Raw genomic sequence first — 144,179 nt, forward strand, 5'->3', positions numbered from 1 at the left:
TTTATATCATTATAAAGAATTTTTCATAATATGCATGGTCTCAGACAGAAATGTTGCCACCTTATATGGATTTTGAATCAGATAAATGGAGAATGATCTAAATCATATTTGATGTCTATGACAATAACTTGGAAGAAATGTTATTAATAGTATTGGACTATTACAAAAGATACAATACTATAAAATGATTCCCATTGGCCTGACAGATTTCCAAGGATCAAGGACATAACTTTTCCAAATATGGACAACTGCTATTCCAGGCATCCCCAGTCCCCGGTCCATGGATTGGCACCAGGCCACGGTATGCCAGAAATCAGGCAGCACAAATAAGCAATGACCCATCTGTGGGATGCCGGTAGAATATGAAACCACGCCCCCTCCGGTCCACGGAAAAACCTCTCTCCATAGAACTGGTCCTTGGTGCCCAAAGAATTGGGGGCTGCTGTACTAATCTACCTTGGATAATTGAAGAAGGCCATGCATTTAGTTGGGCTGGACTATTAAAAATACATGGTGCTCCTTGGAGGGAAGTCACTGAAAAAATAGGAAACCAGGGCAGAGATGTTAATAATGTTGTTGATAGAGCAGTTTTGTGTTGTTCTGTTGAAATAGTCTTGTTTACTTATATCCAAAATACACTGTTTGATAGCTTCTTTGGATTTTAAGTACCTCATAGATATCATAAAAAGATGGTAACAAGCCACGTTTCCTTAGGATTTTTTTCCAGACAACTTATCCACCTAAAATGATGTTGATTATATAAGATTAAGAGACTAAGCCTTCTAGGCAGTATAAAAGTCTTAGCCAATACATTGGCCTATTTTTCAAAACCAGTCTTCCAGAAAAATAAGTCATGGGTAATGGATGTATATAAAAGCAACCATTACAATGCATTTATTGTTTGTTTATGAAGGTTATGTGATGTGAACCTTTGAAAAGTTTGAAGGGGTGAGTTCGGTTCAAACTAGATGTGATCAAAGTACCCTATCAAATCTTGGACTATAGGTTTGAGGCCTTGAATCAAACTCATGTTCCCATGCTTTCCCCCTTCACAGATTTACAAACATTGTTTCAGCTTCTTTTCCATGGACAGACAAAACAGAAAGGGATGAGACTGAATGATCAGTTTTAGGACCCCTCCCCCCACATACACACTTATCACAGTGCTTGAGGCAGTGGTGAAATCCAATTTTTTTTACTACCGGTTCTGTGGGTGTGGCTTGGTGGGCGTGGTGTGGCTTAGTGGGCGTGGCAGGGGAAGGATACTGCAAAATCCCCATTGTCTCCCCACTCCAGGGGAAGGATATTGCAAAATCTCCATTCCCACCCCACTCTGGGGCCAGCCAGAGGTGGTATTTGCCGGTTCTCCGAACTACTCAAAATTTCCGCTACCAGTTCTCCGAACTGCTCAAAATTTCTGCTACCAGTTCTCCCGAACCTGTCAGAACCTGCTGGATTTCACCCCTGGCTTGGGGGGTATATTGTGCTGCTGTCTCACTATTCCTCTAGAATTGGATAGGCAATTTTATTTTGGGGAGAGAACAGAATTATCATACTGCTTGATGCATATATTACAATGCATATCAAGCATTTGAAACATAACAAGGAGTTCCGTAGATAAATTTACTTTATTTGTTCAACACTATAGAAATCTTTAGAGGCACGCACAATGCTGTATCTTATACAGAAGTGATGTAATTGTTTTCCCTGGAAATTCTCAAAGGTCAAAAGGTATAAAATGGCCACCTAGTTTATAGAAAAAACTAATAAATGTAATAAATGATAACCACTGGACATTTTTGTGGTCTAGAAGTTTGGGGCTTTGCATTTGCATATAACATGACATTCTATTTTGTATTTGTATTGGATTACTTGTTCTATAGTGTAACCACATAGTCCCTAACTACAATTTTAGCATAATTTATCATAAGTCTTTCTTCCTTTCAACAAGGTAATAAGAATTATAACAGTCTCCACACACACACACACACCCTTCCAGAGAGAAAGAATAGCACAGAGTATGGCATAGAGTAAGAATTTGTCTAGTGGTCAGATGTATGGGTGTAAATTTGAACTTAGAAATTTGATTGTACAATTTAAATAAAAATGAAGTACAAAGAAAGTCATTATGCAGTCCTATTTCATCCACTTATTTCAAGGGATATGTCCTTGGGCATTACAGTGGAGCTTCAGATAATTTTTCTAATGCAGATTTTGTATAAGAGATATAGCTTGCAGGCTATTGATGAGGCTGGCCATTTCCCCCAAAACTTATCTAGCAGAATTGAATCAAAATGGGATTTAAGGGCAATAAAATCAGGATGTAAAGCCCCACAGGGCCTTGCATTGTATTTTTCTGCCAGATGTTGGAATACTGAGTAATAGGCAATTGTTGACCTGCCAGTTCTAAAGCCAGATTGTTCATTTGCAATGCTATTTTTGGATTCCTGCCAATCCCAAAGTTTTAGGAAAAGGTGTCTCACATTTGTTTGCTGATTATACTCAACAACTGGATGGGTCTCTCTGGAACCTTTTTTATAAATAGAAGAAATAATGGAGGAAGCGCAGTCTTTGGAAATTAACTTGTTGCTGGTATCCTTACAATCAGCCTTGGTAGCGCAGCAGACTAAAGCACTGTTATTAACATCAGCTGCCTGCAATTACTGCAAGTTCAAATCTCACCAGGCTCAAGGTTGACTCAGCCTTCCATCCTTTCGAGGTAGGTAAAATGAGGACCCGGATTGTGGGGGCAATAAGCTGACTTTGTATAAATATACAAAAGTATGAAGGCTATTGCTTAACGCATTGTAAGCCGCCCCGAGTCTCCGGAGAAGGGCGGCATATAAATCAAATTTAAAAAAAAATATATTGACTGTTTCCTAATATGATTTGATTGCTTATTTGTACCCTATGACTATCATTAAGTGTTGTACCTTATGATTCTTGACAAATGTATTTTTTCTTTTATGCAAACTGAGAGTATATGCACCGAGACAAATTCCTTGTGTGTCCAATCACACTTGGCCAATTCTATTCTATTAACAAAGAACAATCACTAACAATAAAACATTTTGCAGGACTGGTGCCCAACAGAATAATACAACTTCAGTGGTACCCATATGTTTTTATCAGTTCTCTCTCTTTAGTCCTTCTTCCAAATCTCACTGCCCCAAATGGGGGAAAAATAGGCAGAAATTCAGATGCTAAAAAATTAGCAGCAGCATCTTGTAAATTGAAAAATGTTATCTAAATTAAAAATTATATTAAAAATAAAATAAACGCCTCCATAAAAGACTTTCTAGAACCAAAATTAACACAGAAAATTGAAGATAATTGTTAGGATAATTAAGAATTGTTTTTCAACTGAGCAATGACTACTGAGAGTAGCTGTGGAATTGTTCCCAGTTTCTGTTTCAAGGTTACTCTTAACAGCCATCATTTTTTAAATATATAGCAATCAAAAGTATTCTGCTGTAGGGGATAGAGTAGATGACCCACTAGAGATCTCTCCCCTATCAAATAACATAATAGACTATTTGGGCTGAAATTAATGAAATGCTAACATTGTAGAATGAAAAGTATTAATATTCATTGCTTATCTGACATTCACAAACTAGAAAGGAAGGGGAAAGTATTATTTTGAGCACACTATCAGTCTTCCCATGTACCTCCAGAAAAAAACTATGTATCTGCAGAATAATTTGAAGAAGAAAGGGGGAAAAAATAAACATTGGAGATGCTGAATAGGAGTTATATAGTCCATGTTTTAGTCTTCCAGGTTGGTCATCATGTAACAATTTGTGGAATGGGTCAGATATATTCATCAACAGAAAACAAAATTATATGCTCTTTGCAATAATCATTACCATTGTCTTCCTTGAATGTATTTGAATTACAAAGTATAGGCAAAAAGGGGCTGTTTTTAGCAGGTGAGTTTCCAGGTAGCTATGCAACTTTCACCTACAGTATATTCTCCTCAGACTCCAAAAGGCTATGAGTTCTACATACACTAAGAACTATTGGATTTCTAGCTATGTCCAAGTAACATGCCACACCATGCTTGAGGTTAAAATACACACATCTAGAGCAGGGGTGGGCTTCAAAAATTTTAGCAAGGGGTTCTCTGCCAGGTTGCTGGGTGGGTGTGGCCATGGTGGGCATGGCCTAGTCGGCCTCCTGCACCATGGCAGAGGGCCATTTTTGCCCTTCCCGGTCTCTGGAGGCTTTCCTCGAGCCTCTGGGAGGGTGAAAACGGCCTCCCCATACTCCAGAGGCCCTCTGGAGGCCGGAAACAGGCCCGTTTCTGGCCTTCCAGAACTTCTAGTAGGCCTGTTTTTCACCCTCCCTGAGCCTCTGCGCACGCCCTGCACTTACCATACCCCACCCCCACATGGGGACTCCTGGGAGGGGTGGGGCCAGCCAGAAGTGGGATTTGGGGTTCTCCAAATTGCACAGAATCTTAGCTAGAGGTTCTCCCAAACCCCTGTGAACTCCCAGCAGCCCACCCCTGATCTAGAGGTTAACCAGGTTGGAAAGTACTTGTATAGATTATCCAACATTAGTTACATTGCAGATGAGCTTATTTAGATGAGCAACAAAATATAGCTGTGAGTGCCAATGTCCAGCATTATAACTTTCCAAAATGTCTCACTGCATTGATGTTACAGGATTCTGTAAAATATTAAAGTGGAAGTTTCTCAGCCACTTCCAATTGCTTCATGTAAAACTGATTCTGGGAAACAGATCTGAATAAGCACTGACATTCTCAAATAGTGCCTAGCTGTGACTTAAACATATTGGATAAATCTGTAGTATCTAGTACAGTTGTTGCAGTGAAATCCCAATAGAATGGATTCTCCTTTGACATTCTGGCTGGATTCCTTATGAAAAACCTGCTTTGGTGTCATAAGAACTTACAGAAAGTAGAATACATAGGTTCCAGGAATGAAGATGGATTGAATTATAGTGCTAATGAATCACTATATTTAATTAAATAGAGAAAGAAAATTCTTGAATGCAAGGACAGGTACTAATTGACTAAACTGCATATTTGATCAAAAACTGTCAGAAATCTTTAAAGAGTGGAATATACATAAAATTGGATTGGGCAGAACTAAAAAAGGCACGCCTCCTAAAGCTACTGTTTAAAATTAATTCCGTTTTATCACTAAAATATCAAATCTTTCCAAAAAATCTTTTTCTCTCTACTTATATGGTATCCCCAGAGTAGCTTTAATTAGACCCAACACAGATTTTGTCATCTGTCAAACCTATAAAATAGTAATAACATGCAAGAATGATATAATTAGCATCCATTCCAAAAGCCAGTTTCAGTCTACCTTTGATTACCATCTAGTTTAGATACACATCAAGTCAAGATAGACCTACAATTGTATACTGTAATTAACTTTTCAATGCTATCCTCCCCATGAAGTTCATTAATTTTGAAGAAAATGTATTTTCTTCTTTGAGGTGAGAGATTTAGAAATCTTTTTATGATATTTGGGTACCAATGATGAACATTTAAGAACCTGAGCAGCAAAATCTACATAAATTGTTAATAGGATCACTGCATTTTCATTATAAACCATAAAACTTTCTTTATAATGTAAGTCCATCTACAAGAGATTAATGGGCTAGTCCATTCTGTTTAACCATGTCAGGTGCAAATATTCAGGAACATTCACTGAGTCAATGAAATTCACAAGGGGCTAGACTTGGTTCTCTTGTGACAATGCAAAGACTCCAAACTTTGACATGTTTAATCCCCCCTTCCAGCTCAGCCTGCTCTTCTCAACTACATCTATGCCCTCATAAGGAATAAATTTGAACTGGGACAGAATAGAGTTGTTCTTACATGATATATTTTGCAAGGTGTTTCTTATCTTTGAAATCATCATCATCATCATCTTAAAGCTATGTGTACAATAAAGTTGGATTTTGAAGAGGTAATATTTCTTTATTGGTGCCTTCTGGAATAATATAAGCAGATATTGCAGATATAAGCAGACCATGTAGTATAATCATAAAACCATCTCACACCTATTGGAGAGAGAAAAGGCTTTTTTTTCCTTTTCACTATTCTAAACAAGCCTGGATTTTTAATTTTTAATTTTTTTTTTAAAGAAAGACATTGGGTTTTCAATCACTTTGTGAAATTTGAAAAATAAGTGCATGTCATGTATGTACCTTGGTTTCATTGATTCAGAATAACCAACCCCATCAGGATTGTTGATGGAATTTTTAAAAATTCCTACTGTCAAATGCGTTTATTGCTCTGCAACTGTAAGTTTTGTCTTTTTTTAAAGCCAGGTTTCCATATAGAAGGGCACCTGAAATCTCCCATCCAATGTGCTTTTTTTTTTTTTTTTACTTGAACCTTCTACCTCTTTTTTACAGCTACTCTATCTTAAGTCTCCAGAAGTTATGGGTGCTCCATCATGGGAGGTTTCAAGAAGAGATTGGATAACCATTTGTACAGAATGGACATAGGGTTTCCTGCTTGAGCAGGGGGTTGGAGTAGAAGACCACCAAGATTTCTTCCAACTCTGTTATTCTATGTTAGAAGCATCCCTAATGTGATTATTATCAGCTGTCTTCTTAGCCATGTTTCATTTGTGGTCATCCTAACAGAGGTTGTTAAACTACATCCTGAGGACTCAAATCCTAGCCAACTGATGTTCATTCATATCCCTCTTTCTCTTCATTTCTTATAAGGGCAATGAATTCCATACATTTTATAGTATTGTATTCTACTTTTACATTGTATGAGAAAATGTTTTTGCTTTGAGAAATTTATCTGCTAATTCTCCCAACTAAATCACTGGAATATTTTGCTTTTTGTATGCTAATACTTTGTGTTCAACAACTTCCTTTTTTAACAACCTATTGTGTGGAGATGCAACACTAATCAGACAGAAGGGTCTGAACATGTTGTATTTAGATATAATTAAATTAGTGCTTAAATGAGTTCTCTCTAGCACATAGTCTGGTAAGGATAAAAAAAGGAGGACTGGTTAATGATCGGATATCTACTGAAAACTAATTTAGTTTTGAGAGCCACTTAGTGGTAGTATATAAATTTTAATGATTGATCAATGATAAATAAAGTTTATTCAAAACTTCATGAATCCATGGTGGAGCCATGGTAGCGCAGTGGTTAGACTACATTTTTGCAGGCTGACATTGCCAACCGCCAGGAGTTCAATACTGACAGGCTCAAGGTTGATTCAGCCTCCAATTCTTCTGAGGTCAGTAAAATGAGGATCCAGATTGTTGGGTGGCAATATGCTGACTCTGTTAATTGCTTAGAGAGTGCTGTAAAACACTATGAAGCAATGTTTAAGGGCTAATAAGGGCTATTGCTATTCACAAATGAAGGTGAATATACGTGTCCCAGGATAATGCTGCAGGATCCAATCTGTGTCGGAAGTTTGGAAGACAAAAACTCTGGTCCGGTGACCAACCCAGATTGGATCCTGCTATTGCTATTGAATCCCTAAATTTAGTTTAACAGCCATCCCAACATATTAGACTGACTGGGAAATAATAGGAACTGGAGTCAAACATATCAAAAGTGCACTAACTTTAAACAAATGTTTTGCCTGCTTTTAACAGATCATTGTGTGCTTCCTTTTCAAAGGAAGCCTGATTTAGCATTGTATAAAAATATGGTTAAACTTTTTTCTCCTTAAACTTTGAAGGATAGCCAAATGAGAGGGACAGGTTTCTCTGCCTCTACCTTTTCAATGTTTCCAGTTGCTGAAAGCCCAAAAGTAACCTCATAAGGGATCGTTCTTCTAAGTTGTAAATCAGACAAGGATCAACTAACAAATGGCTGCCAAAGCAAAGGTCCCTTGTAATGATAATGACAACAAAGGGGGCAACTCTGGCCTGAATTACAATGTGTTTATCTCATGTTTACTTTAATCCTAACAAGCTAAGTACTTAGGCATGCTGCTTAATCTTTCTGGAGAGAGGGACTCTACTAACTTTACTGAAATTCTCTTTCTTCCAGGCAAAAAACTCTGACATGAGAAGGAGTCAGAAAGAGGCTGGAGCTGCATTGGTAAACAGGCTCAGAGGGAGCTTTCTGAAATTGCTTTGAACTCTTCTTCATCATTATTTTATTATATGATCATTTTTATGCTCATGGTAGTAGAGGGAGAAAGAAGGAAGAGAATGAAAGCTACAGCTTTCTTAATTGCCACTGTGAATTGTGAGGATGGAGGAGTAAAATCTCAGGGTTACCTTTTCCAAGCAGTAGTCTCAGCTCTATAAATAGATGGTGGTGATGATGCTGTAGGTATTGCCACTACCATTTTGTACAAGAAGCTTTTTGGGAACAGGAGTCTTTTTTATATATCTCAGAAGCCTCTAGAGAAATTACGATTTTAAATAATTAGGTTTAGTTTTAGGTTAGGTTTAGGTTTATTAAATTTGTATACCACCCTTCTCCCGAAGGACTCAGGGCGGTAAGCAGCCAAGATTAAAATACATGCAATATAAAAATTAAAATAAATTAAAACAGAATTAAATTAAATTGGCTTCCCAAAATTTAAAACCCTTTGCCCATAAAATAACCCATTAAAATTTTAAGCCAGCCCGGCTTGCTGAAATAGGAAGGTCTTCAAAGCTCAGGCAGGATCAGTGGTGGGCTGCTGCCGGTTTGGGTGAACCGGTAGTTCTGACCAGGGCTGGCCCTGCCCACCCACCTTGGCATTACCATGTCCTATATAATTGCCGGTTTTTCGATGCCGGCATGCATGTGGTCACATTTTCGATGCCTTGCTTCACTTGAGCGCGCTCACATTTTTGGTTCCGGGCAACCTGGTTGTTACAACTGGTAGCAGCCCACTCCTGGGCAGGAGGGATGGATATTCTGAAATGCCAGAGCTATATATGGTCCACAAACATACATATGTATGTTTGGGGACTATATACTTAAAGTAGGATCTTAAAGCAAAAAATATTCCCCTGACTTACAACCGAAGTCATGGTTATATCTACAGGAGCATGGTGATTCCATAAATGAATGAACGAATGAATGAAAATGAATGAATGAATGTTCTAGGGGGCTGCAATGAGTAAGGCAAGTGACCAAGAGTGCACAACTGTCATTATGAACCATATTGTGCAAGGTCTGAATAAAGATAGTCCTCGACTTATACCATAATGGGACTGGAATTTCCATTGCGAAGTAAGGAAGGTTGTTAAAAGAGTCGCACACAATTTTACGATCTGTTTCACCATGGTTGTTAAGCGAATCACTGCAGTTCTGGTGAATCATGCAGTCATTAAGTGAATCCAGCTTACCATATCTTTGCTTGTTGGAAGCCAGCTGAGAAGGTCACAAATGGCGATTGCATGACCCCGGGATGCTACATAACTGTCATAAATACATGTCAAATGCTAAAATTTTGTTCATATAACTATGGGGATGCTGCCACAGTCATGTAAGGACTGGATGTAAGTCCCTTTTTTCAGCAACTTCAAACAGTTGCTAAACAAATGGAAGTCAAGGACTACCTGTACTTCTGGATTTTGAGATAAAGTTTGGATTTTGTACGCCTGCAGGTTTAATTATTGTATATCAAGTCAATTTTAGAGATTACAGTACAATTTTATTGTAGGAGGAGAGCCCCATGACTCTATGGTAGCCAATAATCAGAAAAAGTATAGTAACACCTTTTCAGACTAACACTTTTTATTAAAAGGCATATCCTTGTTAATTACAACTCAGTTCAGATGCATGGATTGGACTAACAGAGGCAGGATTTAAACTGGAATGAGATGCTTCACTTAAAGGGAGGAGAAAGCATAGGCAGGTTACATATGAAACAGATTATCAGCACCCTATCAATTAACAATTGTAGTGTGCTAAAAAAAGATCCATTGTGTTTGTTAAGAATTTCTGAAACAGTCTGAAACCTTTTGATGTATCAGAGTTCAGCTGTTCTTCGCTACACTGTGCTGATAGTTCCTTTGTTCCAAACCAGCTATTTTGAAATCTGTTATGGAATATCCTGGGAGGCTAAAATGTTCTGGTATTACTTTGTCCTTATTCTGAGTCCTGATGTCAAATCTGTGGCCATTATTTCTTTTCTTCAAATGCAACTTGTTAGTCCTAAGAAGAATCTTAGACAGGCACTGTTGGCAGAAGATGGTATAGACTAGGGGTGGGTTCTAATTTTTTTTACTACCGGTTCTGTGGGCGTGGCTTATTTTGTGGGTGTGGCTTGATGGTCATGTGACAATTCTTTAGGATTTAGCCTGGTCTACCAGGCTTTTAACTGCTTGCAGAGCTGTACTGGTCCACCCATTTGTTTTTGGAGGCACTGGTCTACTCATTTGTTTTCGGAGGCATCGGTCTACTCATTTGTTTTTGGAGGCACCGGCCTACTCATTTGTTTTTGGAGGCACCGGTCTACCCATTTGTTTTTCGAGCGCCCTGGTCTACCACCACACTGCCTTTTAACACTGATCAGCTGTAGGGCGGCCCTTTGAAGCCCCGTGGCAAGAGTTTAAACAGTTTTTTTCCTTCTATCTGATCAGCTGGGACTCGGGAGGCAGCAAATAGATTGCAGGCGGGACCAAATAAAAGGTAAGACTAACAGGGGGAGCAGGAGGGCCCAGCTCCCAAACAAAGAGAACCAGTTCGGTGACGTCATATCATCACCGCTACCGGCTCGGCCACCACTGGTATAGACCACATTAGAAGTGCACATGAAGACACCCCTAATCTTGTGAATGAAGTTGAGGCCTAGGATGGGACTGCTGGTATGAGTGTAGCATACCATTTGGTTCCCATATTAATATCATTGTTCTATTTTTTTCTTGTTGCTGTGGGAATTTGTTTCAGGTTGACTGGATGTCTGTATGCAAGTATGGGCTTGCCACTCAGTATCTGAGAAAGAGCAGTGGTATTGTCCAAGATGGGTTGCAGCTTATTAATAATGTGCTTGCGTAGCTTGAGCTGATGACGATCAGTAGGATTCTTTTTGTTCTATTTTATTTTGTCTGTAGTTTAGAAGGTCCTCCCTGGGAATTGACTGACTCAATTATATTGTTTATTGATTTTATAGGGCAGTGTTGGGAAACCTTTTTGGCACAAAGTGCCAAAATGGGAGTGTGTGCACCCATGTGTGCGCCCATGTGCCGGAAACCAGAAGAGCAGCCACTTGGCACGCATGGACATGCCAGAAAAATGATCTTCTGGTTTCCGGCGTGTTCATGCGTGCCAGCCACGTGGTCTTCCGGAAGACCAGCTGGCCAGTGCACATGCGTGCGCAGAAACCGGAAGTGACAATGAAGCGCTGCCCCCAGCCCACCACTGAGAACAAGACAGTGCAGCTCCACTCCTGCCAAGGGAGCGCGACCACTTCCCAGCCGGCGTGCCTCTTATCCCAGAGCCCAGCCAGCAACACTACCCCGCTGCCCCATGCGCCTGAGCCGGCCAGGAGTTCTGGACCTTGGATGTGCATTGGTGCCACGGGCTGAAGGACTGGGACCATGCAAGAAGCTCGCTCAGGCGGGAAGGCAGTCGTGGAATTCAAATTTTTTTTACTACCGGTTCTGTGGGCATGGCTTGGTGGGCATGGTGGGCATGGCAGGGGAAGGATACTGCAAAATCCCCATTCCCTCCCCACTCCTGGGGGAAGGATATTGCAAAATCTCCAATCCCACCCCTCTATGGGGCCAGCCAGAGGTGGTATTTGCCGGTTCTCTGAACTACTCAAAATGTTTACTGGTTCTCCAGAACCTGTCAGAACCTGCTGAATTTCATCCCTGGAGGAAAGCCCCGGGCTGCCCATCCTGGCTGACAGCTCTGCTCCCCTAGGAAGTGACCGTCGGGATCCCCTCTCCACGTCTTTGGGCACATGAGCCATTGTCCGTTGCTCTTCTGGGTTCTGGTGTGCCGGCCAGCTGGTCTTCACGCATGCAGGAGCAGCAGAAACTGGTAGAACAGCCTGGAGAGATGGCTTTGCATGCCACTTCTGGCACGCGTGCCATAGGTCCGCCATCACGGTTATAGAGTGAGAGGTACAATCTCTTGGATGCCTAGTTTAATTTCAACAATTGAAAATCTCTGTCCAGTGGGCCAGAACTGTTATTTGGATCCACCTGTGTTCCCCTTTTGCTTGACTATCCAGGAAGTACATGTTAAACACACAAGGAGAATGATCACAGGCAGGCCAAAAAAAAAAAAAAAAAAGCCAAGCCAAGCCAAGCCAAACCAAACCAAACCTGGGAGCAGCAACAACTTGTGACTTTCTGGGGACTTCCCCATTGACTTTCCTTAATAGGAAGCCGAGAAGTACTTGAAATGAGGATCATGTGGCCATGGCAACATAGCACACAACAGCACTGTAGCAGTCAAAACTTTGCCCGATTTTAATTCCATGTGATTTATAGGTGGTAGTGGTGGTGGTAGATTTTGGATGCATTCTGTAAGCCCATTTGAAGTACTTTGGTTCAAAAATGGTTGCCCTATGATACAGTTTCATCCAATTAAACGTTAAGCACAGACCCAAGGCTGTTAGTAGTATATAGATGCTTTATTTTGTTTTATAGAACCGATGAATTTTTAATTTTAAAAGATTGCTGTGTAATCCAGAAAGCATGCAGGTAGAAAGTACTGAGGGAAAAAAAAAAAGTATGATGAACTGCACCGGGAACTCGTGGGAAGTGAGGGCAGAGAGAAAGAAATGAGAGCACGTTTGAAAAAAAACAAACCTTTTTTTTTCTTCCATCGGAAAGGATCACCTTTCAATGGTCCAGATGTGCGGGTAACATTGTGGTGGTTTCGGTCGGGGAAGGGGGGGAAGCGTTGGCGGGCGAAGAGGCGGAAGCGGCGGCGAGCCAGGTCGAGGTCTCCCTGCGCTCCTCAAGCAGCTCCGGGCCCACGTGCGTTGCGCTCCCGCTCCTCGTTTTGCTTCCCGGAGACAGACTCGCCGAGACGACAGAGCCCACCCCCCACTCGCCTTCCCTCCCCTCCCCTTTTGTGTCAAAACTCAAACCAAGCGAAGAGGGTCTGTCGCGCTTTGCGGCCACGGAGTCGCGGCCGTTCGCCGGCCACGCGGCGCAGGAGGCGCCCCTCCAGGCCTTGGGATCAGAGGGCGGGAGGAGACGCCTTCAGCGCGGTGCGCTCCTGTTGTGGCGGGCGGCTCCGCTGGGGCCGCGGGGAGGAGAACTTCGGCGAGAAACTAACGAGGCGATGCTTGCGGTGAGTGGTTTTGTTTGGTCGCCGCTGGGGCGGGGGAGAGGAGGAAGCGGCGGAGGAAAACCGGGGTGGGTGGGTGGGGGAGTTGTTTTTCTTTTGCTTTTTTTCACCGGCTTTTCCTTAACTTTGGAAGCGGGAGAGGGGATCGGGCTCCTGGGAAGGCGCGGTGGCGGGAATCCGCCTTGAGCAAACCCAAACACCTGGAAGCTGGCGCGCCGGCGGGAAAAGCAGGGCATCCAACGGCGCAAAGCGGAGCGCAGGCTGCCTGGCTCAGCCCCTCACACGTCCGCCGCCCGGGAATGAACGCAGCTGCGCTGAGGCCGCCTGAGACCCGAGCCGGGATCCGAAGCGCGCTTCCTGAAGCCTCACTTACGGAAGGGTGGCCGCTCTCACTTGAGGAAGGCGACCCTGAAGGACAAGGCGGGACCGGTCTACCAGCCTGCCTCCTCTGCGGCGGCTTTGCCTCTCGAGGAACAGGATGGTCTATTGAAGCGGGACTTCGGTAAAGATAACTATGTTTATGAAAAGGCGGGCCCGCTCCCCTTCTCGCAACAGTAGCGATACGAAGTAGCGGAAGACTGTTAATTGTTAATGAGAAATTGGAGCTGGGGGACGGGGGGGGGAATGAGAATTTACTTCGAATCCAGCCGCTTTCCATTTCTTTGGATGTCATCGCCAAGAAACTGTGTGGCTCAGATGAGCGAGTGTGGGTTCAGTTGGAAGGAAGGCTGGTTGTTTTCGCGGTTTCTTTCGTTCTCCTGAGCTAAGCTTTGCTTTGCCGGCAATGAAGTTATGGGCAAAGTGCCTCGGGTGCGATCTCCAAATCCCCCTTTCCCGCAGCAGATCTTTAGGGACAATACTGCAGAGTAATCTACTAGCCCCATCTCAATCTACATTTACTTGGAAGTTGGAATTTCCAAAAATGTCACAGAAGGTTATTCGAAATAAAATGTGTGTAGGATTTGAATGGAATCAGTCAAGCAGGGCTGATTCTGAGGGCTGTTCCAAACAAAACAGGTCAGAAACCAGACTGATCATACACACTGTACAGTAAATGGATAAATACATGACTTTGTCTTGGAAGTAGAAAATAATATGAGATCATTTTTTGGGGGGGGAGGGCGGAATAAATGGTAATATAGTTTATTTTTCTCTGGCTTTTTATGCTGGAATTTAAAAAGCACCAAGTGAGCCTTCTCAAATTTTTACAGTTGATTGCAGTAACCCTTCTCCTTCAATTCTATTTAAGGTGTCATAAGACTTGGATTGTGGGTCTTTTTTTTTTTTTTTTGGTAAAATAAGCAGTGTGTGATGCCCTTGGCAATTTCAGAACTGATCTTCCAGTTTGGGCAGGCTCTGCATGGGGAGGCATTCATGTCTTGCCCACATTTTAAAGAAAAGGAAAATCAGAATGAAAGAGAGCTGTCTTGAGATATATTAAGGACCCTGCAAATCTCTTAATGCTGCCTGGTTAGTGAGAGGTTAATTTTGTTTCAGCAAGACAAGGGTGCTGGTTTCCTGAGATAAATGGGCAGGAAGTGAATTGTTTCCCCTGCTGGCCAGCAGCTCCCAAATGCTTTTTGCACCTGCTACTCTGCATTTTTCCAGTTCCTGGCTGCAAGCCCCCCTCCCCTATTTTTCCCTTTGGCCGTGAAAAAGGACCATATTGCTGCTGCATCTTAATTTTCATCTGTTTGTCTTTGTGATTGCGGATCAGGTCCTGACGTACCAAGTGTCCTGTCCTCTTCCGTGCAAGTATAACACGCTCCACAATCTGCTCAGCACAGGAAGAGTTAAAGATGATGATGTAAGTAGCCAAGTATTTCAAGGCAGATTTATTCAGCACTTTTTATGTGTGTGCATGCACACTGATATTTTCTTAGTAGGGTGGAAGAGCAAAACAATGGCAATGCCAGGAGCTATAAAGGGCAGCTAGCTCTTACCCTGAAGTAGCCAGTTTGGAGCTCCATTTCTCTAGATGCCTTCCTTTCCCAAACACCAGCTCCTTAGTCAACTTTCAAAGATATTTGTCTTGGCAAGAATTTCAGCACATGGGAATTAAATGGTGTGTCTGTTAAACTGATAATGGAGGGGGTTGAGAAATGAAATCACAGATTGTTTTCAAACTCCTAATGTGCCTTGCATATGTATTTAGCTATGTGCAGTGATGATTCAATTCTGTTCTCTTTCTCACCTTATGTAGGATTTGTAGTGATCCCTTTTCTTAGAAGAAAATAACAAATTCTTTGTATTTTTATTGGCAAGTCCAGAAGTTGGTGTTCAGTAGATCTTGTTCCCGAGGAAATATCCATAGAATCAAAAATAGCATGATCACTCCTGTCTGATTAAATCAAAAAACATTGGGGGTTTTTTTTTGGGGGGGGAAGATAATGATTAAGGAATGGGGAGTCCACTGGCTAACTTTTTGATCAGGCACTCTTTGAACCCAACCTTCCAAGTTGTTGTAGGGCAAACTAGGATTTGTATTGCACTTATATATAAGTGCATTACAATTATTTTAAATTTAAAAGGATCCCTTAAACAGCTAAACTACAAGTGAAACCCTTAACATTTCAGTATAATCTATTCACAATAAAAATACTAAAACTTATCTCACTTCTCAAAAACTTGAAATAATATTTAAAAGTAAAGTTGCTGAAACAAACAAGATTTATTTCAAAATAAATTATAACCATGTTCTAGGCACCTGGAAATTGGTAAGGATTAATCTATAAAAATTAAATAATTGAGTGTTGCTAATCATTTGTGAAAATGGATGATCTGTTACTAAACAAAATAACGTGTTATATAAGCATATTTGTAAGCAGAAAAAAATGTTCGTGACATGATTGTTTTTTCTCAAAGTCTTAACCACACCCAAACATTGAAATGCATACATTTTAGTCATAGCTCACAGGAGAGTAAAGCAGTTTTATTAAGACTTCATTCATTAGTTAGAATGTAAGTGCTAACATTTTCTTTCAACTAAGTTGTGTAGAACATAATTGACTTTGGCACATAATTGTCATCTTATTGCTAAACTCTTTATAAAAATATCCCTGCTGGTTCAGAGCAAACCTATCTTAATCTAGCATTTTGTTGCTCAAAGTGATCATCTAAAAAACTTTAGGATGCTCACAAGCAGGAAATACAGACATCCTTCTTTCCTGTTATTTTACTTCTGCAACTTGTATTTAGAGATATGCTGTCCCCAATCTGGAAGTAACATTATGTCTTCAGGAGTACTGGCTTACTTTCAAGATCTGACTTGTACACATACCCCTCTCCCTTAAAGGCATCTAAGTTAGTAGATGTTACAATAATTGTGGCAATTATGCATTTATAGTGAATAGAACAAAGGAAGATCCTATATTGGAACAAGAAGAATAGAACCTAATAGTGATTTTTTTACAGCTAATATTTCTGTTGAATATTTATACACTTCGAGATTTGTCAATCACTTTCAATATGTTAGCATTTCAAAAATTAAATGCCATCTGGCAAACAGTAACAGTTCAACACATCAAAGTATTTCAATGGCAAAAAGTCCTATTGGCGGGTTAACGTTAATATCGAAATATTATGGTCATATTCTGTAATTGCAAAATATGTAAATGAAATGTATCAAATTCAATATTTTCTGCATTTACAGTTGATCAATACTGTAAAGCCTTTTTGATGACATGTAGTTATTTTTTTAAGTGAAAGCAGCAATGTTTCACAATGTTTACAATAACTCAAGAATGCCCTCTACAGTATGAAGACTGTTGTGCAGTACAATGTAGCATAGGAAATCTCAGCTCATACAAGTTTCTTCATGTGGAATTTGCTTCCAGCAATAATATTTATATAATGCATTTACATTAATATATTAACTGTACAAGGAAGTCCATCTTATAAGCTAGTGTAAGCATTATCACAGAATTCATACAAAAATGTTCATTGCTGAAACCATTGATAGAGGTTGGACTATTACTGGTACTGTCCTTGAACTTTGTCTATTGAATATTTGATTTACATATTGTAATATATGACTTTTCCAAAAAATCTTTTAAAGTATAAAATGTTACCTTGCTATCGATAAAAATAATATCCAATGAATAAGTATTAGATAAACTAACACACAAGGAAGAGGCACTCATTCTTTATTGCAACTAGAATCACCACGATACATTTTATTTATTATTTATTTATTAGTCTAATTTATATGCCGCCCTTCTCCGTATACTCAGGGTGGCTTACAATGCATTATAGCAATAGCCTGCATATTTTTATGTATATACCTGCTTATTAGGGCTTTCGGCCTCCCCCTAAGCGGTGGTGTTCTATACAAAGCTGGATTATTGCCCCCACAATCTGGGTCCTCAATTTACCTACCTCGAAAGGATGGAAGGCTGAGTCAACCTTGAGCCTGGTGAGATTTGAACTCCCACTAATTGCAGGCAGCTGGCAGCTAAGTGCTAGCACTTAACAGCACTTAGTCCGCTGCATCACTGAGGCTCTTACATAAACAGGATTCAGACATAACTATATGAATAAACTCCAAATAGCTGTAATTGTATAATAAAGTTTACTATTCTGTACAGTGTACAGAAATTGATTTAACAATTCAATGACTAAGATTATGCACATAGTAAAGCAAATCAAATTATGTTCTAGCCTCACCCACTGTGCTTTATTTTATTCATTTTTTTTAAAAATACTAGCCCAATCCCAAGATTCTGAAGTGAGTACAAGCAGAATTACAAGAGTCCTCCAATAAATACTTGCTAAACAAGAGCATCACTAACAAACTCAGCTGTGGATGTGAAACACCTGTATAAAATGGAATATGTTTAGGTTATCACCTTGAATACTAGAAGTAACTTCAACTGCAAGACACTAAAGTTTGTGCATGCATATTTGAGTTGTTGCACATTTATGCATTCATATCCCTGTCTATTTATATAAAGCCAAGACTTTTTAACAAAAGGAATGAGTTTGCTTTCTAAAATCACAACACAAGTTTTGTTATGCATCTCCTCTTGCTCCCTAGCTTCTGTGTGTTGAAAGACAATTGCATGAGCAAATATATTACTCTTCCTGATTTTATCTCTGTATTTTGAATGGACCAATCCATAAGAAGTTTAAAGTGATTAGAGCTTTGTATTGAGATAAGCAGTGGCAAGAGTTGCTTTACCTGTGGCCTTGCATAGACAAAAGATACAGGATAAGGAGCCTTTTACAAGGATGCCAGTTGCAGGCAACAAATATAGTGAACTGGCTCTCTGGAATGTGTGACTGGACTGCTCATTCAGGCTTAAAGACTGGCTAATGCAAGCAGTTTTCTAAGAATTTATATTTTTCACATTAATTTTGATGTCAATGCAATATAAACTTACCTTGAACATGTAATTTGAAAGTACATATTCACCAATGCTTCCATCTTATACCTTTATTATGGAATCAATCCCATTGGATTCAGTGGGGTGAAATTCTGAATAAACAAACCTTAGAAGCTTTTTTATGGCCAATGTACAAATAGTGATTCATATACTATGGCTGCAGTTACAATAATTTAGAATAAATTATTTCAGAATTAAGCTAAATATGATTTTTAAAATTGCTCATTCACTTGAAGAAAAAATTGCCATCTGTTGCACATAACTTTTTCATACTTATACAACACTCCTTTTTTTACGAAGTGCTGATATACCGCTCTTAAAAATTTTACTCTAAAGGTTCTCAAGTACTTTTTCTTACAATTGAGGCATTCAGGGGCAAATCCAGCTCCCTTTTTTGCATAGCAAATATCTCAAAAAAGATTCCACAATTTGAGGGAAATAGGAAAATTAATCCACTGCTTGTATTTCTTAAAGAATACACTGATAGTTGATAAAAAGAAAGGTGCATGTAAGCATCAAGATGATTCATGAAGATTGGATTCAATTTTACACTTACTGAATACTGATAAGGAAATTGGTTGCTTCTCTACAAATTCATTGTGCTTCTGACTAGCATCAGTTAAATTACTGATGAAAAAAAAGTTGCTCTCAAAACTCTAAACTTATTTCAGTGACTGCTTTCTTACTCGCCACCATTCTAACATCCCTAAGGAAATCACTTTTAAAATTCAGATTAGTTACTTCAATTTAACTGTTTTGGGTGCCTTGGGGTCAGTTGCTGACTTTAGCAAGTGCCTGGACTAACCAATGCAGCTATTCTTGGCAAGATTTCAGAAATAATTTGCCACTGCTTGACACATTGTGAGTGGCCCAAGGGCACATAACTGGCTTTTTAGGCCTCAGGCAGGACTAGAACTCCCCGTCACCAGCCTAGTGCCTTCACCACCACAGCAGATTGGTTCTCAATTAACTTGTTTAAACCACTTTAAAGTTGGATTGAACCTGCAAGGTTTACTATTTCCTGGGAATTACCATCAATTGAAAGTAGATATTTGGCTAATGATAAGCCGCATTATACAGGTCATATAATTTTTGTTACTCTCTGCGACTGATTAAAATGGGCTTGTTCTAATGGCTCAATTACACCCGCATAAAAAATAGATCAACCCCGCTTGTAGTGAGCTCTTGGAACAATGGGACTGCTGCAATTTTAATTATGAACAAAAGATCTTGCATCATGCGGAATAATGGGAGTCACCTCTAACTGTGCTTTTCTTAATTAAAGACCAGCACGTCAACTAAATGGTTCATGAAGTAGTCAACTGAATTAAAAAGAAAAACAAGCCTATTGCTCATAAATTAGGGGCGCCAAATTACTAGAAATTGCTCGTTTTGTTTATTTGAAAGGCATCCGTTCCCTTCCACTCAACCATCCTCCGGGCAACAATCCCACTACTCGCAACCAACCACACGGCCTTGCAGGCTTGAGTACCCCGAAACGCAATGAAAGCTTTCCTAGCCCTTCCTATTTAAGAGTTCTTGCCTGAATCGTGCAGTTTAGTTACCGCGCGGGAAAAAAAATTGAGTTGAATCACATTATTGTTTCCTCCCCCCTCCCCCCTGCGCTCCTCAGTTTGTCTCTGAAGCGAGCTTTATTAGTTCTGTTTCTGTATTTAGAAGCACTGGCCGTTCAGGGTCTTTTTCAGCACTGTAGGCCACGGGGGCCTTGACAGAAAGATCGGTTGAACGACCTTTTAAGCTGTCCAGAGTGCTCCTCTATATACCGTCAATCTTTTTTCCTTGGTGGTGGGTTCCAAAGCAGGGGTCTCCAACCTTGGCAACTTTAAGCCTGGCGGACTTCAACTCCCAAAATTCCCCAGCCAGCAAAGCTGGCTGGGGAATTCTGGGAGTTGAAGTCCGCCAGGCTTAAAGCTGCCAAGGTTGGAGACCCCTGTTCCAAACAACTTAAAAGAGGCGGAGCACAACGGATCCAAACTGGCAGTTTTAGGTGGCTTTGCAAGTTCCGGCCTCCTCCGAGGCCTTGCCTTTGTTTTAATTGGAGGGCCCCTCTGAGCCAATCAGAGCGCGCCGGGAGGAGCTTCGAGCTCGCTGGGTGGGGGGGGAGGGAGCGGGAGCGTGTGCGGAGCCGAGATTGTTTCCAGTGGGCAGGACGGGGCTGTGATTCGCGGCGAGTCTAACGGGGTAGCGAGGGCGCTTCTCGATCGACCGATCTCCGATCGACTCGTATTTCCTCCCCCACACACTTTGCATCCGGATTCCTGCTCACCCGCTTTTGTGTGTTTGTTATTTTTCTCTCTCTCTCTCCGCTTCCTCCCCTTGTTGCCGCTCCGCGATGCCGCCGCCGCCGCCCCTTCTGGGCCCTTTTTCCCTGGCGTGGCCTGGCGGCCTCTTTCCACCGTGGGGTTAAATCTGCAAAGGAAGAAAAAGAGGAAGCGCGGAGGTCCGTCCCCCGGCTCATGCCTCAGCCCCGTCGCCGCCCCGCCGCCGGAATCCCGAAGAGCTGCATGGACGGGCATGGGGACAGCGGCCCCTTTCTGCGCCATCGCCTCCGCCGCGGTTGAGGAGCAGCCAAGCCGTCCCGGTCGTCAACCGCGCCTCCCGCCTTCGACTGCCCTCGTCGTGCTGCTCGGCCTCGGGCTGCTCCTACACGCAGGTAATAACCGCCGCTGCCCCTTTCCGAGATGAGGGTGAGGGAAGATTCGGGGTGGTCTTAATGGGGATTTGGAAGCAAATGGGCCACGAAGTGAGGGCGGGGGGGGGCGGGGAGGGATGCTCCGGCGGCCACAGAAATTGTCCCGAGTATTCCGACTTTGGGTCTTTTGGTTCTTCTGGAGTGGAAAAAAAAAACCCCGTGATTTGATTGGAAAATGTTTAAAAAGTAAACTTTTTTTGTAGAAGAAAGTCTGCGGCTGAAGTTTGGAACAACCCACTTTGGAAGAGTTTTTTTTTTTTTTTTAAAGAGAGAAAGTTTGGATTCATTCAAGGCTTGTTGCGCCTGCTAGATTTAAAAAAACAAAAAAAAGCGCCTTTGTTTTGATCTACAAATCCGGAGAATCCTGAGCCTCCCCGGCTGTGCAAAAATGCCCCTTTGCCCGTTCTTTGCAAAAAAAAAAACAAAAAAAAAAACGGGGGAGGGGGGCTTTGGCGGAACGATGCGGCGCTGAGTCGACCGGGTTCGAGGGAGGAGGGGGAGGGGGTGGCGGCCGGCTGCGTCGGGGTCTGATTGGCGCTGGGCCCTCCCTGCCTTTGGTGTTTACTGAGTCGGAGCTGGGATCGGATTTCTCCTCTCGCTGCCGCTCCCTCCGCGGGCAGGAAGAGAGTCTGGGCTCCCGTGATCTGCTGTTGCTGCTGCCGCCAGTGGAGGATCTCGGGAGGGGAAAGCGAAGCAATCGCGGTGTTGATTGAAAGGCGTCCTTCCAACCTCTACGGGAGTTTAAATACCGTCTGGCAGCTGGAATTCTGTATATTTTCTGGGTTCTGAAACTATTTTGATGAAGCTTGTCCGTCTGTTTCTGCGAGGTTGCTTTGTGTGAGAGGACGAGCCAGTCTTTTCCCCAGGGATATTCTGAGAGTTACAGTTACAAAACGACTGGCGGGGACCAGGTTTAAGAAGGCTTATGGTAACCTCATTGGGTTAGAACAGATAGGGGTCTAAGAGTGGTATAGTTTTTCTCTCTTGTTCTCTGAATAAAGATCGATCGGTTTCAGCGTTTTAAAGACAAAATTGGTAGTTGTTCAGAACAAAATGGGGGGGGGAAATCAAAATGTTTATATACAGTGCAAAAGATTTACCAACGATCTGGTATGGTAGTTGTACTTCAGCAAAATGAAGAACAAGAACAGTGCAGTAAAAAGTCCTTTCAAAATCTATGTATTTAGCCATTCAGCCATAGATTAAGTGTTAATATTTTGAAATTATTAACACTTAGTTTGGATGGATTAGCTTAGCCTTCCTTATTTTTTTTTTCAGGAGGAAAGCAGTGTTGGTTTATGATAGCCCAAAGTCAGGAAGAGTTTGGTAGCATTTTATTTAAATAAGATTTATGAAAATGTTTTAATCAGAAACAGTGCTGTTCTGACATTTGTAATTTGCAACTCGTCTTATATTTTAATTTATTGTAGGGATATATTGTAGGATTCCCTTCTCCCAGCACCACTTCCCAGTATTTATGGCCAATAGGAATCTTGGTATTTAGGTGTATCTATTTAAAACATATAGCCACCCATCTTATAACAAAATGTGGGCAGATAAATGTTAGCTATGTTGGTGTTTTTAAAAGCTGCCCAAGTGCTTTGGAGATTTTTACAGAGTAAGAGGAAATACTGTTTGACATACTGTTCATCTGGATTGTGAAGGAGAAATTTAAATTTAAATAATATTGAACTAAAATATTTGAGGTCACATTTATACTACTACATTACATGCATATGTCTTTTTAATGACAGGCATTCTATCAATGTGCCTTGGCTTCTGAAAAGGTATAAAAGTCCCATCAAGTGAATTTGAGTCTAACTTCATAAATACCCTTTCCATGACTTTCTTTGTGAACTGAGAAATGAAATCATGCTCAAATGAACAGAATTGGGAATACAAATTAATCTTGCTGTGTTGATGAACATGAGTGTTGCTTTTGTGAAAGGTTGGATATGAAATTGGATTTCTTAGTCTGTGATTTCAAGTGATAGACAAAATATGCATCCTGCATATCATTATTATTATAAAATGAAGGTGAAGAAGAGTATGATCTGATGACCATGGATGCAATTTGTTCTGAATAGAACTTTTCTTAATTTCTTGATATATTCTGTTGTATAGTTTGGTTAGAGAAAAGCAATCAAATCCAGTTGTAGAAGCAAACACAATTTATCTACAGTTGCATGGTGATTCAGTTATGGGATTGTAGGAGGTCTGAATAAAGTATTGCACTACAGCACAGGTGTCAAACTCGCCGCTTCACATTGCCATCATGTGACGTTTTGTGACTTTTTTACATTCGCGGAGGTGGGGTGGGCGTAGCCTGTGTGTGACACATCTGGCCCATGGGCCACCAGAGTGACACCCCTGCACTACAGCAGAAGTGATGCGGGTCGGCCCCTTACATTTTCCAGGACGGTCCCATGGGCCTTGTGTTTGACCATCCCTGTTCTAGATTATCTGATTATCCATTAGTTAGAAGGGATATTGAACATAGATAAAGGATGTATTCCTACTTGTCCTTTATTAGGGAGAATTTCTTCAGTACTTTGTAGGATTTATTTTTGAATAACCATAAGAGGTCGAGGCTGCTGTTTTTTGGAATGTGCTATTGTGGACAACAAATGTCTATTACTACAATATCTATATGCACTTAGGGTCCTGCATAGATGGTGATAGTTTATTAAATTTGTATGTCACGCCTCCAGTGACTATTGCATTAAAAGGGTTTGGGGTCTTTTCTCAAAGAAGTTAATTATATCAAATGCTAATATTTCCCTGTTCAATCTTCTGCTCAGGTGATTGTCAGCTGCAGACACCATGTCGAATCCAGAAGTGCACTACAGACTTTGTATCCCTAACATCTCACCTGAACTCAGCCATTGATGGCTTTGATGTGGAGTTTTGCAAAGCCCTCAGGGCCTATTCTGCTTGTACCTATCGTAATTCCAAAGTCTGCCGCGGCAACCTGGTCTATCATTCTGCTGTGTTGGGGATTGGTGATCTCATGAGCCAGAGAAACTGTTCTAAAGATGGTCCAACATCCTCTACTAATCCTGAAGTTGTTCATGATCCTTGCAATTACAGTGGCCGTCAGGCAACCAGAGATTATCGCGGAGGAGAGCAGATTCCCCCTACTTACTTTTTCTGTGGCTTGTTTGGAGATCCCCATCTACGGACCTTTAAGGATCATTTTCAGACATGCAAAGTGGAAGGGGCTTGGCCGCTCATAGACAACAACTATTTATCAGTGCAAGTGACAAATGTTCCTGTGGTCCCAGGATCCAGTGCTACTGCAACAAATAAGGTATGCTTTGGGTCAGATGTTATCCTTTATCACCTAGTTTCAGAAGCTCAGAAATGTTGTGAAGGTTAACATTTTTTTCATAATACCTGAAACTAATAACTGTTGTGTATAATCTATTGCCAGTGAGGAAAATGAGTTGATTCTTGGCAATTAAAGAATGCATAGTTGGCCAGCCCTTCAACTACAATTTGCAACTGGTCCAAAAAAGTTTGTTCTTGAGGTACTAGTGCACGTACAATTATGTAAGAATACTCAGATTTAAGTACTTGATGTTTTTTGTTTGCTTTCAGAATTTTCATGGACAGCATTTTGGTGGTCAAGATCTATTTACATTTTGGAGAAGGGTGTAATAGGAGGGAAAGGGTTACAGAGTGGCCTTGGTCATGCATGTGGGTAGGATATGGAGAGGTGAGAGGGATTGCCTTCAAAATAATTTGAATAATTTGAAAGGTGGAAAGAGATGGCCTTCAAAATAATTCCAGGCTCAGTTGTGGTCAAGGGCTACATTTAGACATTTGCCTGGATTTTGGGTAACTGTAATATTGGACATAAAACTGCTGGCTTGGTTAACTTTAAACTGGCTTAGTGTGGGTAGTGGTTCCTCCGTGTGGAATTTTGGACATGCATTTGTGAAGTTCTTGGTGATTATTCAGATTTCAAGTCCCAGAATTTCATAGGTTGCCAGGCTGTGATCATGTGATGGCAAAACACTTATGCTTCTTTCCTTGATAAATGAAGAAATATACATTTGCTCTAGAACTGCATAATACTTTGTTGCAGAAAACTGCTCAGTAGAAAATAGTGAAGAATATGAGGCACTAGAAATAAAGTATCAATGTGAAGGGTGATGTATTACTTTCACACATGATAAGTCAGAAGGATCTTTTACACATGTATTGAGAAAATAAGTAATAAAAGGTCATCATAGATTGCTTGTTCCTTTAGTTGTTTATCTACAAGAATGTTAACTCATGCAGTGTTTGATATGTTATACATGTACCTGTCTCTGAATATGTTTTAATCCAGTATATTTATTCAGCTGACATGCCTAAACAAGTCTGTAAAAGAGATACTCAAATGCCACGTTTTATATGCAGATTTAACACTCAAAATACTTTAGAACTGTGTTCAGTCGGTTTAACCCCCCCCCTCCAAAGGGAGGCAGGGGCACAACAAAAGACTTGAACAGTCAAAAAAATAATTTTATCTTTAAAATGGCAACTTCAATTGAAACATTAGTAATATGCAACCTTGGTTTGCAGTTCAAGGAAGATTGTGAACAATGGGAATTGTTTTCTATCCAATCGATCTGAAACAATGTCAGATTGAAAAGGCTGCTATTGAACTAAGTTTAAGGCTTTCTGAGCATTGTTTCCCATCTCCCCAAAGTTGACTGTTGTGATGGTCGCTGCAGATGGACTTTAGGACACTCACTGTATTAGATAGAGAACTTGGGATTTGTTATTACTTTTGACTCTGAATGGACTGACTGCCTTATGTTAGTAGGATCTATTGGAATCACCCAGAATATGGAGCCAAACAATAAAAGGTGTTAGTGTTTTTTAATGGAGGAAACCAGCATTTCATCAAATAAAGTGTCTTTATTTATTGTTGGCTTCACTTTCTTGAAACTGCAACCAATAGGAATACTGCAAAGTGTGTCTTTTAAATTGCTCTCTTTGTAACTGCTATTGGTAGAAACTTGTTCCTCTTCATATTTTCCCACTTTTTCTCATGGACTGAATCTTTCATCTCGGATATAATTGAATAACACAGTCATTTTCTTCAGTGTGTTTGCCCTTTAAAAACACTTGGAAAGCCAGTATCTTTTCCAAATCTCCTGTGGCAGAAAATGCCGGAAGTAAAAATAATGAGAGGCGTACCGTTCATGATCTGAAACTGCCTGTTCAGCAGTCTGCCTTGCTGTGTGTTGAGAGCATAGGCGGATATGCCGGCTAGACAGACCTGTTCCTGAAGTACCATCTATTGGCATGTCAGGTCAATTACAGAAGAAACTTGGAACAGTAAAATACACAGTGTGTGATTGAACACAACAGAGAAAAGTGTATGCATTAAAATGAATTGCATAATTTGTGCACTTAGGGATGGCTTAATCCAGTGGTGGGTTTCAAATTTTTTTACTACTGGTTCTGTGGGCGTGGCTTGCTTGGTGAGCATGGCTTGGTGGTCATGTGACTGAGTGGGCGTGGGCAACTTGACATCACACAGCCACGGCCACTCATTCACATGACCACCCCACCTAGCCACACCCACAGAAAAATGTTTGAATTTCTACCTATCTACTTATTTTCTGCCCAGGCCTGACCTAATCTATCAAAGACATCCTCCTGCATGCCACCCTGCCCTCCCTTTTGTCAATCACACACGTTGCCCCGTTTCCCCTCCTTCAGCGGTCCCAGCCTTAGTGCTCCCCCACCACCACCTCTTTCTTCAGGCTGCTTACCTTCTTCCTGTGGTGGCTGGTCCGGAGTCCGGAAGGCAAGCTGACCTCAGGTAGTTTTCGGCAACCTCCAGCCAGCCACCGCTGCCTGCAAGCAGCTCTCAAAGAGCGGCAGCTGGGAGGCTTCTTGCAGTCGCATTGCCATTGAAAATTACCAGAGGTCAGTGACAAAGCCACTGCCATCGCCCTGTTCTTTGCGCCGGCCACGCACGTGCATCCCATTGCCTGCTGTGTTGCACTCGGACTGACACAGCAGGCAATGGGATATGACGACAGCAGCTTTTTCGGTGACCTCTGGTAGTTTTTGGCGCCAATGCAATTGTGAGAAGCCTTCCAGCCACCTCTTTGAGAGCTGCTTCCTGGCAGTCAGGCGGGCGGGCAGGACAAGCGAGCAGCAACCGGGCTACCAGATCGGGGGCGTGGCCAGTCAGCAGTTGCTAATGGTTCGGCGCCCCAGGCCAAATTACTACTACCGGTTCTCCCGACCCGGTGCGAACTGGTAGAAACCTACCACTGGCTTAATCCAGTTTGCAACTATATCTCTCTAGATCTAAAATGAAATCAGTCTATTTCCGGATTTAATACTGAACACACTGTGAATCTGCGGTTTAAGGACATTCAAGCCAAAGCAGAAAATGAAACATCATTTGGAGCTCAAGAAGCTTCCAGAATGCCCCAGCCTCTAGTTGTGCATTACAATGAGGCCATTGGAGCAAATGGAGTTCTGCTTGGAAACACTCTCCTCTGAGTGCACCTTAAATAGATAAGGATTTTTTTTGCTCAGAAAACTTGAAGCAGTAATCTTAACTGTCTAGTCCAACGATTCTTGTCCTTGGCAGTTTTAAAATGCATGGACTTCAACTACCAGAATTCTGCAGTCACCATGCTGCTTAGGGAATTCTGAGAGTTGAAGTCCACATAACGTAAAGCTGTCAAAGTTGGGAAACACTGCTCTAGTTCTTAGTATTTATCTGATTACTTTAAGTGGGCAGAATCAAAGGTTTTATTTGAAAGAGTAAGCTACATTATACAGGTCCTCTACTTACATTCATTTGTTTAGTGACTGTTCGAAGTTACAATAGCACTGAAAAATGGCTGATGACAGTTTTCACACAACCATTGCAGCAGCATGATCATGTGATCGATATTTGGACACTTGACAACTGGAAGTGTCCTGGGGACATATTATCACCTTTTGCATCCTTCTGACAAGCAACATCATTGGAGGAAGCCATATTCACTCAACAACCATGTTACTAACTTAACATCTGCAGTGGTTCACTTAACAACTGTGGCAAGAAAGATCATATAATGTGGCAAAACTTATTTAACAACTGTCTCACTTACAAACATGAATTTTAGTCTCAATTATACCCATAAATCAAGGATTATCTGTAGTAGAGTAGTTTTCTTTAGAAAATGCTTTGTTTCTAAATTGAGCAACACAATTTAATAGAATACATTGAATATTATTAAATAATAATAAAATAGAATAGCTAGAATCTTCAAACTTTTTCCCTAAAGAGATTTTGCTTAAAAACATAACTTTTTACAATGTACTGCAAATGAAAACGTGGATAACCTTTTTCACATGTTGAAAGATTAGTATTTCCTATTTTTTTCTAGAACTTTCTTCTAGAAATAAAAAAATATATTAAATCAATTAATAAATAATGATATATCTTTTAAAATTCCAGAAAAAAAAAATTGAAATGACATTTTGAATTTCAATAAAATATTAACACACACAGGGATGGATTAAATATTTTATTTTTTTGTCCCCGCTATTGGAATATTTTTCATATTTATACAGCAATATAATTAATATCTGTTAATTTCAGTTTTTGTCAGTTTATAATTTTGAATATAATTCATATCCATATTTTTTCCAAATATGCACACACTGATTTTCAATTGCTCTCAGAATTAGAACTGTCATTAATTATATAATGACAGTATGCTAAAAGTTATTGTTTTGTTATTCTGAATTACCATGCTTGAATTTAATAAAGGAATAAAGATGGTCAGTGAAGGTTTGCAGGTGGTCATTGACTTATTGAGTTGAGAATCTTGTCAGGAGGACAACTTGTACAAATTGGATGTTAGTTGATCACTTCAAGGTTATATCTTGTAGCTCTACATATCGCAGAGCTGATATTGATGGGTGCATAATTTCAACACAGAAAGTCTTTAATAGAAAACCACCTTTTTTGAAGCTGGGAGCTGGCCACAATACCTTTAAAATAATATATTGGTGCTTTTCTGGAAGGTTTAAGATAATTGATTAGGCTAGCCTTAGACTGGATAAGTATGCAAGTTCAGTAGGATGTATTTGCTTTCCCTAATCGCTGTACTGTGTCACATGTTCATAACTGTTAACATGCTGATAACCTAACTCTTAATATTAGCAATTGACTAGTCTGCAGTGACATCACGTTGACCTGTACAGGTAGACTTGAAGCCAGTGGTGAAATTTAAAATTTGTTACTACTGGTTCTGTGGGCGTGACTTGGTGGGGGGTAATGTGACTGAGTGGGCGTGGCCAACTTTTTTTTTTTTACTTTTAAGACCATTTTTTCTACAAAATGGTTTTAAAAGCCTCTGACGATCAGGCAACTCAGCTGGGATCGTCAATGGCCTTTAAAAACATTTTTTCTACAACCTCTTCTGCCAAAGAAGTTGTAGAAAAAATGCTTTTAAAAATAAAAAAAAAGCCTCTGATGATCGCGCGGCTCAGCTGTTTCAGGCTGCAGGGATTGCCATTGCCTATTGCTGCGCGGGCCTCTGCTGCTTGCTGCAAGGAGGTAAATTGCTGGGAGCAGATTTTTTTTTCTTGTGCTAATCAAGCTATGCTGAAAATGAAAGTAAAGCAGGCTATTTGCTGCAAAAAGGCAAAATTTCTGGGAAACACAGGCAGATTTCTTTTTCTTGTTTTCCTCACCAAAAAAGGTAGGTGTGTCTTATAGTCAGGAACGTCCAAAAAATACGGTATAAGTAAAATCATTTGAGGCATTTTCAGAAGATCGGTGAATAATCTCCATTTATTAGTAGGAGAGTAAGATGCAGGTACATTCCTTAATGCCACCTAGTGAGTTTGGACTTCAGCCTTATGCGTGAAGTGTAGAATGCAAACATTTCTATTGTGGATTATCCCTGGAGGCATAGAATTTAGCCAGGTGTACCTTACTGGTGAGCTGTAGAATCAATTGGAAGAGATGTATTAAAAATGAATGAATAAAAGCAAAGTAGTTTAGGAAGAGAGTTGGCAGGAGGGGAGGTGAAATGTTTAACAAAAGCATTGATGTTTTAAATGCACAGCAATATCATCTATTAATAATAAATGGTGTGGTATAGAGCAAATGTGCCAGAGTAAGTTATTGCAGTTTATGGATTAGGTCAGAGAAACAAGTAAGCAATGCAGATGGTGTTTGGAGGTTCAGAGACTTTCAAAAAGCATTTTCATGATCATGCTTAGAGAGTGAGGGGGTATGTACTGAAAGGTTTCATTTCAAGAAACCTTTAAAGGAGGAATAATTGACAGAGCAACCCAATATGCAGCTAGATGGGATCATTCTCTGGGGGAAAATCAGATGAGTTCTGATAATATTAGTGTCCATGAAGAAATGCATTTGCTATTCTTCTGTAACACTTTTGCAGTAATGTGCAATATATGTGCATATGGAACTGTCTGTAGTTGGGTTGATTGACAGTTAACACTTTAAAAGGAACATTACAAACCTGTATGTGTTTACTCTGACGTTAAGTCTCAATGAATTCACTGATTGGATTCCCAGATAAATGAGTGTAAAATTGCAATGCAAGAGTAGTAAATTCTTTCTTTTCATAGCAAAAGACCAAATAGTAAGCTTGTAAAGCTTGGCCTACTTTAAATCTCTACAGGCGAAGGATGACTTTTTGTCATGTGGAGTGATATTACACTATCTTCTCTCTGTTTGAAATAATAATAATAATAACAACAAAACAACAACAACAACAACAAAGGCAGAGTAGAACTCTGTGGAAAGAGACTGAAGAATCAGCAGCCTTATGTTGAAGCTCTCCAAAACATTGGAGAAGTCCAGGGAATCAAAAGCAAAGGATCATTTGCTCCAGAAAAATCTTTTTATTCTTCTCAACTAACCTTTGCTTCTTTTCTCTCTGGATTTTTTTCCATGATCATGCTAGGAAAAACATGAGAAGCTAAACTTAAAACTACCTCATTATTACCCAATGTGTTAAGAAAAACCTCAACCACATTCTCTCCCAAGCAGCTGCAAAATTAACAAGAGCTTCTCCCAGCTGCTGAATCCTGCAAGATAAAAGCTCGGAGGACCTAAGTCCTATCCCCCAGAAATCCTCTGGGTTTTTTCACGTTAGCCTAGTCTCTTGCTTTGGACAACTACTTTAGTAGTTTCTGCTAGCACCATCTATCTTCAGACAGTGTCTTACATGGTATCCACCATAATTCCAATATGTGACAGCTATAGGACCTTCATATGTTATACTGTCTTGATACTCTATTTCTTCAGTATAACGGTATACTGTTATACTGAAGAAATAAAATGTAAAAACTGAGGTGATTTAAATAGTGCCATCTAAATTATCCCAGAAAATGGGAGCACAATCCAAGGAACAACAATTAAGTCAACAATTATTCTTGGATATATGTATTTATCCATACAGAAGAATGCTATTTTCTTTTCTATGTCATCTAAGGCCTTCCAGATACCTTGCTATCAATTCTCACCATTCCAGACACTTAAGGCAAATAGCTTTAAATATGATGGATAGTCAGTGTTTACTTTGAGAATAGTTAGTATAATAATGAGTACTTGCCGGAACATTATCTTTGCCATCAACAATACTCAACATGTTAATCATTCACCTTTCCCATATTATTGTTTCAAAAGTGTTTGTTTTTATTAAAACAATAACATTAATTTTGGAACCAATCTGTTGCAGGTAGAGAAATGTGCTTCTTGAAAGAAAGGTAGTCATATTACCTTTCACACACGTGTAGTTAGGGCTGCAGTTCATAAATGGATGTAATTTTGCACATATTATTTCTATGGTAGAGGTTCTCAATCTGCCATCTCTGAGATTTTATTTGAATTCTTCATATCCTCCTTCCCTCCCTCCCCCACCTCTTGGCTTTAGCATTACCCATTGAGAGGAAGTTTTAACATGCCTGAAATTCTTGAAGTATGGGAATTCTCACTGGCATGGACACAAATTTTCTTGCAGTTCTGATTGTGTAGTGTAAAATTGACTCAGTTGTACTCATGATTGGAAACTTTCATTTAAATGAGTTTATACTATAAAATGTAGCAGTTGATATTACAAATACTATTTATGTGAAAAAAGTAAAAGTGAATGTACTGGTACTAATAATAGTTCTTTAAACATGTGAATTACTGAAATCTTTGCTGAAACAGGCTCCAACAGAACATAAAAATGATAGCTTCTGTTTGTTTAGAAAGCCAGATAAAATGTTTGGAAAAGATAACTTTTTGTAATCTTCCTCGTGGTTCCTTTGCCAATACTGAAGACAATGGATGAATGAGGTCATAAAAAGAGCATTCAGCTGAAAGCACTGAATATATTGCCATCTCTTTCTAATATCACATGCCTTTATTTAGCAATCCCTTGTTATAAAGTCTTGGGAAAGTTTATTGAATTGTAATGGGCATCATGTGCCTTTAGAGATACATTGAGAGGAACAGCTGCATTTGCGGCAAGCAGAAGGCAAACACTATTTGGCATGGGTCCTAGAATTCTATAGCACCAAGGTAGTTGGCTGTCTTACGTAGGCCTTATTTTGGACATTCATATCTTTGCAACATGGTAATAAGAGAATTCAAAAGAGATCAGATCATGATCTTTCTGACAGAAGATATGATCCCACATATTCAGCACACAATTGTTCTGGTTCTCTCTCATTTTTTTCCTGTAGTTCATGGGCCCTTCAGAGGACAATAGTTCTCTGATCTAAAAAAAATAAATAAAATCAAAGGGATACCATGTGGAGAGACCATGATCATGTCTTCTCTCAGAAACTCATAACATACACATAGTAAGGGAAGTGAGTTTTATGGATGGCTTTCCCCACTGCCCTCAAAACATGGATCATATTCCAAAGCTTGTCCTAGCAAAGGGAATTACATTGCTAAGTTTTCTGCTGGATGCCAGGGCTAGGGAACCTGCCATTTGATGTGGCAAGAGCAGGGTGGATTTGATTTAAATCGAGTTGATTTAAATCACAATTTAAATCACTAGTAAAAAGGCTTGATTTAAATCAACTCGATTTAAATCATAATTTTTAAAGAGCAACTGTCATCTCTGCTACTCCTTTGACCCACTGTTGACTCACCGATAGTCCCAGTGTTGCAGAATATACAGCCTCATGCTACGTAACTAAGTTCCATTTCATGCTGAATAAACTAAATTATTTATGTATCTTAAATAGAAAACTATATTACGATAGATTTTTACCCCAAAATAAATTCGATAAAAATCAAAAAAATCCGATTTAAAAATCTGATTTTTTTGATTTTTTAAAAAAAATCGTTGATTTTTATCCACCCTGTGGACCACCAACATATATCATAAAAGACTTGAATCAATGTTTGGAGGTTGTAGGGCAATGGATAGGGGAAACAGATTGAAGCTCAATCCTAGCAAGACAAAGTAATATGGATATGGATATGGACTTCCAGTTCTGAGAACTTTGCATCTCTAATTCTAAATAAGGTTACATTTAAAATAAATTCGATTTAAATCAAAAAAATCCGATTTTTTTTTTTTTTTTAAATCATTGATTTTTATCCATCCTGGGCAAGAGTTGGTGTAGTACATGGAAATCTGAAATTTTATCCCAATAACATTGCCCCTCCAATGTTAAATCATCATTGGAAGCAGCTATGCTTACTCTTTGGGGCTTTGCTTTAAATTTTCCATCTCAGACTTCTAAATGCAATTGGTTAAAATATGGGAATCAACTGTTTTGTCAACAAAACTACAATCATTCTATGAAATTGAAGAGAACATAGCTCAAAGTGACGTTAATGGGGAGAATTATGGCAATTAGTCTTATGGCAAGATGGTGAGGCTGAAGGGATCAGCAGAAGGAAAGGAGAGCTCTAATTAATCTCTCACTTTAGGTATGAGTAAACTTGCTCAGGATTCTTATTTTCCTTTGGCTAATAGCTTTTTCTGCTAAGCAGCATTAATTTAATTACAAAGTGGATCCCATGTCTATGCTGCTGGAGACTCGAGTTTTTCAGCCACTAAAAAGTAGCTGCTCATTCGTAACATGTTCTCATTCTCAGTTTTATTGTATAGCATATTTCATTCTCAGCTTTATTGTAGTACCTGATTCTCCCCTTCCATTCCTGAGAGAAATCAAGAGAAGAATGGCTTATGCAACCAATAACTAGTGAAATCTTCTCCAAAGTATGGTTCCCTGGGGGATTGTGAGCTGACTCTTAACATTATTCAAAAAGAAATTGTGGTTTTCTCTGGTAGAATAGAGAGCACTCAATCCTTGCTCAGAACCAGACAATGTAAACACATGTTTCCTTTCAAAGCCACACAGTCCTGGTGATGGCCTGTGGCTATGCATTTGAGAGACTGAAGACAAGCTGGGCTAAAATAGCTAAACCTCGTAAGTGATTTGGACTGAAGAAATTGCTGGAAAATTCCAATCTGGTGGCACAAGGGTGAATATGTGGAGCTAAAACAAGTATGGTGTAGGAGGAGGAGAATGACGAAGACAGAAGAGGGAGAGAATCCTGAATGTAGTAAAAGCTAAATGTTCTTGATAGTATCTGATAAGAATATTGTGTGGTGCCCTTCCTAACATGAATATTTGACTCTTCTTTAATTGACAGCTCCTGTTAAAAATGACAGAGAACAAATATGAATAGATCAAAGTTCAAGTTCTAACACCTATGTGGAAGTTCTTTGGTCAACTTTGGGAAGGGCAGTCACTCACCCCCCCTTTTTTTAAGGGGCAATTCTTTGTGAACCATCTCAAGGCTCCTGAGAAGATAGGTGGAAAATAAGAGACAGATTATGAAAACTAGTTATTTTGTTAGAATTATTTTGTTCCATAAACTTATAAACAGCTTAGATGCATTTGATTAAAGAAACACGCAATGTAGAAGAAACATGTATCTTAGAGCAAAACACTTACTGCTGGAAGAGAGAGAGAGAAATACTGAAGGGAGCATTCTGAAGTTTAATACTAGAGACCTTAGAAGGGAATAAAGTAATCTTTAAAATATATGATTTCATAAACAGTAAGGTAGACATGTAGAGAACATTTGCTTAGGTGTTTTTCCCTCCTGAAAATGGCGCACGTGGAAGCTGAAAACGGGACTCCTGGAGATTGAAAATGAGGCGAGCGGAGGTGGCAATGGGCTGTGCAATCCCCGCAGCCTAGAACAGTTGATAGGTGGTATTCCGGGAGGCAGATCCAACCACCAACCAGTGCTTGTGGTAAATCAGGCTGTGCTGAAGCTGACCAGGCTGTTTGATGCAAGGAGGCAAATTGCTGGGAGGCAGAGGCCAAAGGGTGCTGGCCAGTGGGTGGGTGGGGCTACATTTGGTATATAAGACACACCTAAATTTTCACCACCTTTTAGGGGGGAAAAAGGTGTGTCTTATACTCCGAAAAATATGGTAATTGAAGACTTTGTACAGGAGATTTGCTGCTAAAGTTTGGTGACAAATGAGAGAGCTATGAGGACTTGCATAACCTGTTTATTTGCCTGGAAAACGTCTGTATTACGTAGACAGCAACTCACCAATATAGTTGCTTAAGTCACTGATCAGGTGATTGGTACTATAATAGTTATGATTTATACTATGGATAATACTATGGATATCATATTTTTCTGTCACATCGGCTTGGGATAATTCTGAGGAGATGTTTGCAATCCACTAAGATAAGAGTACTTGTTTCCATTAGATCTTACGAATGTGATATATTCTGAAATGGAGTAAATTTATCATTATGTACATTGAAGACACTTCTTTTGTGATTTTGCACAATGAATAAATATCCTCATTATTGGTATTTGGCTGGAAACAACAGCACAGAATTAACTATCTTGTCTCCTACTTTTACTCTTATGGAGCCCTACTTTTTAAGTCGGAAAGTTCTCCCTAAGAGGTTTAGCTGTTTTAAATAGCGGCATGTTGGTCTTCTTGTAACTTTGAGGATAAAGTAGTTCTGCAATAATGATTTGGAAATGTTGCACACTGTGTGAATTGACAAACCTGTTCCTGAAATTTGTATAATTACATTGCTCTATTTTTAACAATAGATGCTCCTCTTTAGGACTTCTTAATAGCAATAGCATTAGATTTATATACCGCTTCACAGTGCTTTCCAGCCCTCTCTAAGCGGTTTACAGAGTTAGCCTATTACCCCCAACAATCTGGGTCCTCATTTTATCAACCTCGGAAGGATGGAAGGCTGAGTCAACCTTGAGCCTGGGGAGATTTGAATTGCCAAATTGCAGTTAGCTAGCAGTCAGCAGAAGTAGCCTGCAGTACTGCGTTCTAACCACTGTGCCACCGCAGCTCAGTTTAGTCTGTTGGAATTTATATATTCCATGATACATATCGATGAACTGTCATGTGTCCCATTCTAACTCTCTTGTTTCTTTTGTTTTCCCCACAGATTACCATTATCTTTAAATCTTACCAAGACTGTACAGACCAGAAGGTGTATCAGGCAGTAACCGATGATTTGCCAGCAGCTTTTGTAGATGGCACAACTAGTGGTGGAGATGGGGACCCCAAAAGCTTGCGTATTGTGGAAAGAGTGAGTGGCAAATATGTGGAAATGCATGCTAGGTACATTGGAACTACCGTGTTTGTGCGCCAGCTTGGCCATTACTTAACACTATCCATTCGCATGCCAGAAGAGCTAGCTCTGGCTTATGAGGAGAGCCAGGACCTGCAGCTCTGTGTGAACGGCTGCCCTTCCAGTGAACGCATTGATGACAACGGGCATCTTCCTTTACCAGTGGTAGGGCAGCTCCTTCCTTCTGGTGCTTCAAGTCACACCCGTTCCATATATACACTGGAGAGTGCAACCACCAAGTGCCATGAGAAGATGCTGCTGAAGGACATCTATTTTCATTCTTGTGTGTTTGATTTACTCACCACCGGTGATGCCAATTTCACAGCTGCTGCACACAGTGCCTTGCAGGATGTTGAGGCGCTGCATCCGAGGAAGGAGAGATGGCACATCTTCCCCAACAATGAGGGCAGTGTTCAGGGGGGAGAATTTGGACTTGGACTTGGACTTGTAGGCTTTCTGCTTCTTGTGTTTTTGTAGGATCCTCCCCTCTTTGGTGGTTGTTGTAGAGAACAAAGTTTTAAAATATATATTGTCATAATATATTAAGAACATATATGTATATACCGTGTATATGAAGGGATGCTTTTTTGTCCTGGGACATCCAGAGGAGTGTATATAATTGTGTTATCCTTTTTCTTATGTATGTTGGATGTAATATTCTTTTGATTGTAATATTTTTTTGCTTTGCAGTTGGTGAAACATTTTATAATGTCCTCTCATCAGGACCTAATAGAAAGCACTTTATTTTTTATATATTAACTATTTATGTGTATCTAGGTAATATGTAAAGCATATATCCATCTGTACATATATCATACCCAGTATGCCCTCTAAGTATTGCCTAGCTTAATTCATACACTTATACATTTTATTTGATTCCTTTTCTTTCTTTTTTTGCCATTCCTTTAGCCAGTTACGGCAACACAAGAATCTAGCTAGGTAGATAATGTAGACCTAGGTCTAAGACAAGCCTAGGATTTACATTGGACCCTGGGCCAGTAGCCTCCATTTCATAGGAATGCAGCAATTATTGGCCATCAGCCCTCAGAATTAGTGCATTCACAACTGCATCTTATTGTTTGCTGATGCAGCAAATCTCTGCTTCCTTCCAAGAATTGCTTTTTAGGATTAAAAATTGTACTTGGCTTCTAATATACAAGTACAAAATACAAGTTTTCTACGAATTTCGCAAAGGACACACACAGAAAGCTGTGTCTCTTTTCCTTCCAGATGTCTATGAATGAGGCCTAAAGACTTTCCAAAACTTTTTGGGGTGGGCTAGGACTCAAATCTCTTTCATATCTATATGGATGTCTTCAAGTGGTTTGTATTAAATGTTGTACCCTAAGATAGTGGTAGGCCTTACTTGCTTAATTTTACTGCTAAACATTTTTGCAACAACAGCAAAACCCATAAAAATTGGTAACGAATATAATTTTTGAATTGTCTGAAAAGAAAGGTAGAAAATTAAGAAAATGGATATTGCTCAGGAGGTTAACTACTTAATTATCATTCCTTTGTCAATTTTAGCAAGTTGCTCAACTGCAAGACTTTGTGCATTGGTCTAAGTACAAAGATGCATATAAACATTATTTTAGATGTGTAAAAGACTGGCAGATTTATTGTAACATCAGTTTTGATGGACTACAATCTACTCTATTATATGATGCATCTGTGATACAAGCTGCAGCCAATAAGAAATTAATGACACAATTAAAACTTTTGGGTGCCCAAATGCCATTTTGGGTTTTTTTTCTTCTTCTGTGTAACTGAGGAGACTGTGTAAGTGTTCCATACTTACAGTATTTTATTTCAACATAGCTCCTTCCAGCGCTTGCTAGAATTGTTGCACTTAGGTCCTTAAAATATACGCTAGGCACAGAGAAATCTATATAAAACATTCACTGCCAGCTGAACAATCATTTTTTTACTCTCTTATTAGCAGAATATCATTTACCATGCTAGCAACTAGGCTGACAACAAGCCTGCTTCAGACCATTTCAGGTTAAATGTGATTTAAGGATTGCTAGAGTTTCTGGTTACTAAAAACAATCAGCTTTAGCTACGCTTAATGAAGAGCAATTAGCAAAACCAGGCATTGTGTTGGGAAGGCATGGTGGTTCCTTGGACTGTGAAATGGTACATGCTCCTTTGGACTTTAGTGGTTGATCTAGGAATGGGTTGCTATGTTTAACCAGCATTTGAGACTGGAAATGTCAAAGATTGAAGGTGCCACCATTATCCTGTCCCTGGATTTAGTTGCATTGTCCTTCCATGTGCTCAGTAACTTTCATTGAAGTGGAAAAAATTGGTTTGTAATACTGATTGGAATTGTATCCTAGTTATACACATATCGTACTTCTAGCTTGCTTGGCTTGGATTTATGACATGCAAATTCTTGTTGAGCTTGAGTAAATCCTCCCTGTCTGCTTTAAAGTGACAGCACCATAATTGTATAAGCTTTTACTTAAAGTCACCAAATACAAGCAAAATTGCTTGCTAGTTTGTATATTCAAAATGTGCCTGATGTCAAAAGTGTTCGGATGAACTTGAGGTTCAGTTTTTGTGGCTGAAGTACATGACTTAGTTTTTGCAGCTACAAAATGTTTAAAATTCTGCCTTTGGTCAGTTGTTAAGGCAATAAGGCAACATAGAATATGAAACCAACCTTACTGTATTTCTCCCCCTGTACCCTTTCCAGTCTTGTATGGAGACAGACATGATGGTCTTAGAATAGTTGATTTTTTTCATATTTTTATGTGCCAAGTGAAAAGGTATTTGTGGAAGAAGTCTGGTTAGACAAGTCTAGAGTTGTAGCTACAATGTAAGCCCATTGTAAACAACAGGTATATGCTAATTTTCTGCATTCCCAAGATGTGCATACATGCATGTGCTGACAAAAATGCACAACGAATAACTCTAAACTGAAATCCAGAGAGGAATCCTATTTTGGAAACGTTGGCATTTGGAATGCTTTTTGCTTCTTGTCCTGTGCGATTTCTTACGAAAATGTTATTCGCACATGTTGGTTCTTAAAAGTCCACCATAGCCAAAAGAACTTTAGTTAATGCCAAACATATGGATAGTTTGAAGCTAGTGAGTGGTCTCTGGGAGAAAACATATACTTAGAGGGAACACTGGTTTTCACAGATACTCCAACTGACTGTTTCTTTTAGAAAACTTCAGACTTACGCTTGAGAAAAAGAATACAAAACAAAACCCACAGTATGCCCGATATTTTGCAAACCGTTTTAGATGTGCTTCATGGCTATACTATTAAGTATATGTTTGTGTGAAAAAGAAAAGTGACCGTGCAGTGTATACTTTAAATTATGATAGAATAATAAAGTTACATATCATGCTGTGGAATGTTTGTGCCATTACTGACCCCTGCTGGTTGCCAGTATATAATAGTTGACGACTAGTAATGTAAACTAAAGGTGTGTTCCAATCAAATCCAACCACTCTCCAAATTTTGAGAGGAAAATGCGGTGCCTGAAACCAAAGCAACAGCTTATCGAGACGAGACTAAAGCCCCATAGAGTAATTAAGTGAACAGTGAAGCTTCATGAATAATGTAATGGTTTGGGGTGCTGCAGACAGCCAGACGCTGTGTCTGCAAATATCAACTACTTTCTTCCATAAAAATAAGGGAGTGGGAGAGGCATGGATTCAACTGTGATTGACAAGTCCATTTACTAATTGCAGGATTAATGCCAATGTTGGAAGAGTTCTGTAAAAGGTGTTTTGTGGGGGATGGAGAGTCTAATCAAACAATCACACTGTTGACTCCTTTGGAGAAATAAATTGCCCAGGGTCTTAGGCAAGGATGGTGAGGAGTGCCCATTGAGATGAGCTAGTTCTTTCCAAAGGGCTTTAGGGGGATCACTGTCTCCCTTAGGACAAACTTGAACCATTGATGAACTTTAGCTGAATGATGTTTATAGAAACTGCTCAAAATATTTGCTTGAATTGTGCCCTTGAAGCAAGTGTTAAAGGATATCACTTTCTTTCTTGTAGCATGTTAAAATATTCTGTTGGTTTTGTCCTAATGAAAATTGTCATTTTGTTTTAAGCCGATAAGCAGTAACGAGCCAATAGTTCACTTTCTATTGGTATGATAACCTTTTTTTTTTTAACAAAACAAAACTTTACCATAAGAATTTCCTTCATACAAAACTGCCTGAACCCATCTCTAATTTGACAGACTGTCTGATTGTGATTTTCTTTTTAAGTTACTGGAACTTTTTCAAAGAAGGTTCTAAAACTTGCATTTCTCTTCCGTTAGGTATGTTTCATCCCTCCACAGGTGCTTTAATGTTCATTCAAATGGGTATGCCCCCAAGATTGACCATTTTGGAGCTTTGCAAGCTAATTAATGAGAGCTAAACTTCTTGCCTTGGGCAACCAACCTCTGAATTGTCCAAAGCCCCCCCAAAAGCTTTTACCCAAAGCCTAATTCAGTACCCAATGGAATTTTACAACCAGTAGACTTTCCCTACCAAAACAGTCACAAGTTGAATGAATCAATATATGATACTCAATATTTCTTATAGGTAGAAAACTCGTGAATCTATGCCCACAAGCATCAGCTCTGAAGTGCACGTGAGTGAATCTCGTGAATCTATGCCCACAAGCATCAGCTCTGAAGTGCACGTGAGTGAATCTATGCCCTTCGGAGCTGATTCCTGTGGGCAGAGCCATGAATTGCTTTCTGGCATTACACTCTTCTAGTAGCATTTTTTAATTGATTAAAATCAAGTATGATTTGGAAAGATCAAAACCAGAACTAAGGCGTGTAATTCTGAGGTTGTAGCTCCTAGAAAAATCAATTTACCAAAATGATGTCTGATTGGCTATTTTGTCTCATCTTACAAGATCATCTGATGCATTAAACTCAAAAAATTCCTCCAATTAATTTCTCTATCAATAAAGGAGAACATTCTATAGAGATGTATGGATCCATGCATGGGTTGTAATGCAGCAATGAAAAGTTGCTTTATGAAGGCCCTTTCCTCACATTAGGGAAATTTGCAGGTGGTCACAGATTCTGTAAAGAATCTTTGGCTTTGTGGATCAAATTACCTTTGCCATTACAAAGCTCATGGTGATTATGTATTGTCAACACCAAAGCTGGGATTGATGTCCATCTTCTGAATCAACACACTTGTGTCCAAGTCCAACAGCTGCCTCATTATGAAGTAATTGCTGTGATCTAGCATGAATTACTTCCAATGTTTTATCTATTGTGATAGATGGGATCAAGATATATTAGAAATTATTTGCAATACAATGTTCTTTACCCATTATGTTGCAGGTCTGGCTTTGATATATCTATTATAAGCTCATTATTGTATTTAGAAGAGTCTGTGCGCATTAAAAATGCCACATTTTTCTAAGTTTCCTCTAGTTTAATTCCTAAAAATATTGTAATATTATGCAAGCTATTTTGCCATCTTTTGTGGATCTTTTCTGCAAGCTGCCCTGGTGTTTTATTACTGGTAGAATAACCAAGGTATTGAACTAGGTACCTTAGTTCAAAAATTGTTGCCCTGTGATGCACCATTTTGGCCAGGTAAAGGAATGACAAATGTTAGTGGTATATAGATAGTAATAGCATAGACTTATATACCACTTCACAGTGCTTTTACAGCCCTCTCTAAGTGGTTTACAGAGCTAGTATATTGCCCCCAACAATCTGGGTCCTTATTTTACCGATCTTGGAAGGATGAGTCAACCTTGAGTCGGTGAGATTTGAACTGCTGAACTGCAGCAAGCAGTAAGCTGAAGTAGCCTGCAGTGCTGCATTCTAACCACTGCGTCACCTCGGCTCTTAGATATTCATCAATCAGTAAACTCAGTATTCAATTTCACTTGAAGTCGGTCAGTTGCCTTCAACATGGTTCAACAACATTGCAGACATAAAAAAACAGCATTACCAGAGGATCGATAGTTATAAAAAACTTCTGAATAGGGTGGATTGAAGTTACAGTATTTATCTTACTGAAGAAACTCCTGGGTTTCTCATGAGAAGGCTGGCTTAACGTCAATAAATTGGGAACCTCTAACATAGGAATACAGCTTTCTTCCAGAAGGCTGCGGAGTGGGTCAGGAGTGGGATGATCCAGTTGGTCTGGCCAGTCACTGAGTCGAATTGTTTTGGCCACGCCTCCTCGGGCCTCCATCGCCCCCAGTTTATTCGACTCAGTGGATCTGACCAGACGGTTTCTCTGAGTCCTCTCACTCCTGACCATAGTTCAGGGCAATTCTCCACTTTCCAGCGAAATCCGACCATCTGCTTCAACTGAGCTAGAACAAAGCAAGCCAGTTCCCAAATTACAGTACCAAAATTTACCTAGATTCAACATAATTCTGTTGGTCATTACTTTGGATGCTTCATAAATTGCAGAACCAAGTAGCACACCTTGAAAAATGTCAGGATATTTATGCATATAAAGATTACGATTCCCATCAACAGTACCCTTCCCTGGTTTCAACATTAAATTTTACTCATTAGCATCTCATGTTTTCACTGTTTGCACCACATATTGAAATTTAATACCTAGAGCCCTGTATTTTTTCCAAAAACTTTGCAAGTAACTGTTAATATAGGTTACCACATAACCAAAATACAAATGACATCTATTAAGCTGTTTATAATTTACAATATTTTTATAGGAAACATTAATATGCATAGCATTTTAAAATAACTGTTCAATAAGGTATTATGAGAATGCATTGCCCTTATGTAAATTAATTTATTCAGTTTCCTTAAATCTGCTAGACCTAGTCTATAATTATATCTTCTATAAACATATGTTTAAATTATCCCTATTGTATCTTTTGTGGAAAGCTATTGTTTTCAGAAGTCTTGTTCAAAAATTCTTTGTGAAGAATTCCAGTTTGAGGACTTCCTTTATGAACATACAAATCAGCTGAAAGAATGCAGAAACGAGTGAGAAGTTTTGTTCTGCTTGATGATACTCCAGCACAAGAGCGTTATCATCACGCAACATATATTATGCCTGGTTTCATTGCAGGCAGATTTTTACAAGAGTAATCAGAAGTTCCATCCACATGTCCTAAGCCTGTAAATTGGCCTTCCACGGACTGAAATAGACAATGTATCACCTCCAAATAATGTATATTATGCTAAGGGAAAATAGGTTATCTCTCAATACATGTTTTGCAAGTTTTTCAAATGAGTGGAAGAAAACATATTTCTTTAGTGTCACAAATTCACAAAACATGAGCATTTATGTTTATCGTCCCCATTGTAAAGATACTTGTAGACATTAACTTTGCAATCTATAAACTACCACAACTCCCCCATAGCTGTAAAGAAATATCCAAACATCTTAATGAAATGGGCTGTTCATGTCATAATAAATATTTTGGTAACTAATACTTGTGTTTTCTGCAACAAACAAGAAAAGCTGTATTTTAAAAATATGTAACAACCACTTTAGTTTTGTTCATAACCATGTGTAAGCAGAAACACAATTTCATAATGAAAAATCAATATTTTAGCAAGGACAACTTTTCTTTCTTAGCTATATTTGCACAATTAAAGGATATGAATTTGAGTTGGCATTGATTTTAAGCAATGTTTTCTATTTACCTAGGGATCTGCTGGGAGGGATAAAAAAAGAGTAGAAGCTACATATTTGTGCTAGGCACTCAATTTAAAAATGTCAACATCAGTTGCTGTTTGTTGCACCGGGACTAAGAAAAAGAAGAAAATCTGGCATCACTTTGCTGTGCCATGGAAACAGTTCTATGCAGTTTAAACAATAACTCTGTTTAACTGAAATAAAGATTACAAGTTCCCAAAAGAATCTTGGTAACAGCTTTTAAATGTATTTTTAATCCAGATCTTCCTTACAAATCAACAACTGTGAATTGAAGCAGCCAAGTCCATCCTTTTGCCAAGCTAATAATTGAGGATATGAATATAAGCCTCTGAGAGCCAATGTTAGAACCTAACTGCTTATTTCTAGACTAAATAGTTTTTTAAATAATTACCCAAGCAAATTGGTAACAGGGATTTTACACTTTTAGAGTGTAGCTTTTATTTGCTGAAATGCAAAATTACAGAAGATAAATATGATTGAATCATAAATTTATTCTGATAAACATGCGTGTTTTAGATTCAGAATAGCTTTGAATATGCTTTTAAGACAATCCATCTTGTGGGCATATAAACATAAAAGAAATAATGGACGTAATTGTCCAACCTGAGTCAAATGTCAGGGGATAAAAATTCATTTGCATGTAGTCCAATCTGTAGGATTGAATTTTCTTCTTATAAAGGCAGACAGTTTTTTTTATTTTCCTTTTTAGATTCTAATTATTTCATCTGAACTTTTTTTAAAAAAAAAATTAAAAAGGAAATGATCAGCCAAACCAATTTAGAAAGAAAAAGTCAGGGGAGGGGAAGCTCATTTAATTAATTTACAATAATTTACAGTCATTTTGTAAAAAGGCATTACAACTGATCAAACTGGAGAACGCCTGACTATTTTACAATTATAAGTACAGAATTTAAATATTCAAGCTTGTGATGAAAAAGCGGCAAGGTGGTCGCAGCGTATAACGTAAACAAGTAGCTTTGGAAAGTGAACTAGGTCATTACATCCTTTGAAAAAAATCCCCTTTCCTGAAATACTATCACAGATTATCATGTGAATACTCATCTAAAAGCATAATTTAAACTGAATTCAGGATAAAACTATTGACAAGGAATTCAGATTAAGATCCAGTCTAAGTTGGGCAGTGTTGAGGTCCCTGTAAAAAGTAAACATTTCCTATTTCTTTAAAAAAATGTGCCACAACATTTGCAGCACAGTGCAGCATTAAAACTTTAAATACAAAAATATTTTTTCTTCTGTGGGGATAATATAACTAGCATACTGGAAAGTAGTAACAATACTGCTACTCAGAGCACATCCGGTCCACATCTTTCAAGTCGTGTAAGGCAATTACTGTGTTAGTTTTATTTGTGTATGGCTAAAAAGAAGTCCATGAATTGTTAAGTCTTTGCTATGTTTTCCGATTACTCCACATATGTTCCGGTGTACTTTTATGATCTGTTGAATGGTCAAAAGGAGATCTATGTCCTAAAGGAGATCGAGAATCATAAGGTGACCGTTGATCTAATGGTGATCTGGGTCCACTACTGGAAGCTCTGTGGTCCATTTGCCAATCTGAGTGATACCTATAATCTCTTGAAGATTTATGATGACTGTAGTCTGAACTGGATCGATGATCTAAATGTATCCGGTGATCTAAATGTGATCGACTGTCTTTAAAACTTCCTTCCAGATTCAACCTGTGATCTCTATTTCTGTGATCATCTAACTTTCTATGTTTACTATCATTGTAGTATCTGAAAATAAAGAAAAATAATTATTATAGTGGAAGTTAACTTAAAATAATATAGCTTTAGAATCTACACCCCAAATTATTTTATAAAGGTTTCACAACTTTCTAAAAGTAAATCTGCGTTCTTGGAAATGTAGCATTTATCTATTTGTCAAATTTAGAAACACTCATTCACAGAAAGGAAGATTTGTTACCCCTACTCTCCCCCTCCTTTCTTTCTTTCTTTTTTTTTTTTGATGTGGAAAGTCTTGGGACATAAAAGTTGAAAAGCAACCTTATTCAAGATATCTACTATAACGGCACAGGATTAATTTTTTTCTGTCCTTCAGTGATTATGGAACTCAGGATTTTTAAAACAGTATTTCCAATGCAAATACTATTTTCACAAGGGGAAAACCCGTTTCATGACTGCAGTAGAAAAGAATATAATTTTCTCTTTAAATGCTGATTCCTTTTATAATTAGCCTTTCAAAACAGATGCCTTTAATATCATCATATGCATATATTTAATATCACACTTAATCAGCCACATGAACTGACAAAAACCACAAAAATAAAATGAGGAAACTAAGTGGGATATGCTGGGTCAATTACTTAGAACATGTGGAGATAAATTTGGGAAAAAAAGGCAGATTCTACAGGAACAGGTGAAATGTGCAACATAGATTTCTTTCAGGCACCAGTACAAAATCTCTGTACAGAAGTATTCATGAGTCTTTTCCACCTAAACTGTTGGAATTGTTTTTTGAACAGGGAGGTGGCAATACTGCTGGCTTATAACCAATATACTTGATATAGTCCCTATGGAGTCACCACAAAGCTTCTGCACTGATACAGAGGCCACAACCAATTTTTTACTTCTTAAAAAGTAGTGACCTGTAGCTTGACTTGCCCACTTTCCTCTATTCATTTCCACCAACTGCTCCTTCCGAGATTGTGAGACAACATGTATCAACTGCAGGCTCTGGATTCTGAACCCTGTTCAATGCTAGGGATGAAGCAATTTGAGTTCTTTCAGCTAAACAATGTTCTCTGTCAGGACTCCAGAAGTGTCCCTTCTCTGCAGAAGCACCTGCCCTCTGAAATGAGACTCCCCCTAGATATGGATGCCTTGTGGTGTTTTGAAGGGACTTGAGGACCTGGGTTTTCTTCTAGAAGTTTGGTGAGTGAACTTCCCTTGCTTTGTGTAGGTTTCTCCCTTTTTTTCCGATTTTTAGCATTTTTGCTCTTTTTTATTTTGTTACACTTATGAGTCAGTAACATTGGGAATTGGCTAACATATAAATTTAATAAACACATGAATAAAATAAGCACTGGAAGTCTATTGTTATGCAGGTAATCCTTCAGTTTCTACAGCAATTGGGTCCATAATTTCCATTGCTAAGTGATATAATAGTAAAGAGAGACCCCAGATGACTGCATTGCTTAGCCAAGGCAGTACCTGCATCCCACCTTCCAATAAGCAAAGTCAGTGAGGAAGCCAGCAGGAAGTTGCAAAACCCAGGTGGCTTGCAAGCAGGCTGGCAAGCAGGTAAGCAGCCATTCCTGGGTGGGAGAGAGTGGGAGGGAGAGTGAGGATATCAAGATCGCTGTTGAGGCAATGTATAAGTCCGGTGAGGCTTGGGCTGGCTGCTGCTGGATGGGAGAAGGTGCACAAGTGGAAGGGATTGGGATGACTACTTCTGGGTGGGGGACTGGCTATGTAGGGTGTGGGTGGCTGGTGAGGTGCGAGTGCCCAAGGGGCTGATGGTGAGTGTGTGGATGGGAGAGGCTTATCTGAGCAACTTGTGACCCTCTTTACTGGCTTCCTCATTGATTCTGCTTGTGGGAAGCTGGTAGAGGTCATAAATGCAATCACATGAACACAGAACACTGTGACTGTCATAACTGCAAACTGGCTGCCTAGTTTCTAGATCACAACCACATGGCCATGGCGGGTGCTGGAATGGTTGGAACTTCAAGTACCAGTTGTAACCAGCACTCATTCAGCAGAAATTGTAACTGAATGATTGCTGAACAAGTGGTTGTTAACTCAGGAATACATGCTAAGTATAAGAACAGAAATTAATAGTTGCCACATATTGTCTTCAGCTGGCATCTTATCTGCTCTCCTCCCAAGGTGTGCATGTTTGTGAGAAGAGAATGAACTTCTTCTCATGTAGATTCATGGAAACTGATGCATAGTCCTGATCCTTTTCATGCTATCGTCCCCTACTACATTATGGTTTTTGTTCAAGGTGTGTTAAGTATATTATGAATTTAAAATTATATCAATAAATGTTATCATTTCCTGAACTTAGTACATTATTATCTCATTAATGATAAGTAAGAATTATGAAATGTCTGGGAGCACTGGACTCAAGAAACATCACAGGACTTACCTATTATCCTGTTTATAATGATCCCAATCTCTATGATCTTTTCCATTGCTGAAAGTGGAATAAGGCCTTTTTCTTGAATCACTTTTTTTGTACGAATCTCCATGAAGTCTGTCTTTGTGATGATCATGATACTGTGATAAGTATCTGTCAGAGGAATAACTGTCCCTACTACTGTCATCATGATTTGTGTTCTCTTTTAACCGTTCCACATCTGCTTAAATGGAAATAGAGGTGCATCAGCAATTTATATATTTGCAAATGCTTGCAAACAATGATCTTTAACATAAGGTATTTTATATTATTTCTAGCAATATACACACATCTCTATGCAAATTACACTTTTTAAAAAAATTGGAGAACTGTGAAATTCAGGCCAGTATTGATATGCCATTTGGTTTGTGGAAAGTATAAATTAAATAGGTTTATACTAAAGTGGAAATGGAAATATTTTCCCATTTCATAGAGATATTTAAAATTGGAATACGAAAACAGTATGGAGAATATGTCCTTATAATACAATATTGTATAACAATTAGCATAATAGTTAATAGCTTACCTGGATTTCTAATCAAATTTGTGTTCACACCGCTATTGATATTTTGTTCATTATACTGCTGGAAAAAGTCAAATAAAATATTATTTAGGTTTCATTTGATAAGTTTCAACTAGATCAGGGATCCCCAACCCCAGGTTTGTGGGCTGGCACAGGGCTGCGGCATGAAGAAACTGGGCCGCACAAGCAAAGCCCCATCCATGGGATACATTTTTTATTCGTAACAAAACAGCGTGCAGCATTATCTGCAAGTATTTAATAACTCTCCCCCCTCACCTGTGTTTCCTGGCGTTTTTTAATTGCATGTTTGTACAATTTGTGTAGTTTTCTGGCATCAAATTCAGTAAATTTGGAAACAAAAATCCACAAATTCCTAAAATTGAAAAAAAGAAAGAAAGAAAAAAAAATGTAGACTTAATTTTAACAGGTTACATTTCTCAACTATCAGTAAATTACTGCTATGATTCAATACTGTCTTATTTATTAGATGTTCTTATTCAAAGACAAATTAGACCATGTTCCAGATAAAAAATGAATTAGGTGGCTAATTATGAAATAATTTGCACAAAAATACAAGTCTTAAACTTGGCAGAGAATACTTGGTTCCAACATATTACTTTGACACAGTAGCGGCTGTAACAGAGACCAATTTCCACCTAGTGGTAATCCTATAAACTGTTTAATGATAAAGCAACTAAAAGCTCAGTAGATCTGTGTATTTACTTACTTTCTCCACTGTTTAATTTGTTCAGGATTTGTGTATTCTTTTAGACATTCAGTTATATGGTCTCCAATTTTTATGAGACACTGTCTAGTATGTTCTAGTTGTTCTCTTTCTGAAAGACCTTTCTCTGGTCTATCCAGCTGCTTCAATGCCGCTTTGACAGGCCTCATTCTTTCTTTGCACTGTAAAAAAAATGATATTCATATATTCACAAACAATATTCAGAGTTCTGCTAAACAAGTTGATACTTACATACACATAAAATTTACAGTAGAGTGATTCCATTTACACTTGTTCTCTTATATTGAAAGCCTTCTATTACAAATTAATGTAACTTTCAATTTTATATTAAACATCAGATTAAAATAATAAATATTTAAAACTAACTATGCACAAGTAGATCATTACTGAAATGGAAAAAGCAAACAAATTTCAGAGGTATCTAAGTTACCTATTGCAACTTGTAACAACTTTTCCCAATTATTTCAGGTTCATGGGCACATTTTGAACTGGGAAAGTGTCATATGATCATTAACTTTGTTCTTAAGTGCAACTCCCTTTCTATTCTTTTGAAATAGCAACAGATAAATAGTTACAACTTTCCTATGGTTTTGAAATCTGAACTAGGATTCCAAGCTGACAGTTTCTACAGGTATGGTTAATCTTCAGAAAAGCCTTTTTAATAATTTTTAGTAAGTGGGATGGTCCATTGTGACTGGAACTCTGATTCATACTTTCCGTGTTTCTGTTCAGGTACCTAGTCAAGATACTCCACAGCCTTTTTGTAAAAAATAGTCCCTATAGTTAACTATAATTACACAAAAATGGCTCTGTTCTGACAGACTGAAAATATTTTTTTTTGCCACATGCTGTTATTTTCTATTTTTCATTATTTATCCAACATAAAGGCTAGGCCATCATCTAATTTTGGTCAATACTTGCTGCAATAGTTATCCTCCTAAAAGAAGATCTAAAGGGTTAAGGTGATAGGCCAGGAGTAGGAAGATCAAGTTTGTAGTCCAACTTCAGTCATGGAAGCTCACTGGGTGACTTTAGACCAGTCACTCTCTTTCAGCTCAGCACACCTCATGAAGTAATTCTTGTAGAAAAAAATAGATGCGCTAACTCTAATATGAGACGCAGGGTATACATTTATCAAATAACAGACAGTCTGTCATAATCACTCAGTATCTTGGCCAGCAATGCCACTTTGCAGAAGGAGACTCTGAGATGGCAGTAGTGCGTCAGAGCCCAACTAAACTTTGCAAAATTTTGCCTGCTGAGAAAATTCTACCTCTCAACACTCCTTTGCTCCCATATTAGTTGACGTTGCCGGTGATAAAACACCACTTTTCTAGAAATCAGCCAGAACCCCAAATCCATTAGTTAAACTCTATATGGATTTTTTTTTCCTGACAACAGATTGTACATATGCAATTCACAACAAGGCAAACAAAGTGGTATGATCAAATAACAATATATTTGCTAGTACTGAAGATAATCTTACTATACTGAACGTTTTCTGATCCAACTCTTCTGAATCTTCTGATATAGGAACAGGTTCACCACTTGCTGTTATATGAACAGGTGTGTCTGCTGAAGGGTTTTTTTTTATTTTGTCTTTGCTGTCAGACTTATAATCATTTGTCTACAAATAAAAAAAATCAAGAGTCTAAAATGCTGCGAACAATGTAATTTATTGGACATATGCTTTGTTATTCCATAGCATCCTGAACTGGCTAGATTTCATTCAAAGAGTGAATTGAAGGGGAAACCCCTCCCCCCCCAATATACAAATGAAGCATATTATAGAATGAAGGCGCAGAACCTTAGTCACAGATTTGAATGTTCCATTAACTCCTCAACATGGGATAGGTTTGCCAATAAGTTTCAAAAGCTGTAACTAAACTACAATATTTTAAGCAAGGAAAAGAAAAAACAAACTTTAGCATTATTTAATTTTGATTAAATTTTGCTGTTTTTCCTGCCCCGTGTACATTTGGAGTGAAGCTCCTGACATACATGTGAATGCCTGGAAAAGACTGGACAGCTCTTGAGTACTAGAATACAGCCCTGTTATAAAAGAGATCAAGCAATCTAATAGGGCTTAATTACCTTTTCTTCTTTAACTTCTTTTTCTTTGTGGGAGTATTCTTTTCCTTTGCTTTCCCTCTTTTCTTTCATATCTTTTTCTTTCATGTCCTTCTTGTCCTCTTTTTCTTTTTTCTCCCTTTTTAGTTCCTTTTTATTTTCCTTACTTTCTCTTTTTTCATCAGCCTGCTTTTTCAAAGCAATATCTGCATCAAGATTTTCTTCATTTTCTTTTTCCATTTTTATCTTACTTGGATTTTTCAATGAAACCATTTCATCCTATAACATATAAACATATCTGCTGAAATGAAAAATCTAAACGTTTGATTGGCATATAAATGGACAAGTGATATGCATCAGAAACAAAAGGAAAGTGATATTATTTAGCAATTTTGTCATTTGTTCTGACACATTCTTCTATTTTATTCCTCTTGTCAATTATTGGCTTTTTAAAAATCTTATTACTCAATGAAACACAGGTAAATTGGATTTGGAGTGTTAAAATGACTAGACATTCTTTGCTATTTAAATCTAATTTTCAAATTATTTCTATTTATAATCAATGATGAAGGAAAAAACGCTTAACGTATCTACCATTTCCCCTTTTCTTGTATTATTTCCCATTAATGTATTTTATTAAAACAAAAATCTTTTCAGGCAACAGTTGATTTTACAATTTTAAACAATTATTTAAACACTACTAATTTTTTCCTCAGCTTAGCAATCACAGGAAAAATCCTAAGCGTAACCTAAAAATAAATTAAATAAAATAAATACCAAATAAAAACATTTGGTAGAGTATGCCTAATTTTTCATTCTACTTTTTATCTTAATACTATAATTAATTTTTTTCTTCCATTTTTTTAATGTTTTAATATTTTATTAGAATGTTGTATTCTAAATCATGTTAAGAGGCCCTTCTTCAAGTCAGAATCCCAGCCATATTTTTTAAGACTTTAAGAAACAAATAAATGTCAATCTTATTTTGCAATTTGCTAAAAAGGTCATGTATTGTAAGAATGAAAATAAGCAGGCAACTGGAGATTGTAATTTCTGATTCTTAGTTCAGGAAACTTAAATAAAGTTACATTTTTAAGGTAAAAAGACATTTTAAAAGCCTACCTACTGTTCTTTGCTCTTTCTTGAATAAAAAAAAAATCTTCTTAAAATCTATATTTTAAATTATTTTAATTTGAGGTACATAAGCATTTTCAAAAACACAGGAATATCCTAAATATATGCAATGTTCCACTGCCACTTAGCAATGACTTCTAATAAGAGACATTTATTGTATAATACAATAAAACAGGTTTAAGAAAAAATCTTATTTCACTTTTATGCTGACTGCATTCTTCAAGTTGTTGCCTTAAATTAGAGAGCTAGTTTACCATGGGATCTAAAACACAAATATACCAGAAATCACCTTAGGAATTTCATTTAGATCCCGAACCTGTGATTTTGATATCAGTTTTATACAATTTTTCCCAATGTGAAGATTGAATAAACTGGTAATAAAACAGCTAAATAAATTTATAGATAACATTTTCAATATATTCACCTTGCTATCTTCTTCCTCTTCATCAGACTTATCTGAAGGTGGTGGTGATGTGTCACTCTTTAACTCCTCTTTCATTTTTATTGCTTTTATAATCTTGCTCTTTTTCATTCTTAACTTTCTTCTCTTGGAACCTCCCTAAATATAAGAAAAGCATTGTGAGTATCAGAAAGATGCTAAGACTTATTTTTAGTGTCTTATTGTTTCTAAAAATCAATGAGTTGCATGTTTTAAAATTTAAAAATAACAAGAATCATACCCAGAACTAGTTAATAAATAAGCATGAACAATTTGTTCAGGGAGAATCCTGATTTAACCTATCTATATATGGACAGATATAGAGGTAATTTCAAAATGTAAATAATGTAAGCAGATATATTACATATCTATAAGATGAATGTTCAGTGTCTTGCTTTTTGCTGCAACAGGTTACTTACTATTCCAGAAAGTCTTTGTGCTTCTTTTCTTGCAATGTCCTTATTCAATAATTTTATGAGGTAGTCTGCACGGGTCTGCAACTGCTTGGCTTGGGGTTTCTTATCTGGGTCATCTGGTAGAATCTGAAAGCACAATTTAATATATTTTCTTCAGAATATATCAGTAGCAATAGTGGATATGGACAAAATTGAAGCTAAAATTGAAAATATATTATGGATCTATGTATTTATTTATTTGATTCAAATCTGATGCTGCCCATTCCAAATTGATTCTGGGAGGCTCACAATATATGTTCCTAACCAGTAAATGTTCACATTAAAGTATAATATTTGATCTATTTAACTTCCTAGCATCCCTATATCTATCTGTATAGTGCAATACATAGAAACACTGAGACACAATTTTTGTTGTGGGGAAATACTGTAGGAGGAGGAAGGAACATTATGCATGTTCATCACTTTGAGTTATAAAGTAATAAATATGGGATGAAATGAACAATAAACAAAGGAATACTCCAGATGACCAAGAAAGAAAACTTACCTATACAGATGAAATGGAATAATATGGAATTAAATGTTAAGACCTATTCATTCTTGAAATATATTACCCAGCTGCTATACAGCAAAATGTACATTCAATTTGTGGCACTTTCTCTCTTTTTTTTTTTTGAATTTGATTTTTATTATAACATATAGTGATACATTCAATACATTTTCGGTTCATTGGTGCAAATATACATATATACATCTACATACATTATTACTTGTCTTTTATTTGATATTGTTTCTTAAAGCTAAATTTAATTTCAAAACACTTAAAGATAATAGTGCTCAAATCTCTAAGACTAGATGTAATACTGTTCATTTCTCCATGGATTTTGTTTATTAATTAATACTTAATCTCTGTACTCTATTTCCTTCTTTATTTCTTTTACCCATCCATTCGTACCACATGTCCCACATGCTATAAAATTCCGAATCCTCTCTGTCATTAATTTCTGAAGTCAGTTTATTCATTTCGGCGCACTCCAGTATTTTGCCAATAACATGTTCTTGAGGTGGTATTTGTTTTTCTTTCCAATACTGGGCAAAGGAAATTCTAGCAGCTGTCAGAATATGTATAATTAAATACTTTTTCTTTTTTGCATATTCAATTTTCAAAATTCCCAGGAGAAAGGCTTTTGGTTTGAAATCAAAATTTTCTTTTATTATTTCTCTAATCCACATCCATATCATCCTCCAGAATTTTTGTGCCTGATTACAAGTCCACCAGCAGTGATAGAAAGTACCCTGCTGATGGTCACATTTCCAACATTTAGGGCTCGAATTGGGGTAGATCTTCGCTATCCTAGCTGGGGCCATATGCCATCTGTAAAACAGCTTGTATTGGTTTCCTTGTAAGTCGTCGCCTTTGTCATTTTAAGATTATTATTCCATATTGAATCCCATTCGTTCAGATTTATATTCTGTCCTATATTTTTGGCCCATGCTAACTTGTGGCACTTTCTCTTATGGACATGTACTGAATCAAATAGATGGCATTATTGATGTAAATCAAAATTTACATTTTGATGGTTTTGAAATATTTTGCTGATTAAAATGCACTAAAAAAGTAAGGGGAACCCATAGAAAAATATTTTTCTTATTTTTCTGTAGACATCATGGAAATAGTAATATAAAATCCCAAATGAATTAACTAAGATAGTATGGCACCAGCTAATCTCTCACTGCAGAGTTCCAAAATAAAAAGTCACTATGAACACTCCACTAAGAAACAGCTTTAATCTTTCAAGCAACATTATATTTAATGAATAGAAAAAAGATTTACCTTGTGTGTCAAGCTGAGATCTGGGTCCATTTTTATCATTTCCCAGCTACCATATCCATACTCATAAATGCCTATTAGAAGGTTGGAATCATCTTCCTTACCCCAATCCATATCAAAATGAGCAGCCTTAGTGTGACAAGGAATGGTGTATCTAAACAAAAAGTGAGTATGCTTCAGAAGTAATGTCTAAGAATAGAACGCAAGCAATAAAAAACAAAGAACATGTTTAACTAAATATTTATTACCATTGTAAACTTATTTCTTCACTGTGTATATTAACAGTTCTGTGAAAACTGTTAGATGATGAATGAACTGTGATTATTTTGGGATCATTAAAATGTTTTAACATTTCTTAAAACATTTGAGTGCAGTGATAGACATTGATCATTATACCATAGTCACTTTAGTAGTGTCACCAAATTGGCAATAGGATTACAAGCTCAGGAACTAGTTCAGAATTCAGCCATTATAAAATAGCAACTCCTTTGCGTGAATGAAATCACGCAAAGCGTGATTACGATTGTCAGAGTTTCTACTTAAGGAAACAAATACGGACATACAAACCTCTTCCTTTCCTCTGGATCTGAAGGAATGGATTTATGCAATGGTTCCAGCTCTTCTTCATGTGAGATGACCAATTTTGCATTTACTTGTACCCCTGATATTCGGAATGTTGGGCCTTTAACTTTTCCAAGTCTACCTCCTTAAATTTAGAATGCAACAAAGGAAAAGTATTAGATTTTCTTACTCTCTTTATATAAACGCTCCAAAATGTGAAAAAAACCAAAAGGCTCTACAGTTCAATATAAAACCACCCAAAGGAGTACAGCCAATTAAACAAAATTATGTCTCAAAAGCAAATAATGCATAAGATATAAACATAGTGACTAGGAATGCTGACTTTTGAAAACATGAGGTAAAAAAACTGAAACAGTAATTATGAATAAAGATAGTACTTGACCTATGATCACAATTGAGCCCAACGTTTCTGTTGCTAAGCAAGGCAGTTATTAAGTAAGTTTTGCCGCATTTTACTACCTTTTTTGCCACAATTGTTAAGCAAATCACTTTAGTTGTTAAGTGAATTACAGTATGTGGTTGTTAAGTGAATCTAGCTTCCCTCATTGACTTTGCTTACTGGAAGCCAGCTGGGAAGCTTACAAATCGTGGTCACATGACCCTAAAACAGTGGTTAGGATTAGGGAGACAGAGCTGGAAATCAGGTAAGATGGCAAGAGGACTCACATCTTGCTCCATGCGCCCCAAAATAATAAGACCTCCTCGAAAATAAGGCCAAGCGCTTATTTCGGGGTTCAAAAAAAATATAAGACAGGGTCTTATTTTCGGGAAAACACAGTAAATGAGTTGTTACAAGTCAAGGACTACCTATATAAAATCTTACCACAGTATTACCTAATACTGGTTATATTAAGTGTATAGGTAGTCCCTGAGTTATGACTATTTGTTCAGTGACTGTCTGAATTTACCACGGTACAAAAAAAAAAATTCTGAAATTACAGTGACCTGGCAGGCATGAACAAAATTTGGATGCCTGGCAGACCAGTCTGAGTTATGACTGCAAAGGTGCTTCAACTCCCCCACCCCACCCCCCCCGGTCACATATCTCATCATCTCTGTCTTTTTGGTTCCCTGCTCTCAACACCCAGCTGACCTCTGCTGTCTTCGTGCTCCTGATGCTGACCAAATGTGCCCACACTGGCCCTTCAAAAGGCAGCTGTTGACTGCACATGGTCTTCTTTTTGAGGTAGAAAGTAGTTTCCTCACAAGGCCTGGAGAAGATCTCATGCAGGCAGCAGCTGCCTTGCAAAGGGCCACACCTCAGCAGGAACAAGAACATAGCAAAAGTCAGTGGAGCACTGGGTGGCAGAAGCCTTGTAGTATAGGTTGGTGAGGAAGTCTGGGCGTTTCTGGAGTAGCTGAGGTTTTCATGCCATGGGTGCTGAGGCTTCATTGGGCTGGGGTGGCTGCATGTTGCAGCTCAGGGACTTCTTACAGGCCGAGAAGCACTGAATACCAAAAAGCCAAAGCTGCAGCATGGCAAACAGCCATTGGACCACACAGCCTGAAAGGCAGCTGCAAGAAAGCCAAAATGGCAGAGATGAAGAAGAATAGGCAGTTGGGGGGATGGGGGGGAAGCTGAAGGGGAAGATATTTCATGTGGTCACACTTTATGCGGTCACTTAAGGGGTCACACTTTATGACCATATTGCTTAGTGGCAGAAATTCTGATTCCAATTGCTAGTGTAACTTGTTAACTACCTATATGACACTATTTTTCTTGTTCTTCAAGTTTAATAGAGACAGATCCATTCTTAGGTTCTTAAAACAGTAAGGTTTTACATGATGAGAAATTAGCCCAATAGATAAGAACAGTTAATATAGCATTGGCGAAATACATAAATGGGTATATTTAGCATTAGTCAAAATGGCCAAAGAAATGGGAGTTACTGAAAATAATCTATTATGTCTCCTATTCACTTTACAACTATTTTTTTCACTTTTTAATTTTTGTGATTGTTGCCAATAATGTTCTAAGGTAACAACCATGCTATACTGGATGTATCTGGAAACAGGAGGAGGAGAAAATACATCAACAAATGGGAAACTGCTGTCAGCCATATCAGCAATAACCTGTTCATAAACTCAAGGGCACGACCAAGGGATGTTATGATTTTTTATGGAACAAAAAGGTGTAATCTGAACTCTTTGCTTGGGTTCATACCACATAGCTGTTGTTAAGCACTCTGTACCTGCTCTTTCTTGTCCAGATGAGTTGTCTTTCAAAGCTTTGAAGCATCCATTATGTACAAGGTCTCCAAGCCGTCGGAGATCTATCTCAGATTTATCCACTAATTCAGCATCTCTAGCTATGGCATCTAATCTGCAACAGGTTAACATTACAATTCCAGTTTCAATAGTACCAAACGTTTTACATCATAAAAAAAACCCTATAAAACCATTAATGCTAGACATTTCAATAAAGTTCTTATTAAGAAAGAAAAGACAATCAATCCATCTCCTTGTAATAGTAATTGATATTTTCAGTAATTCATTTGCCAGTTTTTTTCCTTATTTCTGAAGATTTTCATTACAGGGGAAGAATAGGAAAAATATCTCTATTTTTTGTGTGAGAGGGTGATTTATTATTTTCTAAGCTTTTACATCTCTAGTTTTTTAATTTGGCTTTTTCCTCTTATTATTTTCTTATAATATAAATTTGACAGTTCTATTTACTGACTTTAAAATAGAAAAAATCCTTGTTGCAGGAGTAAGTAAATGCTACAGAATTCTGGCTTTCATGCACAGAACTGTATATATTTTCCTTTTGTTTGTCTTTTAAAGTAGCGTTGGAATACTTCACTATAAAATAGAAATTCCACTTATTAGTTATTTACCTTTCAAGAGGTCCCCCAAATTTCTTGTAACTCTTGATAAACCTAAGAAAAACAGTTTTGATAAATTAAGTGGAAAATTATTCTTGTTTTAAGCACTATAAGCAGAGAAAAGAAAAATATTTATCAATCTTAGTGAATAATGACAAATTAGAAATGATTGTCTCACAGAAAAAGTTCATATAAAGCCTTTTAGAAAAGCTGATGACCATTTTTACTTTTTAAATTGAAATAGATTTGGATAATACACATTATGATGATGTGTTCCTTACCTCCGAATCTCTGCATCACTAAATCCTTTAATGTTTTCCCGGGGAATGGTCCGTGGTCTTCCACGTTTTTTTGGTCGTTTTCTTTCTGAGACAGAGTCACTGTCTGATCCAGAATATCTTCTGTTTCTACAACGTCTTCCTTCATTTCCATTAAAACTTATCTATTATTTTTTAAAAAAAGAGTGCAGAGTGCTCAAATTCAATCTTAACATTTAGCATTTCAAATAAACAATTGTTCTAAAACAAAAGGAGCCTGGTGGCACAGCAGACTAATAGCCTGTTATTAACATCCAGCTGCCTGCAATTACTGCATGTTCGAATCTCCCCAGGTTCAAGGTTGACTCAGCCTTCCATCCTTTCTAAGGTAGGTAAATTGAGGACCCAGTTTGTGGGGGCAATAAGCTGACTTTGTATAAATATACAAAAGTATGAAGGCTATTGCTTAACGCATTGTAAGCCGCCCTGAGTCTCCAGAGAAGGGCGGCATATAAATCAAATAAAATAAAAAAAAAAAGACAATGTAGAGGTGAACCCTTTTCAAAGGTCAAGCGTACTTGTTTTGCACAGTTTCTCATTCTTGGAAGCATATAAATTTCTTCCAATTCCTTTTGTCTTTCTTCTTCTTCTAATCTTCGTCTCTGGACCTCTGGAATTATTTCTTCCCAATTTCTTGAATTTTGTTCAGGCTCCAATTCAATATCATCTTCATCCATATTAGAAAAGTTGGCCACCTGTAAAAATATTGTTTTACCAGACACAATACAAATGCACACATTATATAGTGTACATATTGTGACAAAATACAGTATATAAATTACCAAACCAAGCCAATAAAATACTGATAAGAAACTAATTCATTTAATTGTAATACTTGCACATTTGACCAAACGTGCTTCAATTATTTATATTCCTCTGCATTAAAAGCTCTGCTGTAATGGAAATAAAGGCTAAACTAATTTAAACTAGAGCTGTATGTATGCTTATGTAGAAATGAATACCATCAAATTTGGAAATGCTCATTTACAAGTAAACATGCATGTTAATACCTTAAACTGAGAGAGCAATTCATCTCCCACACTTAATGGTCCAGTTTCGTTTTCCCGTGTTTCAGCTCTCTTCAATATTTCATCTATGTCCATTTCCTAAGAATATGAAATAAAATTATACAATTGAATTTTGGTTTTGAATTACAGATAAATAAAATGCAAGGAAGTTAATTTGCTTGTACCTGCGGTTCCTGTTCTTCCCCTTCTGGTTCTTTGAAAAGTTCCTCAGCACCAAATTTCAGAATAGCTGACAGTTCCTCTTTGTTAAAAGGAGCAGAGCTGAAAATGAACAATAATAATTTCAAGGAATGCTGAGGATACTCAACTGTATATTTCAACCCAGGGCATTCATGTGATATTGATGCTGCATCCTGGTATCAGGAGAGTGTGCAAGTCTGGATGAGGAACAGATTCAGGCTCAATTCTGACAAAACCGAGTGGTTCTTATAATCTGGGCCCCTTGGCTCTGTGGATATTTCATCCTTAGTTCTACATAGGGTAGCAATCCGGGGGCCATCATGGACTTATAGGTTCTCCTCAAAAACCAGGTGGTGGTGGTGGTCCAGACAGACTTCATATATATCTATTGCAGCCATTATGCCATTCTGGATCAGGATTCAGATGGCAATTCACACCATAGTCATTTCACAAACAGCCTCCTAGATCAGTCTACCTGGAGCTAATCCTGAAGCCATTACAAAGTGCTGGTAGCACAGGCATGGCAGCACATGCAGTAATAAGTATGCACACTATAACAATAGTAACATCCCTACTCTGAAAGCTGCACTGGTTATCATTTGGTGCCAGTGTAATTCCAAATGTTGACTACCAGTCATACAACCCTTCATAGCTCAAATATTGATTTATTGGAAGAACTGTCTATCTCCAATATTTCTGTCTGCTCAGTAAGTTCAGGAAAATTAGGTGAGATCTAGAACTTCTCAAATAAGCAATGTCACCTCTTGGGACCTAGGAAGCCTGCTTTTTCAGTCACAGTACCTAAATTCTGAAATATTAGAGATACATATTGCTCTTCCTCCCACATTCAAAAAGTCACTAAAAATCTGGCTACTCCTTTAGACCTTGGGACAGAGTGGTTGTTGAGCCCATATAGAGTTTTTAAATTGTTTTTATGTATTTTTTTTCTTCTGCACGCATATTTATGTTTTGTACTCTTTTTCTGTCATTTCTAGGTTTTAATGTGTAAACTGCTCAGAGTTGTCTGGAGTTAAATAATCATAATAACTAAATATTTAAAAAATACATTAAGATATAATTGACTTTTTGAACCTCTAGATCAGAGGGTCTCCAATCCCTGGGCTGCAGCCCACTACCGGGCCATTGCCTGTTCGGAACCAGGCCACGCAAGCGGCGTACACGTGCTTGCAGTTCATGCATGTGCCTGATGCTCACATGGAACCATCCCCCCTTTCCCACACCGGTCCGCCAAGCTGGAAAGGTTGGGGACCGCTGTTCTGGATTCTTATCTCTGATAGTCTATAACAAAACAAAACAAAAATCTTATTTTGCTCACATCCTTTTCTTCTTCAATACCTATCCCTACTTGTTTTGACCATCCCACTCACCATATTTCTCCCCCTTTTTTTGAGCAACTTGAACTTGGGCTTTACAGAATAGTTGCTGCAGAAGAATGAAGCAACAGGTAAGTATCTTCTTCCATATCCCAATAATTCAGGAATGAAGAGAAATGGGGATTCTCAGTAATATATATGTATACTTGTCAAAAGAACTACACCTCACTAATTAATAGGAGCCTGGATAGCTCTGCAGACTAAAGCACTGTAATTTAACACCAGCTGTCTGCAATTAAAGTAAATTCGAATCTTGCCAGGCTCAAGGTTGACTCAGCCTTCCATCCTTTCTAAGGTAGGTAAACTGAGGACCCAGTTTGTGGGGGAAATAAGCTGACTTTATATAAATTATACAAAAGTATGAAGGCTATTGCTTAACGCACTGTAAGCCGCCCTGAGTCTCTGGAGAAGGGCAGCATATAAATCAAATTTAAATAAATAAATAAAAATACATTACTTTTGTACTTTAGGGAGGTCTATAACACACACACACACATACACACACACACACCTACCTAGATGGTGCGGAACCTGTATGTAATACAGTTTTTCCTGTAGTGTCCATTCTCTGAATAACTAGATGATCTAAAACCATTTTCTTCTTGGCTCTCTCCAAAATTTCTTCCTCTACTGATCCTTTGGTCACTAAACGATAAATGTTAACCTATGGGTAAAATAAAGAAACATTTAAAAGTTACATAGGAAAACAGAAGTTACTATTTAGAGCAATATGCATTCTGAAATGGAATAATATGTATTTTATTATTTACAAACGTGTATTATATTTGAATCATATAGGTAGCACTTCTGGCTCTCATAAAATGTCATGCCCCCCTCCACCCTTGTATTTCGGGCATTTGGCAACTGGTGACCACAATTTGGAACTTTTTAAAAGCTGATTCTAGCAAAAAATGTCCACTCAGGAGAATGGAATTACTTAATGATCACATGATTTGGACTTACAACTACATGATTTACTTAACGATCACTGTAAAAATGGTTGAAAAAATCAGGTCTGGTCTCGTGGTGCCATTCAGGTATCAATCGGGGTTGTTAGTCGAAGATTACTTGTCTCTCACCGTTCAATATATGTACTTAAATGAACCATATAACATATCTATTTTCAAGGAGTAAAATTCTGCAGCAATGAACCACAGGAATAGGGCATCTTTAACTACCTTGATTAACCATTCAGTGAATACAAATAGAGATAAAATGCAGGAAAATTTAAATGTTTGTGCTCTGGTATATCAAACATTAAATTAGAATTTAAATTTCAAACCTGTTTTTTTTGTCCGATTCTGTGTGCTCTAGCCTGAGCTTGCAGATCATTTTGAGGGTTCCAGTCAGAATCAAATATAACAACAGTATCAGCAGATGCCAAATTTATACCTAGACCTCCAGCTCTTGTAGACAGTAAAAAGCAAAAATCCTGAAATTAAGAGAATAATTAAATATTGGAAAATGCATATACCATACATATTTGTGAGCTAAGCTGTCTAAGTTAAATGGAAGGAAAAGTTTAAGAGTTTTCTGCATCTTTTTGCTGCAACCTCATAGATTTCTGGATTTTTGCAGCTCTATCTGATAGCCCTATCGCTTACATCAATGCCATAATTTAGTACAGTAAACTTCTAAGTTAACTCATTAATCTTTGTTTAGTGGACTTTGACAAAATGCAAATAAATAAATATACATTGCATTGGGTCAATGGCAGAGGTGGCTCATGAAAGAAAGGTGCCAGAAGATTGGGGCAGATGAGATCTACAACAGTGGCAGCTGCTAAAGAGAAAAGAGGAGAGACAGGATAATGTATGAAAGCTTTATTTTGTTTACCTACGCTGCCTATTCATTGTTTTTAGGATTACAAGAAACTGTTAATTTGATAGACATTCATCTTTAACAGGTACTCCTTTTTCAATTAGTCTGTTAAATCAGGGCTTTGCCATAATGACACATTTTTAACCCTGTTGTTTGGTGAATCTCTAAACACACCAACATTTGCTTCTTCATGTGTACCGTGTTTTCCCGAAAATAAGACCCTGTCTTATATTTTTTTGAAGCCCAAGTGCTTGGCCTTATTGCCATGCACTCAAAAGCCCTATTGGACTTATTATCAGGGGATGTCTTATTTTGGGGGAAATAGGGTACAAGAAAAAAAAAACACAGCATATTAAGTTTATTTTTTTATTAGTCTCATACTTGTTATGGTAAACTCAGACTTGAACAAAGAGTTTAACAGTTAGCAGCCTGTTTCAGAGTTAATAGATGAGTCACCATCTAAGGACCTGCAGGAAGTTATGATGGGATTTCTGGTAATCAACAGAGGCATTACCACTGGCCTCCAGAGATACGACTTTGAGCTGCCATTTCCCCCCTACACCACGAAGAGCAAAGAGCAAAGGCGCTCTACAAAGTTCTTCGTAAGACAGGATCTGTGCTGTAATGTTATGCGGAAATAACCTTGGGAGGCAGGGCAACAAGATACAAACAGGAACAATCAGATAGAAGACAGTTTAGCCCACAATAAGAACGTGGATGGGACATGAAGCTTCCTAGCTTTTGGACTATAAAGGCAAGGAGGAGGAGTACTTTCATACTTGCAAAATTCTGTTAATGTAACATTACAATAAAATAGAATTAATTCATCTGGTCATGTTTACTGTTAGGTCTGCTTCATAAGGCTGACATGTGCCCTCCCATAATGAGCAGTATCAACAGACTCTATTTAAGTAAAGCAGGAAAGCAAAGCCTCTCTGTTGGACACAACCATTCACTAACCCAGACTTTGTATACTTTGAATCTTGACTTTTGAATCCCATGACTTTGATTTTAGACCCCCAATTGGCTGACAAATTTTCTATTACACTCTGACTCTTGGAGCCTACTCTATTTTTTTTTTTTTTTTGTCTGCTGCTTTGCACTTGGAAATTTAAAGCATACTTATTTGATTTTTGAAACTTCTTGCTTGTGTCTGTGCATGTTTAGTTTGGGACCTAATACTTATCTTAAAAAAAGACAAAGACAATTAACTGCCTACCTCAGAGGCTTCTGCATTAAAATGATCCAATGCTTGTTTCCTAATTTCTCCTTTTATTGACCCATCTAGTCTCTGTGGAGAGGGTGGAGAGAGAAAACAATTGTGTAAGTATGTAAACAAGCATGAATAATGAATAATTCAATAATGGAAACAAATGCACTCAGTCATGTAGCTAAAGAATAACATTCTTACTTGAAAGGGAAACTGACGATATTTCAAATATTCAGCTAAGATGTCCAGCATCCGCACCATCTGAGAGAATATAAGTACTCTACTGCCACGCTCTCGTAAGCGAATCAGCAGCTTGTCTAAAAGAATTAGCTTCCCACTACTCCGGATCAAGTTCTTTAAATGAAAAATAAATTATTACACTTTCAGTTTTCTGTTTTTGTTTCTTTTTAAAAAAAATGTTTGACAGGAAGAAGATTATATTATTTATTTATTTGTCAAGCATATATAAGGTAATATATATAAGTATAAGCATGAATTGAATACATAAAATGAATACAAATAGAAGGAACATTAGGTCAAGGATGGTAGGCACGCTGGTGCTCTTATGCACGCACCTTACAGACCTCTTAGGAATGGGGTGAGGTCAACAGTAGAGAGTTTAAGGTTAAAGTTTTGTGGGTTTGGGGATGAAACCACAGAGTGAGGTAGTGCATTCCACGCATTGACCACTCTGTTACTGAAGTCTTATTTTCTGCAATCGAGTTTGGAGCGGTTTACCTTGAGTTTGTATCTATTATTTGCTTTATGTATTGTTGTGGTTCAAGCTGAAGTAGTCATTGACAGGTAGAACATTGTGGCAAATAATTTTATGTATACTGCACTTAGGTCAGGCCAAAGTCGGCGTAGTTCAGTTGTCTAAGCCCAAAATTTGAAGTCTGGTGGCATAAGGTATTTTATTGCAGGTAGAGGAATGGAGGGCGTTTCTCATAAAATATCTCTGGACTCTCTCAATTGTATTTGTCCGATATGTATATTTATATATATTTAATATATATATTTAATATATATATTTAATATATGTTATATATTTACAAGACAACATTAATGCATTTCTATGAGAATTGCTAGAACCCCATGTCTAAAATAATAAAAAAAAACCCAAAGTAAAGTAAAAAAATTAATCTTGGCTTTACATATATTAATCCATAGAAGTGTATCATAAACTAAAATTGCGTAAAAGTAAGACTAGTATTGGTACTACCTAGCAATGTTTTTTATACAACCATATGAGACAACTCACTCATATTTTGCTGTTGTACACAAGAGAAATGGGTCTAAGCCAAAAGGGAGAAATGCCTAAGAACCCCTAGTAAAATAGAATTCTCATCAAGAATTTTCCAGTTTGTATCTTGGTCCCTCAGCGTAAGGAGGACCATCTCTAAAGATCTCAAAGTTGATAAAGACATAGACTGAAATAGAAAAGATGCAATAGCATACCAGATTCTGTTATCTAGTCCTTATTACCAGTCTTCCAAATTAAGTTAGTCATCCATTTTTAAGGGCAGTCAGATATAGAATGCATCCCAGTTTTATTCAAATAGCATTTATCCTTGTGGAGACAATTTACAGATAGTCCTCTACTTATGACCCCAATTGTGACTAGAATTTCTAGTGTAAGTCATTGTGATCATAAATCAAATCAGACTTGATTTTATGACAAATTTTGCAATGGTCATTAAGTGAATTGTTGCAGTCATTAAGGAAATCATATGTTCATTAAGTGTAACAGGCTTTTCTAATAGGCATTTCTTGCTGGAAACTGACATAAAATTGTGATCATGTGATATAGGACACTGCAACCAATCATAAATGTGAGCCAGTTGTCAAGTGCCTGAATTAGATCATGTGACTACAGGGAAAGTACAACAGTTATAAGTGTGAGTACAAGTCTTTAATTACCTTTTCTAAGCCCTTCATAATTTTAAGCTGTCATTACATGAATGGTTGTATCAAGGACTACTAGTATCTTGTATGTATGTATTTACATACATAATTTCACATACTGTCCCCAATTCAATCTTATCTATAGTTATCATGAGAAAGTTATTATAAAAGGTACACCTTCCTAAGTCTCTCTTTTTCAGACTGTTGCTTATTTGCTTGATTTCTAACGGTTACTATAAAACAAATTTACAAGTAATTTCAGTTGCTTAATATAATTATAAATAATAGTTTTCAGTTTTACAAAAAAAATGTTGAGATAAATTTGTGTGATCAAAATGTAAGGCTTTGCAGGCAAATATTTTTAAAGGCAACCCCATAGAGCAGAGGTGGGCAACTGTGGTCCTTTTACAACCTGTGGACTTCAACTCCCAGAATTCCTGAGATAGCCAAGCTGGCTCAGGAATTCTGGGAATTGAAGTCCACAGGTTGTAAAAGGGCCACAGTTGCCTACCCCTGCCATAGAAAATGCATTACAGTAATCCAATTGGGAAATGACTAGATGACTGACTGTGAGCAGAGCACCCCATCTAGGAATAGGCGCAACTGGTGCAAGACACAAAGCAGTGCAAAGAGCCTTTTAGCCACAACTACTCCCTGCTTTTTGAGTCAAGAAGGACCCCAGATTGTAGTGTGGATCTGTCTGGGCTCATAAATTTCCCTCCAGCACCAAAGACCTGAAATTGGCAGTACCCAAATCCCAGAGCCACTCATTCTTGCTAGAGTTCAATTTAAGTGAAATGAATATTTCTAATCCACTTATTTTCCTTTGCTTAGAACATAGAATAACAGAATTTGAAATGATCTTGCCTTACTGAAATCTAAGTAAACCATATCCACAGTATTTCCCTGATCCACTAATTTGGTCACTCTCTCAAAGAATGCAACGAGGCTTGATTCTTGCGTTTATTTTTCTGTTTTGTAAACTGTATAACTGAAAGAAGATATATATAATATAACTGTAAAAGTATAATAAAACCAGCATCTTGAGTGACAAACCACTAAATCTCACTCAAATGTGTGACTCTTGGAGTACATAATATAACAATTTAATGGATATTTACCTGTAAGGCCTCCTGTTTGTTATAGAATTCGTTATCATCTGGTGGCTTAATGAGGTAGCAATGATTACAACACTTTTTGAGTTCCATCATGATATTCAGAAAGCCTGAGGTACTGCCTTTTGAGCCCTTACTTAGGGCTTTGTAATTCCTTGTTAAAATCCACCTATGACATTAAAAACATTGTTGATAACAAGACTGTAGAAAACAAAACATAAAACAAGAGACATGGCAATTTGCATGTATTTTGTATCGTTCTAATAAACATAATAAATGACTTACTTGTAATACTGCTTTTGCAATGCACTCATTTCCATTCTTAAAATTTGTTCAACCTTGGCAGGCAGAGATTTTTCTACATCTTTCTTAACTCTCCTCAACAGAAATGGTTCAAGTTCTTTGTGAAGGCTTGCATAACCAAATTCCCTTCCTTTCCCATGTTCTTCTTCAAAATCTTCCCAAGAAGAGAATCTTCAATAAAAAAATCCCCCCATTGTTAATTTGCAATACATTCAAAGAGATTAAATTAATTTAAATATTAGTTTCACTAAGTATTATATATTCAGAATACAAAATAATACTTAAGAATTACAGGTGGTCCTCGTGTAATGATCACTCAACTGTGGCTATGTGTTACTTCCAGTATTACGAATAGTACATCTTTAAATAATTATGAGTTAAGGAGGGGAACATGACATTTACACTGATATCTTGTTGTTTCTATAAGCATCTAGGTGATTATCAAAGATAAAAGTAGATATTTGGACTAAACCATCAGCACCATTCATATATTGTTACCTTATAGTAAGCAAGAAAATGAGCACTGAGATTCATTCTATTTATGTTAAAAAGAAACCCTAAATCAGTTCACTGATACTGGATTTTACAGTCTACAGCAGGGCTGTCAAACTCGTGGCCCATGGGCCAGATGTGCCATGGGCTGCTTGCCCACACCTGGTTTAGCAAAGGAGAAAAAAGTCACGATTTGTCACATGATGACACAAGTTTGACACCCCTAGTCTGCAGCATTTTGGATATATTTTTTCCCTTTAAAGTCAGTGAAAATTAATTCTGAAAAGATTCTTCCACACAGCCATGTATATAATAGGTGGCCTTCATGAGAATTTGTAATTTATCTCTAAACCAGCCAGTTTAAATTTCTTGATGTAATAGTTACTGATTTTCTTAAAATTTAAAGTCTAAATATAATAAAGTAGCAAAGTTATCAAGTTTTATCTGAGTAGAAATAGCACCCAAAATACAACAGAACTGAAACAGGGTGATTCAAAAAGGTAAGTTTTTATCCATTAAAACAAGATAAATATAAACCAAATTGCAGCCTTACTATATATGTTTGTCAATAAGGCCATGCAATATGATTACCTACTTTTCTGGCATGATGAAATGAAGCAGGGACCACAGCTCTTTCAGGGAGTTTTGTAGAGGTGTTCCAGTGATAAGAAGGCGATGATTAGATTTGAAGTCTATTAATGTCTTATATAAGAGGGAGTCATCATTTTTTAATCGATGGGCTTCATCTACTCCTATAAAGGCCCAATTTAAGCCTCCAAGGAATGACTTTTTAGAAGGAAAAAAACCCACAATAAGTATGCTTCCTTTTAAAAGAAAAATATATTTAATATAACAATTTAAAGTAAATTATGGACAGTAAAAATTACACAGGTAAGTAAACAATAATATAAGAAGGCAGAGAAACCATTTTATCCAAAGCCCTGGAAGCATAGTGTTGATTAGTTTTCTTTTTCTTTTTTTCCAACAGGATGGAAATTATTTCTACCAGCCTTATCAAATCATACGTTTTTCCATAATTCTGATTGAAAGGAAGAAATGAATCCTATAGGTGCACAAGATTTTCTTTCAATCTTGTTAAGAATGTCCCCTTTCAGTTTGCTGAAGGAGGAAGTACCGTTTTCCCGAAAATAAGACCCAACCAGAAAATAAGTCTAGCATCATTTTTCAGGATGCTCATAATATAAGCCCTACCCCCAAAATAAGCCCAATAAGATTGTCAGCCAGATGGATGCATTTAGTACCGTATTTCCCCCAAAATAAGCCCTAACCAGAAAATAAGTCCTAATGTGTCTTTTGGAGCAAAAATTAATATAAGACCCGGTCTTATTTTTGGGGAAACAGGGTAGAATAAAAAGCATTCTGAAAGATTCAGTCTTCTTTTTGATGATAGGCCTCGTTTTTTCCATCTTTGAAGAGAAATATCCAAAACATCCAAGCTATATTTGATAGTTATTGGTATGTATCATAACTATCAATCTAGTTTCTTATTTTTAACTGAAAAAGTAACGTGTTTTGAATATTCAGTTATAATCTTTAGAAATTATTAAATTAATCAGTCTAATTACTAACCTTATCTTTCAGCAGAATTTCATAGGTTGTCAATAAGATGTTAAATTTTAATCGTTTTGTCTGTGGATGCATCCATTCATGAGTTCTTATCTATAAGAAAAAATCAGTGAAATACAAGGCCACAGGTTTTTTTAAAAAAAATCTATGAAACAGCTAATATAAACAATTTTATTAATTTTAAAACACACCAATATAAACACAAATTGTATAAACACATGCTAATATATGGAATAGGAAAGGAGCACAAAATAGAAATGGGATTAATAAACAGCTCTGTTTAACTTCTCTATCAGAAAGAAGGATAGCAAAAATCCATTGATAACCCATTATCCATCTGGTGAAGAGATTGAAGTGCAATTCAATCCAATCAAAAGACTTAAAAAGCAGCACTTTCAGTTTTTAAAGCTTTTCTCATTAACTGATCAAGTCAAAAGTTGATCTGAAATTAATAAATGCCAATGAAAATAAACCAAAACTGCAATTCTCTATCAACTTATTTCAACTATTGCCCCTGACTAGTGGACAAATGGACAGCTTGGTATGGGCCCTGAGGGAGTCCGGGTCACCACTGCCATTCCTACCTGAGGGGACAGTCTCCTGACTTTGCTCTAGAACATACTATATCTGCCCAAGCATCGTGAGAGGATGCCTGGAAGAAGCACCCGGCCCCCAAGGCTCCACCCGTTCCCCAGGTTGCTCAGTTCCTCAGGGCCCAGGCCTTCAGCTGATGCTGTGCAATGCCATGTCTGTAGTAAATAAGGCCCCCCTCATCTGTGATCTCGTGCAAGAGGGGGGAGCGGACCTGGCAGGTATTACGGAGACCTGGCTGGGCCCAGAGGGGGGGGGGGCCCTCATAGAAATGTGCCCACCAGGTTTCCATGCATTTCATCAGCCAAGGCCACAGGGGAGGGGAGGGGGGGGTAGTGGTTATTATTAAAGAAGATCTTAGACCGAGGGAGGCCACTGTCCCTCAGACGGCCGGCTGTGAGTCCCTCCTTGTGAAGTGGGGTCATGGGGTTCAGATGGGTGTGCTGATCACATACCTGGCTCCCTGCCATGTGGCAGCAGCCCTGCCTGAGCTACTCAACGTCATCGCCATGGTGGCAGTTGATACCCCTAGACTTATGGTCGTGGGGGATTTCAATCTGCCGTCCGTGGGTGAGGCGTCTGAGGTGTCTCGGGAGTTCATGGCTTCCATGACAGCTATGGACCTGACCCAGCTAATTCATGGCCCTACCCACAAGGGGGGAAACACGCTGGATCTAGTTTTCGTTTCTGGACAGTGGTTGAGTGATCTTGAGATAGGGGATATAGTCACCGAGCCCTTGTCATGGTCAGATCACTCTCTCCTTCACCTTGACCTTCGAACCGCTGCACCCTGCTGCAGGGAGGCGGAGCCGGTAAGATGGTTCCGCCCCAGGCGCCTGATGGAATCTGATAGGTTCCAGATGGAGCTTGGGCCATTTCCTGAGGCTCTGGCACACGCCTCGACTGGAGAACTAGCGGCCGCCTGGGATATGTCGGCCGCTGGAGCTCTGGATCGGGTCGTGCCTTTGCGGCCTCTGACCCGGCGCCGATCTCACCTGGCTCCCTGATTCACTGAGGAGCTGAGGGAGATGAAGCGCTGGAAAAGACGCCTAGAGAGCAGTTGGAGGGCCAGCCTTTCCGAATCCGACCGGACACTGGTAAGATCTCATATTAGGAATTACCTAGTGGCGATAAAAGCAGCGAAATGTAATTATTTTGCTGCTCTTATTGCGTCATCAGATAATCGCCCGGCCGCCCTGGTTAGGGTGACTCGCTCCTTACTCCACCAGGGAGCGCGGGAGGACCCCTTGGAGGGTAGAGCCGAGGATTTTGTTCAATATCTGCATGACAAAATCACTCAGATTCAGGAAGATCTGGATTCTGACTGGGTAGGTTCAGGGGGGACGACTGGGGCAGGTCTTGAGAATGTTATCTGGGATGAGTTTGATCCTGTGACTCCTGATGACGTGGACAGGATTCTGGAAAGACTAAATGCGACCACATGTTTGTTGGACCAGTGTCCCTCCTGGTTAGTGCTGGCTTCCAGGGAGGTGACGCAAGGTTGGCTCCAGGGGATTATAAATGCCTCACTGGGTGAGGGTGACTTCCCCGCCGCCTTAAAAGAGGCGGTGGTGAGGCCTCTCCTCAAGAAGCCTTCCCTGGACCAGGCAGTGTTGTCGAATTATCGTCCGGTCTCCAACCTTCGCTTTGTTGCAAAGGTTGTTGAGAGTGTGGTTGCGTGACAGTTTCCCCAGCACCTGAATGAAACGGCGTATCTGGATCCGTTCCAGTTGGGCTTCAGGCCCGGGTACAGCACGGAAACAGCATTGGTCGCATTGGTGGATGATCTCTGGAGGGCTCGGGACAGGGGTTGCTCCTCTGTCCTGGTCCTATTAGATCTCTCAGCGGCTTTTGATACCATCGACCATGGTATCATGCTGCACCGGTTGGAAGAGTTGGGGGTGGGAGGCACCGTGTTGCGGTGGTTCTCCTCCTTTCTCTCCGACCGGTCGCAGTTTGTGTTGGCAGGGGGGAAGAGGTCAACCCCGAGTTGCCTTATATGTGGGGTGCCACAAGGATCGGTCCTCTCGCCCCTTCTGTTCAACATTTATGTAAAGCCGCTGGGTGAGATCATCCGTGGTTTCGGGGTGAAGTACCATCAGTACGCTGACGATACTCAGCTGTACATCTCAATCCCGGACCACCCCAACGATGCCCTTGAAGTGATGTCCCGGTGCCTGGCAGCCGTGCGGATCTGGATGGGAAGGAACAGGCTCAGGTTCAACCCGTCCAAGACCGAGTGGCTGTGGTTTCTGACGTCCCAATATAATCAGTTGACGCCATCGCTGACTATCGGGGGCGAATCGCTAGCCCCCACGGAGGGCTCACAACTTGGGCGTCCTCCTGGATTCACAGCTGTCTTTAGAAGAGCACTTGACGGCCGTGACCAGGAGGATTTTTCATCAGGTTCGCCTGATCCGCCAGTTGCGTCCCTTTCTGGATCGGGACTCCTTAAACATGGTCACTCATGCCCTCGTCACTTTCCGCCTGGACTACTGCAATGCTTTCTACATGGGGCTCCCCTTGAGGAGCACCCGGAGGCTCCAACTGGTGCAGAGTGCGGCCGCGCGGGTGGTTATGGGAGCGACATGGCGCTCCCATGTAACACCTCTCCTGCGCGAGCTGCACTGGTTCCCAGTGGTCTTCCGGGTACGCTTCAAGGTTTTGGTTACGTCCTTTAGAGCGCTCCATGGCTTAGGGCCTGGTTATTTACGGGACCGCCTGCTGCCGCAAACGGCCTCCCACTGGCCGGTATGCTCTCACAGAGAGGGACTCCTCCGGGTGCTGTCGGCCAAACAATGTCGGCTGGCGGCCCCCAGGGGGAGAGCCTTCTCTGTGGGGGCACCTACTATCTGGAACGAGCTCCCCCCGGAGATACAGAGAATCCCGGATCTACGGACCTTCCGCCGCACTCTTAAAACCTTTTTATTTCACCAGGCTGGTCTGGCCTAACCTTTCCCATTCTTTTTTAATGTAAATTTTAATTTGCTCTTAACCTGGGGTTTTAAATTTGTCTGGGCTAAATTGATTTAATTTGATTTTACTTTTGTTCTTAATTTCTGTATTTTACGTGTTTTATTCTGTGCCTGTTCACCGCCCTGAGTCCTTCGGGAATAGGGCGGTATACAAATTAAATAAAACTAAACTAAATAAAACTAAAACACAATACAAAAAGTGATAAAATACGTTGTAATTAGTTTTGAAAACCTGCCAGCTTTGAGTTAAGGATTTTGTATTCTTTATTCATCCATTTTCTTCAAGAGATGGCATACATATTTGAAAATAATATGCAAAAGGCTGACAAGGTGATAATTTGAGGATTCTTGCCTCCTTATGTAACATACTTCCAACTGGAGTGGTTGACTTCAGAGAAAAGATTAATTATTAATAGATGTTGAGCTGGAACATTTTGGAAGACAGTATGTCTTCTCTAGAGGCTTACTTATTAGGGGGGGTTCTCACAATGTAACTATTTAAATTATGATTATGAAATTGTAGGTGAGGATGTCCTTTAGGAAGGGAATACTTGCCTAAATTATCCTGGAATTCATCACAGATTGCTGAAAATTATCAAATCTAGGATTCTGCCAAAATATTGGCATCAAGGATAACATTACCGTACTGCAAACCAGATAACGTCAATTCCCCAAACTTGTTTGGGGAACAAGTTTGCCATGTTTTTGATTTTATGCAATTATTTAGTGTTGTAAGAAATTTACTTTTCGGAATTCCTGACATTAGAATCAAAACTTACTAATGAATAAATTGAAGCCTCTTTCCTGACATTAGATATGCCATTTGGCATGGGTAAATATATGTAGAATTCACTGCAGAGTAAGTCTTGTGTTACAATTCATTACCTACACTGTTTTGTGTAGGTAAGAACATTGTTTGGATAGGACTAACTTTTTACTGTAGACTACTATCGTACTCTTTCTAGACATTTTTTCTAGCATTTAATGACTCAATGTTGACTCTTTTAGAATGCAAAACTATATAATGACTTCTTCAAATAATTATGACAATGGTTCCAAGGAGGTTTCCGGCACAATATCTGTAGCAAGAGACAATATACTCAGAGACATGTCTGTTGATATCCTTTATATTTTCTTCCTTTTTGGTCTGACTATGCCATACAAATGACAATTATTTTGTTAGCAGTTACCCATGCCTTTTTTGAAAGCCCCCCCCCCCCCCAAAGACTGTAATTTTTTCTCAAATTTTTCAAATGTTCCTGCTTGCCAAAAAATTTGTGGATCAAGGGATTACCTTAGGGAAAAGAAAAAAGCTGAAAAAATATTACTCCTAGAAAAGCTAGCTCCTTAAAAATTTCAAAGAAATATTTACATTTTATCAGTAAAACATTAAACACTTTAAATTAAAATATATTAGCTGAAAAATAATACAGGATAAAGTGGCTAATGAATTTGTTAATGTTTTGTTTGTGATAAAGCATTTCATTAAGTATCAAATGAAAAAACAAAATCCTGTCTGGAGCCGCGGCACCACAGTTGGGGAATTAGCGGGCTCTAACGAGCCCGCAGAAACCCCAACTGACAAACCGCTATCTGACCGGTCTTCGGACTGACCCCCATCTTGTAGGAATGGGGGGTGAAGAGGAGCGCCTCGGAGGGCCAAGAGGAACAGGCAAGTTCCTCGGAGGCCAGAGGGAATCCTCAAAATCGGCGGCGGGGTAGGCAGCCATGGCGGCTTCCACAAAGCCGCAGCAGACTGGGACACAAGATCGTGCAGGAGGAAGAAGAAAGAACGAGCGTTTCAAAGCTGGGTGGGTGACACCAACCCAGGCAAACAACGGGATTACTTGGAGTATTTTTTAAAATAAGACCCCAACCTTAAACAGAGGCTACAGATCCGTGGGGCTTGAAGATTTAAAAGAAAGGGGGGGGAATGGAGACCCAAAACAAACTTTGCATTAATTAATTTGGCTTAGAAGAATTTGTTTTTAATAATTTGGAAAATTGGACTCTTTTTTTTTTCCTTTGGAGTGGATTGAAGAAATGTTTTTTTGGGAATCTAAACCTGTGAAAGTTAACGAAGTTAATGAAGATTGACAGACGGATGGCTACAAAATTGCCATGAAGTCTGTGGTGACTAAGCAGGAGAGTGGATTGAAGAGATTTTACTTTCTGTTTGGAAAAGAAATATCCTAAATGGCTTTCTACTTTGGATTATTATGACTACTTTGGAATTAACATTAGACTAATGGATTTTGGAAATTTTTATCCTGTTCTGGGTGATTTTAAGAAGAAAGAAGAAAGATCTTGGATCTTTTCTATAATGGAAATTTACAGATTTAGCAAAAAGAAGGTATGGCGCACGAACACAAGACAGGAAGTGGATACATCACGCTTGGAGCAGACATTATAAGAGCATTAAAGTGATATGTAGAACTTTTAATTTGAAAAGATGAACTTTGAAGTGGAACATGTGGACAGACAGGAAAAAGAAGAAACAAAATAGATTTAAACTAAATGTAATTAAATTGTAATGTAATGCTTAAAAGCCTAAAGGAATAAAAGGTTTTTTTTTGGGGGGGGGGATTAAAACAGGAAGGTTTTTGGAATAATAAAGAAAGAAAATAATAAATGGCAATTAAAATAGGGATTTATATACTAAGTGGTTAAAAATTACAATGAGAAGTGTATACTAATGTGAGATAACTTTAAGAAAACTTATTATTTGTTGTAATATGCTTCAACTATATTCTGCAAACAAAGTTAGACCGGTGACTATGATTGATTAACATATTATTGAATGAAACTATGAAATGCACAGATGATAGAGATAAATTGTGATTTAATTCAACAAATATTGGAAATGATGATTACTATGAAATATAATGAGAATTAATTTTGATAAATATGCTGAGACATAGAGACCAAATAGATAATTATGATGTAAGGGAAAACTAAAATAATGAGGTGAAGGATACTAACTAGATAAGAGTTAGAGACTCGGAGGAAGTAAGTGGGAAAATAATTAAAATGCTGGAAATCAGCTAAACAATGGCAGGAGAGTTAGAGGAGACTATGCTGTAAATCAGCCAAACATAAAATGCTGGAAATCAGCCAAGCAATGGAAGGAGTTCTGGAGGAGATTATGCTAGAAATTAGCCAAATAAAATATGCTGGAAGTCAGCCAAACAATGGAGGGAGTCTGGGAGAAGATTATGCTAGAAACTAGCCAAATACAATATGCTGGAAATCAGCCAGTAACGTTGGGAGATCGGGAGGAGATAATATTGGCAATAATCTCAAAAGAGTTGATAACTTGGAGAATAAGCAATATGTTCTTGTGATAAAACTGTGTAACATGTGGGATATCAAATTGGAAAGTTTAAGATATTTTGATTTGATAAAAAGGGTCAAATAATTAAGATGTTGATAAAATTGTGTTTTATAAATATTAACAAAATGGAGTTGTTTTGAAATTGAACTTGATAATTCTGGTGATAAAATTGTAAGGTATTTAATTAGAATAAGACACTAGAATATTGTTAATAACTATTTGGATATTGATTGAGATATAGATACAGAGATAATGAGTTAAAATTTAATTTGAAACTAAAACTGTATTGATATATTAGATTTGTTTAGAGTAGATGAAAGTGTTAGAATTTTATGTTTAAATTTGTTTTTTTTTTTCTGTTTTAAACTTTTAAAAGATGTAAATGGAAAAGTGGAATAGAGCGTGTTAAAAGAATGTAAGCATGTTAACCATCTATGACTGGATCGAAACTCTGTTCTTGAAAGTTATATTTTATGTTTATGTTTGGAAAAAAATAAAAAAAATTTACAAAAAGAAAAAAAAAGAAAAAACAAAATCCAGACTATTCAACCATGCTATCAGCTTTTAATTCTATCTGTAGCCAATTAAAGAGATTTGTTAAATATAAATGTTACATATGAGATCTATTTCCTATTTTACAGTCTGTTTTCTCTTGTTCAACCAAATATCGAACTATTAAATAATGTCACTATATTTTAATTAATGTCTTATCTAAAAACAAATAATAAATAATAAAAATTAATATAAAAACTCTTTAATAAAGATGCGGATTAAAATTACACCACTATACAAATAATACTTCCAGATCTGTTTCCCATTAATTTATAATTCCACTTACCACATTTCTACTGGTAATATCTCCCAAATAAACTACGGCATTCATCTGCGGAGCCCATGTCTGGATTTCTCTTTGCCAAGATGTAAGGGTGGAAAGAGGTACTACAAGAAGGAAAGGTCCATACAACTGATGCTCATGAAATAAATAATTCAAAAAGGAGATGGTTTGTATTGTTTTGCCTAAACCCATTTCATCAGCAAGAATACAGCTGTTTCCCCTGTAAAGTGGTATGAACAAAATAAGTTAAACATCACATACAGATTCATTAATTCCTACATGTTAGAAATTATTATGATAGCATTAATTTCTAAATTTGACCAATATAGTCATTTAAATATTAACATTTTACTTATTTTTACAATATTTATTCATATTGTAATTCACATGGAATCAAGGGGATAAAGGACTGAAAAGATTTGTTTACATTATTATTTAATTGCATAAGCTTTGATAGATCATTAAAAAATGAAACAAGAATAAAGATACAAAAAGCAAAGTAAAAGTTACAGAACTACTAATTTATCTGCTCTGCAAAAAACAAAACAAAACCAAAAAACCCACCACACCTTTTGGTAGCCACATTCTCCCCTTCCATTTATTTCCCAACTGCTAACCACTACCTAAATATTTATAGTATACTTTGGTTAATCATTGGATGTTATTCCTAGTATCTGTTATTATTTTTAATTAATCACTTGACTCTTTTCCTAAAAGCTATTATTCAAAATATCTGAATTTACCTTTGCTATACAATGTGTCGCATACATACATACATACATACATACATACATACATACATATATATATATAGAGAGAGAGAGACAGACAGACAGACAGAGAGACAGAGACAGAGAGATATAGATATATACCGTATTTTCCGGCGTATAAGACGACTTTTTAACACATGAAAATCTTCTCAAAAGTCTTATACGCCAGGTGTCGTTCTCCTGTAACCAGGCAGACCAGCCCGAAATGGCTCTGGCAATCCAAGCTCTGACGATCTGCTAATCAGGCAACTCAGCTGGGATCGCCAGAGCCATGGAGAAGGGAAAAACTTTTCCCCCTCCAGCTTGCTTACCTTAGCTCAGTGGTTGGGGGTCAAACAACCCTTTCACAGGGGTTTTGCAGGTGGTGCAATACAGAAAAACGAGCGCAGCCCTCGCCATCCGGAATGAATGGTGCTGTTGTGGCGGTGGGGGAGGGGGCGGCAGAAGCGGGAAGAAGCAGCGTTTGCGATGGCTGGAAGCTGTGGGAATGAAGCACTACTTTCATTTGTACGGCAACAGCATTCCGCCTTGGTATATTTGTGCCAGCCAGTGGCGCTAGGCAGCCCTCCTCTCCTGCTGCCTGGGACTCAGAGTGGTAAATGGCATCTGATCTGGAGAGCAGCTGGATTTTGCTCTCTAATCCGGATGCCAGATCGGCCCCCTGCAAACTCTCGTCTCTCGAGGAGCGCTCCCTGAAGCGGGTCTGCGGACCAGTCACCGTTTACCCCTCCGAGTCCCAAGCATCAGGAGATGAGGGCTGCCTTGTGCTGCAAATATACCAAGGCGGAATCCTGATGCCGCTCTTACAGCAGAGAGAAGCCGGATTTTGCTCTCCATTGCAGACACCAGATCGCCCCCCTGCAAGTTCTCTTCTCTCAGGCAGCCCAACCAAAGTTTCCAGCCCCGCTTCAGGGAGCGCTCCTCGAAATATGAGATCTTGCAGGGGGCTGATCTGGCGTCCGCAATGGAGAGCAAAATCCAACTGCTCCCCGGACCAGTCACCATTTACCGCTCTGAGTCCCAAGCAGCAGGAAACGAAGGCTGCCTTGCGCCGCAAATATACCAAGGCAGAATCCCAATGCTGCACTTTCAGCAGAGAGATGAGGGCTGCCTTGGCCATCGGCTGGCGCAAATATACCAAGGCGAATACTCATGCCGCACAAATTCAAGTAGTGCTTCGCTCCCACACTTCTTCCGGCCCTCAGTCTCTCAGGGTGATGTTTGACTTCCTCTCAGCCCCAAGACACTGGCTGGCCCATGAAATGAGAGCAAGAGAGAATGAGAGAGAAAGAGAGAGAATCAGAATGAGACAGAGAGAGAAAGAGACAAAGGATGAAAGAGAGAATGAGAGAGAGAGAGAATCAGAATGAGACAGAGAGAGAAAGAGACAAAGAATGAAAGAGAAAGACAGAATGAAAGAGAATGAGAGAAAGAGACAGAGAATCAAAGAATCAGAGAGAGAATGAGAGAGAGAGAGACAAAATGAAAGAGAATCAGAATGAGAGGGAGAGAGAGAGAGAAAGAGGGGGAGAGAGAAAGAGAGAATGAGAGAGAAAGAGTGGGAGAGAGAGAAAGAGAAAGAGGGGGAGAGAGAAAGAGAGGGGGGAGAGAGAGAAAGGGGGACGGAGAAAGAGAGAATGAGAGAGAGTGGGGGGAGAGAGAAAGGGGGGAGAGAGAGAGAGAGAGTGGGAGAGAGAGAGAAAGAGGAGGAGAAAGAGAATGAGAGAGAAAGAGTGGGAGAGAGAGAGAAAGATAATGAGAAAGAGGGGGAGAAAGAGAATGAGAGAGGGGGAGAGAAAGAGAAAGAGTGGGGGAAAGAAACAATGAGAGAGGGGGAGAGAGAAAGAGAATGAGAGAGGGGGGAGAGAGGGGGGGAGAGAGAAAGAGAATGAGAAAGAGTGGGAGAGAAAGAAAGAGACGGGGAGAGAGAGAGAAAGCGAAAATGAGAGAGAGAGAAAGAGAGAATGAGAGAGAAAGAGTGGGAGACAGAGAGAGAGAGAGACAGAGAGGATGGAGAGTGCCTGAAGGACCCCATCCCGTACTGGGAGTCCAGGTGCTTCAGCAAGCGGGGCACTGGATTCGTATTAGTGGTCTGCGAAATTTAAAATTATGAAGTTGGTGGTCCCTGAGGTCCAAAAGGTTGGGGACCCCTGGCCTAAGACCATCGGAAAACACATATTTTTGATGGTTTTAGGAATAACTTTATCGTTGGGGGTCACCACAACATGCGGAACTGTATTAAAGGGTCGCGGCATTAGGAAGGTTGAGAACCACTGCCTTAGCTGCTTGCCTTGCTTCGCTTGCCTGAATCCATTCCATCATCAAGCCACTCCCTGCCTGCAATCAAGCAGGCAGGGAGTTGTGGACTTCAACTCCCAGAATTCCTCAGCCAGCAAAACAAAGCTGGCTGAGGAATTCTGGGAGTTGAAGTCTACAAGTCTTAAAGTTGCCAAGGTTGGAGACCCCTGTTCTATTGGGTAAGTTTTTTTCCCCTTTGGGATCTTTAAAAAAAAATTGTTAATTGGGTTTTTTTTTAATTGTTCTTTTTTAGACCTAGCCATTTAAAGTTTAGGAAGTTTTAAATTTAGCTTTCATATAAAAATAAAAATAAAATAAAATAAAATAATATTTGTGCAGCTTTCTGAGATTTAGTGTGTTTCTGTAGTGTTTCACTCTAACTACACAAACACACAAAATCTCACAAAGCTGTATGTGGAATTTTGTGTGTGTAAAGTATGAAAGTTGGGTTTGGGGGCTTTTTGTGGCTGTGTGAGGTTCCTGCTTGTTGCAGGGGCCATTTTGGGTCTAGCATAGCTGCTTTTACATTGTGGATGAGCCAGTTGTGTTGTGTTGTGTTGTGTGTGTGTAAAGTGTGAAAGTTGTTTTTTTGGGCTTTTGAGGTTCCTGCTTGTTTCAGGGGCCATTTGGGGTCTAGCACAGCTGCTTTTACATTGTGGGTGAGCCAGTTGATGCTTTTTTAATTTTTATTTGGTGTGCATTGGAAGAGGGGTAGTCTTATACGGCGAGTATAGCCCAAACCCTATATTTTAACAGGAAAATTCGGGGGTCGTCTTATACGCCCAGTCGTCTTATATGCCGGAAAATACGGTGTGTGTGTGTGTGTGTGTGTGTGTGTGTGTGTGTGTGTGTGTATATATATATATATACACACACACACACACACACACACACACACACACACACAATTACAGCTGATTTTTGTTACAGCTGTTAAAATACATTATGCATACACACATACTTAATAAATTTTCATACTTTTATGTTTTCTAGAATTATTCCTAATAAAAATAATTGTCAACTCAATGTTGAGTTTCACATTTTCTGAATGTTTGCTGTATTTTCTTCTAATAGTTTTTCTGCGTAACTACTATATGTGATATATTTTCCTTTTTGGTGTAGTTTGTTGCTATATAACTGGCTGGCAAGTTTTTGATCTTCATGGTTTAATAAGACAACAGTACTTTTCTCCCACTTTGCTAAATTAGATTATTAAATACATTTTAAAATTCCAAGGAGCAAGGAAAGAATAGATTTTATCTGATCCTAAAACTGTACTTTGGGTTAAACATATACAGAAAGCAAGATTCTTACTTCTAAATGTACTAAGGCCCCAATAAGCATCAATTTTGCAAAGTCCCTATGTTAAACCTGAAATATCTTTAGAATATAATTATTATTTTTGCACCTTCAAGTATGAATGGAACATATTTATGCTGATAAGAAAACCTGTTTAGTATAGTGGTTAGGTCACTGGCCTAGAAACTATATGACTCTGAATTCTAGTCCTGCCTTAAGCACAAAACCAGCTGGGTAACCTTGGGCAAGTCATTCTCTCAGTCTTAGGCAATGGCGAGCGTTCCAAAACAAGAAGCAAGAAGTCCAGCCAGTTAAAGGTCAAAGTAAATAAATAAATAAAAAATAGTCAGCTAAATGAAAATGTCTATGACACTTATTTTCTGTTAGTAAAACTGAACAGAGCAAATATATATATGCACTTTAATATATGGTTGTAAGATTTTAAATATGTACATACTTGCACCATGAATGGGCTAACCAATTTAGTCCATTTAATTGATAATCTCTTAACTCTAGGTTTTCATGACCTCCAATGTAATTAGGTTGCTTCTTTAAAGCCACAAATCTTGGTCTTTGCTTCAAAACCTACCAAAGTAAAAAAGAAATATTTTTATTCCTTATTTAGCTTTCAATTGAAAACCTGAATTCTATACTATCTGACATTCAAAAACAACAGAGATACCAAGTTCTAATGGTTATAGGAAATAAAGAATGACTAATGTAAAAAAAATATATAAAAATTTAAAAACGCATCACTATTTTGTGGCAGTAATCGTACACATACATGACAGTATTGGGAGCCTTTGGCCCCAGCCTATCAGAATAAACTCCCTTTCCGTCTGTCAGAAACCCATCGGCTGAGGCTAAAGATCGCCAGGGAGAGCAAAATAGCAGCTGACTGCGTATGACACAACATGCCATGTAACTATATCTTGAGACCCTATAATAGAATAGAATAGAATTCTTTATTGGCCAAGTGTGATTAGACATACAAGGAATTTGTCTTTTTATGCACTCAGTGTACATAAAAAGAAAAAAATACATTCATCAAGAATCATAAGATACAACATAGTGATAGTCATAGGTTACTAAATAAGCAATCAAATCATATTAGGAAACAAATAAAACAATATAAATCATAGAGATACAAACAACAAGGTTATAGTAATAAGTGGGAGGAGATAGGTAATAGGAAGGATGAAAAGAATAACCTCTGGTCACGAATGCTTCTGACCATGACCAAATTGGGTTCAGATCAAAAAAGTCATGTAAGTTTTGAATCTTGTTGCGAACGCATACTCGAGTGGAGATCAAACACGCCGCGGTCAATTTCCCCTTACATGCCTTTTTTTTGTAAGCGCATGCTCAATCAGTCTTGCTTCCGCTCATGACCAAATTGGGTTGTGATCGAAGTTATGGAACAAATTATGGTTGTGACCAGAGGTTCTACTGTACAGTCTTAGTAAATAATTTTACTAAGTATTGTGGGAATTATTTGTTTAGCAGAGTGATGGCATTCAGGAAAAAACTGTTCTTGTGTCTAGTTTTCTGGTGTGCAGTGCTCTATAGCATCGTTTTGAGGGTAGGAGTTTAAATGTCCAGGATGCGAGGGGTCTGTAAATATTTTCACAGCCCTCTTTTTGATTCGTACAGTATACAGGTCCTCAGTGGAAGGCAGGTTGGTAGTAATTGTTTTTTCTGCAGTTCTAATTATCCTCTGAAGTCTGTGTCTGTCTTCTTGGGTTGCAGAGCCAAACCAGAGAGTTATAGAGGTGCAGATGACAGACTCAATAATTCCTCTGTAGTACTAAATCAGCAGCTCTTTGGGCAGTTTGATCTTTCTGAGTTGGCGCACAAAGCATTCTTTGTTGTGCTTTTTTGATGACATTTTTGATGTTAGGTGTCCATTTTAAGTCTTGAGATATGATAGAACCTAGAAACTTGAAGGTCTCTACTGGTAATACTGTGTGGTCTAGTATTGTAAGAGGTGGTAGTATAGTTATCTATCACCATTTCTACGGTTTTGAGTGTATTTAGTTGAAGATTGTTCTGGTTGCACCACAAGGCTAGTTGTTCAACCTCCCGTCTCTATGCAGATTTGTCGTTGTCTCGAATGAGACCAATCACTGTTGTATCATCTGCCAACATCAGTATTTTAACAGAGGGATCTTTTGAGATGCAGTCATTGGTGTGGAGAGAGATGTGGAGAGAGCACACAGCCCTGGGGGGCTCCTGTCCTATTTGTACAGGTATCTGATGTGATTTTGCCTAGCTTCACCTGCTGTTTCCTGTCTGTTAGGAAGCTTATGATCCATTTACAAGTGTGGTCAGGTACAGCTAACTGATTTGATTTAATTAGAAGAATATCTGGAATAATGATATTGAATGCTGAGCTGAAGTCTACAAAGAGGACCCTTAAGAATGGAGACTCAGTAGCTGAAGCAATTTAATACTAACACCTAATATTTCTGCTTATTTTTCCCTATTTATTTTCCTATTTAACTGATTGCTTGGTTAAATAAATAAATTAGCCTGCCTATTGAAGGTACAAAGGTAATGCTGATGAAACATGTCATTTTTCAAGTATTCTTCACAGAATTTAAATGATTCCACTGTTACTTATGATTATATTTTTATGTTTTCAAAAATATTTTAAACAGCCTCTCTCTTGCTAGTTTTTGCATAAGTTGGTTAACCAGGGACTGTCATCATGGAATGCCAATCTTGTGATCCATGACTGAAAACAAAGGTCCAGGAGCTTGTTCTGAGTTGCCATAGTTTACTGTGGATTGAATAGCTATCCCAATTTGGAACACCCTCAGGAGGAAAGTTTTGTTTCATACTTGAAATAAAAAGCAGTTTCTGTATTGGCATATTCCTAGATGTTTCAGAGAAAGACAACCTTGACTGAATCACCACTTAGAATGTGATATGTTTGTTTATCCTGAGGACAACTCGATTCATATTTATTGGATTTATACATGCCTTTATTTATGGACTTTATTCATTTGCACAATGAAAACGTCTATGTTTTAAATGCTGAATATGATACATTTACTAATAGAATTTAAAGTTTACCTACCTTACAATCTTTAAATGGAGTAGTCTTCGACTGATTTCTACTAAAATACTCATCAATGCGTGACTGGAACTTTTTTGCAATAAGAGCTCCATCTTCCCAGCTGCACTCTGAGTAAGGGAGACCTTGCCATTTACAATAATAATCTGGATAACCTGCTGCTGACTTCTGATTAGAATGGGCTATAGAAAATAAGCATAAAAATGAAAAGCAACATTTTCACTTAAATAATGAATCATGAAGAACAGATTGTACACAAAACCTGATTAAAATACAATACTCGTTAATAATGTCTGAGTTTGAATGAATGTAATTGTTTAACAAGGAAAGATTTACGAAAAGAAAAAAAGAAAATGGAAAAAGTGACAAATGTTTTGAGAGAATGGTTAATTGCTTGGAGATCTGTGAATGGGAGTTAAAAAGCTGAAATAGCATCAGAGTAGAAACTGGACTGAATAAAAAAGGAACAATGCAAGAATGCAAGCTGAAGAGGCAGCCAGAAGCTTAAGCCTGGGAAAGCCAGAGACAACTTCAATGGAAGGTACATGGGAAAGGAAATTGTTGGATGACCTCAACCAGTGGTTTCATGTATATGCTAAATAGGTGGGGGGGAGAGTTCAACCCTAGAGTAGCTCACAAAAAAGGGGTCTACAGAATGTCCTCTTCTCCCCCAAATCAACACCAAAAGTGAACTGCATGTAGACTCCTAAGGAAAAGGTAAAAAAACTTGAATAGTTTGAATTAAGTACCGTATTTTTCAGAGTATAAGATGCACTGGAGTATAAGATGCAGTTTAGTTTTTGGGGAGGAAAATAGGAAAAAAAAACCTGCCTACCAGGTATTCATCTGGCTAGCGTCCTTAGTTTGGTCAGCTTCAGCACATTAGTTTGCTGGTTTTTATCCCCTGCTTGGGGATAAAAAATAGCTTCTAAAGGACAACTGATCTTTGGAGAGAGAAGCAATGAGAAAAACAGGCAAACCATGCTTCACTTGCTAGCGCCTCGTTAGGGCTAAAAAAAACCTTCACAGCTGAAAGTGGGAGGGGAGGGAGCAGGCAAAGCACTTCACTGCTAGCATGTTAGGGGTGAAAAAAACCTTCACAGCTGGGAGTCTGTGGAGGGAGCAGGCAAAGCAGGGAAGCGCAGATAGCTTCACTCATTAGTGCCTCCTTAGGGCTGAAGAAGCACTTCGAAAAAATTACATTCGGAATATAAGACGCACCCAAATTTTCAGGTTCTTTTAGGAGGGAAAAAAGTGTGTCTTATACTCCGAAAAATATGGTAGAAAGAAATTGGATGACCAGACTTATGTCAGTTGTAGAAATAATACAGTGCAAATTACCATCCAAAGAGATGGCGGGGGGTGGGGGGGTGGGGGGTACAAGGATGGTAGAATGCTCTCCACAAAGGGGGGCACTCCATTTAGAGAGAAGGAAAAGCCACAGGGAAAAAGGGTTGACTGAAGCTGGAAGGATATAAGGAAGTAAATTAGTCAACTCCATTATCAGAATGGGGAGTGGAAGGGATTAGTGAGGAAAAGATAGTATCAAAATAGTAATATATGAGAGGAGATAGGGGATGAGCTGCCCTACTTTAATTCCTCCTCTCTCCACCTCATCTTGGTAACCAAGTAGTGGGACACTGCTATACTATGGTATCAAACTATTGTTCCTGAATGTCAGGTTTCTCCATAATATAACCTTTCTCATTCAAATTCTGATCTTGGATCAGCAGATGGATTAGGCAAGTATTACTGAGATTTATATAGAAGGGAGTGATATGCCCAGATAGGCATATCTTCCTCTTGGAGATATGCCCATCTGGGTATCAATGATGCATTAAAATCAGAATCAGAATAGAGCTAGAAGGGACTTTGGAAGTCTTCTAGTCCAGCCCCCTGCTCAAGCAGGAAATCTTGTACCATTTCAGACATTAGACGTAACCCATAGTAGGGAGGAAGAGGATGAGGAGTTATTGTCTAGAAGACTACATATGATCAGAGATAGTCTTCCACAGATAATGTGAGGATGGGACTATTACAATCACTGTCCTAAACAACTAATTTCATAGGGCACTTCTTGAAGGTTTCCCCAAAGCCCTGATGTACATTCTGTAGGATACTTGATCTGCCTATGGAATAAGGGGTTGATATTGGCAATTGACATGATTGCTCCTGCATTGCCTCCTGGTCACCAATCCAGTAAATTTTTGATTTGGCAAAAGCTTGAGTGCAATCAAATACAGGTTATCAAAATTGATAAGAATTTAAGTTTAAGCTTACAATATGACAGAAAGAGTGGTGAAGTAATTATATTTCTCTACTATTACTGCATTTACAAATTCAACAGCATTGTTTAAAGTTAATTTATCTATTTTCAGCAAAACCCAGATAGTAATTTTTAAGAGAGTCACCGTGATTACAACAGCTTTAAACCTAAACAAATAAATAAAATACATTTAAAATAATGTTTTATATAAATATTATCAATTTAAACATATTTGAATCATGTACATTTCAAGTTTCAAGTTATATCACCTACCAATAATTCTCTCTACAATTTGATACTGCTTATGCAAGTCATCTGTAAGCTCTTGCTGACAGTTGTAATATTCTACATCTTCTGGAGAAGCATTTTTCAGCCTGGAAAGAAAATATGCATGTTAGTGACATCATTAAAAATAACACTGATACCGATTTCAAGGTATGAAAATACTCTATCTAATGAGATGACAACCACCCCATATATGACATTTACAGAGTTGTGACTTTCAATGGTTGGGTCCTGAAGGGTAATATGAATAGTGTGGCTTCTTGACTTCCCAATGTTATCCTGCACAACCCCAAAAACTCTTTCTTAAATATTTAGATAAAGATTTAGGCTAATATGGAAGATTATCTAATGCATTTAGGTATTATCTTTCTGACAAGTTACTAAAAATGGTTTATAATTATACAGCAGGTCTGTAAAACTCTCACTTATGGTTTTAAGAAAATCTTGAAAGACAGTTTGATTTCACAAATCTTCAAACTTAGTTTGACCTCCCAGCATCCATTTTCAGGGAGGGTTGATTTATTATTTCATATTTTTTTACTAGTTAATCCCTACTATTTTTTAAAAGATATTTTCACTGTATCTTTTATATGTTAACATATAACCCACCAGGGACATTTTGTTTGGATTAGCTATGAAAATTCATTAGCTACGAAATATAAATGAAGATTATATTAGATAATCAATTATATTATTAGATATAAATAATAAAAAAACCAAAAATTATAAAAAAGAATAACAAGAAAAAGAAACCGCTAGTTAACAGTCACTTCGGGACCTGTTGACATGTACTTCATGGCCTAAAATCTAATCTTTTCCTTATAGCACATGAACCTTAGTTTCAGGAACATGAGGACATAGGAAGAACTTTCTGTTGATACCAAGGTATTTAGATCCTAGCCAGGGGTATGAAAAAGACTAGAAATAGCAACATACAAAACATTCCATGCACAAATTGTTCTGTGCATGGAACAGCTACCCTATGCCTTGTTTGTAATGAGGATGAAATAGGATTGTATGGGTCTAAATATGGACCAAAACACCACAATATATCAAGCAGAATGTGTGGATAAGAATATGGAAATATCACAACTAAAGAATTTCTTTGAAAACAGCATGTATGGAGATTAGCAACCATGGCTAAGAGAAAGGATGGGCTATGAAGATTATAGGACAGAAGCCAGTGGAATAGGCATTCTGAGAACCTGTCACTTATCACTAGTAATCAGTTTCATAATTAAAAATATGCATACAGGCTAATACACTGGCATTGGTGGTTAAATTGGGGCAGGAGAAAAGCAAGAGGCAAAGTTCTATAAAAATGGGTGGTCAGACTGGTTAAACATGGATTGACTATGGTTGAAAGGAGAGAGCAGGTGCTGCGAAAATAAGTTGGGTTGGCTCCACTTGGAAAAAGATGGGGTGACATGCACGAGTCTTGACTTACTTGCCCTATAAAATAATTCCAGAATCCTTCTGGATTTTGTTTCAGCTAAAACTTTTTGGTATAGACCAGTTTAATTGAGTGGTTATGGCATCAAGCTATAAATCAGGAGCCTGTGAGTTCTAGTCCAATCTCAGAAATGAAAGCTGGCTGGGAGACTTTGGACTAGTCACTGTCCCTCAGCCCAACTCATCGCACAAGGTTGTTCTAGAGTAAATAGAAGAAGGAGTATTCACCACCCTGAGTTATTTATAAAACTAATGAAGGTGGGATTTTAAAAAAATCTAAAAAACCCTAAAATAACTAAAATGTCTGGAGTTTTGTTTCTGCTGAATTCAGGCTGACCTAACAATGCTTCAAGCAGAATTTCTGGAATCCATGGTTTTCTGTCATTGTTTTTAAAAAGGATTTTTTATTTCATGTACACCCATAATTGGAACTTTAGTCAGATTTTAATGACTTATACATAATTGAGCCAGAACTAAGTTATATTGAATATTCTTTTTTCATACAATTAAAAACAAGGCACCATCTTGCTATAGACTGAAATCATCTCATTTTTATAAAATTAATCTTTTAACCAACATATAACTTAGCCAACAAAGTTTAGTAAATAGTAGTAAAATAGTAAAGTTTACTATTGCTAAAAAAATCAACAATGCATTTTCGAATAATATTGCATAGCTAGTATTTGATCTGTACATTTCTGAGTATAAAATTTTCAATATGAATTTTTACACATTCTGTGCAACATGAATCAATGTAAAGAATAATTCTCTTATTATTTTCTAATGCAGACTATGGCAGGAGTTATACTGTTGCACCCTTATATGTTCATAACTTCAGCAGAATTGTCTTCTTTTTAACTGAAGATTCCATTTTAAATAACATTGGTTTAAAGACAAAAATTAGATAGCTTTTTAGAATAAAAACATCTTCCCAAATGTTTAGCAATGATTATGGATATTTATTTTCATCCAATGTTTTTTAAAGTCTAGTAAAGCTGTATCCTGTATCCTGCATAGTAAATCCCTGGATTTACAGGTATTCCTTGATTTACAACCATTTACAACCATTTATTTAGCAACTATTTGAAGTTACAATGGCACTTCAAATGACAAATTGACTTATGATTGGTCCTTGCACTTAGGATCGTCACAGCATCCTCAGAGTCAAATGACAAAAAATTGGCAGTCAGCATGCATTTACGACAGTTGCAGTGTACTGTGGCCATATATATATAATCACTGTTTAGGAAGTGTTTAACGAGATTGTTAATGACTGTGTAATTCACTTAATAAATTGGCAAAAAAAAAAAAAATCAACTGCAACTGATTTAACAACTGCCTTGCTTAGCAACAAAAATTCTGGTTTCAATTGGGGTATTAAGTTGAGGACTACCTGTATTATTAAATATTTTACATTAAAAAAAAATCTATTCATTCTTCTGCTAAACCATGAAGATATCCTGAATTTGGCGATCAGGAGTACTGATATACCTTGAATTTGAAAATATAAATTATTTAATGACACTTGCCTTATATATCATGCAAATATTATACATGTTAAGAATATGTTATTATAATTTGCAAACACTCACCAACGCTTAGTTTCCTGATCCTTTTTCTTATAGTTGTCCAGTTTCTTCATTCCTCTAACATTCTGCTGCTTTAGAGTTTCTTCAGTTTCCCAGGTATTATGAATATGGGACCAACCTTTCCATTTAATCAAATACTGCATATCACCAGATTCTTTTGATTTATCATATCCTGCATTTGGATCTCCATCAGCTTCAACTGCATAGATAGTGGTTGTAGCACCAGTTGCTGAGAAAAAATAGTCAGTTTAATGACTAAATGGAGTATAAAATACTAGATGGTTTTAAGATAAAAAATTCCGAAGGCATTTAATGCAAAAATGTGATGCAGTATTGTCAAATTAAAAGTTTCACAGAAATAATATTCTGCCAAAGAATTGACTATTGTGATTTCAACCAATGTAAAACAAACTGTTAGTGATTGCCGTAAAATACCAAGTTAGACTCAGGAACTTTGGCTAGAGATGCTGATTAGCTGAAGTTTCCTTTTCATGCTGGGCAATCACTAGGATATAGGTAGATGTTGCTTACTGACTGTCTTGTTCAGCAACTGTTCAAAGTTATAATACGGCTGAGAAAAATAATTTTATGACCCATGCCCAAGTTTACACCCTTTGCACTGTCCGAGTCACATGATCACTGTTACAGTTAATACATAATATCTGTGGCTGACTATTATCTCCCCCCCTCTTTGCAGAACTGAAAGATTGCAGAGGAAGGGGTTACAAGAAAGTAAACAGGCACAACAAAAAAATACGTAAGGCAACAGCCATGAGTAGGCTCAGGGCTTAGAACTGCAAGTGCACTACTCAAACTGCCAATTGTATTCCTCATTGCATGTTTGCTTACTTACGTGTGATCCCTTGTTCCCAAATCTCTCCATTCTGCGGGGGGGGGGGGGGGGGACGACAATAAGAAAACCAAGAAAGATTTCTTAGAAATCATTTGGGTTCTTCTTTTCCTCCCTTGTAGGGAGGAGAAAATGCTTAAAGAAGGGGGGAGGAGACAAGTAATCATTTCTTATCTACCTGACCTGTTTTTTTTAAATTCCTCTCCCCCCCCCAGTAATTAATAAGTGTGAAATAATTGTAAGTGTGAAAAACAATAAGTCTTTTTTTAGTGCCATTGTAACTTTGAAGGTCACTAAACGAATAGTTGAAAGCTGAGGACTACTTGTATATCATGTAGTAGTATACAAATAATGTCTAAGTGAGCTAAAGAGAATAAGTACTTTTATTAATGAGTAAACCATCAAATCTTTTATATGAACATATATTTTCTGTTATTTTACATAGAAAAATGTATATTTAATGAAATTTTAAGATATCGCAAGCCATTTGGCCCCAAGGTAGCCTGTAGCCATTCAATGTACACTGAAATAAAAACAAAACTATAACAATTATGAATATATTTTTCTAATGTAAATTGAAGATTACCTCCTTTTCGTCCAACGCGACTATCCATAAATTTTTCAATTGTTTCAAATTCATCTTCTTCAGGCTGTGGAACATCCTCTCCACAGACTTCTAGGAGATCATCTGAATCCGTCTTTGCTTCTTCAGCTTCTTTATAACTAACATTTACTGTTGCCTGGCGGCGAGAACCTCTTTTATCATAATCATCATCATCATCTGATGATGATGATGATGAGTCAAGTTGTCTTTTTTTCTGCACTGAAGTTTTCTTTCCACTTTTTTGTTTTATTCTTAAATAATAAATAATAGAAAAATAAGTCTTTCAAAACATTATTGAGTCAATGCCTGGAAAAAATGACTGATGAGTATTCTTAGAAAACTGTGGGCTATACAAATACTGAGATTTTTTGTAAACTTCTTGAATAAAAGGTTGGAAACTGTAAAGTATTAAAACAAAGCAACTTCACTGCTCTAGTATCTGCTCATTTTTTTTTCTTCTTGTACAATAATTTCAGCCCATTCTTTTGCATATGGAACAGGACATAGTACACTACTGAAATAAATGAGGAATGTAGTTTGAATGCTGAATAATGGACAACCTACCTATCAAAGTGATCCAAACACTGGATTTCTCTATAGCATTTATTATGAAAAAAAGCAGCTGGAATCTCAACTATGATGTTCCATGTGCTCCCTGGAATGTTAGATTAATATATCAACTATCATTTGGAACCAAAAACATTATCCTGACTTTTTAAAAAATACACCATGATATACAAAAGCAAATTCAATTAAGAAAATATCATATAAGCAATTTGGCTGGCTACTCAGTGGTAGCATCTAGAAAATTATCGGAATTGCATGCCCAAAAGTTCATTAAGCAAAAGCCTAGATTCATAGCATTACTAGGTTATGATAACTAAGGGAACACAAGGAGACTTGTGCCTCCTTTTATGACAGATGAATAGGATGAAGTAACAGCTCATGGTCTTCTGATTTAGCAATGAGCACAAAAATTAATGCCCTCTAACACAGATTAAACTATCCATAAAATCTCTGAGATATCCATTTGAGGTAACCAGTTGGCAATTTGACTAATGCAGTTGACATGTACTCATTTCTATTAGAATACACGTTCTATTCAAGTTGTTATCAACCCAAAATTTTACTCTGGTTTGTCTGAAAACTCAGATTTTCATTTGATATTACAGCTTTGCTCATCTAAGGCCATCAATTAAATGTTTATTTTCAAAATCCAGCTTCCTAGCACATGGAGAGATAATTTCCAATGAATATTTAGATGGCAATTTATTTGTACCTCAAAATTTGTACCTCAAAAGGTTCTTTAAAGGGAAGATATGCATATTAACTTTTATTTCCTAAAATGGTATTACATACCTGCTTGGAGGCTTTCTGCTTTTGACTTTATTTTTTGGTTCATAATCAGATTCACTCTCTTCACAACTACTTTTATCTCTGCTTTCTTCTATCTCAGAATCTGAAGCTGTTCCCGAAATAGATCCTGATCCAGACATTTGCCAATCTTCACTATTCAGGTTAAAATTACAGAAAAAATATTTAACTATATATTCTTATTCTGTTCAAAATTTAATAAAAACATTAAACACTATTGTGTTTCACAAAAAGAATATTACTATCCACCATATTTTGGAGCAATAGTGAACCTAGCAGAAAATTATTATAAAAGATGTACAAGAAAAGTATGCAAAAAGTTTTAAATATCAAAATATTGCTTTTGAATGTAGTAAACTGAAATGAACAATTAAAATAGTTTTGTAGTTATTTCAACTTCATATAACTTCAAATTTTCATATGATATTTAATCATGAATTAACTTAAAATCATTAACATATAGCATTAACTAATTCCTTACATTGATAACTGCCATATTAACAATGTTAAGTCTAGGGAAAGTGGCATTTACATAATACATACTACATACTGTTGAGAAGTTGTTTTTATATTTCTGAAATTATGGTGTGTGGATGAGGAAAAAGAAAAAAATAGGAAAAAATGAAAATGAAAGAAGTTTCTTTGCAAGCTCTTTGCCCTACTTTAAAGTTAAAAAATACAGTAGATTTTTAAAAAATAAAACCAAAAAAGACAGGTTGCTTAACAAAATAGCTGTATTCTTCTATAATTCTTATCGATATTAATGATTTTTTAAGGAGCCAAACATATACAGGATATTAACTACAATAAATATTTTTCTATCTCCAGCAAGCATCACTAGCATCAGCATTTGTCCTGAATTTGAACCTGAGGCAGTGGTTCATTCCTGCATTTATAATGGTTTCTACTATTAGTATTCTATTATTACATCTCAGAAATAAAGCAGTTTTGGTATAATTTAAAATGTATTTCTTATACTAAGGGCCTTCAAACTAAAGCCCAGTTTAGAAGGAACAGTATAACAGTTTCCTCTTATGATCTCAAACTGAAAGAGGTAGAGCTCCTCCATATTGCATTATGCATCAAGTATTTCTCAACATTTCTTAAATATGACAGTAAGAAAAATCTATACTTCCTAGATTTAAAATCAAGAGGTGGGAGGGACAGCACTGCTCTAACTTATTGAAAAGGAACATAAACTAGGCAATAATACTTTTAATTCTGCTGTAGTTGCCTGAATTTCTCGTGTTAGAATGTTTTCTTACAAATCCTGACATGATTATATAAGATACAACACCAATGAAGAAGTTTAAGAATATTATTCCTTGGATAAGAAACAAAATATCTCTGAAAATAAACTTGCACTAGTAGGCATGGAGTAAATGAAATAACTTTTATGAAGCAAAATTTTTTATTTCCTACTCTTTATGTTTCTTCCTCTTGATTTCATTGGATGAGTCATCTCCAGAATCCTCACTACTTGATGATTCCTAAACAGCAAGAAATATGTATGAACTTTATTATCACCCTATTAATTTAGTAATAATTCATTACATGTATATTCTGCCCAACAAATTTATATATAGTTACTCCAACTATCAAGAAATTGTAGACTGCAATCAGAAATTAAGAAAACCAACTATAAAGATCCATTAAAAGGCAACTGGATCAAAGCCCCTAAAAATGATGCTGTCAATGACTTTAACTCATTAAAGCATATTAATCAGAATCATGAAGAAATAGATTTGCTAAGCAATTTTAAAGATGCAATGCCATTCCAGGTTAAGGAAACAATTATTATCTAAACAGCTTCTAGTCACAAATCTGAAATGTAACTTTTCTTTGACGAGAATCATTCCATTTTTTTCTTTAATGTATTGAACTATGTAAACAAATGAAATTCCATCATGATTATTTACCTCTTCTGATCCACTATTTATGGATGCTGCTTTTGACTGCTGTTGCTGTTTCCTGAGCATTGCAGACCTCTGTACAGCGAGAATGCTTGGATTTGATTTCCAAAACTGAAGTGGGATACATATAAAAACATTACAGAATGGTAAGACAATGGCAGCAGTTACTAATATTATTTCTTAATAAATTTTGTGGTTAGATAAGAGCCCAGATTATTTCTTCTTTTACTGAGGAGCATTAAGCAATGAAGTAAATCAGCAAATAACTAGAATGTAGGTAGCAGTATTATTACTACAGAGAAAATAACCTAATGGAAATAATAAAAGACAAACATGCTTACCACATGGAGGGCCCATTTCTCCACTATCTTCAATAAACAGTGCTTTCTAAGTAGCGAGTGAGTTGCTTTGGGGCTAATCCTAAAATTTAGGTTGGCCCACAAATTAGTTGTTATTGTAAAACATTACTTGCCTCCACTCCAAATTGTGTACCACAATTAGAGGAGACCTACTGAATTTAAAGGGCATTATCTAATCCGAGTTTATGGAATCTATTTAAACTACTGCAATCTGCAGAATTGGGAAAATATTTATGGATATCAAGAACAGGTGTGTTTAACCAAATGGTTGAACAGAGTGGATAATACCTTTTTATGGAAGAGAATTATTTCTACTTCTTTGAAAGATACCATTTTCAAATTACAATCCTTTTTTAGACAAATAAGAGTGGTAACCAGAAACTACAAGAATACTTATAAAAATGTGTTTATCTATGATCAATGTCAATCTGGCTTCAGCCTAGATGCAGCAATGAAACATTTGTAGCTGCTATAAGTAATAATTTTGCACTAGAAAGTGCTACATATAAATGATTACATATGAATTATTATTATAATTATCAATATTCAACCACCCATCCTTGGAGGCACACAAAATTGCATGCTAAATATATATATGGAAACATCCTACTCCTGGTCCCAATTCATAGTTTAGTAATTAGGATTAGGATCTTTTTAGCAAATGATCATTTGGAAAAAAGGAATATAAGAATAAATTCAGTAAGACAGCAACATATGAGCTTCTGAATGAATGCAAACAGAAATCTTATTGTATTACAGTAAACAATTACCATAACAACACTCACCTGGTTCAAATATTTGTTCAGTATTTATTTTAAACAGTTATCTACTTTTTTAAAAAAAATCTTCCATGGTATCATCAGGTATGCTCAACTATTGCAAAATAATTTCCAAAGCTTAATTTTTATTACTTTTGTCAGTAATCTATAAAAAAAATCTATGTAAGATTTTTGAAGCTCATAAGGAAAGCTAAAATTGATGCTGTGTTTGTTTAAAAGCAAATAAAGCTTTATGCTGTGACTTCAACAGCAACTAAGCATTGAAACAAATCAAATTACTCTTAAAAATACTTCCACTAGGCCACTTTTCTTGTGCTACACTTAGTATGTCTATCTTTTAAACAAAATTTCACAACAGCCATTTCCAACAGAAACTTTTAATCATGGGCTTGTTAAATGCAAGTAAACAAATTAGATAATTTGGGTGGATAAAAATCAATGATTTTTTTTAAAAAATAAAAAAAATCAGATTTTTTTGATTTAAATCGGATTTTTTTGATTTTTATCAAATTTATTTTAATAAAAAACTTTTGGGGTAAAAATCTATTGTAAGACAGTTTTCTATTTAAGATACATAAATAATTTAGTTTATTCAGCATGAAATGGAGCTTAGTTATGTAGCATGAGGCTGTATATTCTGCAACACTGGGACTATCGGTGAGTCAACAGTGGGTCAAAGGAGTAGCAGAGATGACAGTTGCTCTTTAAAAAATATGATTTAAATCGAGTTGATTTAAATCAAGCCTTTTTACTAGTGATTTAAATCATGATTTAAATTGTGATTTAAATCAACTCGATTTAAATCAAATCCACCCTGATTCTTACATCAACATTTTTCTCTTACTTGTATAGGAACAAAGAATATTAAAGAGGGCTCATTCAATACATTTATTATGCTATAACAGTATTTCAAGTGATCAAATCTCTCCTTGGGAAGGAGGGATTGGAGAAGTCTTGCAGGGTAACTTTGAGAAGTATTTTAAGCATCAAAGTAGCTCAGATCCTTCTCCATTTGGCATTAGATGGACAGGTTTTATAGAAGTATCAGAGGCATGATCTTGGCAGCTTATCTGGGAAGAGATTCACCCAGTTAGCCCTGAAGAAGTAGACAGGGTCCTTGGAGTTATGAGCTCTATTATCTGTTGTTAAGATTCTTGTCCTTCAGGTCCCTCAAGGTTCATCAAGACCAGCCGGGTGATGGCATGGAGTTGTGTTCTTGTTTGGTTAATGCTTCTTTGAGAGAGGCATGTTCTGCCTGCTTTTGAGGCAATGGTTCATTAGCTTCTTTTGATTGAATTGTATTGGACAATTTTTGTCCAGTTTCTCTTTTAGGAAGATTTGGGGAGAAGGTAATATATTATGGGTACTCTAGAGCAACAGGACCTGGACCATTTTCAGTTGGGATTCAGGCCAGGTTATAATATCAAGAAAGCATTGGCTATACTTGTGGATGACCTCAAGAAGGCTTGAGATGGATTACTTTGTGGGGTGCTTTAAGGTCCCCTCTGCTTCTATTTAAAATCTACATAAAACCTCTGGTTGAAGTTATCTCTCAGAGGAAAAACCATCAATATTCTGACAATTGTCAGCTTTATATTCATTTTTGTCACAAGTGACATTGTCAAGTAGTTTGAGGCTTTGAGTGTACAGTGGGAGGGAACAAGTTAACCTTAGTTCATTCAAGTTCAACCTGAGTAAAAACAAAACCTTGGGGCTCCCTGGTCTGGTGATTCTTCATCTTTAATACTTGATAGGTACATTCCGCCAGAATTGGTGTGCAACCTGGGGGTCCTTCTGGATACCCAGCTCTTCCTGGAGAGGTTTTGAATAGATTGGTTTTGTGCATATATTGCACCCTTTACTAGATTGGGAGGCTCTGCTCACTGTCATTCACACCTTAATCACTTTACAGTTGCATTATTAAAATGCATTTTACTATAGGGTTATTCTTGAAGAGCACTCAGAAGCTTCAATTAGTGCAGAATGCAGTAACACATGGACACTTGGAAGCTGCAAAATTTGCCAGTAAAAGCACCAATGTGTGATATGCATTAGCTTCCAATATGCTTCTGGGTATAATTCAATCTGCTCATTATTATTATTATCTTTAAAGGCCTATTTGATACAGCCAGGTTATTTGTGGGACTGTCCATCTCTGAGGGTTTATACCCATTTCACTAGATGCTCCAGGGCCGGGACATCTCAGGTTTTTGTCCCCTCATACTGTATTATTTTAATTGATTCTGGGTTGTTATATGTTTTTATATATACTGTTCACTTCTAGAATTACATACTTAAAATGGGCAGCTATAAATAAATACATGTTGTGCAATGTTTTTATCAATTACTTTTTTACAGCATTGCAGTGTATTTTAAAGCAAAATAACTATTAAATTCCCAGTTTTGTTTCATATGCTCAGTTAATACAGTATCAATTTAAAAGTGTCAATTATAAATAATTCATTCATTTTACCTCAGCTCCATCAACCTTTGGATGTTTAGCTTGGACTTTCTTTTCCTTGGATGTGTCAGACTCTGATTCTGATTGACTGCCAGACTCTGAACCAGAATCTGAATCACTGCTTCCTGACCGGCTGCTACTTCCATTGCTACTGCTTCCAGAACTTGAACCAGATCCAGATCCAGATGCTGACCCAGAATCATCATCTGATTGGCTGCAATTATAAGTTTAGAATTAGGAAAGCTAGGAAAAGGCAATAAAAAATGTTTATTTGTAATTTTAAAACTTGTCAAATAGAGTTAAAACAGAACATATAGATCTTAAGTGAGTTACATCTTAGACTGGGACTTCCATGAAATCTATGTCAATCTATTCAAACATTCCACTTAATTCAAATAGTACATTAAGTGTTTCAATAGTAGTTCTTAGAAAATGGAGAAGACACAGCACTGAATGATTTCAGGCATCATGTTGCTAAGCAACTGAGCACTTCATTCTGAACTTAGTAATATTAATAGCAGCAAAGAGAACACTAGCTTAATTTTTCCTCCCATAATTTGGTTACCATGCTACTCATGAAATAATTCTCTTCCCCTACAATTAGCATGGAAGCACAGTGATCCTCTGCCAGCCTTCATTTGAAGCTTGTTTTTATGGTAATCATTGGGAGGTTAAAGTATTTTTGCAAGCCAGTAATTTGGGGAAGCTTATTTATAGGTTGCTTTATATTTCAGTTTCTTATATGCAGCTTTGTAACACAAACATAAATAAAAGCAACTGATTGACTGGCTGTACTGATTTGTGCCAAGTTTGATCAAAACTGTCCCAAGAAATTTTCACAACACAGCAACTAAAACATTATTTTGCAAAAATGCACTATCATCTTTCCAATATAAAGCAGACATATTCAGAATGTTCAACAGAATGTATACTTATATATAAGGGAGATTTGTCTGTCCATCCATCCCCATCCATAAAAAAATAGTAAAGCAGAAATAAGCAACATGATGTGCAACGGCAGTACACTATGTACCTAAGCACTTCTCTTGATGCTAATTATGCTCCTTATCTTATTAAACTTATAAAAAAATATTTTCAAACATTAAACATGATGTTAGAATGTTATAAAATAAAGTATTAGCATCTAATTCCAATATTCATTTGCAGGAATGTGTTTGGCTTTGATACCCTCATGCTGGTATAATAGAGAAGAACCCAAAGAGTCAGAATAGAAGAGAAAAAACTGGAAAAAATAGCAAAGTACAAAGAGTTGCAAATAGAAATAGAACTATTGTGACAAAAGAAAGCAAAGATAATACCAATAGTAATAGTTGCCTTGTGTGCAATTCCCCAAAAAAAAACCTGGAGCATCACTTGAACACCATCAGCATTGACAAAAGCACCGTCAATCAACTGCAAAAAGACAGCTTTACTTGGAACAACTTATATCCTATGATGATACATTTAACACTATCAAACAACAGCATTTGCCTCTCTTTGTGAAGGCCTGGGCGAAGAGATATGTCTTCAAGGATCTCCAAAATACCAACAATTCTAAACTTTTTTAGACTTCTGTTTTTATGAGTGCCAGTTGCCATGGCAAATACAGTGATTTGGAAACCACATCTAAAACATTTAGAGTAAAAGTATACAATGTGAGGCTTATGGAAACTTGCGGTCTCCAAAAGCCTAAAATTCAGCTCTAGCAACCTCAAACATTATTACAATGGTTAAAGTGACTGAAAGAAGAATTAAATATACAACCAACAAATAATCACAGTAGGTACATTTACTTATATGTAAATGAAAATTATAGTATATTTATTTCTAAGTGATGTTATTATTAATAAGATCAGATTATTTCTAGAAAAATGAGAAAAGTTTAATCTAAAATATCTTTGATTTCTGTGAATTATTTGAATATTGTTTCACAAGTTAGGTTTCACAAAGAGAAAACAGGATACAGGGATACCAGTCTTTACTTCTTCATGCATTTCCACAATGGCAAGCTATGATGGGAAACTATCATTGGATTTATTGGGACATGTAACTTCAAAGTATACAATAACAATAGCCAAAAAATAAGATACAGATGAGGCCATTTTAGTTCCTTTCAGCCCTTTCACTCCTAAAACTGCTCAACTGAGTGGATGCCTCTTTTCCACCACCAAAAATATACCTTAAAAGATATGTATCTTAAATATATATGTTTCCCTATTGGTGGAGGATAGCATTCAAAATTCCATGAAAACAAGAAATCTAGTGAGATTATGATATGGAGAAAAACATTTTTCAAAAGGAGCTTTAGAAGAAGAAACAATGTTAAATGAAGAAACAGGACCAGATCTGGTCCTGTTCTGCCATTCTGCCCAATGGGCACCTGCTATCAAAGACAAAGGTTATATGCTCCTGGCTAATATACTATGATTCTTTCAGGAATAAACAAGAATTGTGCACACTTGAATCCATGTAGAAAACATTGCCACCTAAATCTCATATCCTAATATAGCCTACTTGAAAATATATGTTTATAGAAAAAAAAACCTAATTTGTGCAACTCATGCCGGACATATTCTGAGTGATCTACCAACATACCTATGCCATGCTTATGCCATTCTTCTTCCAAAGAACTGGAATAAACATTGGAATCAGTACATTCATTCCAGTCACTGTAACTGGAATTTTATGTACCAGTTGAACATAAAGTTAATATTTGTAATGAACATTGCATACATATATAACTATAGACTCTTCTGTATAATCCCCAATTTCTGAGAAACTTGAATGGACGAGAACTTAGTGCAGGCCCAATTCAGATTTAGAATAGATGAAAGAGTATATCTTTGTAGCATATTAGATTTTAAGCTTGCATTCAAACCAGAAATACAGGAAAGTCAAAACTTATGACACAGATGCCTAAATTAAGAAAAATCCTTTCCTCTTCTACCTGCAGAAGGTTCTGCTGAGGTGATTTCACAGATGTAAATATTAGCGGCTTCTCTAGACATACGAATGGCAGAAACTGAGTTCTGATCACAAACTGATGTTCTTTTGATCAGAATTTTGCTAAATATCTTCCTTAACACTCTTTAAGCTATATTGTGCCCTTGTTTTTTTTCCTTTCTTTGTATATGAATACAATAATGGAATTCTTCCCAAAATCAGGCACAGATGTAGCCTTCACACCTTGAATTAGCTGCAAAATGCTGTGTAAGTCAAAAGTTAAGTTTTAATATTTCTTCAGTTATCCTACTTCAAACTGGTTTACCTCCTTTCAATAATTTCTCTAATCCTCTTCTCTGATTTCTCCCCAAAATTATTTCTATCCCATTTTCTCTATATCTTTTCATTTAATCATTCCCTCTTTGACTACAAGTAGTCCTCAATATGGGACTGTAATGGACCCTGCCCCTTATAAGCATGAATCAGTTTGGTCACATTTTATGACTTCTGCAGCAGTGGTTAAGCAAACCCATTGTTCGGCATCACATGTTTTTATCAAAAACTGGAAGTAATGTCCACCCTTCAGCAAAATCATTTTAATACCGAGTCATATGAAGACCTGAAGTGCAGTCACCTGACTAGCAGACAACTATCAAACCTGAATCATAACTCCCTTTTTCCAGGTAGGTTGTAACTCTAAAGCATCGCTGACTGTATTTTTTGGATTATAAGATGCACTGGTGTATAAGGCGCACCAAGATTTCAAAGAGGTAAGTAATAAAAAATGTTTTTGCCCTCCCCAGCCCCCAGGAGCACTCTGCAGGCCTCCCAAAGCCTCTGTGTGCCCCATTTTTGCAGGAGCAGTTTTGCCCTCCCCAGCCCCCAGGAGCACTCTGCAGGCCTCCCAAAGCCTCTGCATGCCCCGTTTTTGCAGGAGCATTTTTGCCCTCCCCAGCTCACAGGAGCACTCTGCAGGCCTTCCAAAGCCTCTGCATTCCCCGTTTTTGTGAAAAATGGGCCCATTTTTCACAAAAACAGGATGTGCAGGGCAGGGCTTCGGGAGGCCAAAAATGGCTGTATTCGGTGTATAAGACGCACCAACATTTCCACCCTCTTTTAGGGGGGGAGGGAAGTGCATCTTATACTCTAAAAAGTACGGTAAATTGAGGTCTACTTACTACTTACCCATACACACACAAAAAAAATTTCTGCTGTTTTTGCATCAATCATTTTTTTCTTCATCCACAATTTATTTCATTCCATCATTCCTCAAGCATCCTTTTCATATTTTTATTTAACATAACACCAAAGGAATTTGTATATTCCATAACGTAATTATTTCACCGTGTTCCAAATATTTTCTTCCTCTTCATTCTGTATATTGATTTCACCTTAATAATGTTGGGAGATTAAGTTTTAGTACTTTTTCATGTGGTACTAAAATGCATATTCTTGCAGTAACTTCATTCTCATATTATATTCTATCACTATTTTTCCTTCTATGTCCATTTCTTAATCCACACAACACTAAATAGTGTTTTGAATTCAGAACGTCTCAATATCTTTTTATTCTTCAGTAATTATTTTTTTTTCACCCTTAAACAGTCAGATAAATCATGATTTCAAATTCATTCCTTAGGTTACATTTGTGATACTGATCAAAATGCTAAAACTGGACCAATATTGTCCTTAGCAGAAATGCTATCTGGCATGGATACATACAAGATTTCTAACAGCCTCTACTTTTTATCTTCCCCCAAACACTTAAAATCTTAACTGACCAAAGACAAGAGAGGAGTTCCATATTCAAGGATCTACCTTTTAATGAGGATTGGAAAACAGCAACCTGTAATATAAGAACTATCTGATAAAAAGCATGAATTAATGAATAAACTAAATGAATAAAAGAAAGAAGTTGTGTATGTGAAAATATATAACAGATCTAAATTAAAGTGATCTGGACTTAATAAGATCTACAAAATTAAGAATATCAACAAGTTGAAATTTTTAGAATAGAAAAACAGACCAGCTCAATCAAATAGATATTAAATAAGCTCATTAGAGACAATATATTACTTTCAAGGAAATATGGTATGTTAATCCATTAAGATTAATAAATTACTGTTCTTCGTTTTAAATTTATTTCTTACTGATTTTCCAATAATCCTCACTACAGAATTTATATCTGTAATATACACATTAAATACAAAATCTACAATTAAGGATTTTTATATGCCAGATAATACCTCTGTAATCTGATATAATTATCATGAGCCTAAATTTTATGTTTGATATCTAACATTATTATACTGGTTGAAAATAACTAGCGCTACACCATGCTAATAATAAAGGTTGTTCAGTGCAAAAATAGTGAGCAAACTCCAACCAGTTTAATCAGCTTCAGGTGAAAACAGTAGATTTTTAAAAAACATTTGAAACTAGAAAGATCATTAATAATTTGTATTATAAACAATGTATAGGCAGAAAGACCTACTCAGTATTATATATTAAAGTTTGTAAAACAATTAAGTTATTAGATTTTTATTGCACCTTTTTATTTATGGTCAAATGATAGTGTCAAATATATTCCAGCCTATTTTCCCCACAATTACCATACCCTGTGAGGTGGTTTGGGCAATCACACGCACCAACTGTTTTCATGTCAAAGGAAGGCATAGAACTTGCAATCTCTTGGTTTCTAGGCCGGCAATCTAACCACTACACCAAACTGGATCTTAATTAGTTATTAATTAATTAATTAATTATTCCAGGATAAATGTATAGGATTAAACATACTTTTAAAGAAGTATATCTTTTTAAATATTTACTCAATAACTACTAAAACAGTAACTGATCTCATTGATAAATCAATTAAAGGCTGCACTTCTCTCTCTCTATTGGAATGAAATAAAATTCTGCTGAAACTCATTAAAAGCACAAAGCAATTTTTGTATGAAATGATAAAAGATAAAAAAATATATAAATTAGTATGCCAGAATGAACACTAACATGACAACTAACATTGTAAAGATCTATCAAATACTAGTGGTCACAGATTATTACATACAATTTATAACTTCCCCAAACTCGGTATCCTCTAAGGCAGTATTTCTCAACGTTAGCAACTTTGAGATGTGTGGATTTCAACTCCCAGAATTCCCCAGACTAAATAGTAATCCTAAAGTTATCAAGACTGAGAAATGCTGCTCAGTATCATCTCTCAAAATCTCCTAACCAGTGTGGCCAATTCTGAAATCTGTGTAATTGAACCCTACCCCACTCAGTTTGGGAAGGTTTTACCAGATCATTTCCTGTTCTTATTTCATACAGAGGTACTGAGACCAAGTGACATATTTCTGAAAAGAAATGTATAAAAATGTAGATGAGCAATAGACAAGCTTAATTTTACATTGCTCTTCACAATTATTTTGCAACAGCTAGCTTTGCCTTTGTGCCTGCTCATTTTTCCTTTCAGTTCTTGTTCTACTTTGCTCTACAGCTCCTTCTTTAGTTTGATTTCCTACTGATAGCTCTCGATCTACAACCACAATTGAGTCCAAAATTTCTGTTGCTAAGAAGAAAGTGAATTTTGCCCCATTTTACAACATTTTTTGCCACAGTTGTTCAGTGAACCAGTTGTTAAATTAATAATATGGTGTTAAGTAAATGTGGCTTCCACACTGATTTTGCTTGTCAGAAAGTCACATGATCCCAGGACGCCTTCATAAATATAAATTAGTTGCCAAAAATCTGAATTTTGATCACATGACCATGGGGATGCTGCAATGGTCGTAAGTGTGAAAAACAGTCATAAATCACTTTTTCCGGTGCCATTGTAACTTAGATAGTTGCTAAATGAACTGTCAAGAATTACTTGTATTCATTCATACTTGAATACAAATAATTATGTGAAGGTAAGGGCAATATTTGGGATGATTATGCCAAGAAACTGAAAATTTTCTACTCTGCTAACATTTTTCTAACTTCCTCATGGAAATGGGATGTTTTCAAAAGTACACTCTCTAGCATACAAACTCGCCACGTCACATTTCGTAATGTTTTCCCCATTCACGGAGCTGAGGTGGGCATGGCCTGCGCGTGACACATCCGGCCCACGGGTCACCAGTTTGACACCTCTGTTCTAGCAGGTAAGAAATAATAGACAGATGGGAAATCACAGATGCCATAAGCAATGCCTTCATTCAATTTCCTGCCAACTTTCTACCTTTTCTGTTTAAACCAGCAAAACAACTGAGACAAATCAATTAAACAGCCAGACTTAATAGATATGCAAATATATTAACAGAAATACAGACTATTACAAGCACTAAAGATGTATTGTCTAAAACTTCAGAAATTTCTTGCCATTTCTTGATAATATAGCATTAAAAGTTAAAATCCTATTTGAAGATATAATTGGAGGAAGAAGTTTCCATTATTCATAAATGCTTGCAAATTTAGAAAATTGATCCGCAGTAGTAATTTCCATTATTATGGTTCTAATACACTAATAATATAAAATTTACATCATTTGTGTAACATTATTATACAAATGAAATTAATCAGCATAAAAAGTGATCCATTCTATATAAAGTCCATTGTATCATGGTCTGCTAAATTAAGGATTTATTGTATTTTCAACAAACAGGACCTATTCTGAATTCTATAGCACATATAGTCATGTTTATGAATTATCTTGTCATATGCATAGCTGCAAACTATATCCCTTAACTATATTCTTTACCTATAACCTCAACTCTAAAGGATATTTATTGCCCTTCTTGCTCCATCCTAAGAATTCACATTGAAATTAAGTGATTTCCAATAATACATCTGAAAGCTCTTAATTGTTATAGGTGAGCAATATACTGTCACATTTCATGATATATGGCACTTAAAGCCTCCAGAAGAGCAAGACTAAGAAGGGGGAAGGAACCTAGACAACATTCACACTCTCCCTACCATAATTATGACATAGCTATGTATGTCTGAACAGCTAAGGATCAAGTCACAATTGATCTTGGAAGTGTTCCAAATAGAAAACATGTCTTTTTACTGTCAAATTCTTAAAACAATATATAACATATATTGTGATTCAGTTAATTTTTGACTGAAAGATGCATAGTTTATAGCCACAAAATTTATGAATGACTGAAATGACCAACAAGTAACTTATGCAAACAATAACATCTCCAATTGAATGATATTATAATACAGCAGTACCTTGGTACTGAACAACTTTGAAACTTATCGAATTTGGTACTCAATGCATTTTTGACACAAAATTTTTGTCCCATACTCATTGTTAGTTTGGTACTCAACGCACAAGCTAGAACTTGTTGGTGTCAGCTGTCTTGTGACTCATTACATTACTCCTTATGGGAAAAAACTGGTATTCATGTGCCTCCCCCTGTATCCTATTAACAATGAGTACCAAAGTATGACTGTACTTTATATTCCATACAAATAACTGGACAACCAATACAAAGATGGATTATATTAAACTACTTATATCTAGCTTTTAAGAGTCCTGCTCAAAGTAATCCATATCACTGGCTAGTGCAAAGGTCAGTAAAATTATGTGAGGCATCTAGGACAATGAATCTTATGCACTTTATTGAGTAATAAATCTAACAGCTGGGTTCATACAGTACATTGTACTAAGTCAAGAATTCCTTAATCATTGGTTGTTGAATAAGTTACAAATGATTGTGTTCACAGATTTGCCTAGCTTTTAATCACACTTGAAATCTATAGTTTAATATGTTAGGTTAAAAAACAAATGTTTGTTTTTGGATCATATGTAAACACGATCAAATTAAAACTGAATTTATCTGCAGACTAGAGGGTATTAAAAAATCACTTAAATTTGACTTTTGCCCAAGACCAGTTAATCTACATGTATAAATTGTTCCTAATTTATTATACATTTCATATTTATAACTGTACTTATAAAAACATTGCAAGTATTATATTAGTAAAGCTATTTCTTAAATCAATCTTCATTCTCATTTTCCCTTGCATATATTTTTGAAAAGCAACAAAAGCAGTAGAAAAAGTTGAACTAAAAGTTGAAAGTTGAAATAGGCTCTTAGCAATTCTATAGAACTTTTTCAGCAGTAAATCTTCTCAATTCAATAAGTTTTACTCTTAGGTAAGTGTATACAGAATTGCAGCTTCAATGTGTATTGTTTTTTTGTATTTTTGTAACACATGCACTAAAGCATTTTCAATATATTTGTGAACTTATTATCTGTTTAACAAGTATAACAAATAGGATGGTTCAGATTTCTTTTTTATTTAGTGTCCAGGCCCATGGTCATAACTTAAAGTTCTCTTAGTTTTCAACTATTGCTTTCTCCTTGTATATTTGAGTGAAATACAATTTGTTCCCATTCTTAATCAGGATTATAACATATACACTACTGAAATGTTACTGAAACAGAACTCACTGTCAGAAACAAAGGACATGACATAGATAGTTTTATATAGCAGGACCAAAAATGTCTCCCATAATGATTATTTAGCCTTGCACAACCAGATGTGTAGATAATTTTGCATATACTGTACTTGAACAAATAAGTCTCTGGAGTATGTATACAGGGGATGTAAAGACAGTCTTATTAGTAACATTAAGCTATACATAAAGCTTGAAATCTGAAAACAACTATGTAAATTTTCAAACCTTAGTTATACAAAAATATTAAGATGATATCAAACTGAATCCCAGTGCGTACCTTGATTCTCCGCTAGTGTTCCTTGTGCTTTCTTCATCACTGTGCCCATTCATTGTAAATATTCACCAAGATAAAAATATAAATAAAAGTTATCCCAGCCTTTAACCAGGATATAAAATGTCCTTTTAGAAGGCTCTCTTCTTTGTGCTTCAGATATTTCACTGTGTTCAGCAGTTCATGATTCTTGTATAAGTTACCTTTAAAAAATGAAGAACTATTTTAAATGTTTATATAATCAACTTTGTAGATATTGTAGTAGCATTATCTATTTATTTAACAAACTGAATGTGCACTCCTTCCTATTCTGTAATAGTCCTATAACATTATGTAAAAAGTCCAAACTGGTTCAATGGTTTCAATAATTTTCAGAAATAGGATTTTAATCCATCAATTAATTAATTCACATACCCCAATCCCACTCTGACAATATGTTCATACAACAGAATCGTATTTTAGAATAGAATGGAATAGAATAACAGAGTTGGAAGGGACCTTAGAGGTCTTCTAGTCCAACCCGCTGCCCAAGCAGGAAACCCTACACCACTTCAGACAAATGGTTATCCAACATCTTAAAAATTTCCAATGTTGGAGCATTCACAACTTCTGCAGGAAGAAGATATTCAAACACTGAGATATTGGAACACTGCTATCATGTCTCCCCTAGTCCTTCTTTTCATCAAACTAGACATATCCAGTTCCTGTAACTGTTCTTCATGTTTTACTTCCAGTCCCCTAATAATCTTTTAATCATTTAGCTCAACTCAATTTTCTGGGTTCCCACAATATTATGAACATAGGTTGAGTTATACAAAATACACTGTGTCTTACAATTACAATCTGTATATAAAAAAATCAGTACCTCAATAAGTTTTACAAAAACCCACAAAAGTATTGTTAATACTGTTCAAAGATAGACTAGCTTTTGATAATTTAATTCTATAGCACTTCTATAGTACCTGAAAATTTGATTTGATTCAATGGTTCATATTTATGAGAGGTGCAATGTCCTGGAGTTATGTGATCACCTTTTGCAACCTTCTGACAAGCAAAGTCAATGGGAAATCCAGATTCACTTAACAACAGTGTTACCAACTAAACAACTTCGCTTAAAACTGTGGCAAGAAAGGTCATAAAATGAGTCCAAATTCACTTAATAACCATTTCACTTTGCAAAATAAATTTTGGGCTCAATTGTGGTCCTAAGTCAAGGACTACCTGTAGTCCTAAATACATTTACCAGGACATACATGCTGGTATGTCAAAACATGACAAAATTACATAGAATTGTATTGTGAACTCTCATATATACATATATATACAGTGGTGAGATCCAGCCAGTTTGCACCACTTCGGGAGAACCTATAGTTACCTTGCAGTTAACTTGAGCAGTTTGGTGAACTGGCTGTTGGAAAAAATCATTAGGGCAGAGAACCGATTGTTAACTTATTTGAATCCCACCACTGTATATGTACATATACATATACACGTGTGCATACATGTGTGGTGTGTGTGTATATATATATAGTGTATGTATTAATTTATTTTATAAATTGACACTTGAATATAGAACAAGGGGGGGGGGGGGAATCACATCTTTTTAACCCACTCATATGTGAGATGAAAAGACAGTTTTAGGATGACAAAAAGTGTGCATGTATATCATTACAAGGCAATACAATACAGTGGTGGCCTGTTTTTAAGACTAGAATAAGGCCCACTTTAATTAAAAGTTCCAAGCTCCTGCGCAACTACAGGGAAAGACTGGGCAGGCACATCGTTGCAACCGACGCAAACTAACACCAGAGCCCGAAGCCCATTATTGGCACGCATCAGCCCAGCTGCGTTTCGTGCGGGGTTCTCTCTCCCGCGCTCTCCTCTTTTTAGGAAACCCAGGCAAAGGCGGGGCCACCGTTTAGAGCAGTAGGAAGGCAGCGCATAGACACCCTCACCGCCAGCCTGTCAGCCAATGAGGAGCGGGCCTCGTGGATTTAGTGGGTGCCAAAACAAATGGGCTTTCTCCCCTCCCTCCGGTTCCCCCGTAGCGTCGTGGGTGTCTCTCACGACTCCGCACACGGCGCCTTCCTTTTCTCTCTCTCTCTTTTTACTATTACCGCCACCGGGGTTTTTTTTTCCCCCCCCCTCTCAAAGCTGGCCGCGGCCGGCCCGCCCGCCCTTCCCTCGCCCGCTTGCGAAAGCCTCTTTTGACTCTCTCACAACCGCCTCTCTCTCCGTAGCCGCAGCCTGGTAAACAAAGGGAGATGGCGGGGGAAGATGAAAATAGCCGGACTCAGGGCCAGGGCAGCAGCGTGGTCGCTTCGTCCGAGCCGCTGTGGGAGGGGAAGGGGACAAAGCGAGAGCCGCGGTGCCGCATCTAGCTAATAAAAGTGACAATTTTTCTGCCCAGCGCTGGCCCCCTGCAGGCGCCTCCCCGAATGCTCACCTGAAGGCCGGCCTTCTCCCGAAAGCACGACTGGGCCCCGTCCCTCCTCTCTCTCTCTCTCTCTCTCGCCCATTCCAGGCCGAAGGCCGCAAATCGGCTCCCAGCTCACTCGGGCCGGAGCCTTATTGCCGCCCTCCCTGATACTTTTTCCTCCCCTCGCCCTTCCTTTTCCCAACCTCCAGGCGCCCAGGCAAGTAAGTCGGCCTGCGATCTTCCCTGCCTACCGGTCAGCCCAACGCTACCCGGTCTCCTGCTTCTTCCTTCAGTGGGCCGCTCTTACCTGAGCGTCGCCAGGCCTGCCTGGGCCTCTCTGGAAGAACAGCGTGGCGAAGAAGCGGCGGAAAAGCCCTGCAGCCGGGCCCTTAAAAAAAGGGCTGAGGCGGCGGAGAAAGAGGCGCTCCCGGGCCGGCCTGGATCTCCTCACCCTTCTCCTCGCCTCTTCCCGGCCCTTTCGCTTGGTTTGCCCCCAAAAGAAGGGGGAGGGAGCGCGACTCCTTCCGAAAGAGAGGCGGGGGAGGAGAGGAAGGAATGGGTTAAAAAAAAATGCCTGAGGTAAGCAGGCGTGCGTCGCCGTTGCTTTAAGTCCTCCCGGCCGCCGCCGCCATCACGCTGCCGCCGTAGCAGTTCAGCGCAGCCTCCTCCCCCTCCCTCATCCGATGGAAACCCCGGGCGTGATGTCAGCCGTGGGACAGAGCGGGAAGGGGAGGGAGGAGCCAGCGCGGAAAGGAAGCTGGCGATGAGGCTCGCGCGCGCCGGCCTTGGAAGCTGAGGGCGCGCGGAGAAAAGGTGGGGGGGGGGGAGACGGAGAGAGCGGGATGAGCGCGCGGTTGGAGAGCTTCGCCTTTCGGGCTCCACCAAAAAAAAAAAAAAGGGGGGGGTTTCGGGATCTAACGTGAGAGGGATTGCGGATGGGATGGTTACTTCCCCAATTCGGGCCGCTCCTAACTGGGTTCGAGTTTCGATCCGGTCTGAATCCCGTGTTGGTAAAAAAAAATTCTCTCCCTTCTTCCGGGTACGCAGTTCTTTAGTCGGAAGTATTTATTCCATTGAATCTGATGGGATCGCTGATGCATTGAGTAAACGTATGACAGGAATTTGAATCCAGCTGAATTCCTGTCAGGAGAGAGAAAAGAGAGCCGTGTTCGTGGGGGCAACAGCCTACTTTGCCTTCCTATTACAATTAAGATTAATTAAATTGCCTTTTTTCTCCCGTTGTACGTTTCTGACATATACATCACATCCGTGCATATTGGATTTGAGGGGGGGGGCAGAGATCGAATAATTTATGCGTTGATATCTGAGGGACACTTTGACATAACTTGTAATTTGTCTTATCCTGACCGATGAATAAAGACTCCTGTTTTCACTCTTCTAGCTGGAAATCTCTATATAGTAATTGTCACTGCTTGGAAATTCATCCATTCAAAAACCTGGTTGTCAAGAAGCTGAGTAATAGGTTATATTAGGTAACAGGTAAAATAATTAGAGTGGTGGATATTTCATGGAAACTTTGCTTTATACTTAGGAAATGCTGGGAAAGATTGCTCTTGGTTGAGAATGTACATTCTAATTCCAGGACTGAGCAAAAAAAATTACACCCATATTAATGCAGCCGGCAGGAATTTATGATTCAGAAAGTAAATTTGAAGCAATTTCCTCATTTCCTTATTTAGTCCTTTAATGTGCTTAATCTTCAAAAAAAGATAAGATCACTTAAGTATATTAACGGTTTCTTCTGTTTAATCAAAATGGAAAATAGAAAAAAAAATGAAATAGTCTCATGTCTATCTTCCATTTCTTCCTATCATTTTTGACTGTACAGTAATTCTACATTCACTCACCATATCCAATCTCAAAAAAGCATACATTTATTAATAGTTTACAGTACAGATTCACTTATTTCCAATTATATTGGAGCTATGCAATTTCTGAAGAGTTCTGAACCCTATAAGAATTCTGCCATAAATAATGCTCGACTTTCCTATATTTCTTTTTTTCCTCAGAACTACTCAAAAGGATTTAGATTTCAAAGATCTAAAAGAAACCTGCATATTCTATTTTTATTTGTATGTTAATCCTTAAGGAGTTTTATCACTTTGTAAATTAGAATAGGTTTGCTAGGTCCACAAGGAGTTAGGAAAATAATTATATTGTCCCAGATGCAAATTATGTTTTGTCTAATTAAAAAAGCAGCAAAAGTGACAACTGTGCTTGATAGAAGACTACATAAAAAATAAGTCTCCATTTATTGTTGAAGGAAAAATAAGTATTGCGTACCAAAAGGCTGCATAAAAGCACTTTTGTAGCCAAAATGATGTGCATTATAATGTTCCTTTCAAGAACTGATTCTTTAAAGGCTCTGAGTTAAAGCAGCTATGAAACTGTCAGCAGAAGTGGAGGTATGTCTAAAGAATTATTTATTGCTGGCGTTTATACAATATGCTATGCTAAGCTAGTTTATAACATTAATTGTTTGATTTTACTTAGAAGAGTGTTTGAACAAATTTGTGATTAATTTAATTATGATTAATCATAATGGAATGATGAAAATGAAGCAGCAGCCAAAGGAATAGTAGTTGTAATAATGGGTAGCTTCATTAGACTAACATTAGGTAACATTAAGATTAGTTGGTAACAGAAATCTCTCAAAGCAATAATACTTTTTATGTCTCATCCAAGGAGTACCTTAGCACCAGTTCAGAATTCCATGGGTTCCAAAATAGGCATTGTGAAAGAGCCATGTTAATCTATAATGGTCAAATAATTAGAAAGTGTAGTGTCACTTTTCATGATGAATAGATTTTATTATAAGACATAAGCTTTCATGAGATGTAGCTCACTTTGTTTGGCGCATCTGATGAAGTGAGCTGCCACTGCCCAAAACCTATGCTTTATACTAAAATGCCAAGTTTCAAAGAAAGATAGCTTGAGAAGGGGGTTCATTTCCCTCTATAATGGTCAGAAGCTTAAGAATTTTGGTTTTATGGCATCATGCCATCTCCTAGGACAGTGATGGCTTTTTCCAAACCAAGTGCCCAAAGCGTGCGCACACGCACAAACGCATCCAAACCCCCAAAATGCAATGCACACACAGCCCCTGTGCATGTGCCCCACCCTCCACAAATGCATGTGTGGCTACCCTGCACAACCACCCCCCATGCATGCATGTGTACCCCTGCATGTGCCCCACCTCCTGCGCATGCATAGCAGAGACCTGAAGACCATCTGGCCAGTGGGAGGTGCATGCATGCGCAGCAAAGCTGGGGCAATGGCTCGCGTGCCATCAGAGAGGGCGTTGCGTGCCACCTCTGACCCACGTGCCATAGGTTCACCATCACGGCCCTAGGAGAACCAGTAAGATGATCCATCCCTAGACAACTACAGAACATCATGGAGTCTTGATGGTTTGAAGGCTTAGAAGACCTTCTTGACATATGGGACACAAAAACAGAATGGAATACTGGCTCAATTGCTCCTGAGTACCCTCTGTGAGACTCTGGCTATCCCCTGGTTTTCCATGCAATGAAACACTCTAGAAAACAGCAAAAGTACAAGTAGTGTAAGACTTGCTAATATAGTCATGACAGTATTGTACTTAATGAGTACCAATGAAAGCTCAAAAAAGCCTTTTTTTTTTTTTTTTACTTTATTTCGTCTGGGAGATTGAGCATCCTAGATCAAGCTAAGTCCAAAAATGCTAAAGAATTCCTAGAATCCCGGTAGTCATCAAATCGGATATCAATAGGCACATAGAGATAAACATCTACATACCATTCAAGAGAGACAATAAAAAGGTGAAGAAATCACAACACCTGGCTACAATCATCATCCAGATAAGCAGAGACTAACACCAAGCAGTAAATTATACCCAATCAAGGAACAACCAACTCAGTAAATAATATCCTAATCAAAAAACCACCAAGAATATCCCCACCAATACTGATAGGACAGGCCAGTTGTCTATAAACGGAGAGCAAACCATGCCTTATAATACTGATGATATTACCGAGCTAATGAAATAGGTAAATGAAACATCTGCAAGAAAACCAAGCTCAGCACCAAGGACCCCTCCACCCCCAGTTTACTTTGTTGTCCTCTCAACACTCTAGCTAGAGTGGTTTAGGATAGGAAAAGTCTTATAGGTAGTCCTCACTTAGTGACTACAATTGGGACTGGCAAAATGGTAACTAAGTGAAACATCATGGATTACAACAAATTTAGATGTCACTTCCATTGCAGTTAAGTGAGTCACTGGGCTATTAAATGGGACATCATGTGATCATAAGTTGAAATTTTACTGCTTACTTTTCCATTGACTCAGCTTGTAAGACTCAGTTTGTTGTAAGAGTCACTGGTTGTGAAGAGCACAAATAGCAATTGGGTCATAAACATGCTGGTTGTGAAGTGTCTAAATGTCAATCACTTGACTATGGGATGCTAAATGGTCATAAACATGAGGACTGGTTATAAAATTACTTTCTCAGCACAGTCATAACTTTGAATAGTGGCTAAGCATGGCAGTCATTAAGCAAGGTATACGTACTGCTATTTGCCCTAGAAAACCAAATATCCATGTCATATATTTATAAGACCCTTCGGGAATAAAATTGCTTGAATCAACTTGAACATTGCTTTTGATACAGTATCTGATTGAATAGAATAGATGAGTCTTAGTTTGTACCTGTCTGGCCAACTACTTGAGCTAGCTGAACGTGGTTAACTAGGGCTAGGGAATGAGGTATGCATTTTTACCTATGAAGTAGTGGCACTGATCTTAATGAAGAAATAGTTTGCTTTCCAGAAGAAACCTTGAATCCAAAGGATTTTATCAATCTGTCCTGAATAAAATTGCATCCCCTCAGAAAGAGCTGTATGTAATTTAGGATAGTCCTAAAGTCATTGTCAACAAAAGTGACCCTTTATATGTTGCAGTGTTTATTGCCAGCTTGCAAGATAACAGAATTGGAAGAGACTTGAAAGTGTTCTAGTCCAACCTCCTGCTCAGGCAGGAAACCCTATCATTTCAGACAAATTTATTTATTTATTTATTTATTTATTTATTTATTTATTTATTTATTTATTTATTTATTTATTTATTTATTTATTTATTTATTTATTTATTTATTTATTCATTCTTATATGCCGCCCTATCTCCCAATGGACTCAGGGCAGCTCACAATAATAAAAACACAAGCCACAATACAAAATAAAATCTAAAATCTAAAAAATTTAAAATTTAACCCTTAAAACCCCCCATCAGATCAGGTCAAGCGATTTAAAAAGCCAAGTTTTTAATTCACGATGGAAGGTGCAAAGGTCAGGCGCTAATCAGAGCTCCAAGGGAAGTTGATTCCAGAGGGTGGGCGTACCCACCGAGAAGGCTCTACCCCTGGGGGCCACCAGCCGGCACTGTCTAGCTGACAGCACCCTGAGCAGGCCCTCTCTATGGGCGCGAACCAGGCGATGGGATATCGTTGCTGGCTGTAGGTGGTCCACCTAATATCTTGGGCCTAAGCCATGTAGGGCTTTATAGGTCATCACCAGCACCTTGAATCTCACCTGGACAGCCTGCCGAACAAGTGTCTCTTTGAATTGGAGAAGGCCATGCTGCATCTTTAGCCTCCAAGCTGAATGATCAGAGGTCAAGGTTTCCCAGTCATTAATGTCCATTCCCAAGGCCTTTAGATCCCTCTTGCAGATACCCTTATATCACAGCTGTGGTCTCCCTCTAAGGCACTTTCCCTGCACTAGATCTCCATACAGGAAATCTGAATGGAATCCGACCATCAGCCATTCTCAGGACATGCCCAAGCCAGTGTAGATGTGGCTGTTTCAATAGTGTATACATGCTGGAAATTCCCGCATATTCCAAGACTGTGCTATTTGGAACTTTGTCATGCCAGGTAATGCCAAGAATACATTGGAGAGAGCGCATATGAAAGGTGTTCAACTTTCTTTCCTGCCATGCGTAAAGGATCCAAGACTCACTGCAGTCCAAGAGTGTGCTCAGAACACAGGCTCTATAGACCTGGATCTTTGTATGTTCCGTCAGCTTCTTATTGAGCCATACTCTCTTTGTAAGTCTGGAGAACGTGGTGGCCGCTTTACCAATACATTTATTCAGCTCCGTATCTAAAGAGAGAGTATCAGAAATAATTGAACCAAGGTACACAAAGTCATGGACAACCTCCAGTTCTTGTGCAGAGATTGTAATAGAGGGAGATAAATCCATGTCCTGACCTAATACTTGTGTCTTTTTCAGGTTGATTGTTAGCCCAAAGCCTTGGCAGGCATTGCTAAAACAGTCTATAAATTGTTGAAGGTCTTTGGCAATGTGAGCAGTAACGGCAGCATCGTCAACGAAGAGGAAATCTCATAAGCATTTCAGCTGGACTTTAGACTTTGCTCTCAATCTAGAGAGATTAAAGAGTTTTCTGTCTGATCTAGTCCGGAGATAGATACCCCCTGTTACAGTTCCAAAAGCATGTTTCAGCATGACAGCAAAAAAGATCCCTAATAAAGTTGGTGCAAGTACACAACCCTGCTTCACTTCACTTCGAATGTCAAAGGAATCTGATGTTAAGCCCTCAAAAACTACAGTGCTTTTCATTTCCTTGTGAAAGGACCTAATGATGTTAAGGAGCTGAGGTGGACATCCAATCTTGGAGAGAATTTTATAAAGGCCATCCCTACTAACCAAGTCAAAAGCAGTCATAAGATCTATGAAGGCTACAAAAAGCGGTTGCCTTTGTTGCGTGCATTTCTCCTGCAGCTGTCTAAGAAAAAATACCATGTCCGTAGTGGAACTGTTGGCTCGAAATCCACACTGTGATTCTGGATAAACTCTCTCTGCAAGCACCTGGAGCCTCTTCAGTATGACATGGGCAAGCAGCTTCCCTACGATACTAAGAAGAGAGATGCCGCAGTAGTTGTTACAGTCACCCCTGCCGCCTTTGTTCTTATACATTGTGACGATATTTGCATCCTTCATATCCTGTGGTACTCTACCTTCCCTTCAACAAAGACAGAAGATTTCATGCAATTCAGTGGATATGTTCTCTTTACAACACTGCAGAACTTCAGCAGGAATGTTATCTTTCCCGGGTGCCTTGCCAGCGGCAAGGGAATCCAGGGCCACATTTAGTTCTTCTAAAGTTGGTTCACTATCAAGCTCCTCCAGGACAGGCAGGCACTCAATGTTATTTCATGTTTCTTCAGTTACCACGTTTTCTCTGGAGTATAACTCAGAGTAATGTTACACCCAGCGTGCCATCTGCTGTGTTCGGTGCTGGATAACCTCACCTGTAATGGACTTCAGAAAGGCAGATTTCTTCTGTGTTGGACCTAAGGCCTGCTTGATGCCATCATACATCCCCTTGATGTTGCCTGTGTCAGCTGCTATCTGGATCCGCGAGCAAAGCTGCAGCCAATAATCGTTAGCACATCTCCTAGTGATCTGTTGGACCTTGCTACGAGCAGCTCGCTGAACCTATAGGTTGCGCTCACTAGAACAGGCTTTATATGCAGTTAGAGCTCTCCTTTTTTCCTCAATGGCTGGCATCAGCTTCTCCGAATGGGTTTCAAACCAATCTGCTGTCTTTCTGGTCCCCTTACCATATATCAACAAAGCACTGTTATAAACAGCATTCTTGAAATATTCCCATTGTTCAGTGCAACTCTGAAATGCTGTCTCACCTGTTTTTCTTCCTCTTCTAAAATGGTATGATAGGAATAATCTAATTTAATTGATTGTATGGTGTTTTAGAACAGGTAAAAGAAAGTTCTCTTAGATTTAATAAATAACTATTATTCTCTAATAAGCATAATCACTTGAATGATCCATTTACCTCTAAAATCTGAGGAGAATTTGGCAGATTGTATTGAAGGTATTGTGGAATATCAATTTTCACTTGTGCAGAGGAATGTTTTTCTTCTCAAAGTGTTCTGAAGGGCTCCCATCCTTCTGATGCAGAATTGGGAGGAGAGATGCACTGGGAAACTAAATTCATTCTAACGGCTGGCAAATTCATTCAGGTACGACTATATCTGAATGCCTTCAGAATGGATAAAAGCTGAGTCAGAATAAGGTGATATGCTTCCAGGTGAAATTCAAGATACCAGTTATTAATTAAAAGTCCTTTATGGCTTAGGACCAGATTAATTGTTTCTACCCATCCTACCAGGGAATCAGTTTGGTATCAGGTGGCACTGAAATCAAATATAGGTAAGTATATAAGTATATTTATATGAGTAAAAAACGAAGTATTTTTGAATAAGTCTAGAAAAACTTGCACTTGTTGGCCCATACCAATAAGACTTGATTGAACATTTGCTTGAAAGTGTTACTGTTGATTAGAATTGTTCCCTGAAAAGTTTTGAAAGTCTCCCACTTCTACAGTGCCCCCAAGTGCAGTATTTTTTCAAGTACTTTTGTAAAGTTACACATGTGGTTAATTGCAAGATCATAAATCATATTATTAAGATTTAATTTTATTCATTTTATTTTACTTTTCATTTCATTTTATTAAGTTGATGAATGTTACTTTATAATTTTGAGTAAAAGATTCTGGCTCCCTCTAATGGAGAAATGCCATAGATTTTCTGCCTGAAAAATCATACTTCATGTGAGAGAAAACCCAATATTGTTTTCTGGTATTGTAGTTATATATTTATTTATAATTATAAATGAGAAATGAAATAAAATTTGATTTTAGTTAGTGTAAAGATCACTCTTATTTTTATTTTAATCAATATTACATAGCTGTTAGAAACGGGAAACATGAATTTAAAGTCCTAAATGTTTTCTACTAGGATTTGTACAAAATTCCATAATACTGTGCCTTTATTACAATACCATGGCTCACCATGATTTGCTTAATCACCAATTCTTGAATAAACCAAGATAGGTTGGCTTTATATCATATAAAAAAGCTTTAAGAATTGGCTTACAAACAGCAGAGGTTGGATTTACACAATCTGCTCAGCCATAAACAAGCAAACTGTACTTGAGTTTAAGCACAGTATGTAAACCCATACTCTTCTTTGCCCTGGATCAATTAGCTCCATTTTACTTGGTACACCTGTATTTATTGGAACAAAGCAAGCATTATGTCAGATTAAAAAAAGAACCAATTGAATCTTAGGACTGAGACACTTTGAAGAAACATAATAAAAAATTGTTGAACGACAAAAAGTTTCCAGGATTTTTTTTTTGCAGCAGCCTTCCCAGCCCTAACCATTTCAAGTAGGAAAGGATCACTTCACCATTCTGCTTTGGCATTAAAAAATATATCATGCCTAAGATGGTAAGAGATAGAAAGAAATTTGGTTTTTTGGTGACTGAGTTAAGAAGACAAAATATTCTATTCAGGTGGGATGTCCCAGTGGGTATAATACTGAGATATCAAGGAATAAGATATCAGATAAATACTGTTGAAAAAGCGGAAGAATTTTATCATAAGGTACTTAAAAAGCAAAATCAACAAGAGACAGAAATTCAAGAAAAGCAGAAGCAGATGGAGACAATGAAGAAACAACAAGTTAAAGAGGTCTCCACAGATGAGCCGCTTTTGGATTCTCTTTCAGAGGTCTCAGATGGATTATTTAATATAAGAGAGACGGTTCCGGATCCTATTGCAATGATTTGTCAAACCACAAACCAGCATGGAAGTCAATTAGTTGATATACAATTTACAGAACCAGAAAGATCTCAGTCACAAAAGCAAACCCAACAGGATCAAGTTACACACCAGCAAAACCAAATAGTTGATATACAATCTACAGAAAGGAATTTAGGATGGAGATCCAACCCACAAAAAGTCAAGAAAAGAAGAAGTAGGTCTCACAAACATAAAAACTTTTAAACTAAACAACAGTAATGCCAGTTACTTATGAGAGGACTGAATATATGAAAAGATAATTGGCAAAGCATTGGTTTATTTTATCCTGAGGAAAGGGCAGATCTCTGCAGTGCTGAATTATTTTGGGTGTGAAAAAGGCCTTAAATTGAATGGTTGGAAACATCTTGTTTGATTTTTGGATTTCCGGATAAATATATTACGTGTATGTCGAGTTATATGGCAAGAGATTTACTGGATTGGGGCACGCAGAAGATCTGGTTGTTACCCTATTACGATGGTTGGAATTAATAATCTGGATAAAAGATACCTCCATAAACATTATACGGAATATAATTATAAAGTCACTCGGGTGGTTGTTGGGGGCTTTTTTTGTTTCTTTTTTCCAATATGAAGATATTCGTTACTGATGGGGGCAGATGGTAATTGAAGATTCTGAAAATACTGTTGGAATAAGGATGCGATGTTACCCTAACATGGGTGATGGAATTTATCATCCAGTTGAAGGATATTACAGAAGATGTTATATGGATTACAAGCAAAAAGTTTTTTTTTTTCTTTTAGGATTTTATTTACATAAGGGAATATTTTTCTAGGGGAGTGGGCAGAAGAATAAAGATATTAAGAATAATTATGGTAATTTTGTAGGAAAGTGGGTGGAGATAGGATTGTTTAGTTTAAAGAAAAGGGATATTATGTTTAGATCTGAATGTATGTAATGAAGGGGGGGAAGGAAATTAGTTGAATTGAATAAGTGTTAAATTAGGATTTATTGAATAGTTTTAGAGCGGAAGTATGCTTTGAAATGTTATATTGTATGGGGGGTAGTAAAAGGGTAGATCACGAGCCGAAATTGTTAAATTGGGAGATATAATAATATCATTATGTTAAATCAGAAGTTACTAGATATTGTTATAATAGAATGTCACTTTGAAATGCATATTACAGCATAGTATAAGGGGGGTATGATAATTTTATTAGAAAGAAAGGGTCAGTATATGGAGATGGAGTAAGTGGATAGCAAAGTATGATATAATCTGTTATGAATCTGGGTTTATTATGAAGAAGTCAAAGGGGAAGGGGGGGTGAGGGGGGTTAGGGAGGAGGGGGGGGGAAAGGGGGAAAAATTTGTATTTGAAAAACTTTTTCAATAAAAATATATATATCATGCCAATAAGTATTTATTTAGATATCTATATGCAAATATTAGTTGAAGATTTGTTGTTAGTATCAGGGTTGTGTCAAAAGCTTTTCACTGATGTGCTCTCACTGGGATGTTTAAGAGAGTCTTTTTTACATTATTGACTTAAAATACAGTCAAGTCTATAAAGTCCCATCCATTCTTGCAATGCCAGCATGTAAAATTCACTGTCCATACCGCCAATCCCTATGTTGTTCTACAGTATTTTATCAGTTCCAATCACTGCCAAGTCCTATTGCAATTATAAAAATCAATGCCTGCTCTGGCTTTGTTGCCCTCTCTCTTCCTTTATTATAATGCAACTACAACATCGCCCAATGTAGAAGACTACTACCATTTCTTGTGTCTCAGGACTCTGTATGATCTTGTCCGCTCCTCCTCCTATATCCCAACTAGGCATCTTCCAGTTAAAGTGCTATAAAGATACAAATAGGAAGGCACAAAGTCAGAGCCAAAACTGAGGGAGAAAAAAAACACTTGTGATTGTGTAACCAATCAGACCTCCTATAGTTTCAGACAAACTAAACCGAATAGCTGTTGGACAAGAAGCTACTTCAAGGGGAGGAAGTGAAGCGATAATGATACATATAGGAAGACTGGCAGATAAAGTGAAATGTGTCTCCTCTGATTACCAAAATAATAGCCGAGTGGAGTTCTGCTTTCCTCCAACTTGATGAAAGGCTGGAGAGAAGCTACTGTCAAAAATAGAGTGGTATAAGATGAGACGACGGCATTAAAGGAACTCAAAAAATCAAATACTAATGGGAACAGAAAGGCTGGGACAGACAAGGATGAAAATGGGGTCATCACTAGACTTTACCTTCAAGATGTGAAACTGAACAAATTTTATACACCATGAAGCTCCCATTGAATTGTATTGGAATAAAGGGAAAAATACTCTCTAATTCTACCAGTTCATGAGTGATTAATTATATTTGTCTGGAAACAATATCAAAACAAAATCAAAGAAAAACAAGGGAAATTTGTACTGTTGTAGTATGATTGTGCTGTGGTGAAGGAGAAGATACACCCTAAAATAGTACAATAGAAGTGGAGACTTCTTATTGTTAAAGCCCTTCCTTCCTTCCTTCCTTCCTTCCTTCCTTCCTTCCTTCCTTCCTTCCTTCCTTCCTTCCTTCCTTCCTTCCTTCCTTCCTGGTGGCAAGTAGAAATGGACAATAGGAAGTTATTTAACAATATTTGTAAGTTTCCCAGAATCATAAATATGAGATGAGTGGCTATATAAATTGTAATAATAAATAAACAAATAAGATCATGTGAAATATTTGCGGAACAATGACTCTATAGTGAAGATCTGGGTTAGTCTGGTTTTCTTTTTTAATCTCAAGTAGGCAGAAAGGGTTGTTTCCTGTGTTGTTGCCATGGTGTGGTTTCTTTAGGAGTTGCAAGTAGCCTCCAAGTCTTCCTCTTTCTCTCTTCAGGGAAGAGGTCCTGTACAGCGCAATCGAATTGGATTATTAATTATTACAATTTTTATTCATGTTTTGTTTTGCACTTGTAATTGCCTTGAGCACCCTGTGGGCTGAAAGACAGAGTAGGAATTGAAATTGAAATAATAAATGTTCATGCTTCAGCTGCTATCTTGTCTGATTTAAAAAGAAAAAGGAACTAGCTTGGGATAATTCATTGAATGTTTCACCGGCAGTTTCTGTTAGTGCTATTCCCAGCTCTAAACATCAGGGGAGAAAGATTGCTGTAGTCAGGGCTTTTTCTCCAATTAGTCATGAAGTTTCTTATTACAAATGAATTCTGCAAAGATGTTTGACTGACTTTCTTCCATCTTTAGGCTGCTCATTTCAACAGCCTCTTTTAAATGCATCATCATTTGCACATTTGAATGCATCAGATTTGCATTTTCATTAGAAATTGGAACATTTCAGCAACCCACCCATTGATACATGTGTTCTGCTAGAAAGACAGAGTAGAATAATGATAAAGATGTTAAACTCAGAGCATGGAGTCTTGTTCAGATGGATGACTTTAGGTCTCCCACAATCTCTCCTTTAGTTGATCATTTTTATAAGGTTGTGAGAAAAGGGAGACTTTGATATATATTTTCTTCTGCTCTAAGTTAAAAAGTAGACACAACAACTGTTGCTTCAAAATGAGATTGGCAGCAAATAAATTTAATAAACTAAATAAATGGTTCTTTGGATGTTTCACCAAGAGAATCTTGAATACACTAAAAAGAGAATCCTTTATAATTTGGCTAGTAACAGGAGTGAAGCTGTTCCATCAGCTCTGCTACCCAAGTCTATAACTCAACATTTCTCCAACTGAGTGGGACACAATAAACATTACCCAGTTATTTATATTCTAGGATAGTAGGTAGTATGAACCCAGCCTAGGTAATTGGTTTAGAATTATGCAAATCCAGGTAGTTGAATATGGTTAAATTAATCATAGATAAGTATGTCACACAAACCCACTTTTTACTAGCTCCCTGCTTAAAGAAATAAAATTATCAGTAATCATTCTATCTAGAGAATAATGGAATATATTTCTTAATAGTAACTTGCAGTTGATGTTAAAATAATTTCATCCTGATCCTTCCATGACTTCTTTATCCACTCTTGCCGTTGCCTGAAACATGTAATGGAAAGCAAATGAACCATCCCTGAGGCAAATTTTGACCAAAGATCACAAGGGCAATTCTTTCTGGCCTCGCTTAATTCTTTGAAGTAATATGCATATGTCACTCAGTTGGTGGATTGCAGTACTAAATATTAATAAAGTGTTTATAGGTTTAAATAGAACCATTAGAATTAGTTTCTTCAGCTCTTCTTCTCCCACTAATATAGATGAAAAGGCCAAGTTATTCTCTTGGGAGGCTAACAACTATGGCCCCTAGCAGCAACTTCTTCAAAGACTAGTCTGTTCAGAGGAGAATTGCTGACCTGAGGTGAATTGTACTCATTTGCCATTAATCCCCAGGAAGTTCTCTATGTCTTGGCCATTAAAGTTTAATTGCTAGGTTAAGCTTAACTATATCAACATAATTGTGTGTTACTAGAGCTTTTTAAGTGAGAGGTTAATGGTCTTGCTCCAATAATTTAAGGCACGTGGGATTTTATTTTGCACATAAGATGCAGATTAGCTGGCTACAGTTTTTGTAGCAGGAACAATATTATAGTAATGAGGTTACGTGTGCCCCCTGCTGACATTACACCTCTCTCTGGGATGGTCTTAGGCAAAATCCTCAAACTACGGGTCAGCTCAAATGATGAGCAAGTAGGGTTGATGGATTTATGTTTCTTTGCCATCTTTTTTTGGTGACATAATTGTATCTTTGGTAGCTTTTCCTCTTCGCAGCATTTTCTAAGCCTTATTTTTGCATTAACAGCACCTGGTGATTGGAGTGAGTAGCTACTATTATAAGCCAATAACATCAGAAAGCTTATTCATCCAATTGCTGTATTAAAAAACAACACTTGCCACTTTATATCAAATAGGATACTAGTATGGTGCTGGCCTGGGACAGCTTTTACATCAACAGTAGTAAAATTTAATGTATTTTAGCAAATTATGATTTACAAGAAATATTCTGATGTATACTAAGCAAGACTGATGATTTTACGGAACAGCATAAGAGAAGAAATGTTCCAAATATTTTATATTCCTTTTATCCAATAACCTTCAGTTACAGTATGTTAATCTGTATAGCATGAATTCAACCCTTCCTCATTAAGTGTGATATTTCAAAACATGATCTATGAGAAGCTGCTTGTACTTTATAATTTCAAAAGTATTGATTTTATAATGGCTACAAATATATGAGAATCTCTATTTCTAAACTAGGACACCCCTCTCCCCATTTGTGTGTGTGTATGCTTAAAAAGAAAAATGAACAGTAATTACGAATTGCAGTTTATGTGGTAATAGTGCACATTTCAGAAAGAGTAATGTTTAGATATGCATAACAGATTTTTAAAAATCCAATTTTATTTTTATGTATTTAAAAATTTAAATAGACTTTTACATCAATTTCAGAAGCCTTGCAGGTTTCCCATTTAAAGCTTAAAGCCTGAATTCCGACTGAGGTTTCTGGAGGCAATTACCAGTATGTTCCAGTTTTTTGGTGTCTACCAGCCTTATGACCTACTATATTGTTGTTGTTATGGTACAACACTGCACAATCAGCCAGATGTTTAGGCTGGATTTGGCATTTCATCCACCTATGAGTCCTTCCCAAGGACCTGGGATAGGCAGATGTTGTTGTTTGATGGTGTTAAATGTACAATCAGAGAATGTAAGCTGTTTCAAATAAATGTGCCTTTTGTAATTGACTGATGGTTTTATCAATGCTGATGGTGTTCCAGTTGTTTCGGAATTGTATCCAAGGCACCTATTATTATTGGTGCTATCTTCTCTTTCATTATTATAATCCAGAAGTAGACCTTTGGTCTCTTTCTTCAACTTCTCTTTTAGCCATTTAGCTTGTTACCATAAGCTTCCTAACAGACAGGAAGCAGCAGGTGAAGCTAAGCAGAATCACATCAGATACCTGTACAATTAGCACAGCCCCCCCCCCCAAGGATGTGTGCTCTCTTCACTTCTCTTTTGTCTGTATACCAATGACTGCATTACTATCTTCTTGTGGTCCCAGACAGTTGAATCTTGGTCACTGTGCTTCAATGATTCATGTCCTTCCTCAGCAATTGGTTCTAGACAGTATTGATGGAGAAGGAGATATTGTATCTATAGTTGCTTATGTGTGGGTTGTTCAAGGCTTAATATTCTCCTCTCTTCTGCTTGATATCACTGTGTGAGGTCATTCACCAGTTCATAGTTTGGTATCACCAGTATGTTGATGATATTCAGCTTTACACCTCAACTTTTAAGCTGCATGATAAAGCTGTTGATGTATTGGCACACTGTCTCAAGGCTCCTTGGGTCTGAATCGGAGGGAACAGACTTCAATGCAAATCTGCCAAGACTGAGTGGGTGTGGCTGTTTGTCACATGAGATCAGGGATATTACTAATGTTGTTCTTGGATGCAGATCTACTTCCTCATTCAAGATTGGTGCACAACTTGGAGATCCTTCTGTACCTGTAGCTACTGTTTGAGGAACAGGTGGCAGCTGTGGCAAGGAATGTCTTTGCACAGGTTCATCTGATGTACCAGTTGTGTCCTTCCCTTAACTGAGAGGCTGTTCATATAGTTACTGATGTCCTGGTCACCTCAAAACTGGATTATTGCAATGTGGTTACATGGGGATGCCTTTGAAGACACTCAAAAGCTAAAACCACTTCAAAATGCAGCAGTATATTCAATAATGGGTATCTTGTCAGCATGCCCATGTATCACTACTGTTGCATTGGCTGCTAGACAGCTTCTGAGTACAGATTAAGTGCTGTTTATTATGTATACAGCCCCATATGACATAGGGCCTACATCGTCCAAGACCGAGTGGCTGTGGTTTTCAACGTCCTGATATAGTCAGTTGGCGCCATCACTGACTATTGGGGGTGAATCATTGGCCCCCATGGAGAGGGCTCGCAACTTGGGTGTCCTCCTGGATTCACGGCTGTCTTTAGAAGAGCATTTGACGGCCGTGAGCGGGAGGATTTTTCATCAGGTTCGCCTGATTCATCAGTTGTATCCCTTTCTGGATCGGGACTCCTTACTCACGGTCACTCATGCCCTCGTCATTTCCCACCTGGACTATTGTAACACTCTCTACATGGGGCTCCCCTTGAAGAGCACCCAGAGGCTCCAACTGGCGCAGAGTGCGGCTGCGCGGGTGGTAATGGGAGCGACATGGCGTTCCCATGTAACACCTCTCCTGCGCGAGCTGCACTGGCTCCCGGTGGTCTTCCGGGTGCGCTTCAAGGTTTTGGTTACCACCTTTAGAGCGCTCCATGGCTTAGGACCTGGTTACCTACGGGACCGCCTACTAACACCAATAGCCTCCCACCGGCCGGTACACTCTCATAGAGAGGGGCTCCTCCGGGTGCCGTCAGCCAAACAATGTCGACTGGCGGCCCCTAGGGGGAGAGCCTTCTCTGTGGGGGCACCTACTATCTGGAATGAGCTCCCCCTGGAGATACGAAGGATCCTGGATCTGCGCACCTTCCGCCGCGCTTTGAAGACTTTTTATTCCACCAGGCGGGCCTGGCCTAATCTTTTCCCTCTTTTCTTTTTAATATGCAATTTTAATCTGTTTTTTTAAATGATTGGGGTGTTTTAATTTGTCTGGGCCAAATTGTTTAATTCAATTTTATCCTGTTTTTAAATTTTGTATTTATGTATTTTACTGTTTGGCTGTTCACCGCCCTGAGTCCTTCGGGAGTAGGGCGGTATACAAATCAAATAAAGATAAAGATAAGGGGTCCTTGGTGCTCTCTGAACTTGGTTGTTTTCTTTCAGATGTTTCATTACACAAACTAGGCAACATCATCAGTGCAAGTAGGGAGTGCGGTTTGCTCTCATTTTATATTCTATTGGCTTGCCCTGTCAGTATTGGAGGGGGTGGTTTTGATGGTTCTTTGATTGGGCTGTTTACCTTTAGCTTATTTGGCAGTTTCTTGACTGAGGTATTGTTTGCTTCTTGATTGTTGGTCTAATGTTAATCCATATTAATCTCTGCTCCTCTGCGTGTTAATTGCTGGTGAGTGAATGTTCTGGTCTTTTTGTTCTCTTTTGGGCTTGTTGATTGTCTCTTCTGAATGGTATATAGATATTGTTTATGTCTATGTGTAGGTTGATGGCCAATTTGTCAGAGTGCCAGGCTTCTAGGAATGTGCCAATATATTTTAAAGATGTCAGGTTTTAAAGAAACCCTTTAGACTTTTCACTTAAGTATCTGTCTGTATTGAATAGCTTCTCTTAAACAAGCAATATCTTAGTCCAAACATACAATAATATTTTACTTGTACAAGATTCTTGAAACCACCATTCAAAGAGTCAGTGATTGACTGATTATGTGCCATTAAGTTGTCAGCTGTTAGCAACCACATAGATTTTCTCCATGACGATCTGTTCCTAATTTGGTCTTCTAACCACATAGCCCTCATTGTTCTGAGTCTGTCTACCTTTATACTGTTTGTCTTGTAAAAAACCAGTAAAAGTTGAATTCTCGCCAATTATTTGCTATATTAATAATGTTTTTTCCAATGGATTATTGCACTTTTTATTACAGTAGTGGTTAAGACATTAGGTTAGAAATCAGGAAACTGTGAGTTCCAGTTCTGCCTTAGGCACAAAGTCAGCTGGTTGACCTTGGGCTACAGTAGTTCTTGACTTACAATCATTTGTTTAACTATGTCAAATTTACAAAGGGATTGAAACAAGTAATTTATGACAGTCTCCAAAGCAAATTATAAACCTAATGCAATAAAATTTTGTTTAGATTTATCCCATTGGTCTAATCTACTTGTTGGTTAAGCAGGGCTGTGTTACTGTACTAGTTGACCTGTATGGTCAAGAAACTGAATGGCCTGAAATAAACATGAGGTACATAAGATAGGCAACCGTAGCCTCTCTGTTTTCATGATTTTACTTGCCCACAGCTTGGTTCAGATTAGGGCTCTCCACTTTATGGGATTTAATGCAGCAGCATTTACACTTAAATTGATTCTTGGGGCTTGTCTGTGTGTATTAGCCCTGTTTAATTTATGATGCCTGTACACATTCCTCTGATCAATAAAAACTTTGCACAATGCAGCAGGATGCCATAAGTGCCTCAGTGAGATAAATAGTGCTGCTCTTCTTCAAATGAAGTCTTGCCCAGGCCTACTATTTCACAAAAGTGTTTGAAAAGAAGAGGGGGAGACGGTATAAGTAAGAAGAACATTGTGAGCAAGAGATGTTGAATATGTTTTATTATGATTAAATAAACATTTTATGCTTATAGCTTCCTGCTACTTCACAGTCTCCTTGGAACCGAAAATACAATGACACTTCAACTCCCAGGATGCTGTTCCTCTGGGTACAAATAATCAGGGAAGAGATGGGTATCCCTAATCCATACTAGGCATTGGATCAGTTTGCCCACACCTACACTGTACTGTTAAAAATGAAATAAAAACACACTGCTTCTCCTTTCCCTCTCCAAACCCTCAGAAATAGATATCCATGATTGTCTTCATATGTACTGACTCAAAATGTTGAATACAATGAATGTAAATAACTTCCTCATATTTTACTGTTATAAAGCCTACAGTAACAAGAAGCCCTTTATCCCTAAAGAGGCAAGAAGTTGGGGGTTTCAAATATCATAGTGATTTGAAGAATAATGTAGCTCATGGTTGAACTGTGTAGAGTAGATCTTGGTGCTTTCTGAATTTGGTTGTTTGTTTGCAGACATTTCATTACCCAGCTAGATTCTAGATCCTAATAATGTTACTTAGTTGGATAATGAAATGTCTGCAAGAAAACAGTTAAGCTCAGGGAGCACCAAGGATTCCACTGATAAAACTCTTCTCAATTTGAACCCTATTTCTTTCCTCTGGGCTATTTAAGGAGAGCAGCAAAAGTCCTCCTTCTTTTCCTTCACAGATTAAGTTTAGGAAATGGAAAGAGGTATGAAGCAACAGTCTCCTTCAATGTTAAATAGAATGAAAGCAAAAGAAACAAAAATTTAGCTTGATAGAGATTTCAATTTCACAACTAAGCTGGAAAAACTTTATTTCAGCTCTCCAACACTACTAAAATTGCAGAAACACAGAGATCAAGAGTTGCTTTCAGACTGACTCAGAATCCCCATATAGAAATTCCCAGGACAGAATGGAGAAGGCAAATTTCTGCAATCCTGTCACATAATGTTACAAACATACAAACTATATTTCTGGTGATAATCTGTGGTAATTTGGTAATCCAAGGATAGAAAATGAGCTGGGGCAAACAAATACATGGATAAGATTTCACACCCACACATATGAGGGGGAAATGTTGAAATGGACTGAAAAGTTGGCAGGAACTTTGTGGGATTGGTCTTGGAATCAGAGTGGGAGGTGCTTTATTTAGGGTGATTCAAGATCACCAAAGAGAGATCAGCAGCACAGAAACTGCTATGTAACTAGGCGAACAACACAGTGTGTGAGGTGCCTACCGAGTGAAGATGTTAGAGAAAGAAGAAGGTTCAAAGGCAAAGGCAAATGATTGCCAGCAAAGTTTTAAGTGAAAACTTTTATTAATTTTCCCAGGAATTTAATAAAGCTGTGTACCTGGCTTCAGCTTAGAATAGGCAAATATAATTAGTAGAAGCAATACTACTACAAGCATAGAGATAGTTAATCTCAAAATGGTAGAGCAGTTGCACCTACTTGCTAAAGTAATTCACTACATCCCATTTCTTTTGAAAGGAGATGCCAGAAAGGGAACAGGAACAGAAACTCTGTATGCATTAGCTGAATGCCAATTGCATAATCATTTGACTGAAAGAGTCAATGTCATTCAGAAAATTGTATCTTTCCAATCTTGATATGCCACAAATAAAAAGAAAAAAATGGCCTGGTTCATGAGAAGGCTCTTGTATGCTGTACCTTCTCCAATCAATCCCAAGAACCCACAAGAATTACAATCAGGGAACTTTTTCAATTCTGAAATTTTCAATTTTTTTCCTCATCTGAAAATTCATTATAAACCTCTGTGAGCCTTTAGATATCACTGAACTAAAACACATTTCTCAATATTCACCCTGCTAGTTTGGGTTACTGAGTATTATGTTTCAACATCTAGAATGCCACTGATTAAAAATGAAGGAAGAAAGGAGTAAATGACTATAAAAAAGCTGTATTATTTCTTCCCTTACCAGCCACCCAATTTATAAAAGAAATAATTCTTTCCATTTGTCAGTAGATGTCCTCAGTTCCATATGTTATCTTCAAGTTTGCTTCCAATATTTTTATCTTTAAATTACATTTCGCCTGGTTTGTGTGTAATATGTTCAGTTTCTTTAGCCAATTATTCGTAATTAGCTGAAGTACCTACAAATTACAGTTTCTAGAGGTTATTTTCAGGTGTCATAAAGATAAATGGATTTAACAAAGTATCTGCTAGAATATCTATTGGATATCATAAGCCAATGTGTGACTTTGCCTGGTTGGCACAGATGTACAAAGAGTAAGGCAAAACAAGACAAAGTGACAGTGTGTATGAGGTCAAGCAGGACTAAAATATTAATAGGAACCCTGTATTTACTGCCCTAAATTGCTATAGAGGAATTTTAGAAAGTTTGGGGAAAGATAATTTGAAAAGAACTGATTTGAAATATGGGAGGTGGGGCTGAGAGATTGAGAGAGATTGAGAGGATATTCATACGAAGGACCTTATTAGCCAAATTAAAGTCCTTATCAAATATGAATAATTTAACATTCTCTTATAATAGCATTTGGACCTGATAATCTCTCTTTTTAAAAATCTTATGTCTTTTCATTAGAGTCATTTAAATGAAGAATAACTTTATATAGTTCTTAACTTCCTCTCCTCCCTTTTCATCTGTAACCTCTGTAAGGTTTAAATCTGGCATTTTTCCAAAGATAAAACTGCTGATATAACCTGGCATACTTTTATTGCTTTGACACAATAACTCTAAGCACATGAATAGCAGCTATTTGGTACAGTCAACAACTGAAATTTTCTCCTGTGCCACAACAAATTCTCCCCCCACAGCCAATATGGGGTAAAATTGCAAATTCTTCCGGACTACATTTTTCTCAAGTGGACTACATGTTGAAGTAGAACATATGCATAATCAGTTATTTTTAGCCATTATTCTGACAGTTTTAACCATTGAAAGGTCCCAGTGAAAATGGCAGCATTAGAAAAACAAAGAAGGCTGATTTTTAAAAATTTCTCTAATTTTGTCATCCTGAATAAACTAAGATTTTAGAACAATCACACTTAGCTAGAATATTATAAATTGATATCATCTCTAAATGTACAGCTCCCAGACATGTGAAGTGATGCTCTAATCTAGCTATTTTTTTGTTTCAAGTTTTTTATTTTATTTTACATATACATATCAATGCGTGAACAGTGTGGCACCTGTGTGTCATACATTCTAATCCAAATAAAATTAGTAAAATTAATCATAGTTATTACATTCAACCAACCTATATACTGTGTTTCCCCAAAAATAAGACCCTGTCTTATATTTTTTTGAACCCTGAAATAAGCGCTTGGCCTTATTGCCATGCGCTCAAAAGCCCTATTGGGCTTATTATCAGAGGATGTTTTATTTTGGGGGAAAAAGGGTATTTCTACTAATACATATTTATATTAAGTTTTAGTTTATCCTTATTTAATTATTCCATGTTTTAATATATTGCTCTAATGCCACACACCATATTATTTGATCATACATAATACCGCCATTCAATTTCTAAGCTTCCCTCTTGTTATTGCTTTTATTTTATTATGTAAAAATGTGTACACTAATATTCCTCCTTTCTTTTATTTCTATCTCTATTCTAACTTTTAATCATGTCACCCTTTTATTACAAGATGTTTTCTTTCTATCCAACATCTCTCGTCCACTTTGGTGCTTTGAATCCTTTTCATTTTTAACTTACCTCCCATATTTCACTCTTTACATCTATTTATATTGAGATACAATCATTCATAATGAGTAATGTAGCCATATTTGTATGGTAATATAACGTGTGTGTGTGTGTGATCTTAAACTGTAATTTTTGTGGATGTCGGTAATTTCCCTCTTGAGGTCCATTGATCCCCCAAAATGTGTGCAATTTTGCTTGGAGATGCAGGGATTTTATTTTGTTTTGTTTTGTTTTTTTCATCTAGGAAATGGTTTCCCTTTGGAAATGGAATTAGGAGTTTGTTGTCATGGCAACAAAGATTTCAGTACTTCTGCTTCCTACAATCTCTCTCTCATGCTGCATTTCTAGTGCTTATCAGTGTTTGATCCACTGAGTGAGCCTGGTGATACAGATATGTAGAAAAAAGTTCAAAGCAGTGACCTAGAATATATCTCTGTGGATCAGGGCAGCTGTCAGCATATTCCAGTTGTGTATTAACACAATGTCCATTTGTTGAGCAACTATAACTAATCTATTCATAAGGGCAAGATTTTATGGTATATATGACTAAAATTGGGGGAATGAAACACTGAAAATGTGTAGTTGCAGAAATATTCAAGGATATTCATTTTCTTGAAGAAATATAGGACTAAAGAAGCAGTAGTTAACCCAAAAGTGTGGAAGCACAGCATTGTACAGATAAACCAAGTATGTCTTATATTAATTGTTTATGATTAGTGGCAACTGCAGCAAACCCTGATAATACAAATATGATGACATGCATACACTTATGTAATTTTGTCATTTGTTTGACAAAAGCACGTAAGTTGTAGCATTTGCTTGCTTATACCTTATTGTAATTTGGCCCAAATTGTCTTGTGGATTTTCATGTTTATGACCCTAACAGGGGTATAAAATCTGTAACTTTCCTGATGTTGCCAAACTTTAGCTCTCGGCAATCTCTGTGAGGCCAGCCATGGTAAAATATGCTGGGAACAATAATTTAGCAGCATTTCTTTCTCTCTGTCTCTATCTAGTATCAGTTGTGATTCTGAAAGTTTGAAAAACTTTTCATTGGCATCTGACTTGATACAATTTATCCACAAATTATGAAAGGGAGATTCGGGATTTACAGAGAAGGAAACAGGCCAGTGGTGGGTTGCTCCTGGTTCGGGCCGGTTCGGGCAAGCTGGTAGTAGTGATGATGTGACATCACCGAACCGGTTCTCTTTGACTGGGAGCTGGGCCCTCCCACCCGCCACCCGCATTAAACTAATTTCTCATTTTTTAGCCCAACTGATAGGCGCTGCAGAGTGGATTGCTGCACTTCAGCTGGGCAGAAACCTAATGTGCTTGCGTGGAGCACAAGTTTGGCACGCGTGCAAGCGAAGCAAGCATGCACATGGTGATCGCGTGCAAAGCACGTGCACAAAGAGAACCAGTGGTAATACCGGTTGGAACCCACCACTGAAACAGACAGACCTGTTTGATTTAGTTCCTGTGCTTGGTGAATGTTTTTTAAGGACTAGTTTCTGCTGTTCAAACTTGAAATATCTAGCATATAACATTACTGAAATATCTAGCATATAACATTATTGGGATGTAATAAATTTTGCAGCTGCATATACTAAAGTGATTCTGAACCAGGCATTTGGATAAAAATGCCAGATCTGGGACAGGAAGCTCAAATTCTTTATTGGCTTTAGTCACAATCATCCTTAGAGTACCAAAACTCAATTCCACAGTTCCCAAACTATGGTTGCCATAGTCATTTGGTAATCAACTTCACTATTTAGTTCAGATTATAGACCGTTTCTCCTTTGCTTGAATGTGGCTCTCAGCTGACTCCTTCTTATTGTCAGGCTCACAATGATTCAGGTTTCTTCCTGGTTGTCAAACTTTGTTGTCTTCTGCATTGATTGTTTGTATTTGAAAATACCGAACTATAGGTTACTGTAATGGCACAGTGGTTAGAGTGCAGTACTGCAGGTTACTTCAGGCTGACTCTGTAAACCGCTTAGAGAGGGCTGTAAAAGTACTGTGAAGTGGTATATAAGTCTGAGTGCTATTGCTAGTGCTACTTATCCTAAGATAAATAACAACATGATTTCCAGAATAAAAGTAAGAGAAAGAGAGAGGTGATGATGCTTTGTGTTCTAATCAATCTGGGACATGATAAAAGAATAGGGAAATTATATTCCTTTTTCTCTATAGGAATAACTCTGGATATCAGTGGAAAAAAAATCACTATCCATGGGGATAAATTTGGTATATAGTTCTTGATTTACAATTCGAATTTTGTTGTTAAATGAGTTCTGCCCCTTTTAACAACCATTCTTGCCATAATTGTTAAGTGAATCATGGCAGTTGTTAAATTAGTAACATGTTTTTAAGTGAATCTGGCATTGACTTTGCTTGTCAGAAGATTGCAAAAGATGATCGTATGATCCTGGGACACTTCAACCATCGTAAATACAGTATATGCCAGTTGCCAAGCATCCAAATTTTGATGCCATGACCATGGGGTGATGCAAAATGGTCATAAGCCATTTATCAGTACTGCTATAAGTTGAAACAGTCACTAAATGAATGATCAGAAGTCAAGGACTACCTGTACCAGATTTATCTCAGTGGATACTGATTTCCACTGATATCCATAGCTATATACAGCACCTAAAAGATAAGGTAAGGTAAGGTAGGGTAGGGTAGGGTAGAGTAGAGTATGATAGGACAGGACAGGACAGGACAAGACAAGCTTTATTGTCAATTTTTTCTGTGGACACTCTGGCACACATTAAAAATGAAATTCTGTTGCCTGCTCTAAAAATGGGTACACATCCATAACACACATAAAGATATACTATATATATATACATAGGTATATACCTGCACCCTAACATATATAATATTAATCACTGTCCTTCCTGAATACATAGCGGAAAGAGGAAGCTTGAGCAGAAAGAGGAAGCTTACCAAATATACCTTCTATGATAAAAAACCCAAAGTGCTAGTTTATGATGTATGCTGTCAGAAATGGAGCCTTTGCCACAGATGTAAACAAAACAACTGCAGAGTTTTTCCATCAACAGGATACCCTTTCCTAACATCCTCCCTCTCTGTGTATTTCTGTTGACTATTGACTATTAAGGAAATCACTTTCAGAATTGTGATTAGAAAATAGCGGGCATGGCAAACCATCCTGAACTTGTGAATGTATGGAAGCCTTACTGTCACTACCAGTCATCAAACAATTAAACCGCCAACCAGGTGGGTCTTTGGGCAAGGAAATGCCTTTTTTCTCTTGCATCTCACCCTTTCTGCGTGCTGTGATTTCTTTACATGAAAAGCTGTTAAACACTAATTATACATGTACTATATAAGGTAAATGAATAAGTGACAGTAATTAAGGCTGCAAATGTTTATTTGGATACTGAACATTTTCCAACTGAAGGGATTTTAAACTCCCTTCATGTCTTTTTTGATTGCCTTGTGCCACCTGTATTTCTCTTAATTGCAAGATCTATGCTGTGTGTTTACTAAAATGTAAGCCTTAATCTTAATCTATTTTTAGCTTAGTAAAAGTTACGTGTTTCATCCTAGATCATATGATTTCAAAGCATCTTGAAGTTTCATGCAAAAGTACAGATTTTAGTGAGGTTGCATCAATACAGTAGCCCTGGCTGAATTTTCATTAGTCTTGCATTCTCTTATAGAAATATATTCTCTTACTTTTCAGACCCTTAAATTTCTGCTCCAACATATATTTCCATATAACATGTAACTGTCCTTCCATATTCATTCAGAAACCAGTTTGGTCCAGTGATTAAGGCACAGATGAGAAGGTGGGAGATCTTGAGTTCAAGTTCAACCTTAGCCATGGAAGCCAGCCATGGGTCACTTTAGGCCAGTTACTCTCTCTCAGACCAATCCATATCACAAAATTGTTATTGTGGAGAAAATAGGAGAGGAAAATATGTTGGACATGCTCGCTGCCTTCAATTATTTGTAAATATAGTAAAGATAGGTTACAAATAAAAAAATATATATTGCCACATAAGAAGGGATGCATCAGAAATCTACTTACCTACTGAAGAAGCTCTCAATAATAAATGTTGTGATAAGGATGCCTACTATTAAAGTTTCCTTTTTATTCAAAGTAAGTTGCATTATTATGTTTAATTCTGAATTATTATTCATTACCAGTCAATTTATCAACTTTTTCTTGAATTGCTTGATAGACCTATCTCTGGTTGCTTTTGAAATGAAGTTGACAAGTCCATTCCTTTCTTTATCACCTATAGCTGTGCACATAATTAATCTTTAGTCCTAAGTTTGGAGTATCTCTGCCTCATTAATTCTGCAGTGAGTACTTCTTGCTCTTCTAATGGAGCATGAAAAATTTTTTTCTCTGTGATTGAGGACAGACCATCTCAGTCTTATTAGGGCATGAAGTGGATTTTACTTACTGATGGTCCTTCAGTTATAATTGTTTTCAGAGCAAGCTGCCGTTTGGTATTTTGCTTCCCGAAGTAAAATGATTTTTTTTATAAGAACATTGTTAGGAATAAATGAGTTCTAAGATCTTATTATGGTTTCACTTTTTGATGTTTATATTTTCATTTGGGCATGGGGAGGAAATATAATTGTTCACTATTTTCCTGGCTTCCTTTCATTATGAGTTCAAATCAGGATATCCAATAAAAAAAAGATTTGGTTTGCATGCACATTCTATACGGTAATTCTGCACAAGTAAATAAAAAGAAAGCAGAGGAAAAAGTCCTATGTTCTGCTAGAAATATAGACCTTTTTCTCTCTTTTAAGAATTAGCAAGTCTAGCACAATGCATAAAAACAGTGTAAGATCGCCTGCTGGTCCCTTCCTCTTGCAGCTTTGTTCTTCGTGAAAGATGGTAAAAGTGGGAAGAAAGTGGGAAGGAAATAAGAACGAGGATACAAGAGAGGTGGTTGCCATGACTGGACCTTCAAAGGAAAAACATTTCTTTGGGTTCAGCTGCAGGACTGCTGCATATGCACTCATGGAAAGGACCTAGTTTCCCTAGGACACTATGATAGCTGGGAATCATCGGATTGACAAAAAAACCATTGTGAAGTTGTGCTGTAAACTCTGCACTGAGCAGTCATGTAATATCATGACACATCTGTTTATGGCATATGTTAAGATGTCATTACACTGCTTTCAGCAATCTGTGAAATTCTACAATTTTCCTTTAGCAGTTGAGAAAGCATTCTCTGTTTTGAAAAACCATTTAAAGTAATTGGATTAGGTTACAATCTAGCTCTAAATTCACAATAGCCCACTTGATTTTCACATCAAAGTAAATATTTCCTTTCATTCAGTTTTGGGTATTTAACCAAAATTAAATGAAGCAATATTACTCAAATATCAAAGTCTTTATTTAAAACGCACACACACACACACACAAGTTTTTCCTTCCGAGAAATCTGGAAGGTATCTATTGATGATTTCTTACTGATTTTCAAATTGCTTGGGGATGTGTCTTTAGAGATTTTCTCTGAGTATACAAATACAATCTTCCTGAATTATCATCGATATCAAATAAATAAATACATATAATACCTTCTATCATATACACATTTTTTTTTGCAGTTCAGTTTCCAAAACTTTGAGTGGATTGCAAAGCTTTATGGCACCAGGAAAGTTAAATTATGCTCTCTTTTTTGTTGTTGTTGTTTAGCAAAACAAAAACATAAAGCAGAAGGTGGTCCTCTTACATGCAGTCACATTTTCTGTTCATCAGGACTGGTTAAAGTGCCCACAAGGATAAAGATAATGTAAAGTAACAAGCTATAAAGCGTCATACTTGCCTCCCAACAGCTGCTCCAGTCACAAGCCCAATCCAATACGTTCATTGGTTAGTTTCACTTTTTTATAAAATTGTAATAACATTTGTGTCCTGAAAAGAAAAAGAATGAATTCCATCAGTACCAATAATGTTTATCTTAGATAAAAGTAGCTTGTAAGATTATCTCCAATATGTGAAAGAATGGGGTGGACAGCTAAAGATTAGTTACTTATGTGATATTTTATTGCTTAGAAGGCAGAGAGATCCTTGTGGAAATATCTGGCCTAAGTGACCACATTTTGAAAATTATCTATCCTTGACTTGTGTAGTCAAGGATATAATTTCTTGCCGCATCTTGGTCTTGGACATTACTTTCACTGCAGCTAATTTTAATGCCACTCATTTATATACATTTGTACCTCTCAAACATTTTGAATTAAGAGTTTGCAAAGCTGTTTATGGATGCTTTTGTTGACAAAGCTTCAACTGATCATATTATCAAGCCTGCCTGCCTGTCTGTCTGTCTCTATCATCTATCTATCTATCTATCTATCTATCTATCTATCTATCTATCTATCTATCTATCTTCCAAAAATTATTTTAAAAATATAGGACTGTATTTCATAAATTTCTGTAAGATTCTTCAATTCTGAAAATAACTTTGAAAAATACGTAATTACTAATTACAGCTACAGCTGCAGCATGTATTAACATCTTCATTTGGAACATTGGCATTTTCAGCTTCAGTAATACCTGCATTATTAGAAGTGATCACTAAATCCTCTAAGATGTAATTCCTCACAATTCTTTAAAATCCCTGTTATCATTTTTATATGCAAATTTTAATTTTTAATAGAAATAGAATAAAGGACTGGAGCTCCATATTTTGTCTGAACTATGGAAAACTCTTAATGCCAGTATTGTAAACATCTCGGAGTGTCAACAAAAATAGTATTTGGGACATTTTGGACCCCATTGCATTTATGAAGAAGAAATGAGTAATTCATTTTGTTGGAGAGTCCTAGTTACAGTATTTTAGAAAAAGTAATGATGTATACTAATTTGAAACAAGATTTAATATTATTAGATGAACTGAGGCTCCAGCTGGTCCAGAATGCAGCAGCGCGGGTAGTGACAGGAGCAGCATGGCGCTCCCATGTAACACCGCTCCTGCGCGATCTGCACTGGCTCCCGGTGGTCTTCCGGGTGGGCTTCAAGGTGTTGGTCATCACCTTTAAAGCGCTCCATGGCATAGGGCCTAGCTATCTTTGAGACCGCCTGCTGCTACCGATGACCTCCCATTGACCCGTGCGCTCCCACAGAGAGGGCCTCCTCAGGGTGCCATCAGCCAAACAATGTAGGCTGGTGACCCCCAGGGGGAGGGCCTTCTCCACGGGGGCACCTACCCTCTGGAATCAGTTGCCCCCAGAGATAAGGAGAAGACCTCAGTGCCTTCCGCTGTGCCCTTAAAACCCACTTTTTCCAGCAAGCTGGGCTGGCTTAAGAAGAAATTTTTAAATGTTTTAATTGGTTTGTGATTTTTAATTTTTGGGCCAAATTTATATATATTTTAATTGTTTTTAATATTTGTATTTCATGTTCTTAATTCTGGCTGTACACCGCCCTGAGTCCTCAGGGAGAAGGGCGGTATATAAATTGGAAATAAAATAAATAAAATAAATAAACTTATTCTTTGAAACAACATATGTACTACATGGAAATTGACACTAGACAACTGGTTCTCGCTGCCATTCTTAATGCTAAGATATGAGTCCTTCAATGCTGGAAAGATCAATTAATTATCCCAATCCACTCAATGGATTGAAGATTTGATGCTGATTGTGACTTATGAACAAGTTGTTTACACACTTAATGTATATAATCGTACATAGGTAATCATGTATTGTATATATTATACAGTATTATGTATAGTTGTAAATGAGTTTTTAATCCTATATTAGCTGCTGTTGCTGTTGCCAAATAACGTGTGTGTGAAGTATTTTTTGTTGTTGCTTCTTATTTTTGATCTTTTGTCTTAAAAGGCAAAAAAAAAAAAATACAATACCTACAATACCTAGAAATAGGCAGATGTAGACTTGTTCCCCTGCCTATTTTTAGAGCAGTAAAGGTGCTATGAGAATCAAAGCATATGCCACTTTTATTATTTATTTTTATAAATAACTCATGATGATAAACATACCTAGATACCAGGGTGAAATCCAGCAGGTTCTGACAGGTTCTGGAGAACTGGTAATGGAAATTTTGAGCAGTTCGGATAACCTGTAGCAGAAATTTTGAGTAGTTTGGAGAACCGGCAAATACCACCTCTGGCTGGCCCCAAAGTGGGGAGGCTATGGGGATTTTGCAGTATCCTTCCCCTGGAATGGGGTGGGAATGGAGATTTTGCAGTATCCTTCCCCTGTCATGCCCACCAAGCCACACCACGCCCACCACACCCACCAAGCCATGCCCACAGAACCAGTAGTAAAAAAAATTGGATTTCACCACTGCTAGATACTCTTTCCTCCTCCTATTTTTTCCACAACAACATTCCTATGAGGTGAGTGTGTTGAGAGAGAGAGTGACTGACCCAAATTCACCCATCCAGTTTTCATGCCTAAGGTAGGAGTAGAACTCACACTGTCGTAAGAAGGGAGACTATTACACAAGAAAAAACAAAATCAGGTGACACCAAATTTCTCCAGAGTCTTTTGAAGGGATTCAGAAATTTCAGAGACTCAGTGCTTCTGGGATGATACAGTGTTGCAGCTTCTATTCAATATATTAACAAGGTCAAATGGTATGATGGAAGCTGGCCATTGAGATTTATCATCTCATCAACCTATCCAATCTCTTCTTGGCTAGCAAGACTAATGTTAATTGAGTTTCATTCAGTGTTTTAGCATTTGGCTTTTTAAATGTTGCCCACTACAAGCTGAATCTTTGGTCACAGAAGATTACATAACTGTGTTCATTCTGTCAACAAAATCTGGAGCTTAGTTTATTTCTCAGCCTTCTGGATGTGAACTGAAAGGGTTTGTCAAAAACCCAGAGACTTTTATCGGTACACCTATAAATTTGTTGATTAGTTTTCATGAAAAAATAATTTGTATGCAGTTACAGATAATCTCCCATCACAGAAAGGAATGAGACAGTTGTGTGGTTTCTCCTTATATTCATCATCTTCTGTTATGACTACCATCCTGCAATATGTCAGATGTCTGCTGACTTCAGTTTCATTTGTGTGTACATTGTTAGGCACAAGATTGCAGTGGACGGTAATGTTTGCTTTAGCTTTAAATGGACTTTATTCATGATGATCACTAGAGATCGTTAAATGCCTCATCATAGCACTCAACCCTATCAGTCCAGGCACTTGCTGTTGTTGCTTCTGTCTAGAAACAAATTACTCTCCATTTTATGTTATCCTCATGGAGTGGCCAATAAAGATAAAAATATTTTTAAAGGGGTGCCATAAATTAGCTTTGCTGTCCTTGAATTAAACAAAGGAAGTACAAGAAAGCTCTCAGCGCTCCATACACACTCCAAATAGCAAGTGGGAGTGGAGTATCTAGTATAAACTGCCAAAAACGTACAAAGCTTTTCTTGTTGATGAAATGAACATCTGTTGAAGTGTCAGAATGTTAGAGGGTTTTATTAGACCAGCTTTAGCCTAAAGTGCATCCTTAGATTGCAACCTATCAAGAGCATATATATTGTTCATCATCCCAGTAATGACTTCTGATGGTTTGCAAAGGAGAGCCTATTCTCATAGGGTCTGTCTGAACAACCCAAGGAAAAGCTCCAGGGACAAGGTCCATTGGGATGAGGAGATAGGGCAGTACAGTTTTTGAATGCTCTAGAAAGGAGAGGAAAAATGTATTT

General features: G+C 37.6%; 2 protein-coding genes across 4 annotated transcripts; one reads left to right on the forward strand and one right to left on the reverse strand.

The window, feature by feature from the left end:
• Positions 1-12,825: 12,825 nt before the first annotated feature.
• RGMB (repulsive guidance molecule BMP co-receptor b) lies at positions 12,826-40,333 on the forward strand. Of its 2 annotated transcripts, none has more exons than XM_034440735.3 (5): positions 12,826-13,225; positions 14,940-15,029; positions 21,045-21,280; positions 24,121-24,629; positions 36,779-40,333. In XM_034440735.3, exons 2-5 carry the CDS (start codon positions 15,022-15,024, stop codon positions 37,439-37,441), a joined length of 1,416 nt encoding a protein of 471 aa, XP_034296626.2. In that variant the 5' UTR covers positions 12,826-13,225; positions 14,940-15,021; the 3' UTR covers positions 37,442-40,333. The 2 variants fall into 2 exon arrangements, with proteins under 2 accessions (XP_034296626.2, XP_034296625.2); XM_034440734.3 differs by having other exon boundaries at positions 13,200-13,724.
• Positions 40,334-45,002: 4,669 nt separating this feature from the next.
• On the reverse strand, positions 45,003-112,585 carry CHD1 (chromodomain helicase DNA binding protein 1). 2 transcript variants are annotated; one of them, XM_034440737.3, is made up of 37 exons: positions 112,187-112,585; positions 109,467-109,663; positions 99,799-100,000; positions 96,194-96,298; positions 95,697-95,764; positions 94,260-94,409; positions 92,883-93,151; positions 91,450-91,675; positions 88,394-88,494; positions 85,858-86,036; positions 83,233-83,360; positions 78,412-78,628; positions 70,677-70,766; positions 69,682-69,872; positions 68,577-68,765; positions 68,298-68,460; positions 65,473-65,625; positions 65,281-65,352; positions 63,523-63,672; positions 62,756-62,904; positions 60,831-60,927; positions 60,649-60,744; positions 60,157-60,333; positions 59,603-59,763; positions 59,334-59,375; positions 58,689-58,819; positions 56,482-56,620; positions 55,918-56,068; positions 54,090-54,212; positions 53,656-53,790; positions 52,122-52,376; positions 51,514-51,654; positions 50,010-50,188; positions 49,559-49,655; positions 49,286-49,340; positions 48,730-48,940; positions 45,003-46,352 (listed from the first exon to the last, which is right to left on the reverse strand). In XM_034440737.3, exons 2-37 carry the CDS (start codon positions 109,517-109,519, stop codon positions 46,007-46,009), a joined length of 5,391 nt encoding a protein of 1,796 aa, XP_034296628.2. In that variant the 5' UTR covers positions 109,520-109,663; positions 112,187-112,585; the 3' UTR covers positions 45,003-46,006. The 2 variants fall into 2 exon arrangements, with proteins under 2 accessions (XP_034296628.2, XP_034296627.2); XM_034440736.3 differs by having other exon boundaries at positions 49,286-49,343.
• Positions 112,586-144,179: the final 31,594 nt, after the last annotated feature.

Source organism: Pantherophis guttatus, chromosome 2, assembly GCF_059756535.1.
Source record: "Pantherophis guttatus breed Tessera chromosome 2, ASM5975653v1, whole genome shotgun sequence".
Classification (NCBI taxonomy): domain Eukaryota; kingdom Metazoa; phylum Chordata; class Lepidosauria; order Squamata; family Colubridae; genus Pantherophis; species Pantherophis guttatus.

Excerpts from the sequence above, each read along its gene's own strand:
- RGMB (XM_034440735.3), top strand. Across the intron at positions 21,281-24,120 it reads CGGGCTGCTCCTACACGCAG|GTGATTGTCAGCTGCAGACA; the intron begins GTAATAACCGCC and ends TCTTCTGCTCAG. Across the intron at positions 24,630-36,778 it reads GTGCTACTGCAACAAATAAG|ATTACCATTATCTTTAAATC; the intron begins GTATGCTTTGGG and ends TTTTCCCCACAG.
- CHD1 (XM_034440736.3), bottom strand. The coding sequence starts at position 109,519 with ATGAATGGGCACAGTGATGAAGAAAGCACAAGGAACACTAGCGGAGAA. Across the intron at positions 100,001-109,466 it reads AACACTAGCGGAGAATCAAG|CCAATCAGATGATGATTCTG; the intron begins GTACGCACTGGG and ends TTATAATTGCAG. Across the intron at positions 86,037-88,393 it reads AATTGTAGAGAGAATTATTG|CCCATTCTAATCAGAAGTCA; the intron begins GTAGGTGATATA and ends TATTTTCTATAG.